At 37.5% G+C, this 106,104-nt stretch overlaps 3 protein-coding genes across 5 annotated transcripts; all 3 read left to right on the top strand.

Annotated features, from left to right (window-relative positions):
* Nucleotides 1–11,061: 11,061 nt before the first annotated feature.
* LOC149015223 (general transcription and DNA repair factor IIH subunit TFB4-like) lies at nt 11,062–47,973 on the top strand. Of its 3 annotated transcripts, none has more exons than XM_089156482.1 (13): nt 11,062–11,510; nt 12,794–13,042; nt 13,138–13,241; nt 13,399–13,678; nt 13,773–13,819; nt 27,243–27,265; nt 27,344–27,389; nt 34,629–34,682; nt 34,757–34,825; nt 37,646–37,722; nt 45,190–45,285; nt 46,951–47,033; nt 47,240–47,973. In XM_089156482.1, exons 2-12 carry the CDS (start codon nt 13,012–13,014, stop codon nt 47,018–47,020), a joined length of 897 nt encoding a protein of 298 aa, XP_089012608.1. In that variant the 5' UTR covers nt 11,062–11,510; nt 12,794–13,011; the 3' UTR covers nt 47,021–47,033; nt 47,240–47,973. The 3 variants fall into 3 exon arrangements, with proteins under 3 accessions (XP_089012608.1, XP_089012606.1, XP_089012607.1); XM_089156480.1 differs by having other exon boundaries at nt 27,228–27,265; nt 47,240–47,971; XM_089156481.1 differs by lacking the exon at nt 47,240–47,973 and having other exon boundaries at nt 27,228–27,265; nt 46,951–47,034.
* Nucleotides 47,974–54,547: 6,574 nt separating this feature from the next.
* Nucleotides 54,548–67,117, top strand: LOC149015222 (uncharacterized). The gene is made up of 2 exons (XM_089155154.1): nt 54,548–56,392; nt 60,418–67,117. Exons 1-2 carry the CDS (start codon nt 54,840–54,842, stop codon nt 60,437–60,439), a joined length of 1,575 nt encoding a protein of 524 aa, XP_089011280.1. The 5' UTR covers nt 54,548–54,839; the 3' UTR covers nt 60,440–67,117.
* Nucleotides 67,118–87,164: 20,047 nt separating this feature from the next.
* LOC149015221 (zinc-finger homeodomain protein 6-like) lies at nt 87,165–90,566 on the top strand. The gene has a single exon (XM_089156696.1). It carries the CDS (start codon nt 88,059–88,061, stop codon nt 89,127–89,129), a length of 1,071 nt encoding a protein of 356 aa, XP_089012822.1. The 5' UTR covers nt 87,165–88,058; the 3' UTR covers nt 89,130–90,566.
* Nucleotides 90,567–106,104: the final 15,538 nt, after the last annotated feature.

Here is a 106,104-nt window from a genome sequence, read left to right as displayed (position 1 = left end):
GTCCTAAAATTTAAAATTTATAGTGCATGATATGAACCTTGGTAATTATATATTTACCACGAAAAAAACCCTAATATAAACAATATTAGTTTTGTTGAGACCTTTTTTAGTATCAACACTAATTAACTAATGTATCTATTCTACCCAAAAAATTTAAAAAATTTAAAGTATCTATTAAAGTTAGGTACCACCACTAATAGGTATTTCATTTACCCAAAATATATATAAATAAATAAATATAATAGATACTCCTGAACAATATTTGGTTAGTTGACTTCTAGGATATTTATGAAGAAACAATAAAACAAGTAACTAATGAAAATATAAACTTATTTTCTTTTTAGACAAAAGAGTTAAACTTTTTACCAAAAAATAAAAAAAAATTAAATTTTAAATTTAGTAGGAGAAACATTCACATATTACATGTCATTATTTACTAAGTCTTTCATTTTGTTCATATTTAATTATTTTGCATACTTTTTTCTTCTATCACGTTTTCTTCTAAAGGAGTCATGTAGTTTATTGATTTCTTTTTGAAAAGGTCGCTTGTTACTATGGGGTGGGAATTAAATTACTAATATACGCCGTCGAGTGGATGCGAACCCAGGGATACTCACATTTTATTTGGCGTGCATTTCTTGTCAAATCATAAATTTACATAATTACATTAAAATAATTAATGATTTTTAAGCCATGGTGACTTTGAAAAGATCCAACCGTGTTAGAAGTTACAACTTAGAAGCATAGAAAGATCCTAAGAGGGCTTGTGATCTATCGGGTAATTGTTTTCCAATTGACCAAATGATGGAAAACATATATTTCTTAAAACTAATAAATATAAAAGGGTACTTTTGTCATAAAAATAATGGTGTGTCCTTGTCTCATTGATCAATCTTTTCAAATACCACAAAGGCTGTATTTGTTTGCAAATGTGAGGTGGGAAAAAATGGATGGGAAAAAAAAAACATGTGAGACCCATGTGTAGTGAAGTGAAAGAGAAGGAAAGGAAATGAAATAATTTTGTAAAAAAATAATAGTGGTGGGTCCCACTTTTTACTTTTTCTAACTTTCCCACAAAGTCCTACCAAATATGTAGAGTTTTAAAATGACTTGAGGTGGGAAAGTTGGACTGTCACATCAAGAGACAAGTTTCCTTGATTCAATAAAACTTGTCTCTCACTTTCCCACCCCAAGCAACCAAACAATTTACCATTTTGGGATTTAAAGGAAAAGTAAGAAATTTACATTTTTTTCAAGAATTTTTACACCCCTTTTTTCCCACCCCACATTTATTCCAGCAAACAAACGCACCCCAAGTGAAATAAATGCAAATTATTATTTAATTGAGCTAAAAAATGACTCAGATCGATCTCAAAGGGTCCAAGTGAAAATTATCCTATATTTATTGATATACAGATAATTTAAAATTTATAAGAAAAAAAAACCACTCATATCAACAAAAAGAAATATTTATATGAAAAGAAAAAGAAAAATAAATATTTTATGATATTCAATTTCCCCAAAAAATTGAAAAGTATGTCAAGCTTATGAATTGAAGGAGAAACCATTTTAACTATCAAACAATCAAACCCCTTAAAATATCATAACTTGCTTCACATGGTTTTCTTAAATAAACTTTCCAAACTTGCACTCAGTTGGACCACACTGCCTAGATTCCACTACCCCTTGAAAAGGAAAGAAGACCGTTTCCTTGTGCTTGGGTATGCCACCCAGTTTTGGCAAAAAAAAAAAAAAGTATGCCACCCACAAATTCTGGTTGTGGTTGGTGGTCGTGGAGTAGGAATCATCTTCCCAAAGAATTTCAAGTTGATGAGGTACGCATTTTTTTTCTTCTTCTCCTCAAGATGAGGTACGCACTGCTTCTCCTCAAGATGAATTATGCATTGCTTCTCTTCAAATGTTCTTCTGACGAAATTCGTGAGTGTTGATTGGCAGTAGTGATGACAGATTACGAGGCACTGTGAATAACTGTGAGTAAATGTGAGGAGTGAGGTTGTATGGCTTTGAAAATAAGAAGTTCAAATGTTACTATATTTGAGGGTAATATGGTCATATTAAAATTATTTAACAATCGTAAGTAACGGGTTAACGGTGGAGGGGGTATTTTGCAAGGTTTTTTATTTTAGAAGGGGTGTGGTTTGTTTCACATTAAAATGGAGGGGACTCATGTAAAAAACTCTGAAAATTAAACTAAAATCAAAATTCATACGAAATCAAATTCAAACTCTTTAGAAACTACATAATAACATAAATTAAAATTCATTAAAATAAAATACAGTTTGGACTTTCACAAAAATAATCATATATCTTTTTGGTGCCAGTAGTACCTATCTGGCAGAGGGTTCAACTTCAATGATGCGCATTTAATAAGCAATACTAAATTTCGTATACCTACAATCGAATACATTTTTTTGTTTTTTTCTTATATGATTGAAAATATAAAATATAAAATATAAAAACATATGAAACGAGTGGTCCAGATTTTAACTTTGGCTGTTGCATTAATTGCACATCCTAGAAGTCCTATCCCTGGCACAACCACGAGTTTCCAAAAAAAAGTAACATGTGGCATCCCTCTCCCTTCCATCTTAATCGGAATTCTTGTCGTCAACTTAAATCACCTCGATTTTGATAATCACATATAGATATTTTCATTAAATAAATAAAAATCTATTTTCTCTCTCTCCATTAATAAAAAAAAAACAAATGAAGCACCAAGCTGCACGCACGTCATGCTGGAATATGGTATTGTATTTGTATTGCCCAAACAAAATTGGTCAACTCTACTTATTCGTATTCCCTCACGTTTTCGTTTTTTATTATTTTTGACCAAATATACCTAATTTTTTTATGGAAATATATTTAATTCGAGTTGTAATAAAATTAACAGGAAATAGACCAAAATTGGAATAAGCCCATTTCAGCCCAGCCCACGAACCAAAATTAGAACTCTTTTTTATTTTTTAAATAATACAGGCTGCATTTCAGAAAGCCCAAGGGATTTCCGGCCCTATAGACACTAACATATGAATCCGGATCTTCTCCCCCATGACTTCCTGACCACAAACATCAGTGGGTCCCACTGGTGAAAAAAAAAACTTTTTTATTTTTTCCCAAAAAGTATTTTTTACCGTGGGCCCCATTGATGTGTGTAGTCAGGAAGCGTGGGGGGAGCACTTTGTGCTCCTTGTACGGGTCGCTGATCCGGACTCCTAACATGTGCGCTATACACTACATTTGATGGTTGGTCCAGCCGCGACAACCAGTTGACCCGGGTCTAGCTGGGTTGATATTATGGTTCAATTAGACATTTCATGTGTAACTAAAGCCCACGACAGTAACATAGACAAGGTCCAGCTCATCCTGTGTACTTTTGGTGGCTGTAGTTGCGTCGTCACCTGGCAAGTATACTGATTCAGTGGTTGGCAGCTAGCCTTCAATTTTTTTACCTTGAGGTTGCTATCGACCATTAAAATGGCATTTAGTTGAGGTGGCGCAACCACAAAAAGAGGCCACTTAAGATGGAAGTACATGACTCATAATTAGTTTATATTAGCAAAAATTATAGGCCTATGATAAAAGGATTTCATAATTAATCTAAGGTTTTTTTTTTTTTTTTAACAAATAATAACTTATATTAAACTCTCTAGGCTAATGCTAGAGGAAAGGAAATGAGTGTTTACAAAACAAGGTGGGGGCTACCACCGATATGATTAAGCTGAAATTTCTTAGAACCACGGACTAAGAAATCAGCAAAATAGTTACAAGATCTATGGACAAAGCGAAAACTTACATAAACCAAACTAGCAGAGAGCCTCAGAATTTTCTGGACTAAGCTATGACTTGGCCAGTCTAGAGACTGGACCTGGCAATTTAAGGCCCTTACAGCTATGAGGCAATCTGAAAAGATTACAACCTGGTTAATACGCAAATTACATATAAGTAAGACAGCGTCTCTAATTGTTTCTAATTCTGCTGCAAGTGCTGAAAAACCAAATCCAAAATTAACCTTTGCAATAACAAAATGCCCTGTAGGACTCCAAACAATATTACTCCTCCCTGAATGCCTTGAAGACTTGTCCTACAAAGCATCTGAGAAAACCTTGAAACATGTTTGAGGTGGTAAAAGATTTGTATCTAAAGTACTATTGTTGCTTGCTGTGATGTCCATGCTATCAATTGGACCCTGGAGAGAAGGATGTTCTTGCACCCATTGAATTTCGTTGGGTAACCTATTAATCCAAATCATAATATTAGAAAGTGAAGCACTTTTACCATTAAATAAAAATTAATTTATTGCATACCAAATGACCCAACAAAGTATACTATTGATTGTACTACTGATTGTATGCACATGTTCATGATGACCAGAATCTTTAAATCTTGCATCCAATAAATTCAACCAATCATGAATAGAGTTACCTACAAATTCATCAGTGTCAATTATAAGAGGATAAGCTCTCCAACAAGCTTTTGCAAACTCACAATGGAATAATGCATGAATATAGTTTCAACATGTGAAGCACATATAAGACATAGAGGTGAATGACTACTATTCATAGAAAAAATGGCTTGTTGAGTTGCAATACCATTATGAGCTGTCTTCCATAAGAAGGTTTTGATTTTTGGCAAATATTTGATTTTCCAAAGTCTTCCCCAGTTCTCATTTGCTGAGATAGATGATTGGGCTTGAGAATGGTTAATAGTATCTCTAGAACAGTGATATACAGATTTCACTAGAAAATATTTATTTTTCGATAATTTCCACACCCATTCATCTTCAAATTCCTTCAAATGGAATTTAATGTTGAACACTATTAAAATCTACACAGACGGCCCACTTCCAATGGGAAGCATTGGCAATGAGAGTGGGCCCACGTACCATGGAGTGGACCATTCCTAGCACTTTCCAATGCCAAGCCCACTGTGGAGGATATTCGGCATTAAGTGGTTGCCTTATGTAGAGCCGGTTTGGTTACATGAAACCAAATATTTAAAATATGTGAATTCACAAATGGAATATTTATACCCGGTTGGTTGTGTGAATCCTTTGATCCATAAAATCTAGGGATTCACCTTTTTACACTAAAAAGGTGAATTTGTAGATTTATCATTTATGGGTATGAGGTGAAATTCAAAGATTTCACTCCTATTATAAAAACGCTAAACATTTAGACCATGACTCCATTGATGTTTTTTCAGGATCAATCTATAGATTTTATTCCAAATATTCAGGCTAACCAAACAATTAATTTTATGAACCATGACTCTATAGATTTGAAATCTCTAAATTTTTGAAATCTCCATACTCAAGTAACCAAATAGGCCCTTATGTAATTTTGGTTTTATTCTTGGGAAGTCCGATCACTCCAATGTTAGAGTGCATTTGTTAGTCTGAAAAGCTTAGTCTCTTTCAAAATGCGATTAGAGTGATTTATTTCCTCTCCTAGATTGCAAGAGATGTGCTCTCTAGCTCTTTTGACTACCTCGATTGAACAAACTTGCACAATATCCACAAAAAATATTTTACATACACGGGTATTTTATTGAGAGTTCAGATCACCTATCTGGGGGTGGGTAGCAAATTCATTCAAACTCTTCCCTAAAAATGTGTCATAAGCGAATCTGATACTGGTAACTTTTGCACTAGTGGAGTTCACATATAATTTTCATGCAGCCTTACTCCAACGAAGTAAACAATAAAGCAGATATCTAATTTATAAATTTTTTAAAATTTGTTCTTAACGAAGATTCATATTAATTAAGCATAAACTAATGTTGGTCCCTTAATATAATAAATTACGTTTGGGTCTCAAAGCAATTAACATGGTTTTCCATTGTTAACTTTTTTTAAAATTTTAGACCTGAAATTACCAAAGTACCCTAAATTATTTAATGACTAAAATAACCCCCCTTTTCCTGTGATGTTTTCATTATTGTGTTAGTGATCTTTTACCATGGTTTCCCGTGTTTGATCGAACTTCCATTGAAAAATATTGTAAATTTTCTTTTAAGAGGAGAAGAAAAAGTAAAAAAGAAAAAAAAAGGTAGTCAACCTGTATTCTACTTGTCCATTGAAGTCAAGTTGAAGGGTATCGATCTTTACTACTCATTCTAAACCCCTAAATTGAATATGTTGACTCGTCACCCAACCAAAGTAGAGGAAAATAAAGGTCAGGATATTGGATGTGTTTGTTTACAAAGGTGATGTGATAAAATAAAATTAAAAACATTTGGGCCTCATGTGTAGTGGGGTGAGGGAGAAGAAAAGGAAATAAAGTGATTTTATGGAAAAATGTTAATTTCTAGCTCCAATGATCTCTCTCTCTCACACACTTAGATCAATGATTTGCTTGTATGTTAAGAACATGGTATCGTCTATGGAATCTCCTCTGGCAACGTAACCTTGTTTTCATTACTTTCCAACTTTGACAATTCTCTCGAGGTTGCTCGCTTGCTCGTATGTTAAATTGTGGTATTACTGCTAGAATCTATTCCGCATTGTTACAGGGCTCCGTATTTGGAACTTGGCCTAAGAGCAAAAGCACAATTGTTGCTCCATAATCTCTTTGCTCCGGTTTAGCCAAAGAATATTTCAAACCAGAGATCTAATGACAGAGAAAGTAGGTGAGATCGGGCCGCCTCTGTGGACGGGTCGCTGCATAGGATGGCAAAGTTAGATTCTAAATAACACAATTACTCCTAAAAAAGGAGGAGTAAATACCCGAAGAGATGTAGTTTTCTTGGGTGGTTGCAAAAGTTAATGTTGGGTTAATTTGGTTTACCAGATGAATGCCCATTCCACCATTCTTATGAAGGAATAAAACACCATAGAGAATTAAACCTTAGCTGCACGATCACTATATTCCATTGGAGAAAGGAGATCAATATCATAACCAAGTTTGCGGAGGAAGCCTTTGGTTTGGTGCACTCTTTACGAGGTTTGCAGAGAACTTTGCCAAATGTATACTTTAGATGTGACGTGTCTCATGCAGTTCCCTCAACTAAACAGTTGGAAGCACAGACTGCTCCCCGACGGCTTCCCAACCACACAAACACGTGGGGCCCACAAGTGAAAACACTTTTTGAAAAAAATAAAAAGAAACTTCAAATTTTCACCTGTGGGCCCCACGTGTTTGTGTGGTTGGGAAGCCGTCGGGGAGCAGTCTGTGCTCCCCTGACGGGGTGAGGATCCAAACTCGCGTTAAGAGATTTTGACATACTGTGTTGTAAATATGTTTAAAACTTTATATAAATATTTTATTTATTTTAATTGTGTTTTTATCCATGGTTTTATTTAGTCCCACATCGGGTGGAGAGGATATGATTATATGGTTTTTATATAGTAAGAGCCCTGGTATTATTAATTTACTTGATACCCTATAGTGACCCTGCCATATATATATATATCTATATATCTATATCTATGGACTTGGGACTTGGGACTTGGGACTTGGGACTTGGGACTTGGGACTTGGGACTTGGGACTTGGGACTTGGGACTTGGGCTTGATCCGGAAGGCCCAGTTTGTCATGGGCCCTGTTCTGGAAAGCCCACTACTAGGTGAATACGTGGAGATGCCATTTGAGTGGCACTCCCTCCCGTAGGGAGGGGGGGTCATCAAGATACCTTCTTGAAGAGAGTTGAGGGGTACCTTCTTGAAGAGAGTTGAGCTGAAAGGTACCCTCACAGCCTTACCCTTTCACCCACAGCCTTTGGGGCTCTATATAAACTCCATTTCGTGCTCATTCTTGATACACAGGACTTCCCCCCCCCCTCTTCCCCCCCCTCCCTCCCCCCTTTTTTTTTGCGGTGAACTTCCCGATTATACCTTGAGTAAACCTTTATGGGGTGCAACCTTAAAGGTTTGGGCTGACTGATCTTGGGGTGAAGACACTTTTAGAACCCGTATTGCACAATTCGGGGTGTCTAAATACCCGTATTGAAGTACGTTTCAACTCTAAAGAAGTACTGTGATTACAACAACAGTTCTGGTGTGCGTGCAGATCCCTCAGACGTCAACAACATACTGTCGTATATTCTGACAAGAGCATCTCATTAAAAGTATAAATACAAGCATTAAATGTTGAATTTAATGCTTTGATATGTGTGTTGCTTCATAAGGGCTATCTCGTAACCAATCATGCTATCATCAGGAAGTGATGGCCAAGAAGTCCACTAATTGCGCAATCTCACATGTGAAGTACGCTAGTTGGCATTAAGGGTGTCAATCGGTACGCTTCGGTACGGTTTCCTCGGTACCAACTTTGAATACCTAGAACCGCCGTCTGCCTTTACGGGGCTTTCTATTTGCTAACCGGTCCATTTCGTATAAAATCGGTATGAAAACGGTTTTAATCGTTTCTAGCGTCCGACGTTTCGTTATACAATCGGCTTCACACTTTCACACACTGTTGCACCAATCAAGATAACCCCGCCAAATTGTATTAACGGTATGCTTTGTCTAATTTGAATAGAAGAACATAAAAACTATATGTTCACAAATTCTTCACCATGTCCACAAATTCTTCACCATATTCTTCATACTATCAAAGAAAGACAGAAGAACAAATTACAATTTAATGATTCCATCACCCATCTAAACTTGTAAAATGTATTGAACATGAAGGGGAGAAGTATTCGGTCTTGAACCAGCATGTTGCATCAACAAGTAACTTCCATTATTTACTGCAATTTGTAGAGATTCTAGAAACTGAGTGTCCCAAAGTTAAAGCACTACAATTGGTGATGGGCATCCAACCAAGACCGTTGTTTACTCCATTAAAAGTCTTCACTTGAGAGATACGGATGGTTAGGTCGTGCTGCTCGTGATCGAGAAAAGAAAGTTACAGTGGGATCCTCTCACCTACTACCATAAGAAAAACAAAAACTAAAACAACACAAAAGATCAAAAGGCAATCCATGAGTAACACAAATGGAGTTAACTGTCTGACCTAACTTAAAAGAATCTTTTTGAGTGACGATGAAATAATTCAATTTGTAAGCCAAAAGCAACTCCTTAGAAGTTTGATGAAAGGAAAACTGGATAACGTTTAATCGAATGGTTCGTAATGTTTACCAGGTGATACTTAAATTTCCCAATTGTTTGGCATTGACCAATACCGATCGCTAAAACCTAGAAATTTGAAAACTTAAAAACTAAAACAAGATGTGAGGAAAACCGATCGGTTGAACAATTGAAAATCTTGTCAGTAACCCCAAGAGAAAAAAAAAGAAGAAGAAAGAAATGAAATTGAAACCAGTAGCAACATGAATCATTCAAGAAGGCGAACAAGGAGAAGAAGGAGAAACATAGTAAAGGAAGAAGAAAGCGTACATTGAAGATAGACTTTTGTTTTCAGCTTCCCAAGCAAGTCCTCCTTAACTCAGTTTCGGGCTCACGATTTTTGCTCTGCACGCTGAGACTCATGTAGTCATGTGAGACAAAGATGATGAGAGATTGAGAGAATCAGAGATTGAGAGATGAGAGATGAGTGAAGACACCGAAGACTCGAAGAGGCGAAGCGTGAATGAGAATTGCAGATTCGCAGCCTAGCCCTAGGGCAAACTAAACTGGATCCTGGTGTAAAATTACAATTTAACCATGATTTTCGGTGTGGAATCGGTACAAGCAATTCGGTCCGGTTCGGTTCTGTCACTCGGTATGTGCATCTGAACCGGAACCGAACCGGATTTTCGTTCGGTTTCCCGGATTTTAACGGTCCGCGGTCCGGTATTGGCGGCGGTCGTCACGGGTTCCGGTCCATAGTTGACATCCTTAGTTGGCATATAGTGGCGTGGTTCGAGAACTTATAAGCAGTGACCCGAGAACTAAATTCTAGAAAATGCTAAACCGGTCAATTGATTAAGCCATAATTGGTTGCCTCCTATTTAGAAGGTTCATACCGGTCCGAAAGTCTATGAAATGTTTTTGGCACAACAACAATTAATTCCTCCACTCTGCCAATTTGTATGTTCATAAGGTGAATCATTCTCGCATTGTCATTTTGTTTATGTGTTTTATGATAACCGCATTTCTTGTTCTAGGTTTTGGAATGAATGCAATATTAGTAGTAGTTTTTAGATTTTACTACTTTAATAGCTATTTTGTGAATGTGATAGTTTTTAGCAAGATGCAGGTAGAAGATGAGTGAATCCCTTGGCTACGTTTGTTTGCTGGAATCAAGGTGGGGTAGAAAAAAAAACATGTAAACCCCATGTGTAATAGGGTGAGAGATAAGAAAAGGAAATGAAGGAATTTTGTGAAAAAAAAAGTGTTAAATGTGGGGTTCACATTTTTCCACAAAATTTCACATGGTTATGAGATTTTGAAAAGACATATGGTGGGAAGGTTAACATGCTATTTCAGTAGATAAATTTTCTTAAATTAAGTAGGTTTGTCTTTAATTTTTCCAACCCAAATAACCAAATAAACCACACTTCTAAGATTTAATGGAAAATTTTGTTTTTTCAAACACAGTCTTAGGGTTGGGTATGAGAGAGTTTAAATGAGGCAATTACGTCATTTTACTTTTATGAGGGCAAAACGGTCATTTCCCAAGTCACTTAATAGAATCTTGATTCAAACCCTTAACTATGACTAAATTGTAATTAGCAAGTGAGTGCCATATAATCTAAGTGATAAACAGAGAGTTTCACCTTCATTATAGTGGGTGATATGTAAAAAATTTTAAAATTTATTAATTTAGCCATTTTAAGCATGCTCATTAGTCCCACATGAATAAAAAATAATTTATGATAATAAAGAATGACCAAAACATAATACACGTAATTAATTTAGGTCACTTAAGCGAACTCCACTTGAATGCTCGTGTTGCACAATAACTGCATAGCACTGTGTATCATACAGTCATATCGAAATTTTATGGTCGAAACGAAATCTTGGCCATTCGTTTCACACTTAAATTTTACCAAAAAAATCACCCACTCGTTTCACGGTGGCACTGTCACAATTTCACAATTTAGGATCCAATGAATTTTGGCCCAATTTTATGTTTATATATATCGAAGTATACTGTAGAAATATACTTCGAGTTCTTCTTATTCTTCTCTTCCTGCACCAACTTGCCATCGCCATTTCTCTCTCGGCTCCGGCCTGCCCTGCCAAATGAAGTTAAGTACTGCCTGAACACCTCTGAGACGAGTGGCTTTGGGGATCCCAAAAAAAAAAAAGTAAAAAAGAAAAAGATAAAGAAAAGCACTTCTCAGACAGCCATTGTTACAGTTCGATTAGTTTGGTATCCTCCGTGAAGAGCGACTGAAGGCTATGCCTTTGTTTGATTAGCCAGGTGGCGTGCATTCGGGAACTGATGTTCGACTGAACCCATAAACCCTATTCGAAATTTCTGTAGTTTGAAAAAATCAAAGTTGATCCGACGAAATTCGATCCTTTCTTAGCAGCCTTTCTCCCTTGCTGATGGTCACATGCATAGATACTCCACTAGTATCTGCAACTTGAGGATGACCAGGTACCCAAATTCAATACCCAAGTTTTGTGTTTGTAGCCATTGGGTTGCTGTTTTGATTTCTGCAGAAGCGTTGCACTTTCTTCAAATCCCTATCTTTGGTGTTCCTGTATTTCATTCAAATAGATTTCAGTTTACAAATATGATATTTAAATCGTTCTCTTCGGTATCACAGTAAGCTGTCTCGTTGTCGATAAATATCATAGTTCTGTTTTTTTTTTATTGGATGAATAAATAATTTCATTACCAAAGGAGAAACAAGAAATGCACTGAACCTTACAACTAGAGATGATCAAGAAAGAAAAACAATGCAAGCACAATAGACAAAAATCCTAAATTTTAGTTCCTTGTTGACCAACAACCTCGGCTACTTGAGGCCAACAATAAAATCTTTGCCGGTGAGGTCCTTTGTTGGCGCGGCTGCTCCTCCTACAACCCTCTCGATTGGAGGCAGACCTAGGAGATGAGATATCAGTCTCGAAAGCATCCTCATTGGTGACCTTGTCACACATCAAGGTGGGGGGGGGGGCAATATTGCACGAAATTGGATGCACACAAGCAGAGGGGAGCGGGGAGCGAGAGAAGAAAGGTCTAAAGGGACTTGAGATAAGTGGAAATCCCCACATCCATAGAATGCAATGGGTTGGAATATCATAGTTCTGGTTATTCTAACAAATGAGGAGTAAATGGGGGAGCTCAAAATTATGGGAAAAATCCTCCTTAATAGGTTATTTTGTAGGGCAGGTTATAGAATTGGATAAACAAAATTGTGTTTTACTGGCTTACTCCCGAGAGAAGTCTCTTTGTTGTTACAGTGCTTTGAGTACAATTTACATAAACCCTCTCGCTATTTTGCTGCTAAGAGATGGCATTCAACGATCACTATATCATCTGCAAACTTTTGTGCAGAACAAAGAGTTTTGTTGGGAATTTTCCAAGATTTCTTAGGTTCAGAGGTTTGAATTATCTCAGGAGATAAGATTTTTTTCTACTCTATTCTGATTTTGATTACTTGCTCCAGAATGAGACGCTGAAAACTTCTGTGTTGAATGAGGATACCATTGTTAAAATGTTGAACTCCAGCATCTAATTTTTAGTCATTGTGAGGAATCAGCAATCCTAACTAGCAATTGCTTGTCTGGTTCATCATGAACTAATGTATTACAATCAATTTTGTTAATCAGTGCTACCTTCTCCATTAGTTTTGAACATTAGAGGAACTATTGAATACCATATCATGTCTGAACAAACTCTTTTTTTTCTTTCTTTTCCCTTAATGGCTGCAGGTTTTTGTAAGCTCTGAGTTAACCTGTATTGGAATCAAAAGCGAGTCAACATGTCTTGGAATCAAAAGCTGTAAACGTGTGAGGTTTTTTTGCATCATGGAGATGGATTTGACCATAGACTGCTTGTGCAATATTTAACTATGCGACAAATCCTTGCTTAAGAGTAAATTATTTCCAGTATTTGCGCTCTTTAAAATTTTGACTGCCTCTTCACATTGATGGCGTCTGTTCCATCAAAGTTATATTCAGGTTCCTCTCTTAGTCTTTCTTTTCCTATGTTCTGCCCCTTCCTGTACATGCATCAGTTTATTCTACCTTACGATTTTATTTTTATTATTCTGCAGATGATGTTAGCCTCCTTGTGCTTTTACTTGACACAAATCCTTTCCTCTGGACTGGAGCAAACACAACTGCTATCTCTCTCCCCTTCCCCAGTTTCCTTAACCATGTAAGCCCATTCACTGCTTTTATGGATAATTGTGAAAGACAAAAGCCCTTCCATTTTTCTCCATACCCAACTCTCTTTCTTTCTTTCTTTCTTCTTCTTCTTTTTTTTTTTTTTTTTTTTTTGCGGTTCTGTTTTGCATCTTTGCTTCTTTCTGCAGGTCCTTGCTTTCCTGAACTCCATACTTCTCCTCAATCAACTCAACCAAGTTGTGGTTATTGCTACTGGAGTCAATTCTTGTGACTACATTTATGACTCATCGTCCTCTTTACCAACAACAGCTGATAGTTCAGAAAATGGGAGAATTCCCATGCTTTGCTCAAGATTACTTTCAAAATTGGAGGAATTTGTGATTGAGGATGAAAGGTTGAGTGAGGACAAGTCGCCAGAAGGGATTGTTTCTTCTCTTTTGTCAGGATCGTTGTCTTTAGCTCTTTGCTGTATCCTTACGGAAAATTAATCTTGATTTTGTCTGATATTTTTAGGTTACTGTATCTTCTTGGGGATTTTTGTTTTGACTTACATGATGAACAGATATACAGAGGGTGTTTCGTTCTGGACCTCTCCATCCCCAGCCTAGAGTGAGCATTTCTCTTTCTTTCACTAGATTATCTAAATGTTTTATTATAATATGGGATTCATTCATTTATTTGTCTTTTTTCATCACTTATCAGAACTTCTCTTATGAGATTTGTGAAATGTTTTTGTTGAAGTCTGGGTTGTTATTTTTCACGTGAACAGTAACATGAATAGTGTTATGCCATTATTCCTTGTTTTCTTTTTAGATATGCTACTCTTTCTAATGTAGGAATCTTGCTAGACAAGTTTGGTAGTTTCTCGAAAGTATAGTTTCTATTTTCTATTAGTTACTAATTTCAGAACTTTCCTTTTTCAGTACTTTCTATTTTGGACATGTTTTAGGAGTAAGAAGACTAGAAAATTCTGTTCATAAGTTGTATTCTTTATTTCCTTTTTTAGAGGCCAAGATGGCTTGCTTCTCAAGTTTTAATCTAAACTATTGATAAATATAAATAAGAGGCTGCGATTGTAGGAGTGCTAAGCTAGAATCGCAGGCTTATGTGATTCTTATCAATTCTTCTTCTTTCTTCTTCTCTTCTCTTCTCTTTTTCTTAGTTCTTCTTGTTATTGCACTGTTTTGGCTGATTAAAGTTTATTTTTCTAGCATGGTAAAGAGGGCTAGGATCGACACATTGATTTTTTTCGCAATTTTTTTTGAACCGTATGCATCCAAAGGTGCATGTACGGTTCCTAAAGGATACTATGTTTGTCCTAATCAACCGACTTCATCGCGAAAGATTACTTTTTTTAGGACAAGTTAATCAAAACAGCGTTCTAAAGAATTATCTTCTGAAGTTCTCTTTCGATTTTTCTTGGTGCGCAACCACCTACTGCGGCAACTGATATACTGTTAGATCAAGTATTGACGTAAATTGATCTTCCCCACCTATTACCCCTTTGGAAGATCCCAGAACTTGGATTATATTATGATATTATTTTATTCCTTTCATTAGCCTTTTATTTTTGCATACTGCAGTTTTTTGTTCTACCCTATTCAGTTCTGCACCCTGCATAATTTATTGTGTGATTCTTCTTCAAGTTCTGAGCTGCTGGTTCATGAGTTTATACTACAGTCGTGGGATCTTTTGCTGGTTTCTGAAGATTTGTTTGGGATGGCTACTAGTTTATACGGTTTGCTTCTTTGATGACTTATGAATGACTCAAATAATACCTATCCATGCTCCTAACAACCCAGGGAATCCAGATGAAGATTGGTTGTATGTTTTAGTTTGCAATCCTTTACATGATGGTTCCTACACAAGCTCATTTGTTTTTTGTTTGTCTTCTTTAAGGTTCGATTTACCTAATATTTAATCCCTGGGCAGATGTTTCCTTCTTATATGATAAGGGCTGCGATTTACCTATCTTGCTGTGTTTGCATCTCAACTATTGGTTTATTACCTATGATGCTATACAATGTTTCATGCGAATCCCTAGGCAACTGTATCCCTGTTTTGCGGGTGGAATTAATTTTCTACAATTTTTTTTTTTCCATAAAGACTTTTACCTACTTTGTTTCTTCGAATATTTTTTTTTCAACATCTCAAACCTGAATTTAGTATCGGCTAGGTTATACTCCATTGACTACTGTTGTTTTTAACAAATTTTTTTCTACCCACCTTTGGTCCTACACATATTTTGTTTTTTTTATTGTTCTTAATTATCCATAGCTGAACCTGTGCCTCTCCCTCCTTGACCATATTTTGCTTTTTATTAAATCCCATCTATACCATAACTCCTCGCCATTGGACTATATTTACCACATTAAAATATTCCCTACCATGAGGAGAACTTGGAAACTAGATTTCTTGGGATATTGGTGATTGGTTATCATTAATTGTCCACGAGTAATGCTACACGTGAGAGGGAGAATGATACTTTATTCTATATCTACTCAAGATGTGCTGATAGATATTATTTGTGAAGATCTTTGTCCTCAACTTATGGCATTCTACAACAATATCATTACCTACCTTTACCTATATTGTCCTTTACCTAACTACTTGGTTCGTAGTAACCCATAATACCTTACCTACTTGGTCCGTAGCAACCCATACCGCCTTTTACCTACCTACTTGGTCCGTAGTAACCTATACTACCTTACCTACTTAGTCCACAGTAACATACATTGTCTTTTACCACTTACTTGGTCCATAGTAGTCAATATTGCCTTTTACCTACCCATACTTTACCTACTACTTGCCTTCTTGTGAAGCATTTATATGGACATTGGAGTTGCAATTTTGAAGATTTAGTGTGGATATCTCTCCCTACTACCGGCATTATGTGGATAGTGCCTTTTACCTACCCATACTTTACCTACTACTTGCCTTCTTGTGAAGCATTTATATGGATTTTGGAGTTACAATTTTGAAGATTTAGTGTGGATATTTCTCCCTACGACCGGCATTATAGGGATAGTGTCTTTGATCTTCCTATATTTATGGACTTCGTTCGTCTTCAACATCATCGACTGTTCATATTATTGGATGATTCTTTTGACATGAAGAATTAAAGTTTTTTTTTTTTTAAGTTGGTGTTGATTATCTCCTGGGTGAAGTTTTCTCCGTGTTTATTGACTTCTGCGATTGCTACACGATTCAAGATTGGTGCTACCTTTCAAGTTTATTCTTATTGTGCAAGCTGAAGTTTTCTTTGTGTATACTTCAACTTGAGGGGGAGTGCTGAAGTTTGGGTTGTTACTGTTCACGTGAACAGTAACATGAATAGTAACATGAACAGTGTTATGCTATTATTCCTTGTTTCCTTTTTAGATATGCTACTCTTTCTAATGTAGGAATCTTGCTACACAAGTTTGGTAGTTTCTAGAAAGCATAGTTTCTATTTTCTATTAGTTACTAATTTCAGAACTTTCCTTTTTCAGTACTTTCTATTTTGGACAGGTTTTAGGAGCAAGAAGACTAGAAAATTCTGTCCATAAGTTGTACTCTTTATTTCTTTTTTTATAGGGCAAGATGGATTGCTTCTCAAGTTTTAATCTAAACTATTGATATCTATAAATAAGAGGCTGCGATTCTAGGAGTGCTAAGTTAGAATCGCAGGCTTATGTGATTCCTATCAATTCTTCTTCTTTCTTCTTTTTTTCTTAGTTCTTCTTGTTATTGCACTGTTTTGGTTGATTAAAGTTTATTTTTCTAACAGTTTTGATTTGTCTGTGACTTGTAAGTGTCGTAACGACCGTATGAGCCCCTCCACTTCCAACTCCGAAAAGCAAAAAAGAAAGCCATAAATCCATATACATATATTATGTATAACATTCTCAACCTTAGTCCTATAACACAGGTGAAATCAATTTCTTTAATTCCCAGTACTTCTAAGGAGCTAGACTTTTGACTATTCTAAGACCCCTAAGATATCAAATAATAAAATAAATTGAAGGCCTTTAGCTATTCCTCCTGGAAAAATTGGTAAATACCGAATCCCAGATCCTTATAGACAACTAATGGTAGGGGACCCAACACCCATCGTGAATGTAGTTGTAGAAAGAAACGATTGTAGTGAATGGCTTATTGATCCATGATCTCAAGCCCTCTATTTATAATTAAGTGGAAAGTAGACTATTACAAGGAATAGAAGTTTACATGAATGCAAACTCTAATTTAACTCCTATACAAACTCTTATTAGACTCCTAATAGAATCCAACACTCCCCCTCAAGTTGAGGCATGGATAGCACACATGCCCAACTTGACCAGAAAAGTATAAAACATCTGTCCAGGTAAACATCTGCAATTTGATCTTCAAACTTATAGATTACGTCTGCCTTATAGACTTCCATTTGTTTTGTCCTCATCTTTACTGCAACTTTATGTCTCCAAGGAAGAACGCCCAAGAAAAAAGGTAGAATCTTCAAATGTTGAGAAGACTAAATTTATGCGCAAATCTGAGGGAAAATATATTTTTGGGGTAACAATTGCTAGGGTAAAATAGCCAAAGTGAAACTTTTGATTTGTAGCAATGTTAGATCATTAAAGGGAAAGTTTGCCAAAAGACAATCTCCAAAGGTAGGGGAAAATTTGTTAAGATAAGTGACAATCTCCAAAGGTAATAGAGATCGAGTTCTGCAAAGGTCAAACGACAAATCTTTTGCAAGGTTAGATCTCCGAAGGGAAGATGTCAAGTTAATGGGCAAATTTCCAGGGTTAACAGAGATCAAGTTCTGCACAGTCAAAAAGATAGCTCTATAGCAATGTTAGATCTCCAAAGTAGAAAATTGCGAAGGTAAGGGACAAACTTTCAAAGGTAACAAAGATCAAATTCTACATAATAAAGAAGTCTACATGAAAGGCATTGAATTGTAGACATCTTCAATCTCCCCCTCACGTGTAGCTTTACATGTGGGAAAACAATAACAAAGGAAATCCCAATGGGGAAACTTGGAAAGGAAGAAATTGTAATGGTAAGATGAAAGTATCATGAAAATAAATCTAGAGAAAATGACAAAATTTGAAAGGTGGATGATTGAGCCTACGGTGCCACTGATGAAGGTTTGATATTACCGAATGGACCGGATTAGAAGATGTAGTCAAAGAAGAAGTAGATCCTCCAATCGGCTCGAGCAAATAAAGTCCATTTACTACGACCAATCTCCTTCCCCGTGACCAGATCCGGAAGTAGCAAGGTAGGAGTTGGTAGGGGTAGTAGAGGAAGCAGTGGTCGAGGTTGTACCGGCAGTAGAAGACTGCAGAATACGTCGCAGAGTAGCGAACTCCTCTTGTGAAAAACCAACGGCTGCAGAGGGTGTGGTGGAAACTATCTCAGAAAGATTAGCCTGTGGTTTTCCCTTTTTTTGTGCTTGTTTTTGCTCAAAATCAGCAGGCTTCCCATGCAGTTTCCAACAATTTTCCTTGGTATGATATGGTTTGTGACAGTGCTCACACTTGACAATCTCCTTAGCCGAATCAGATTTAGTGTGAACAACTGTAAAGCTGATTTCTCATAATAGGAGTATGAAGCATGACTAATCGACGACTTTCCTCACACTGAACAAGAGCATAAGACTGTTCTAGTGTAGGAAAGGGAGAACGACTTAAGACTTGCACTCTGATCTGATCGTACTCCACATTCAAACCTGCCAAGAAGTCATATACTCGAATCTTATCAATGTACTTCTTATATGTCGCCACATCATCTGGATTAGTGGGGTGATAATCCCCATAATGATCCAACTCTTGCCAAAGAGATCGCAACTCAGCATAATAGTGGGCCACAGTTAGTTCCTTTTGGGTAGTCTCATGAAGCTTCTTTCGTAGCTCATAAACCTGTGCATCATTCCCCAACTGTCTATATGTTTCAGTAGTAGCCTTCCAAATTTGGGCTGCAGTATCAAGTAATAGGTAACCCCGGGCAAGATTTGGATGCATGGAATTCAAAAGGAATGACATAATAAGAGAGTCATTTGATATCCATTTATCCTGTAAAACACTTACGGTAGTGGGTTTGATAGTGGTGCCCGTAATGTATCCAACTAGTCCTCTTCCATTAATAGTCAGGTAAGCAGATCGAGACCAGATCAAGTAATTTATGCCACCAAATCTTACCGAAAGAGAATGAAGAGTGGGAAAATATTCGGATCCAGTGGGAGCAATAGTACCATCGATAGTGGCTATGTTGAAAAAATTGTCTGCAGTTCTTCAGTCTTCACCTTTTGAAAAAAAACTAAAACGTCGTAGAATGCAATAGCCAAACAATGATATGATCAAATCTCCTTTTTCCCTTTTTTTCCTTTTCCTTTTCCCCCCCCCCTCTCTCTCTCTAATTAGAAAAAAATAATAATAATATGGTTCAGCCAAATATGTAATGGTTTGGTTTGGTTTGGTAAATTTGGTTTAAAATATTGTCTAAATTTGGTTTGGGAATTTGGAAAAACCCAAATCTGGTTCGGCCAAAGAGAATTAGGGAACAAATTATGGCTCAATGGGTTTTTAGATGGGCCAGCTTAACAAGGGAGACGGGATTTAGAAAGGGTTACCTGGTTCGATGTTAGAGGCTGTGATCAGAATCGGAAGCAAAGGTGAAGGCGATGGTGGCTTCTCTTCTTCTTTCCTTTTCTTCTTGGTCGAGCCCACTGTAGTGCAGAGAAAGAAATTGGTTGCGATGGATTTGTGAGGGTTTGCGATCAATGCAAACTCTAGCTGAAGCAGCAGCAGCCACCTGTGATTCTAATCGCAAGAAGCAGCAGCAGGTGATTCTAATCGCAAGAAGCAGCAGCAGGTTGTGGTTCTTCTTCTCTTCTTCTTTCCCTTTTTTTCTGTGATTCTAATCGCAAGAAGCAGCAGCAGGTTGTGGTTCTTCTTCTCTTCTTCTTTCCCTTTTTTTTTTCTTCTCTGATCTTCGAGGTGGAATTGAAACAATAGTGCAGCGGTGCGATGGGTTTGAAAAGGAAAAAATTTATGCCAAACGATGGTTGCAGAATTAGGTTGTAGAAGAACAAGAAAAAACTGCGAAGGTTTTTGGAGAAAAAAGGTAATCTGCTGTGGGTTTATGGGTTTGAAGAAATAGAAAAAATAGAAGAACAACCTAATCGAATTTAGGCTCTGATGCCATGTAGAAAGAAACGATTGTGGTGAATGGCTTATTGATCCATGATCTCAAGCCCTCTATTTATAATTAAGTGGAAAGTAGACTGTTACAAGGAATAGAAGTTTACATGAATGCAAACTCTAATTTAACTCCTATACAAACTCTTATTAGACTCCTAGTAGAATCCAACCGTAGTTCATTGCTCATGCAAGGGATATATGACAATACCAACTGAACAAAGCGGTAGTCTTTATATGACAATACCGACCGAACGAAGCGGTAGTCTTTCAGGGTTTAGGGTTTAGGGGTTTGAGGGCCAAAACCCGGACCTGAATCAGAACTAACATGGTTTATAGATGGAATTCGGTTCTGGGGTTTGAGTTGAACCCTAGTAGGGGCAAAGGGTTATGTACTGCCCAAGAATCAGCCTAAACTGGGATCTGAAAATTGGATCTTCCCTTGACAAACTCATAAGGGCCAATTCTAGCATTTCAGCTGGTCAAATTATAAAATATTCAGATGCTTTTGTTAGGAGGGTTTGGAGACAATGTTGTCCAAATATTGGGGGGAGTGCTTCTAGATTCTAATGGTTAGATGCAAAGTAAATGTAAAATTACGGAACGTCTCCAAATATGGGGGGGGGGGGGTTTTCTAAATTCTAATGGTTAGATGCAAAGTAAATGTAAAATTACTGAAACAAAAAAACCTTTAGGATGAAACTGGAAGCTTAGGGTTTATGGTGGTTATACAAGGCAGCAAGGTAGATCTAATGTAGGGTTATGGGGGTGCTGTGGCCTGTGGGTTGAATTTGAATGAATTCTTATGGTGAATTGGGCTGTAAGTGGATCCACATGAATGGGGGTTTTTCCAAAACAAAGCTGATCCCTTTCAATTGGGGGTTTTCCGGAAATGATTATCAAAGTTAAAGGAGAAAAATCTTAGGCGTTGGTCTTCCAAATCCCGTTCCGTTGATATGATTTGGAAGAATATTAGTTTTGGGCTCTCTTCTCCCCACCCCCGAGTGATCGACTCTTCAAGGAATAGGCTAATTGTTAGTTCCTGGAATCTCACCTCATCCTTTAGGCCTCCCACGTGAGAGGCATGTTTCCCCTTTCCCCATTTTCTCCCCTTGTATTCTTGGCATGTTGTTTTTAATATATTTCTTTATTCATCCCCAAAAAAGAAGTTAAAGGGGGAAAATAAAGGAGATATTTTTTGTTTGGGGGGGTGCGGGGCTTGATTTCTCACATAAGTTGCGGACTTTGCAAGTTTGCAGTCTGCTTGGAATACCAATAACAAAGGCCGTCAAACAAACTAGATTGAGGTCCCTGACCTCAGTGCCACCTGAGTTTCAGGATTGCACTCTTAATTTCACCAAGAGGTGGCAGCAAAAAGCTTCAAAGAGGAATTCAGATTTCATAGACTCAGCCTGTGCATTCTCCCCAACTGATGGGGGTATATACAAGGGTTATGATCAGCAATACAAATTCAAGTTGAAAGAGGAAAGCTAATTAACTTGAATCTTTGTTGGAGACGATTTGTTTTATTAGCAAAGTAACTATCTAGTTTAATTGTATAACAAACCCCAAATTTTGCGTGGTTAGAAACAAATTCAAACTAAACAAGAGCTGACTCAATTCCTTAAAACTAGTCGCAAAAGCTAGTTAGGTGTCCCAAACTATAACTTCGTACCTCAATTCTATTGGAAAAGGAATTCTTAACTTCTAGCTTACCTTGACTGACTCAAACTAACACTGATTCAGTCATGTGACTTTAAATAGTCATATTACCTCTAAAATACAATTAAACTAATTGAAAACGTTAATTTTGTGTGCCACCTTAGTACACAAGTTTTACGCCACTAGGGGAGGCCTATTATCAAGTAGATCCATGCAATAGAGGGTCCAATCCTTATATGATCCAATCCTAGGCATATTTTACTAATTATGAGCTCAAATTGGTTGTGGATCTACATCAGGATAAGTTCAAATGATGCTATGTGTTCCTATGGCTGGTACCTTATATTCATTTAGATAATTAAACGTAAAAGCAGATGGACTTTGTGTCATCCAGCACTGCAGTATAGTTATAACTATCAATAACAAGTAAAAAAATCTTGATGAAGTCCCAATAAAAGTATGGAAGAGTTTAGGAACCTACGGGCTAGCTTGGCTAATCTAGTGCAGAAGAAGATTTTGAGTACAAGGAAAACGATTGATGGAGGAGAGGCATCTCGGTTCCAATTTACTAAGATAAATGAAATATTAAAGTTGTAATAACTATAGAGGCATAAACTGATGAGTTATACTACAAAATTATGGGAGAGAGTAATTGAAACTTGTTTGAGACAAGAAATCACTACTACAGAGAAGTTTGGTTTTATGATGGGAAGATCTATATTTAAAGCTATTATCTTATTAGGAGGCTTATGGAAAGTTAAAGAGTGTAAGGAAGATCTTCATATGGTCTTTATCGATCAAGAAAGAGCTTATGATAGAGTTTTATTAGAGCATTAATTTGGCAAGTTCTAGAGAAAAGAAATGTTGTAAGTAAATATTTATATCATACTACTGTTATAAAAGCACGAACTGAGGGAGGATGGCTACATTTCACTTCCCAAAACACCCCTACCTTCTAAAACTACTAAACCTTTACATCATCAAAAAATAATATCCATAAATGTAATTTACCAAATAACTAAATGATATTTAAATTTCCAAACAGTTAACTAAATCGTGTGCTGACAAAACCCCAAATTGTGATTTATCATAAATTAATTTAAAAAAATCAATGATCATGATTAGAAATAATAATATTAATGGCACAAATTTAAATATATTTAAACATTCAACTAATAAAACTTAAAATTAAATCATATCATACTACTATTATAAAAGCACAAATTAAGGGAAGATGGCTACATTTCAACACCCCCACCTTTTAAAACTACTAAACCTTTAAGTCATCAAAAAATAATATCCATAAATGTAATTTACCAAATAACGAAACGATATTTAAATTTCCAAACAGTTAACTAAATCGTGTGCTGACAAAACCCAAAATCGTGATTTATCATAAATTAATTTAAAAAAAATCAATGATCATGATTAGAAATAATAATATTAATGGCACAAATTTAAACATATTTAAACATTCAACTAATAAAACTTAAAATTAAATCATATCATACTACTATTATAAAAGCACAAACTGAGGGAAGATGGCTACATTTCACTTCCCAAAACACCCTTATCTTCTAAAACTACTAAACCTTTAAGTCATCAAAAAATAATATCCAAAAATGTAATTTGCCAAATAACTAAACAATATTTAAATTTCCAAACAGTTAACTAAATCGTGTGCTGACAAAACCCCAAATCGTGATTTTTCTTAAACTAATTTAAAAAAATCAATGATCATGATTAGAAATAATAATATTAATGGCACAAATTTAAACATATTTAAACATTCAACTAAATAAAACTTAAACTTAAAATTGCTATTAATATGAATGGAAACTTTATGAGAAAGTTTAGGGATTCAAAATAAAATAAAATGATTATGATTATATATAATAAAATTGATAGTTGAAATTCTAAACGAGATTTAAATTTCCATTGATAGTTGAAATTCTATAATCATAAATTAACATATATCTACGGTTACACTACTCCACTAAAAGTAGTTAAAACACTCAAGCAGTATACATTTCACTTCCCAAAAATAATAATATTAATAGCACAAATTTAAACATATTTAAACTTTCAACTAAATAAAACTTAAAATTAAAATTGCTATTAATATGAATGGAAACTTTATGAGAAAGTTTAGGGATTCAAAAATAAAATAAAATGATTATGATTATATATAATAAAATTGATAGTTGAAATTCTAAACGAGATTTAAATTTCCATTGATAGTTGAAATTCTATAATCATAAATTAACATATATCTACGGTTACACTACTCCACTAAAAGTAGTTAAAACACTCCAGTAAAAGCAGTATACAAACCCCGAGGGGTGGCTCAGTTGGCAAAGCCCAACGCTTCCACATAGGAGGTTAGAGTTCGAATCCCCTCGGGGCCAGGGGCGAAGCCCCGCCTATATTAATTATATAAAAAGCTCCTTGAGGATGTAGTCATGGAGCATGCAAGCTGGCCCGGATGAACCTCATTCCAAAAAAAAAAAAAGGCAGTATACATTTCACTTCTCAAAACACCCCTACCTTCTAAAACTACTAAACTTTTAAGTCATCAAAAATAATATCAAAAAATGTAATTTGCCAAATAACTAAACGATATTTAAATTTCCAAACAGTTAACTAAATCGTGTGCTGACCAAATCCCAAATCGTGATTTATCATAAATTAATTTTAAAAAATCAATGATCATGATTAGAAATAATAATATTAATGGCAAAAATTTAAACATATTTAATCATCCAACTAATAAAACTTAAAATTAAAATTGCTATTTTTGTAATTTGCCAAATAACTAAACGAGATTTAAATTTCCAAACAGTTAACTAAATCGTGTGCTGACCAAACCCCAAATCGTGATTTATCATAAATTAATTTAAAAAAATCAATGATCATGATTAGAAACAATAAGCCTTGTCCCAACTAAATGGGGTCGGCTACATGGATTCTTGCCCTCCAATCAGTTCTGTTCGAGGCCATGCTAGATACAAGGCCTAAGCTATACATATCCTTTCTCACCACTTCTCCTAAGGTTATCTTAGGTCTACCCCTAGCTTTTCTAGTTCCTTCAATATGGATTTAATCATCCAACTAATAAAACTTAAAATTAAAATTGCTATTAATAGGAATTGAAATTTTATGAGAAAGTTTAGGGATTCAAAAATAAAATAAAATGATTATGATTAGATATAATAAAATTGATAGTTGAAATTCTAAACGAGATTTAAATTTCCATTGATAGTTGAAATTCTATAATCGTAAATTAACATATATCTACGGTTACACTACTCCACTAAAAGCAGTATACATTTCACTTCCCAAAACACCCCTACCTTCTAAAACTACTAAACCTTTAAGTTATCAAAAAATAATATCCAAAAATGTAATTTGCCAAACAACAAACCTTGAGAGTTATAAGATCAAATAAACTATTTGTGTAGTTTTTTTTAATAGAAAAATTATTTGCGTCATTGCTATGAAAACATATAGGTTTTAGACTTGAATTCAACTAAAAGAAAAAAACATAAAAATTTTAAATTTTACAAAAAAATAAAATAAAAAATAAAAAATCATATTCTAGGACACACTACATGTGCATATGCATGTGTATCATTACTAGTATAGTTAAAGATATGTATATGGTTCGACAAGTGTAAGAACTGTGTGGGGGAGAAGGTGCTGAACTCCTGGTTACAGTTGGGCTACATCAAGGATCAATTTTAAGCCCATATTTATTTGCACTTACAATGAATGATTTAATAGAAAACATTCAAGATGAGGTTTCTTGGTGTATGCTTTTTCCTAATGATATTATTTTGGTAGATGAGACACAAGTAGGGATTAATATCAACTTAGAATCATGGAGAGCAACTTTGGAATAAAAAGCTTTAAACTAAGTAGAAAGGAAGCCAAAATATCTGGTGTGCAAGTGTAATTTTGTTTGTGATTTGATAGATGATGAGGTAGGTGAAACTTGATGAGAAGGAGAATCCATAAAACTATATTTTAGGTACTTTGGCTCAAATCATGAATACAGAAAGTGATATAGAGGATGGTGTTTCTCAAAGAGTTAAAATAAGGTGGGTGAAGTGGAGAGGTGCATCCAGACTATTTCTTTTTATTGCTTCCAGCCACTTGCGTTGAAGCCTTAGTAGCTCTTCCAGGACTTTGGCCAGGTTCACCAACTTGATTTTGAAAGAAAGGTTGATCTGGGTTTGTAGTTGTTTGACTCCTTTCCACGAATATGGGCTTTTTATAAAACGGAATCCGCTCAAATATTCTTTTTCTGTCACATGATGAATTGTGATTGATACGACAACAAAAATAAGCCTTATCCTAACTAAATGGAGTCGGCTACATGGATCCTTGCCTTCCAAAATTAGCTCTATCTAAGGCCATGCTAGATACAATGCCTAAGTCATCCATATACTTTCTCACCATTTCTCTTAAGGTTATCTTGGGTCCACCTTTATCTCTTATAGTTCCTTCAAAGTGGATTAAATCACTTTTCAATATAAGGAAATTTAGAGGCCTCCATTAAACATGACCATGCCACCTCAATCGACATTCTTGTAACTTGTCACTCATAGGAGCTACTCCCGTACCAGTTCTAATATGATCATTCTCTACCTAACCCTTCCTAGTTTTGCCACTCATCCATCTTTTCATTTTCATTTCTATTATACTTAGTTTATTTATATGATGCTTCTTTGATAGCCCAACACTACGCACCATACATCTTAGTTGGTCGTACAATGGTCCTATACAATTTTCCTTTGAGCTATAACTGAATACGTTGATAACACAAGATCAAACTTTGCTTCAGCTTTCAAATGTTAGTGACAATAAATAACACTTCAAGTTATCACTAACATTTGAAAGCTGGAATATCGAACATGTGTCAAACTTTTCATTACATTAATTATTTTATTAATTTATCCAAAGCAATTGTGGCTTGGTTTAGTGGTTAATTTCCAGCTAATGCATTAGCAATTTGGTTTACTGAGAATTTGCAGAAAGATCAGAAGTATTTTTAATTGGATTACTGCTTCTAAATCTGTATTTATGCTACTTTGGTTTTCAAACATACCTCCCTTACGTGAATTCTATGATTAATTTCCTGTATTCGATCTATATGGGGCCTTTTTTCACTAACATCCAAAAGACAGATTTTGTGTTTGCAGGGATCACCAGATGGACCTGAACAGTATGTTTTCATGATGTCTTTGATGAGATAATTTTTAGCGTTTACCTACTTAGCTGCTCTGAAAGGATATTTTTGCAGATATGTTGCAGTAATGAATTCAATTTTCTCAGCCCAACGATCCATGGTACTGTATGCATGAGAATTCAAAATTTTGGTTTTTTTTTGTGGGCCGCAATTTATTTGCTTCATCATTATATGGTACCAAACTTTAATGTGCAAGTTTTTTTTATGTTAACAATTCTTGTCCTCATATTACTTTGGAGACGCTCTTTAAAGTTTGAATGTGTTTGTTCATTTTTATGTATCATTAGAGTTGTTTAGTTGAATTATGAGTTGAATTGGGGAAAGAAGAATGGACTGGCAAAGTTATAGTCCGCCTGACCTTTTGCTTAATGGACTAATTCAGTGGATGGTTGTCGATTTCATAATCAACTGATGAACAGTCATCCTGCAGCAAGTAACTTACCATGTTAATGTAAACAGTTCTTATCCTCCTACGACTGTGGAGGTGTTTTTTAAAGGATGAATGTATTTATTCATTTTTTAAGTATTTTTGGTGATCAGTCAAGTTTTGCATCTTGTGATGTAGTTCTAGATAAGTTGGAAGACCAACTAGAAGCCAAGAACGAGGATCTGCTATGAAGTTTGGCTAGGAGAAATTGGGGTTAGGGTTTGGTAGGACCTGTTGTTTGATGGTCAGGTCATATCAAGTTTATGTGGGGTAAGCTTTTAGTGAAAGTATGGTGTAAGTTTGGATGGTGGAAGATTGCTAACTTGAGTCAACAGAGATTTTGAGTATGGTTTCTAGGTTGTTGGAATATTGAATGAATCTTGTCTTATGCCATTGTGACATAGTAGGCCTTTATTTATAACAATAATGTGAAAGAAAGAATACAAGAATACCCAATGTGGGATTAAAAATAATAAAAGCATAGTAACTGAGAAAACGACCCATCTCACTTAAATTCTTGACTTTAACAAGTTAAAATACTCCCCCTCAAATTGGTGCATAGATGTCTATCAATGCCCAACTTGCTAACAATGCTACTGAACAACTTGACACTCAAACTCTTTGTGAACACATCAGCACACTGATTATCAGTTGTGACAAAGGAAATCTAAATCAGCCCAAACTCAACCTTCTCCTTGATGTAATGCATGTTAATCTCTACACGTTTAGTCCTGTCATGATAAACTGGATTATGAGCTATATTGATTACTGATTTGCTGTCAGAGTGCAGCCGTATAGGTTCTTCTAGATCTGTCCAAGCTCCTAAAGAAACCATCTTACCTTGCAAATGTCTTATGCCAAAGCCCTAAACTTTGCTTCAGCACTAGACCGTGTAACTACAGCCTATTTCTTGCTCCTTCATGACACTAGATTACACCCACATAATCACAATAACTATAGGTAGATATCCTATCATTTGGCTATCCTGCCCAATCTGCATCTGTATATGCTTCAACTCTAAGATGTTCATGGGAAGAGATTAAGATGCCTTTTCTTGGGGATGACTAATTGCCTTCAAATACCTCAAGATACTATACACTGCATCAAGATGTGAAGATTAAGGATCATGCATGTATTAACTAACTAGATTGACTACAAAAGTTACATCTGGCTCAATGTGTGTCAGATAGATCAAATTCCCAACCAGTTTCTAATAGCTAGTCTTATCAATTGTTTCTCCTTCCTTTGCCTTCAAGTGATGATTGGGCTCCACTGGAGAGAGAGAGAGAGAGAGAGAGAGAGAGAGAGAGAGTATTTAAGTTTGCCCATGTCTTTTATCTCAAATTTTGTCCCCAGAAAGTCTTCAAGGCCGTAATTTCTTCTTCACTACTCCTATGATAACAATATCATCCACATACACCATTAGTACTATAGTATGAGAACCATTTGCTTAACAAATAGAGTATGGTCTGCATTACTTTGCTGGTAGCCATAGGAGATCATAAGCTTATGAAATCTTCCAAACTATGTCCTAGGGGATTGCTTTAATCCATACAGGGCTCTTCTTAATTTGCACACTTTCTTATTAATGTCAGGGCTAGAATAGCCTGGAGGCACATCCATATACACTTCCTCCTGAAGCTCTCCATGTAGGAAATCATTCTTCACATCCAAAACTGCTGAAGATTCCACCCTTGATTCACAACACGTGAGAGAACAACTTGAATTGTGTTCATCTTAGCAATAGGGACAATTGTCTCATGGTAGTCAATGCCATAGGGCTGAGTGAAGCCTTTGTTTATTAGTCTTGCTTTTTATCTTTCTATGGTTGCATCTACTTTGTGTTTTATGACGAGCACCCACTTGCACCCAACAGCGCCTTCCCACGCAAAGACACCAACTCCCACGTTTAGTTTTTTTTCTTCTAGGGATTGTATTTCCTCATCCATAGCTTTCTTCCAGTTTGAGTGAAATATTGCTTCCTGCCATGAGTTAGGAATAGAGGTGGAGGACAAAGAGGAAATAAAGCTCTGAAATTCTGGGGATAGGGACTGATATGAGACATGGTTAGGTATAGGTTGTTTAGTGCAAGTATGTGGTTGCTTTCTCAAGGCAATAGGTAAATCAAGACTCACTAGGAGGAGCGGATTCTTCAAGATTAGGAGCTGGTGCTTCCAATTGGCGTGGCTCGAAGGGAGTATTTTTCTGCTTCCTTTGGTAGGTCTTTAGAGGTCTAGTCTCCCCCGCACATTATGCACCAGCTGCTCGTCCGGTCACTCCATCTTTCAAAGGAGAATTTGCTAAAGGAGACTCAATCTTAGGAACCTCAAGAGGAATCTTAAGGAACACCGGAGCTTCTTCACTTACACTCTCCCCTTGAAGAAGAGTAGGGTAAAAGAAAGGAACTTGTTCTTGAAAAACAACATCTATAGATACCAAAAAAGAAAAAGAAAAAAAGATGAGGCTCAGGATGGTAATGCTTTTACCCCTTTTGAATTTGAATAGGAGAATAACCCAATAACATACACCGTAGCCCACGGGGATCTAACTTACCATGCTATGATGGTTGCGAACAAAAGCAACACCCTAAAAGACCTTAGGTGGAACCATAAAGTTGGCTATCCTTAAAAGAACCTCAAGAGGACAATGCTAATCTAAGACTTGAGAAGGCATCCTGTTAATCAGATGGGTGGCAGTTTGAATTGCATCACCCCAAAAACGAGGAGGCACATGCATAATGAACATAAGGGGTTGTGCTACCTTAAGAAGATGTTTATTCTTGCACTCAACGACCCATTTTGTGGAGGGTATCCACAAAACTAGTTTGATGTATAATCCCATGATTAATAAGGTAAGAGGGAAAAGCCCCACCCGTGTATTTAGTTCCGTTATCAGTCCTTAGGATTTTTATAGTAATCGAGTCCTAACCATATTATGGAAATTTTGAAAACAGGAAAATACATAATTTTTTTGGTGAAGAAGATACACCCATGCGGTTCTAGTGCAACAATCAATAAAGTAAACAAACCACCAATGACTAGATATAGAGACATTCTGAGAGGGACCCCACACATCGAATGAATAACAGAAAAAAGAATATTACTACGATTATCATAAATAGGACACACGTCTAGTTTGTTTGGCCAAAATGCAAGCATCATACCGAAAATCATTCAAATTGCATCGTTTAACCAAGTCAAGAACTAATCTAGACAAAACTAATAAAGGAATGTGGCCAAGCCGATTATGGCACTGCGATAATGACATTAATGCAAGAGAGGATGATGTAAATGTCGTCAAAAGGGCTGATGGAGACCTGTCCAATAAGTAGGGCCGCCCTTTCTATCTACCACTGCCAATCGTACGCCTTTCCAGGTCCTAAAAAATATAATGAGAAGGAAAGAAAGTTATTTTGCAGTTCATATTAGGTGTAAGGCTACTAAAAGATAGAAGGTTAATCGAAAAATTTGGAACATGCAAAATAGAAGAAAGAGTCAGTGTAGGAGAACGGATAATGGAACCGGTAGTGGATGTTATGGTAGAGGCAAAAGAAACAGGTGAACAAGTATAAAACACTTAGGATGAGCATGTCAATGTGGTCGGTTGCCCCAGAGTCAATTATCCAGGAGGGACAAATGGAGTTGACACTGTGACAATCGAAAATACCTATGGAATGCTGGGAATCGATTGTGGATGTAACGGTAGAGGCAACGCTCGCACTCGGAATCTGTCCGGAAGAGGATACATCAAGCTTGGACATCAACTGACAAAGTTGTTAGAGCTCATATGAGGAAAGAGGTGCTGGAGTACTCGGTGAATTTGAAATAGCTTGATTTGCATATGCTGGATTGCTGCCCGTGGTTCCAGTCCTACCTCCTCCACTTGAATTTACTGGACTTCCATGCAACTTCCAACACTTCTCCTTTGTATGACATTCTTTCTCACAATATTCACACTTTACCGGGGGCCTAAAATTACCAGAACCAACAGCTTATGCAGACTTATCAGAGTATGTGTATGTACCATAGCTGTTCGTCTACTGTCCTCAATATCAACATAGCATAGGCTTGCTTTAGAGAAGGAAAGGGCTCCCGGGAAAGAATGTGTACTCGAATATGATCATACTCAATGTTATGGCCTGCCAGAAAATCATAGACGTGGAGCTTGTCATCCCATTTTTGATAAGCAGTAGCAGTGGTTGGGGTAAATTTTCCGCACAAGTGTATTGTAATACTGGGATATGGTTAAATCCTTTTGTTGCAGCTGTTGAATCTTCCTCCAAATCTCAAAACATTGTGCATCATTACCCATTTTAGAATATGTAACTTGTGCAATTCTCCAAAATAGTGGCACCGTTAGGAAGAAGAAGATAACTTTCTGCCATGCTTGGTTCAATGGAGTTAAAGAGAAATCCCATAGCCAAACACTCATCTGTATACCACTTAGTATATTGCGGACTAGGATTAGAAGGCTTAGTGGTAGTTCCATCAGGATGGTCCTTCAGACCACGAGCACCAACGGCAACAAAAACAGAATGAGACCACCAAAGATAATTGGTCCCCTTAAGCTTGACCATTGTCATCTGAAGAGGAGAAAGATCATGATCTTGAGGAATAGATGAAACAGACAGCTCCTCGGACGTACCAGAAGCGGTGGGGTTGATTGGATCAGCCATCATAGGATCAAAGATTAATCAAGAATGAAGAAATTTTTTTTAAGAACAAATCATGGAATGGAATCCATGATAAAAGGTCCAGGGTAAAGGAAAAAAAACCAGGGACAATTTTTCAGATCATGGAAATTAAGGAATGATGGCCCTAGAAGCAAGGTTGTCAAGGTGGTAAGGCAACCAAAGTGGTTGGGGCTTTGCCTAGGCAATTAGGCGTCAAAACGGTGCCTAGGTGGCAATAAGGCGACCAAAGCGTTGGGTAAATTTTTTTCAATATGACTACTTTTAAGCTGATAAATTTATATTATAAGCTAAACAGACATTCAAGAATCACATTCATCTAAAAAAAATAAAATTCAAGAATCATAATTATGAAAGATTATTCAAAAAAGAACACAAGCATAAGTTCATCTCATCAAGCATCGTTAGTATGACTAAAAACTATATCAAATTATAAGTATGAAAATGAAAGTAGTAATTTTACATGTTTATTACCTCTATGATATTGTGATGCCAAATAAGTGCCTTATCCATTTAATGATTCATTGATTCTTGATTTCGAAATGACTAACTATTAAGTTCATATATGGCTTTGTGGAAAAAAAATTGATTTTAAAAAAAAGGCTGGTGATGCCTCTAGGGTAGATTGCAGCAAGTAGGGAAGGTGGGAAGAAGATTTCAATGGCCCTAGATGAGTCACTGGAGTATTGCAATTCTTCTAGAGGCTATCATAGGGAATTTTGGGTGGGTAAGATGAAGATGTAGAGGATTGCGATGGTGGTGGTAGAATCTGTGGAGGTGCTGTGATGGTGTTGGTGGTGCTCTAGGTTTGATGTGGCGGAAGATCTGGTAGCTCTGATACTATGTTGGAATATTGAATGAATCCTTTCTTATGCTAGTGTGACATAGCAGGCCTTTATTTATAATAATGTGAAAGAAAGAATACAAGAGTACCTGATGTGGGACTAAAAATTATAAAAGTATACTAACTGATAAAACTACCCTTTTTCACTTAGATTCTTGACTTACAAAACAGGTTTTGAGGGTTTAGGGTTGTGAGTTGATGGTGTTTGGATTAATTTTCCTAGAGGATGTGGGGTAGATTCAATACTAGTTGGTGATGTTTTGATGGTTGGTTTTGTCTAGGTAGAATTTAGGTTATGGGGATGATGTTTGGAGATGGGGATAGTTAGGGTTTAGTGATTTAGAGGATTACAAGAAGAAAGAACAGGGTTGGACCATAGGATTTACTTGAGAAATGATGATCATGAAAAAATAAAATACCAAATAGTTTCATATCAAAACAATAATGGAAAGATTCAAGGAACCACCTGTGCTTCACGCTGCAAGGTCTTGATTTGAATAAATTCGAATTCTACCAATGAACCACCTGTGCTTCACGCTGCAAGGTCTTGATTTGAATAAATTCGAATTCTACCAATGAACCACCTGAGCTTCACACCGCAAGGTGTCTGTCAAATCAAATACCAGCCCACCAACCTTGGTTCAACACAAGACAAGAATCTTAAATGGAGAGCAAGAGAAGAGAAGCAATATTATTCATTGAAGATTTTTTTTCTTTTCACAATTCATCCAAAAAAATAAAAAAGAAGCAATATTCTTTTCATTGTCAAATTCGTGTTTCATACTTACTCACCTTGCAACTGTAAACAAAAGACTCCAAGATTGACTTTACACTAAAAATGAAAGTGATCAAGTAAGCTAAGTATCGAACTGAAACAGCTAGTCCCGTATGCAACCATTATCCATATTTTAGGCCCATAAAAGTGGTCTATTACACAGAAAAACCCATAGGATCAGAGGCCTAACATGTATGGGATCAACCCTAAACTTGTGCATAATGAAACAAGTCTATTTTGATGATGAATATGTATAATAAATATGTCTCCTATAAGGTTATTGTGAGATTCGGGATTTTTGTCCTAGGGTTTTTGGCTGATTTGTAATGCCTGTTTGGCAATTTGGGTTGAGATCTTCATTGTTATTGTCTTCCTTCTTGGTGAAAGTTGATTTTTTTTGCCCGTGTACATGGCACACTGTGTTGGTGTGAACCATGTTAAATCTCTGTGTTCTTTCAAATCGTTTCTGTTTCTGTTTGTGATTTCTTGGTAAGTTTTGATAGTTTGTTTGGAGTGTTACCAAATTCTGCCTAGAACTCTCATCAGCATTTTATTTCAGTTGCAATTTGTTAGGCTGTTAAATATTTCTCGCTTGGTTCACAGGTTCCTATTGATTCATGTGTTATAGGACCCCAGCATTCTGCCTTTTTGCAGCAGGTCTCTCTCTCTCTCTCTCTCTCTTCTATGCTTATGAAATTCTCCGGCAGCTTATAATGGGCATTGAACAACAGGCTTCTTACATAACAGGGGGTGTGTATCTGAAGCCTCAACTCCCAGATGGGCTATTTCAGTATCTTTCAGTAAGTTTTCAAGTTGTTTTGCTTAAGAAACGCTATTGAAAGTTCTTTTTTTGTATTATCTGTAATGGCTTCGAAACTTTTAAGACCTTTGAATTAAAATCTTGGCTATTGTTCTACTGTAATTTAAGCAGTTATGGTTGAATTTTCAATAGAGATCTGTAACGTGAATTTTAGTCAACACTATGCAGTAACCCAACCACTGAGCCTATCATCTTTGATTCACAGAGTTTATATGACATTGGAGACTGTTACTGGCTCATGTTCCCTAACATTGATCTACAAAATGGAAGTACTGAAAAAGTCGAAAAAGTCACATGAATGTGTTTGTCTCATTTTGAGACTGGTTCATGTGAATGTAATTTTATGGGATTGTATTGTACTCCTGATAAATCAACTGATTGGTTACCTTGATTTTGTTACTCAAATCTGTGAAAAGCTCTTTGGTTACCTTGATTCTGTCAGTTGAAATCATCCTGAATCAGTCTGAATGACTGTTTTGGTATCTTGAGCATGTCAGGTGGTCAATCTACATTGTCTACAAAGACCCTTATTATAAAGGTAAGATGGATCAGCTAATTGTGCGTCATAGATGCCAAAATATGCCAACTAAATACATAATTACACTAAAGAATCTGAATCTTTTCTTTTCATGTGACACGTGAATATCTTATTGATTAAACTATAAGCCGTGTCATTAATGTGCTAACCAGTCTCCTGTCTGGTTAACTCATGTTGAATAAGAGTTGTACAAAGCTTCTTTGAGTTATTCAATACAAACTCCAACTTCCATCTTCACTCCAGAATTCAAGCTGAAAAAAGAGAGAGTTAGAACAACATTAAAATAGTATGGAATATAACAAAATGTACAAGGAGTTGTATTGATTTTGAGCTCTTCTACATCTTTTTTATTTGTATATTTGAAAAGTAGATTGGCAAGCATTAGAGAAAAGAAATGTTGCAAGTAAATATGTGGGCATAGTTAAAGATATGTATGATGGTTTAGTGACAAGTGTAAGAAAGGTGGAGGGACAAGGTGGTGAATTCCTTGTTATAGTTGGCTACGTCAAGGGTTAGCTGTACCCGTATAATTTGTACTTATAATAGATGAATTAACCAAAGACATTCAAGATGAGGTTTGTTGGTGTATGCTTTTTGCTGATGAAATTGTTTTGATAGATGAGACATAGGGACTAATGTAAAGTTAGAATCATGAAGAGTAACTTTGGAATCCAAAGACTTTAAACTAAGTAAAACAAAGAAAGAATATCTAGTGTGTAACTTTGGTCGTGATCGGATGGATAAGGAGGTGGTGAAACTTGATGAGAAGGAGATTCCACAAAGAGATTATTTTGGCTACCTTGGCTCAGTTATAAATTAAAAAGGTGATATAGTGAGTGATGTTTTCCAAAGGATTAAAATAGGATGGATGAAGTGAAGAGGTGCGTTTGGAGTCTTGTGTGATCGACGTATTCCTTTAAAGCTGGAAGGTAAATTCTTTTCTTTTCTTTTTTCCCTCTTAAAAAAGACAAGGGCTTCTATGATTCCATGCCTGCATCACCCTTGGGACATGCTTGAGACATGCTCATGTTCCAGGTGCTCTACCATTGATCTAAGGACGCATAATATGAAGTTAAGTAAATATGCAACGACACTACATGAACATTGTTCCTCACATTTTAATAGAACTTTACTATCACCAAGGGCATAAGGGCATTGGGAGAATATTTTTTTATCACATCCAAGCAGAGAAGAAGGCCCAAAAATTTAACTAACCACTAGCCTATGATTAGCAAGAAAATCGTTAGTCATAACAGAAGTTTGATTATAGACAGTACCTGGACAGTAACCAGACCCACCACGGCCATGCAAATACTGGTGGGGACAGGTTCAGAAATTGAATTGCAGGAAATTTGCGATCACAGAAGATCAGAGGATTTGTAACTGGCTAGCTGACACTCAATTCAAGTTCTCTGTCTAGATAAAATATAGTACCAGAAACTATTCTCAATCCAACCATTAGATTTTTAGAATCTGAAGTATTTTACACTTGAGATAGTAATCTCCAAATGTGAGAGATAATGGTATGCATTCAGTAGTACAACTTGTAACTGTGGAAAATAGAAAACTATCACAAGGAAGGGATAAGGTAAGAAACTAGCTTACTTGAAACCTTTTTAGGGTTGGGAGTCTTGAATCTTGAAACTACCGATAGTGTCATGACTCATGAGCAACAGAGCAAGGACACCAAGATGAATTGAAGAAGGTGAAGAATGGAGGACCATGAAATGAAAGAGGAACCATACCTACTGAAGATGCAGTCGAAGAGGTCAAATGAGTCTGGATCCTCCACCCACATGGAGAGGAAATTTTCCAACCCATATGGTTAGATTCATAATATGTATCCAATTTAAAAACATAATCCTCTTTTGAATGAGGAAGAGAGAAGATCTGGATTCCTACATTTTTTTGAATTTTCCTAAAAAGAGGATTTTATTTTTAGATTGGACAAATGTCATGAATCTAACCATTTGGGTTGCAAATTTCTTCTCCATGTGGGTGGAGGATCCAAACTCGAGTCAAAATAGGGTACTGCATATATGAGACAGCCTATGAATCCAAAATTTAGTGCAAATTTGGGAATTTCCTTATTCATCATAGGAAAATGGATGCCTTTTGTTTTCTTGAAGTTTTGTTTCTTCCCCCTAATGTCCACTTGATCTTCTTATCTTGTAAAGTCATTTTGCCTTTCACCATAATGAAGATAAGAATGAGAAGTTCCCGTTCTTTTTATTCTGATTTTTGTGTGTGTGTGATATGCAGACGGTATTTGCAACTGATTTATTGTCTCGAAACTTCTTACGACTTCCTAAGCCTGTAGGGGTGGATTTTCGTGCCTCGTGAGTGGCTCCTGTCTTGGATATTTCTTTGCCTACATCTTTTTTCTTGTTTTTATTTCTGACGTGGGCCTCATCTTTGAACTCCTATAATTGTTATATTGCATATCTATAAACCCCAGATATATACAGCCACTGAAGCCTTTATGCGAGGAATAAACTACTAACATTCTCTTGATACATGATATTTGATATATATATTGGGAAGAGAGATTTTCACAATGCAGTTCTCCATGATGATAGCCTCCCCTCCCCTTTTTTCTGCCCATGATAGCTCAGTGCAGAAATGGTTAGACTTTATTTATCTTGCAAGTTACATCCGACATTATGTCACAGAGAAAATATAGCTTGGGAAAAGTCAAAAAAGTAGTTTTGGAAATGGTTAGATTGTTTCAAGGTTATATAACTACAAGGGGAAAGTGTTGTTTCCATGGTTTATTCCTAATCTCTAAAATCCTGTTTCTTAATTCTATTTCATTTTTTTGAATCCGACGAAAATAGGATAGATCCACGTCGGTGTGCTAATAGATTTACAATTGAGCTGGACCATGACAATAGGGACGTACCAATTCCAGACCAAAACCTAACATTCAGTATGGTTAGCCAGAAGACAAGGCCTGTGAACTGGTATGCTGCCACAGTGATGCAGATTGCAGATCCACAACCAATTTGGGCTTCCAATTAGTGGAATAAGCTTAGGGTTGCAGCAATAGGGGCTGGATCCTTTGTTCCATGGATTTACTTGATAATAGGACCCCACTATGGGCCTAAAACAGGTGGTAGGTAATTATAACTTTATTTAGTTCGTTGCTTCTATTTTTAGGGTCACGTGACCACTTAAAGGTCACATCAATTAATTAGGATTAGTTGGCCCATCTCAAGTACAGGTCAAATAGGTTTTTTTCCTAATTATACTCTTAACTTGTTGTAAGTTGTGACTTAATGACCAATTTAGTTTCTGAAGTCTAGGAGGAGTTCTAATCGTATTAGAAATTGTATTAGTTTCTATTTCAAGCTTAGTAGGACTTTTTATTCTTTTCCTTTTTCAAGTCAACTTTGTAGTGTCTTTTATTTATTCCTTATTAAGGGAAGAGCAAAAGGTGAATTGTATTATTATGTTTATGAATTGCTTTTGCAAATTGGTGTTCCCAGTGCTTGTGTGGAGACCTTCTCAAGAGGAGATTGATCCCTTCTGCTGGTGGTTCAAATCCATCTTGGAGCTTAGGTGCATCAAGTCTTTACCTCCAAGTTGAGACGGTGGAATCAGTCCTCCACCTCTCTTATGCATGCTGCATTGGTAAGAGAGTTATCTACATCCCCTCTTCTCCTCCACCATTAATTTTCATTTGAAAGCTCAAGTACCATTACACCTTCGGTCCACCCTTTGCTTACATTAGGTCTGAGATCTGTCAACCATATTTGAGCATTGTCCCTCCATCTCCCATGTCTGATCCAATTGTTACCATAAAACTGCCTCCATTAAAGCACCAAATTCCGCAACTCCATATAACTTCAGACACCCTCGTTCAAACCACATTTCCTTTGGAGGAAATCCTCACTACTACACCCCTGGAAAGTCCCTAAGTTTCAGCCCTGAACTCCATCGCAAACCTGAGTGACCTGTTTTCCCTAACTTCCCTCAATACTCCTTAAAGGTTTGAGTCATCCAAACCTCACCAAATTCTTGAACAAGTCCTCCATTAACGTTGTTGATCATTCCCTTAAAGTCACTAGTCCATTAGATTAGTAAGACTTTTGGTCTAGTCCCTATCAGATCCTTAAGAAACCCAAATTTCTAACCTAAATTCTGCCCAATCTAACCATTAGAACCATCCTGGATTGCCTGTTGCCACTGATATATTTGTATGGTGGGGGGGGGGGTTATGGGAGAGGGATTAGAGAGGGGATAGGGGGAGGGGTTGGGAAAAGGGATCATCCAGAGGGCCACTGGATGGGAGAATGTATGGGCTGTCCTCAAAGAAAGTCACATTTGCATTGACAAACTATCTGCGGGTGATAGGGCCATAGCACTGGTAACCGGTAAAGCCCTTCTAAGTGCGAGAGTATCCTAAAACACACACTTGGTTGACCAGGGAGAAGTTTGTCAATTGTCAGATGATTGTTAACAAAACAAACACTCAAACACCCTAAGATGAACAAGAAATTGGGATAAGGTGGGAGACACAATAGAAAAAGTGTATTTATTTGAGAGTACAGTAGAGAGCATCCTGCTAATGAGATATGCAATCAAAACCCAATCTCCCTAAAAGTATGCAAATTTACACATAAGCCCCTGAACTTATGCAAATTTACAGATAGGTCTCTAGAAATATGTAAATTTACCAATAGATCCCTGAAAGAATGCAAATTCAAACTAATCCCCTCAAACATTAGTATTTGTTTTTTCTGTGTTTTAGGCAGATCGAACCACAAGGTTAGGAGAAAAAAACCAGAGGAAGGGTCTCTTGGTTTCTCCTTTAAATCTCTTTATGGTTGAAAGAGGGATTTACAGATCCAGTTTCCCTAATGAGTCCAAGAACCGTATCTGGAAGATAACTCTGAATTTCTTAGAAAGAAGAGGGAGGGAGCGAGAGATCAACAATGGTGGTATTGTCGTCGAAAGGACGTGAAGCAGAAGAAGAAGCAAGACTGATTGTGATGACAAAGGTGGAAGTAGAATAACTCACTTTTTTTAGAAGAATGAAGAAGATGATTAATGGCGGTAACAGAATCTGCGATGGTGTTGCTGCAATAGAGAAAGGGCAACGGCAGTGGTGGTGGTGCAGGAGCAGCGGTGGTGGTGTTGCTGATAATGGATGGCGGTGGCGGTGAATTTCTTCTTCTCTTCTTTCCTTTTTTTTTTTGTTCTTGTTTTGGTGATGGTGTTGCAAACAATGGATGGCAGTGGATTTCTGCTCCTCTTCTTTTTTCCATTTTTTTTCCATTCTTGTTCTTCCCTAATCGTCTCGAGGCTCTGTTGCCATGTTAAGAAAGCCGATTGTGGTAGAATGGCTTAATGTGATCAGTGTGATCTCAAACCCTCTATTTATAATAAAGTGGAAAGAACACTATTACACAAATACCCTTACTTGGGTAACAAGAAATAGAAATTTACATGAACACAAACTTTAATAGAGCTGAACTCCTAGTAGAGCTCAACCAATAGAGCTGAAGATGAACAAGAGGTTGCATCGTGTCTGGAAAGCGAGCAAAGATCGCAACGTAAAGGGACCCAGTCGTATACGATAATCTGATTGTACTTCAGACCATTGTTGTCGGCGATAGAAATAGTTGCAGGCAGAGGCTTAGCAACATGGATGACATCAGTACGTAAGGGAATACCTAAAGTAGAGTCAATTTGGCTGAGACAATCGGAATTTCAGAACTCAAAAGGCAGCTCAGGGAGATTAATCCGCAGGGGAAGAGAGTTGAAGTCGACCCTGTGGAGAGGACAGGAAGGAGACCAAGGCTTGATGAAAATTGGGATTTTCCAACAGACCAGGGTGATCCCTTTAAGGCTCGGACTTGACAAGCCAGAGAAGAGAAGTTAAACAGAAAAATTCCAGACTCTAGCAAGTAAGTATCCATAAGACCAAATGCTTTCCTATTGTTTGGCAAGGGAGGATTTGATGATGTTGAGAGGGGGTGCAGGCATAGAAAAAAATTCGAGGAAAACTCAAGTTTCGACCAGGTGAAAATGGGAAACCTAAGTGGGAAACTAGGAAATTTTGAGGAAACTTAGGATTTTTTCGTGCAAGTTTCGACAAACTGGCTTTAGGGAGTATTTTAGGGTGGGACTCTGCATTTAAGCTAATTAATGTATAAAAAACACATTGGCTGTATTTTGCTTAAAAAATCAATGTAGATATGTCATTCACTGTACATAACATCAATGCAGAGTTGTCCGAGAAGTACACTATAAACTTAACTACTTAAGTACATAACATTCAATATATAATTTCTAACTTCAAAACATCAAATACAAAGTAATTGACAATAAAAAGAAAGTACAACTTAGTGCCAAGAGGAGTGCCAATAGTGGAACCATCCTGTGAGTTGAGTAGTACTATGCCTGTAACATTCTCTCCTCCAACCAACGAACATAGACATCCCATAAAATTGTATGCCTATGGTTGTCAAGGTAATCGACAACTGTAACTCTATAAGTCTGGTCATCAACATGCCTAAGATAATCAGTCTGAGGGAATACACAATTTGGATAGGGAAGTCCCGATGGAGGGGGTATTTGTAGTGGTATTTAGGGAAACATGAAAGAAGCAAAAAAATTGAAATTTGGGAAAGCTACAAAACTTGTAGGAAAAAGTCTCAGGTTCCCACGAAATTTCCCATGTTTCCCATAAAATTTGGGATTTTTTTCTTCTCATGAACCAGCTGGTCCAACTAGGTTGCACCAGGTTTCAACAAGTTTCGATGAAATTTCGACTGTTTAGATCGAAACTTGGGATTTTTTTCAGTCCCCTAGTTTTTTGTTTCAAGGTTCCCAAAATGGAAAATTTCGGTGGAAATTTCGCTAGTTTCGACGAAATTTTGTTCTATGGGTGCAGGGCCTAGAAATTGATCGATAATGCCAGTTTCCAACGGTGAATGCCTGGGGCAGTGAGCGAGAGGGACGAGGTTGTTGTTGGAGATAAGGGGATGGAAGAAAGGTTAAGGTTGTTTGCAGAGGGTCTGTGATTTGTGAATAGGGAATTCCATGGTTTGGGGGGGGGGGTAGGGGGTGGAAGACGGCAGGAGAGGAAGCGGTGCCGAAGAAGACATAGTTCTCAAGCCTTCATAAGATTTGATCCTTAGTGCATAAGTGTAGGTATAATGAGGTTCTCAATATGCATCACTAGGGATTTCGATAACCTATTGTAATGGATCTAACTGTTGTCAGCTCGATACCCTATCCTGCCAAGCCAAAAAAGAGAGCTCTCGCTCGAGTTGGTGAGATCTTGTTCAAGATGTGGTATTTTTTTTCCAAACAAACTCGAGTAAACTCTAGGGCCCGTCTTGGGGGGTTTTAAGGGTCAGATTGGGCTCAAAGTTGGTATTTAGCCTATTTTAGGCATTTTAAACACATTGGTGGCCTTAGATTTGTGAGAAAATAACCTTATTTGAAATCGAAATGTTGCAGAAATGAATATGCGAAGTTATTAAACATGAACTATAGAACCATTAGGATATATAAATGAAAAACAAGTGATGAGATATGTCAAATAACTTAAATAGCAACAAAATTCCTCCATATGAGTGCAATAGAACATCACATTCTCGGCTCTCGAGAATAAAGTAATACAACCATCATAAGTTCAATATAAATCATAAGTTCATAACAGAAGTGTTGGGTATGTCTCATGCTTCACATTCTGTTGTTGACGACCTTCCTCCCAACGCACACTGGGGTCCTGCTCTGGCGGGGATTGCAGGAGGCATCGCCCTAGGGCCTTTAAAGGCCTTATATTACTTTGGGCCTCAGAATTTCCTCTACTGTTTGGGCTTGGGCCCATGAATAGCTGTTGGGGGGGGGGAGATATCACCTTGGTTGAAGATCTACTGGAAATGGGCTTGATTGATACAAGAAATCCGATGAAAATTGAGAGTTCCAACAAGATTTCGAGATCTAGCAAGAGAGGTTGAGAAATGACCTCTCTTGTTTGAGATAAGGGTCTTAAAAGGGTGTGGTTGGACCAGATCTCGATCCAACTGAGATATCATATTGAAAACTCAGGATCTCGTGAGATCTCGAGTGAGTATTGAGAACTCTTAGTTAGATCTCATCTCGCCTTCTTAGAAGAAGGGGATCTTGAGAGATCTCAAACCATGCTAGGTGTCATTCCATTCCACGCCCAAATCATAAGAATCACATTATACTTGGACCAACTATCATAATTCTTGTCTTCGGTGGAAGGTGTCTATCAATAAAGGATCATTTCCCTTTGGCCAAAATATACACCTAGACAACTTGTGCTGACAAAAGGTAATTAGAATTACCCTGAAGCTTAATGGAGGTAATCTGAATATTCAGATGCTCAGAAGAGAGAGGGCAGGTATAGGGTTCTCTGAAGAGGCCTCAGTAATTTCAGTGGCTAGTAGCCTAGTAATGAGATCAGCAATAGGAAAAGAAAAAGAACCAGACCAATAGGGATTAATCTATGGCATGGCAGCACACAACCAGTGATGTATCCAGCAGTAACTTTTTCTTTTTCGTGTGTGAAGAAACTAAGTCAACTGAACAGAGCAGAAGCAGCAGAATGTGATAGATCCACAAGACACCAAATTAGAACCCAGTAATAGGGTAAGCTACAGTTCCAGCTGTAATTTTTGAAGAAACAGAGTCACCAAAACAGGAAAGCAGCAGTAATAGGATGTAACAAATCCACAAAACACCAAATTAGAACCCAGTAACTATCTCATGCAATCCGATTACATCACCACAGAAAATGTTGAGACAACCCAGAAAAATTATATAGGGTGGATAGAACCTTGAAACCAGCAACCTAGTATGTGCAGAAGTCCATGGTAGATGCTGCAATCTGAAATAGAGAAGCAGGAAGTTGTTTTACAATTCCTGGGTTGTTTGTGGCTCCAATAGCAGATAATTAATCCTTCTAATGTTGTGAAAGAAGGATAAGAAAAATTACATTGTGCCAGCAGCAACAGGTGGCTGCGCACTAGAGGCAAGAAAATTCTGAAGTTGAGATCAGAAGAGGATGATTCGGGATTTTCTTAGACTAATTACAGAGGTTCTGATGCCATGTTAGAACCCAAGACCCTGCAATTAGCCCAATCACTTTAGGAAGAAGAAGAAGAAGAAGAGAAGTTTGTGCAAGCTTGAATAACAGCTTGTGATTGGATTAGATCTTCCCAATCGTAGGTTCCTTTATTTATAAAATTTTGAATACAATAAACTTCTTTTTCTGCCCCTGAATAATGACGGCAGTCTAACCTAGTAACCATACAGAACATTTCTAAACTACTAAAAAGCAGGACTGAAAGGCCCTTGGATCATGGCTACTGCAGGATCTCATATATATTTGTTCTGAAAGTGTATTTTTGTCTGTATTTTGACCATTTCTATGGGGTTTTTGCACCGTTTGATACTGTATACGCTATATTTCTTAAAATCGGCTGACCGAGGCAATACTTTAAACCTTGATTGGGATCATTTGAATCGTTGTAGGATAAAATGACTGCAGTGAGTAGATTGTTTTGAAAAAGCGTATGATTCCAACTTGATTATTGTTAGTATCCCAGCTGAGCTCCATGCTTGCTTTTTCACTTTCCTACAGTTGTAGTCTGTGTTATGGCTGACAAAGTTTTGCTTTGACAATGCATAGTTGTATATGAATATACTCTTAGGATCTTCTTACTATACCTTTTTTTTTTTACATACTTGGATTTTCTTCTTTAACTGTGTTTTTTTTTTGGTTTAATATTTTAACCAGTAACTGCTATGGTTTGTGCCAGGTGTTTTTGTCATAAAAAGACCATCGACATGGGCTACATATGCTCGGTTTGCTTGTCCATATTCTGCAAGCATCACAAGAAATGTTCGACTTGTGGGTGAGTGCTTAGATCTAAATGTTGCAGTTGAATTCCAGCTTCTATAAATTGTGGTTAAGTGGTTTGGTCCTAAAAGTTGCTAATGATCACTTTATGTCTATGAAACATGTTATGGAGTTGAAGGGGGGGAGGGAAGACAATTGATGAAGGCTGCTTACTCGAAATCTTGAAATCTTAATCTTGAATGACTGAAAGTTGGTCGATTTAAAATTCTAACAACTTTTAACAACCAGACATGGATAGAACTAAATTTGAAATTGCTAGACCCAGAGAAAGAGAAATCATATAAAAAAAAAATCTAGCACTTGAAAGAAATTTCAAACTTGCATTGATCAAATCTAAGTATTACACTTGCTTGATTTGAATTATTAAAAAAAAAAAGACGACTAGAGAGAAATTTAATTGCATGAAAGAAATTACATTCAGTCAAATCCTAAACATTATGTCTAAAATAAGTGATAACCATAAGCAATAGAGCAAGAGAGAAACCCTAAAAAGAAACTGAAGAGAAGTAGTGTTCTGAAGAGTGAGCTGAGAAGGGTATTTCCAGAGGGATAACAGGGAGAGTGAAAATAAGGAAATAGAAAATATAATAGTAATAGTAAGAGAATTAACAAACGGTGAAGAAAATAAAACATAAGACAAAAAAGGAATATGTAGAGAAGAGAGAGAGAGAGAGGAGAGAAAGGAATTGGAAGGAAAGGAAAGGTCAGATAAGGAGAGAGAAAATTTAAAATATAGACTTAGAAAAACGTGGAGACGAAAGAGAATGCAAAGAAAAATGAAAATAAGGTAAATTGAATTCGTGAGAGATAAGAGGGAAAATGGAAAGTGAGAGAGGTAATAATAAAAATTAAAAAATAAATAAAAAAGAAAGAAGAATATACAAGATGTGGTTTCGTGAGAGATAACAAAATTGGGGGAGAATATTGAGAGAGAGGGGAAAAAAGGGGGTTGTGAGGTGTAAGTATTTAGAGGGAAAAAATAATAATATGGAAAGTGGAAAGAGAAAAAGGAAAGGAAACAAATAAAAAAAAAGTGAAGAATCAAAAAAGGGAAGAGAGGAATATGGAATAAAATAAAACTAAAGGTTCCTAAAATCTTGGGATAGTGTGAAGTATTTGGAAGGAGGTCAACTCATGAGGGGAAAAAATTTCAATCTTTCCTGTGTGCACTTAGCATTTCGTTTCTTTTCCCGAAAATAAAAATAAAAATAAATTTAAGCACTTGATCCTAAATATTTTCTTGATGCTGAAAATATCCTTGGATTGAATTGTTACCTCTTCACAATTGCAAGAAAAAACTGTATCACTTTATGTTGTAAATTTGCGTACTTTCACGCTTGATAAAATCCAGTATATCCTCTAAGATGCAAAAAATCCCAATTCCTGCAATTTAACAACAAAAACCCAAGGTAGCTAGCTCTATTTTTAAGTGTCTAAAATGCTACCCATGCAATGGTTAGTCGATGAAGTCACTAGTTAGTGTGGTTGACAACTGGTAGACATGATGGAAAGGATTTCTATTACATCTATAGGCATAGTGTTGCCTTCTACCCACTTTTATCTTTATTATGATATTTTTGCAATGTCGGTGGACATTCAGTAGCTTCTTAGGTGCGGCATCTCTTGATCATAGGTTCTTGTGTTGCCGATCATGATGCAGGTCTGTTTTTGGTCAGTCGCTTGGTGACACTACTTCAACAGATCGGAAAAGGAAGACTCCAGAAACATGAAATCTCCTGAGAGGTGGTTGTTGTTTTGATCATTTCATTGCTTTCAGGGATCTTCTGTTTTGTGCTAAATCTATTCTTGAAGCTTGGTTTTCCTATTAATCCATTTCTTATACTATAAGAATCCCAAGGCCTCTCTCAAGTTGTCTTCTTTGTTACCTTTTCAGTGATTGTTATGTAAGCACTGATGCTAAATGCGTGTTATATGGTGCAATGGTGCAGGAATACACTGGAATGTTGCTGTTATATAATCTAGGCGGCGACCTCATGGAATTTGGCTCATTCTTGGTCCAGAAAACATATTGAAGTGTATGAGCTCATCTGTCTGAATATCTCAATGGTTTGGAGACTTGGCAGAGGGAGTGTCCCGTCAGTTTTTTCTCTTGATAGTTTGTATCATGAGTTATGACATTTTTCTGCTGTTCAATTTTTAGACGAGTGGATTTTTCATGTAGTTAAGAAAATTTTCAGTCCAAAACAAGAGGGTAAATTGTTATGATTATTTTCTTTCTTGGTTGTTAATGGTTGGATATGCTCTGCTGTTTGATGCAATTTTGAAGGATCTCCTAACATATTCTGAGGAAGGCAGGCAGTCTCTCCTAACCTTTTCTTGCCAATCTCTCTGAGTAGGTCCTGCAAATTACTTGGTGCAGTTTTTTTACTAACATCATTTACTACTTTCTGCCTTGGCTGGTTCTTCATTGTTATCACATGTACTATTGGCTTCTGATGCCAACAACCAAGTCTCTAACTATATTCTGTTGGTTACATTGTTGCATGGATTCTTTGGGAAACAGAGAATAACTGGAATCCACAGAGGGAAATGAAAAAATGAGATAAGAGAAGGGAAAATGAAAGAGAAAAGAGGATTGCCATGGAAATCAGGAGAATTCAGCTTCAGTGTGTTGAAGTCGTGTGCTGAGTTAGGCTCCCCTTAAACCCTTGGTGCCTGCTTCTTTCACATCCCTGTTTTGCTGCAGTTGTGAGTTTGGAACATCCAATTGAGACTACAGAGCAGTCCGGATCTGCGACCCCGTCGGGGAGCTCCCCGACGGCTTACCACCACAAAAAACAGGGGGGCCCAGGGGTGGTGATGGGAGGGTTTTTTTTTTTTTTTAATTTTATATTTTCAATGGTGGGGCCCACCGTTTTTTGTGGTGGAAAAACCGGCGGGGAGCACAGAGTGCTCCCCGTCGGGGGTGATGATCCGGATTCACTACAAAGTAGGTTTGGGAATGAATCCTAATAAACCATTGCATCAATGGTGCCGGTGGACAACACTCGCCGGCTTTAGAGCCCTGAGAGGAAGGCAAGGAAGATGGTTGATGCGTGTGAATGGAGAAAAACTAATTAACTTACCCTAATGACTAATAGATTTTATAGCAATGGCAAGTAAGGTTTGAATCTACAAATAATGGTTGATTAATTTCAAGTTAAACGTGCTGAAAACAAGAATAGGGAGTTTGTTCAAAAAAAAATTTGCAAAATAATTGAAACATATCAAAGTAAAATTAAATGAAGAAACAATCAGATTAAGAATTCCAATTATTGGTTTAGTTTCTACCTTCTTTCGTATAGCAAAATTAATTGTAATGCGATTCCTATGCTCATCTGAAATTATTAATTGTAGAAAACAATTAGCTCTGATGGCCTCATTTTTCGTAGCGTATCTAATCAAAATAAGCTCTTTGATTAAGCATATAACCAAAGGACAACCTAGAACAAGTTCTCTAGATTTAGTGCAGCGATTGCATTAAGCAATAGATAGGTTAATTCAAAGCAACAAATTCACAACAGCCACTAATTGCAACATGTGTGATTGCAGTTTGAGGTCTCGATTCTGACATATGAATTATTTAATAGGTCTAAAATAATCCAAACATATATAAAATAAATCAATTAATTTTGAATAACTCAATCAATTCCAGAAAAAGGGTAACAATAATATTACTGTATTAATGTACACACGAGATTGGGTTCAACATCCCCTCAAATTGAAAAAGAAAGTCTAGCTTGCATAATAGAAGAAAACATCCAAATAGAGAAAAAAAAAAAAAAAAGTTTGATAAATTTTCTTGTGTCTTCTCGATCTCCTCCAACTCTTTTATAGCTAAGGTTAATCTTTTTTTCATTCTAAAAATTAAAATCATAAAAATATCTAAGAATCTATCTGAAGAAAAAACAAATGGCAATGCATCAATTGATAATTCTTCTACAAAAAGTACTTGAAATTATATGGAGATGTGTCAGCAGATGAATCGTCTTTCCTTCCAATACTCAAAAATAAATGGCTTGTGGATTTCTGTAATTTAGTTAAAAGACCCGAAGTGGGAAACCCATGGGTAGAAATAGTATGTTGCACGATTATTATGCTTAAATGATTTTTTTTGTTCCATATTTTAGGAACTATATAAATATTAAATAAACTCCATGAAAGGAACATTAACGATTCAAACTTAAAATTTGTTCTTCTATACAGCAACACAAATCACGATCTTGTTAATCAATTATTTGACCATCTTGTACTCTAATTCTAGGAGATTCTCAAGAGATGAAAATGTATATTGCATTTTTAGCTTTCCATGTGAGCTCAAATCACCTAAATCAAAGCTCTGGGGAAAGTTATGTGCAAAAGAAGAAGATTGGTCAAGACGCCAGAAGTTGTAAATTTGGTTGTCAAATTGCTCTAAGCACCTCTAATAGCCTTGGAGTTAAAACAAGTGTAGGACTTTCTGTGCCCCCCCCCCCCCCCAAAAAAAAAAAAAAAAAAGAAAAAAAAAAAAACTGTGTAGGACTCGATGGTGGCAAGTTCATGTTGGAAGCTGGATTGTGTTCCCCTTACACTTTCAACCACAAAATAAGGTGGGGCTCATAAATAAAAAATTAAAGAAGATTGGTCAAGACGCTAGAAGTTGTAAATTTGGTTGTCAAATTGCTCTAAGCACCTCTAATAGCCTTGGAGTTAAAACAAGTGTAGGACTTTCTGTGCCCCCCCCCCCCCCCAAAAAAAAAAAAAGAAAAAAAGACTGTGTAGGACTCGATGGTGGCAAGTTCATGTTGGAAGTTGGATCGTGTTCCCCTTACACTTTCAACCACAAAATAAGGTGGGGCTCATAAATAAAAAAATTAAAGAACAGTGGGATCCACAGTAGTATCCTATTGGCCCCCCTGTATTTATGGTTGGCAAGCGTCCCAAGAACACAACGTCAAGGTCGTTGATCCGGACTCTTCTGGACAACCAAGCTAAGAGACCCAAACAAAGATTGGTCAACTCTACTCACACACGTTTTTATTTATTTATTTATTTATTTATTTATTTATTATATTTAATTCAAAATTGTAATAATCGTAGACTGAAAGTCTTTAAGGCCTGTTTTGTTACATGAATTCATAGATTTGAAATCTCTAGATTCATGAATTTGAGATTTATACCCGTTTGGTTGTGAATATCTCTAGATTTATACATCTTTTTACACTAAAAACGTGAATATGTAGATTTATGGGTGTGTGGTGAAATCCAGAGATTTCATCCCTTCTATAAAAACACTAAATATTTGCACATTCATAAAAATCACTGATGAATCCACTTATTCGGTTAACCAAACAATTAATTTTATAAATTATGACTTCATAGATTTGAAATCTCCACACTCATGTAACCAAATAGACCATAAATACACATTTCATCTGCGAAGAAATATATTAGTTTAAAACATAAAGTCTTTACAAATTAGATAGAAATTGGAAATCCAACTCTTCGTATTTGGGGAGTCCCCTGTTCTCTGGAAAAGCTAGATCGGATAGACTGAGTCCTATCCTGAATAAATTGAAGCTTAAGTTGGCTGGATGGAAAACACACTCACTCTCATTTGCGGGAAGAGCGATACTACTCCAATCCGTACTGCAAGGGGTACCTATTTACCACATGCAATATGTATTGTTCCCCAAAAAGGTGTGTAAAGCAATGGATTCAGTATGTCAAAAGTTTTGGCTAGGAAACTCAGGAGAAGGTAAGAATTTCTCACTCATTTCATGGGATAAATGCTGTCGCCCAAAATCCTTGGGAGGGCTAGGTTTCAAAAGACTGGAGACTATGAACCGGGCCCTCCTTCTTAAATTAGGATGGAGACTCTTAACGGAGCAAAACTCAATGTGGGTACAATGCTTTAAGGCCAAATATTTTCCTAATACCTCTTTATGTGACCCAAAGGTGTGGAAAAAAAAGGGCTCTATAGTCTGGAATAGCCTTTGTGCTACCCTACCAATTCTTAGAGATTTCCTAGTTAAAAAGGTGGGGAATGGGGAAAACACATTTTTTTGGTTTGACCCATGGGTAACAAATAAAGAGGACCATGTGGTGGGCGAGTTTAACATACACTTTGCACCCTATAAGACTAAACTGGCATAAGTGATAGGTTGGAGAGATAGAATTGCTTCTAAAATTTCTTACTTTTGATTCACAAACTGCTTCAGCAATAAATTCTGTCATGCTCTCTTCTGAACAGGATGCGTGGAAGTTAAAACACTCCTCGGCACTGGGATTGACCACTAAATTTGCATATAAACAATTGCTGTTTAAGTAGAACCCATCTCTAATTTCTTATGCATATAAAAGATGGTGGTTATTCTTTTGGAAACTCAAGGTCCACCCCAGATTCCTAAATTTCTTCTGGCGACTTTTGAATGCAGGGATTCCAGTTAATGTGATCCTCGCCAAATGGAATTCGAATACAGATAGCTGTGTACTATGTGGTTGCAGCGCTGAGTCAACTTGGCACCTTTTTTTCACATGTGCATGGACGCAGAGGATTTGGACGGCAGGACCGATAGGACTTCGAACTAAACTGTTGCCTTTTTCAAATATATTTGAGTTCTGTTTAAATCTGTTCTACCACTCAAACCTTGACAAACCTATGCTAAGGTGGCTATCTTCCATTATAAGTATTACCTGCTATAGTGTGGCGATTGCGTAGTGCAATAATCTTCAGGGAAGCTACGGCAGACCCTAGAAGTGTATTGTCTTACATAAATAAATGGATAGATGAATTATACTTAAAGCCACCAAGGACTCCGGAAACAAATCAACATCTATCTCTAATTAGAGAAGATAGAGAAGTGCATTTCAAAAAAATGCAATCAACCACACCGGGAAATCTCACTGTGTTATTCCTGTGCGGGACGGACCAAAATTCAAGCAAGATGGCTGGTTGCTGTTGGGGACTAGCTCATCAAGGAAAAATAATTTACTGCTGGAGTGGCAAGGACAAGGGATACAGCTTTTCGGCTACAGTAACTAAAGGATTAGCAACAGGGATGAGATATGCAATAAGACACAATCTGCGGATAGATGGCATCACAACAAATTGGGAACAGATAAGAGAGATCCAAAAATATCCAAAACATCCATGGCCATGAGAAGCTGTTCAGGATCTACTCTACTTAGCATCCAACATACAAGGTCTACATATTTTCACACACCAGAATCAAGAAATCCTAAAGAATGCCAGGATACTAGCTGATATAGCATTAGTTGAGGATGAACAATGGGAATGGATAAATATGTAATAGTACTCATAGTTGCTTTTGAATTTTTCTTGTATCAACAAAAAAAAAAATCCCTTTTGCCAATTGGAGCCGACGGAGATAGAACTATAGAAGCTCTCTATTAGTCTTGAACAGACATATAACTGGGAAAAGACTAAAACCCATCTCAGCCCAGCCCACAAACCAAAATTACAACTCTGTTAGTAGGCTTCATTTGAATGCCCATTGGGGTTTTCAGCCCATTTCAACATATTAATTCTCAGACATATAAGCCCAAATCAGTTCCATCTTATGGGCCTAAATAGTACTAGATAACATAAGATTTTAGGGCCTAGTCTACTTTACCTAAACCCATGTGCAAAGCCCATAGGAACCAAGCGGGTTACAGTATAACATTTCACGTGCAACTAAAGACCATGAAAGTTACAGTTAAGATCCAGCTCACTATTTTCTCTATTTGTGCCCGAAACCAGGCTCACCTTAGGAGTTTAACATTGAATTGGAAGGAGTCCGGATCAGCAACCCCGACGCTTCCTGACCACAAATATCAGTGGGCCCCACGGTGAAAAATACTTTTTGGGAAATAAAAATAAAAACTTTTTCTCCACCAGTCGGACCCATTGGTTGTTGTGGTCAGGAAGCCATGGGAGAGCACTCTGTGCTCCCCCGACGGGTAGAAGGTCCGGATTCAATTGGAAGAGGCTTGTGCTCCACTGATGTTATTCTACTATATATATATTAGGAGTGGGGACTATGTGGGACCTATTAAGGATCTCTCCCCTAATTTATTTTGTGATTATTTTCATGACGCTTCACCCCTATATTGTGGTCCAATCCCTTGACACAAATAGTTCCACAAATAGTTCATAGGCGAAAATTGAGTTATTTAGGTTTGGATGATTGAAAAGGCAAATTGCTAGTTTTCGGATATGAGATATCCATCCTAGTCGCTATCTAAAGTTTTGAGTCAAACCAATCCCTTGACACAACTAGTTCATGGGCGAACATTGAGTTATTTAGGTCTCGAAGGTTTGACAAGGCGAACTGCTAGCTTTCGGATAATTGTTACAGGAGCACATATCTCAAGGGGGTGATCCGGACTCTTCAACCATAATGGGAAAACAATGGAAACAAACGTGAAATAGAAAGTGTGGGACTAATGTTTTATCTGGATTTTAATTAGCGGCAGCCTTGTTGCTTGCAGCGAGTGCCCATGATTTCACCACGTATACTATGTTGCATCTAGCAGTCTGAATCAAAAGTAAAAGGTGGATTGATACAAATAAATTTTAATTTTTACGTTTAAGGGTTTTAATTTTTAAAAATTTGCAAAATGAAGCCCCTGGTTCATATTTAACTCGAAACCTCATTCATCCATCTTTATTCTCATAGCATGCAGCCACATCCAAATCACGTTTGAGCTCAAATCAACAACTTATTAACATCGGATGTTGCTTCTTTGTAAATGGATTTGGGATTCGTCATTATTATGTATGGTTTCTAATTTTTGAACCTTTGCTTTTATGTGCGTTTCACTAGTTTTGGTTAGTGAATTGGTTTACGAAAAAAGACACAATCTCTCAAACACTACAAATCCAATGGAGTTGATTCATTACACCACTCACAAGCTTTTCAGGTATTAGAAGCGAAAGGAAAGAGGAAGAAGAAAGCTGGAGAAATTGAAAAGCCCTAAATGGCTAGAGTGAACAGGGAGTTTTTTCTATAAATTTCAAAAGGTTGGGGTGAGATTTTGTAAAATTGAAAGACTTATATTTACACTTAAATTCTATATTTTCATTTACAATCGTTAGATTAACCTTTGGCCACGTGGTGTGATCGTAGAGATCAGCTACTGGCAGCAGCCGTTGCCGCAAATTAAAGTCCGTTTTATCCAAGGATCCGAAAACCGGCAGGAATCGTAGCCGGTTTTTCAGAACGATGAATTAATTGAACCGAAAAATTTAAACTATTTTAGGGTCTAGAATCTAAATCTGACTGAGACAGAAAAAACTGACTCACTACGAACTGCAAAGTGGAAGCTAGCAACTAGAAACCCCAATTTACCCTAATCTCTCTCCTCTCGATCCGAATAGTTTCGAGTTTCCACCATCGCCCATCGGTGGCTGTGTCTACTAGATATTCAGTCAATCAAAATCAAGGTACTCTTTTGTTTCTCTCTTTCAATTTTTCAAATTTCCCGGATAAAGTGAAGGATCAAGAATGGATAGATAGGGTAGGTAAGCGTTGATCGTCTGGTTGTTTTGATTGCTGTTTCCTCATGAACCAAACCCAACAGCAACTGCAACTGCATCAGCAGCAGCAGCATCACCACCCCAATTTTCATCAATCGTCTCAAGTTTCAACTCTCCCTGACCACCTGCAACATCCCTTTCAATCTTTGCTCTCGGTTTCGCTCTCTTCCATGGGCGAGCAAACTCAACCCCAACCCCCACTTCAGACTCAAATTAATTCTCAATCCCAACTCCAACCTCCACCCCAACTCCCAATTCATCCGGAAACTCAAACCCAAACCCCAATTCAGACACAATCTCAGACTCAATCCCAACCCCAACCCTTACCGGAGCCCCAAGCACAAACCGAAACTCAGGCGCTGCCGGAGAATCTTCCTGAGCTTGAACAGAGCTTCACTTCTGAAGTGGTAGAAGGCACAACCATCATTGCTCTGCCGGTAGAAGGGACAGGTATTGTTGCTCTGCCACAGAAAACTTCTTCGGCGTCTAAGATCCCTTTTCGGCCTCGAAAAACCAGAAAGGTATCGGTGGAATTCTCAGCCGATAACTCTGAAAACAAAGCTCCTCAACCCTTGGACGGAGATGACGCCAATCCGACTCCACCAACTAATTCCACCGCCGGTAACAAGAAGAATAGCAGGGGCAGTAAAACCACCAACGCCCCCGCCGCGGTCTCTTCCGCCGTCACCACCTCAACTGCCGGTAATATTGATAATAGGATGATTGTACAACCGATTAGGGTTATTCCCAGAATCGTTGGCAAGACATTATCTTGTGAAGGAGAGATTGCAGCTGCTATTCGGCATTTAAGGTCTGTGGACCCTCAGCTAGCGTGTGTAATCGATGTTCATCAGCCACCTTCTTTTGATACATTTCACCCTCCGTTCCTAGCCCTCACCAAGAGTATCCTTTATCAACAGCTCGCCTTCAAAGCTGCAGCTTCCATCTATTCGCGATTTGTTGCTCTTTGTGGTGGCGAGGCTGGGGTAGTCCCAGATGCCGTCCTCTCCCTCTCTGTCCACCAACTCCGTCAAATTGGCGTTTCCGCTCGTAAAGCTAGCTATTTACATGATCTTGCCAGCAAGTACCAAAAAAATATACTCTCTGATTCATCAATCATTGACATGGACGACAAGTCACTGTTCTCAATGCTCACCATGGTCAAGGGGATAGGATCCTGGTCTGTGCACATGTTCATGATTTTCTCGCTTCATCGTCCAGATGTTCTCCCAGTTGGTGATATTGGAGTTCGGAAGGGGGTTCAGCTCCTCTATGGTCTTGAACAGTTGCCTCGGCCTTCCCAGATGGAACAACTTTGTGGGAAGTGGAAGCCTTACCGTTCTGTTGGGGCCTGGTACATGTGGAGGTTCGCTGAAGCCAAAGGGGCTCAAGCTTCGGCCGCAGCAGTGGCAGTTGGTGCAAGTCCACTACAATTGCTCCAGCAACAGCAACAGCAGCAATCACCGCAACTACAACTGCAGCAATCACCGCAACTACAACTGCAGCCCCAACAGCAGCAACCACAGCAGCAGCAGCAACCGCAGCTTCTAGATGCCATTAATGGCATTCCTAGCCTCGAGTAATTGACTAGTTTCCAAACATAATGTCCTTTGAGCAATTGGCTTTGTTATTCAACTATGTGGTACTCTTGTGTTATTTGCTGTCATGCATACTGATGGTTTCATGGTACTCTTGTGTTATTTGCTGTTATGGATACTGATGGTTGCATGGTACTCTTGTGTTATTTGCTGTTATGCATACTGATGGTTGCATTATCCTTTTTGTTTGGCCTCTTGTTAGAATGGTTGTTGGATCTACAAATGAGAATGCTGATGCTCGAACAAAATTATGGAACATAGGTTATAAATATTAGATTTTTCTAGCTTTTACTATGGTATTGATCACATAGATTCGATCATTACCGAAGGTCCGAAGTTACATAATGAAATTAGGATAAGTAGAGCTCTCTTGTGTTGATGAAGTTAGTTCAATTATTTGCATTCTTTTTGACAAAGAATCTCTGAAACTCTTCTAGAAGTGTAAAAGAGAGGCCGGTTTTGATATATGACTTCGTCAGTTGTTGTCTATGTTCAATCGTTTCTTTGACTAGATGTACCATTTATGTGATTCCACTTGATTAGTGCTGTCTGTTTGAATTTTGTGTATGAGAGTGTGTGGAAGCTCTAAGATGTACAGAGGGACCACAAGAAAAAAATAGATCCACTCAGTAGACAAGATCTATAAGGAATCCCTGCCTATTGGAGGATTAGAGATTATAAAGAAGGTTCTGACCTTTGTCCGTGTACAGTACCTTTGAAGTAGATTATGGAAATTATTTTTGCAAAAAAAATAAAAACTATTTGGTACAAACACTTTATTGATTCTAGAATGAAAGATTGGTCTGCTCAGCTGCTTTTCATAACCGTTTTTGAAGAAAGGGCTTTTTTATTTAAATGGTGGGTGAAGAGATGACCTCTTCACCCTCCCCCTCTGCAAACTGAAACCCTCTTTATCCTTGTCATTCTGTAACTTCAACTGGACTGTTTGAAGCTTGTCATCTGGGAGCACGCTGTTAATGCAAACTTTGCTCATCTAATGAGAATTCTTGTCTTTCACCATTTAAGATTGGAAACTCTACTTTGGTTTTGAAGCTGCTATTGAGACATGGAATGAGAATTTACCAATCTAAACTGAGGAAATCATCAAATACCGAGCACCTGGAAAGCCTGAACAACAACCAATACAAAGTGAAAACACAAAAAAGACCTAATGGATACAAAATTGTCTTCTAATCATTGTCTAATTTGTTGTTTTCTTTGGTGAAGAAAATTTCATTAAGCAGAAAGAAGATCAATAGATACAGTATTGTCTAGCCTTCTGATTCATGGCACAGACTAGCAAATATGAATTTGATCTAATGTGAAATCTTTGATTATGCATTGAATTTCTGGTAGTAGACCCTTAATCAAAGAAGTGTTTGTGATTGTATGAGAAGAAATAACAAAAGATATGGAAGAACTAGGACAGTTATTGTATGAGCTCTACCCAATGCTAGGTGCAAAGGCGCATAACAGATTGATATGAACATCATGAGCTGTCCCATAGGCTGGAGCCAACCAGCTGCACCACTTTCTTCTCTTATTTATTTTTTATCTTTTCTTTTTTCAAACTAAAATTTAGGAAAGAAAGGTGCACAATCTCGTGAATTACTTCTGAAAATGGGGGAAAAAAAAAGAAATCAAATCATATTTAAGAAACATAGCATTTTGTAACTCATTGGTAAATTCACTATGATTCTATCTCTCAATTCTCTCCAATACCTATAGAAGTTGTGTAGGTAAGTTGGCAATATAGAACAACATTCTAGGAGAAGAGGACATCGTATACTACTAAATTTAATTAAAATCAAATGTAGAGTCATAAGATGACATCTTTGAAGCATTGTTGCCTTCCAATATTTTTCTATTGGGGCTCCCTTCATTCCTTTTATCGAACATAATGATGCAATTGAATTTAAATCAAATGTAGAGTCATAAGATGACATCTTTGAAGCATTGTTGCCTTCCAATATTTTTCTATTGGGGCTCCCTTCATTCCTTTTATCGAACATAATGATGCAAATCGGGCTTGAATGAGTTCAAATATGCAATGTCAAGCAGTTCCAGTTTCTTGATCTGAGAATTGCATTGTTAAAGCTCGGTTGGAAAGGCATGCAGCTTTAGATTCGGGGGGTTCTGTTATAGCAGAACCTGAGGGAAAGATCATAATGGAGACACTCTAAGCATTTCATTGGTTATTTTCCTACATTCCAACACAAATACTTGTATGGACAAAAAAACCCAGGTTTATCCAGGTAAAATGCATTAAGAAGTGACACATTTTAGCAGAAATATGAAATTCAAACCTATGTGACAAGCTGAGGCCGGAAAGGATCACTGATGAATTACAGCATTTAGAACCCCATTGACTCCGGAATGTTCTGAAATGGAATTGTGATGTTGGGGTCTTGGGTGCAAACCGGTGATACTTAAGTAGGTAATTTTAACGCCTTCAATGGCGAAAGAATCATTGTTTGCTCCCGAAGATAGATTATTACGAGCCATACTTGGCATTCAGGTATCCACTTGAAACTTGTCTAAAATTGGTATAGGTGGAAACTAGTTTCTATTATAAATTCTTGCACCCTCCATGATAGGAAGGTTTTTTCTTATTCTGGTCTCTTTCTTTCTTTCGTTCCTTCTACTTCCCTCCATTATATTAATTTCTTTCTTTCTATTAGAAAAAGAGGTTTCTTTCCTTTTGTTGGACAACATTCTTTCACTTCCTTTCGTTGGACCTTATTTACTCTGCTATTCTTTCAGTGTGACTTTCATTGGACAATACAAATATTTCCATTTCCCCTTAATTTGATATGCTTAAAATTTTTTCCTTTTATGTGGCTTCCCCGGTAGCTGATTCCCCAAGGAACAAACTCATTGTTGTTGCTTGGGGTCAACTTCCAATTCCATTATGCTCTCTGATCCTTCCCTGTTTGGATCTTCTTTTAGTTCGGTGTTTTGTTTAATTTATTTTATTTATTCATCAAAAAAAAAAAAAAAAACTAAATATGTTGTAAATGTCTTTTAACTTTGACGATTAGATTATACAGTAGATCTGGCCCTCACTTCTAGTTGTCAAATTGGTGATACCTTCCATTTAATTGGTAGGTCCATTACTGGCAAACCAATCAGACCTGTCTAATCTATTAAATCTGCGTCATCTCATTACGCTAGAGATATGTTCTGCCACTGTCAATTGGAGCATATTAGATGTAGTTTGCTTGCAGACCCAATGTGATTCTTGGTTACAAGATGTGCCCCATGAGATGGACGTTGCTTGTACAGTCTTGGCATTTTAGTAAGCGAATCAATCTTCAATAGTGCTCCGAAACCACTTTAGAATTTCCAGGATTTTCCTTGTGGGCCCTGTTTTAACCATTTTATAAGATGTATGAGCAGATGTTGAGGCTGTAGATAGAGAGCTGGTAGGGTTAGATTTTTTTTAATGTTTCACAAGTTTTGCTAATGCACACCTTGTGATTTGTATTTATTGTTGTGTGCCACCTCTTTGTCTCACTACAGTGTTGCATCCTTTCATTGAATGCAAGGTAGGTTTCAACATAGAATTGCTGGAGTCTATTACACCCTGCTCATACTTCTTTAGATGTTTTCACCTGTTATTACAGCCGTTAGGAGCTTGAAATAGAATGCTGGGTTGTGGGGACTCCTAATTGTGCAGCTGTTATAAGCTTGAAATAGAATACTTGGGGCTGCAGGTGGCAACTTCAAAATTTTCTTGATATTGTTTTTGTCATCCTAATTTCTCTACTATGATCATCAGTTACAGTGCTAGTCAATGTTACAGTTTTCATCCCTTGTCTTCTCTTCTAAAATATTAATTTTTCTTGCTGCTTGAACTCTAGTTTCCTTCCAGAATTAATTGTTTTTCTCTGCTGTGTCATCAAACTTTTCATATTCCTTATTTAAGCAAGAAGATATGTTTGTGTGATGGCTTTCCATAATATTTGCATTCCTTATGTCTTGTTCTATTGTATTGTGTTTGTAGGGCTTGCGCTTGGGGACAGTGATCTGGAAGGATGGTGAGAGACAGTCAATGTGTTTATGTTCTTGTTTCTGCTGTGCTAGTGTCCTCCAATCAGTTAGGAGTACTCTATAATTTGATGAACATACTGATCCTAGAAATTGGAAGAGAAAGCTTGCGCATTCTAGCTTAAAGAGGTTTCTAGATATGCATGTTCTCGTTTTCATCTACACTATGCTCTTAATAAGAGTGCGTATGCTCATAGCTTATATGAGTTGCAAGATTCCAATTTGAAATCATTAGCTTTTTCTGCAGAGACTGCTCAGTTTCATCTAATGCTTGTTGACCTTGTCTACGACCTTTTCTTATATCAATGAATAGTTTCTTCTCCTATCAAACAATGATTTAATCAGTCAACAATAAATGAACTGCATGCTTTCAATGTTTAAAGCTATGATATTTGTCTATTGAAGATAATATATTATTAATCTTAAGATGGAATTGAGTAGACCATATACTTAACTGAAATTGCTGGTGACTGCTGAAGTTTCATGATTTCATAAACTGGTACTAGAATTAAAATTGGTTTTGCTTGAAAGAGGAATCATAGTTCTTAAGGGTTCCTAGAATTGAAGTTATTGATATGAATGCCCTTTCCATGAGGCCTGTGCTCTGTAAAATCCATGTGTAGAGCTTATGTAATCATTCATCTTAACAACTTCATCAGTATTATATAGTAGATGTTGTTCAGTTGTCTTGAAAACTCCCTGATTTGACTGTGCCTGCTCTCCTTTTGTGGTGTATTGATATGTTTGTGCGGCGTGTCTCATTATCAAAATCATGGATAGAGAACTGGCGAGATCTCATTGAGATTCCTTGCTTTTTTCAGAAAGGTGAGATGAAATTATGACTGGATTAGGAAAGTGAAATAACTCGTTCAAAATCTCGGTTGATTTGAGCTTGAAGTGATATCTTGGTTTAACCAGGTTCAGACCAAACTGCAGTATAAAAGATCCCATCTCGTCTGAGTCTAGGTATCTAGACTTGCTCTCATCAAGATCTGTACATTTCGTCTGTTCTTTCTTGGGAGCTCCATTCTTCAGCTTTCATCAATTTTTTTCTTTGGATTCTTGGTTGGACGCTACTGTACTACTTTATTGTAACTCAAAGTTTAAACATTTGTATTTGTTGTTGAGTGCTTTTTGGGGATATTAGTCCCCTCTTGAGTCTGGCGCTAAAGTGCTAGCGCTAGATATTGAGAGCGATGATTCCCTTTCTTATCTTCCTTCTACTTTCCTAGATTGTGTAGAATCAAATGCTAGGAATCCTACTCTTAAGCTTTTCTGTTTTTTTTGCTTTTCCCCCATCAAACTCGTATTCCTTTCCTACTCAGAATTAAACATCTACTGGATTTTAAGTATAAATACCCCATCAGGGCTTGTGAATAAAGCACAATTTCTGAGATTCAAATCACTTAGCCTACAACATGGTTTCAGAGCATTAGGCTTTACATTTGATCCATCATTCTGGAGTGCTCTGTGCTGAACAGTAAGTGCTGTTCCTCCTCTCCAAACCCAATTGCAGGCAGGCTGGTTCTCTTTATTTTTTCCCAGCTAGCTTTTTCAAACCTCCTTGCTGGCTGAAACTCTTCCTCAACCTGCTGGATCTTCTCAACATTGATCAGAATCTCCATCAAGTACTAAACCAGATATTCGGCTAAACCGGTTAATCCTTATCTCTGACCTAAAAAAGCACCTAACCCTAGTTGCAGGCCTGGTTTTAGTTTTACACTAACTTTGAGGATAACAGTAAGGAAATCCGTTGGACTAAACTGATGCCCTTCCTTTCCCCTGTTTCATGACTTGATAAAATGTGAAACCACAACCAGTTTCTGCCCTGAACCTGTTCTCCCCAATACCTGAAGATATTTTAAGAACCATCTGCGGTTAGTAAGAGTCCTGTTTTCTTAACCCTCAAAATTGTGATTTGTTACCCATCTTTCACTAGTTTTTTAACCGTAAATCTGATTGTAAGTTCTTGCCCTAGTTGTTACCCATCGTCTGGTTGTGTAAATTTGTGAACCAAGTTTAAGATGACTACATTAGAATGGACAACAGCAGCAGAACCTGTACTCGCTACAGCTGAAAGTCCTGAAAAGGATGACCTTGGTTCCCTACTTACAATCCTGGATTGGTCAAACTACCTGATATAACATGGTCAATATTTGCCTACATCACCATTATTGGCCAGGGACTTCTAGGACATATTATAGGCACTACTGTGTCAGCAAGAAGCCCTGGACCATTTCAGGATCAATTGCTACATGATTCTCTAGTGACATCTTTCCTAATTTGGACTATATAACTTGAATTACAGAAAACCTTTCTCCTATTGGACATTGTTGCTAGTATTTGGATTGCTGCTCAGAAGACTTATGGTAAACAGCGCTCAAGTCTATGAATCGTGCAAACAAGTTTATGAAACAAAATAAAGGGAAATATCACTCTCTCAATACTACAATGCTCTCAGTGCAACAGGGCAGAAGATTGACCACTACAATACCTTTTTGCCCAACAATGCTGATGACTTTTATAGCCTATTGTAAACACCTAGATGAGTCCCGGTGTACGTTTCCCTAACTGGACTTAATGTAGAATATGACCCCATTTGACTTCAATTTCTTAGCCTGGATCCTTTTTCCATTTTAGAGAAATCATACGCCTTTGTACACAGAAGATTGTTGTCATACAGCTATGCTTCCTCCCTCTACTCTGGACAGGTTGGCCCTCCAGACTAAGACTGTTACTAGTATAGAAGCACCAAAAGAAGTTATCAAATGTGAACATTGTGGTAGACCATGGCATATAAAGGCAAACTGTTGGAAATTACCCAGGAAGCTTGTACACTCTGAAGCAAAAAGAAAGCCTGCTCGTGGCAAGAATCGAGGAAAGATTCAGGTCAAACTGAAGCTGATCCTGCTTCAACTGACATGCTCTCTAAGCTCTCAACTGAAGAACTGGAAGCTCTCTGTCATTTACTACTAGCTACTCCACTACTACCTCTTCATCTGCATCTGCCTTTGCTATCTCAGATAACCATCAGGTCCACTTAGATTTTTTATCCTACCTTTTTGTGCTAGGACTGTGTCCAATTCCTTGATTACAGACTCCACAGCAACAAACCATATGATTGGTTCTTCCGATCAATTCCATCAATATACCCCTCTCTCTGGGAAAGACAGTTCATGTGGCAAATGGATCCTTCTCTGTTTTTGGCAAAGGCTCCCTTTGCTGTTCTCCAACCCCAACCCTATTGCGTATTCCCTCCTGTTCTATTAGCCTATTCCATTAGTAGCCTTACTAGGGATTTTAACTGCAAAAGTTGCCTTTTTCCTTCTTATATTGTACACAATCTGGTGACAGAGAGGATGATTGGACATGATAAGGTGCAAAATAGTCTCCATCTGCTTGACCGTATGACTTCTCCCACTGCCTCAACATTTTCATTGACACCACAGAGTCACTCGGCCACATCAAACGGTCAGCTTCTCCATCAAAGACTTGGTCACCCTCCTATCAAAACTTTAATTTCCCCTTTTCCAAGTTTATTTAATTATCATAATAAAGACGAGTTCTTTTGTGTGAGTGTGCATTTTTTCCCCAAAACAAACTAGGTCTAGTTATTCTCCAAATAAGAGGAGTTACTATCCTGTTGAATTAATTCATTCGGATGTATGGGATCCGACTCGTTGTAACTCTTTTCTCTAGTAATTGTTGGTTGGTAACATTTATTGACTGCCACACTCACAAGAGTGAAGTCTTCCAGTGTCTTCAGCTATTTCATAAACTGATAAAGACTCAGTTTGATGGCAAGATCAATGCACTCCACACTGCAATGGCGAAGAATATATGGAGCACATTTTCAAGCATACTTGGTAGATAATGACATTCTCCAGCAGACCAATTGTGTTGATACTCTTGCTAGAATGGCCTGGCCGAAAGGAAAAATCAACACATATAGGAGGTTGCCTGTGCGCTGATGTTTGCTTGCATTGTCCCTTTCTTGTTCTGGAATGATGTGCCCTCACTATTGTCTGTCTGATCATTGTATGCTTTCTCGCATAATTAACTTTGAGACGCTTACCTCCTAAAGTGGTTACTTGTGTGTTATGTTTGGAGTCATCACCGTCCTCAAAAGCTTGACCCGAGGAGTCTTCACCGTATCTTTGTCGGTAATTCTCCTTCCTAGAAGGGCTATGCTGCTGCAAGTTCTTTGTTTCCATGGATGTTATCTATCATGAAGCCTTATCCAACTATAAGTCTATAACTCAACACCTCTTTGGGGGAGAATACTTTGGTGAAGATTTGTTTAATTCCTGGTTTTACCAACTTGGATATTTATCCAACAGTTGCAAATGAGATGGAACAACCAGAGCCACCTACATAACAGCCAGAGCCTACAAAGCAAGCAGAAGTACTGTGGGGGAGTGGTAGACTCTTGGTAAAAGTACTTTGTAGGCATATTCCGCAAACATCGACAAGAGGCACTTCCATAGCATCTTTACTATAACAAGAATCCTCTCCAAGATCAAACTCTGGATCTCCCACCTACTCCGTCTCCCGATAAAAGGATTTTTCTCTTGAGAACCTATAGCGCTTTGAAAGGCCGTTAATAAATGTACTTATCCCATATCTCTGTGATGCCCTTTCACCTTCTTGTTGTAGTTTTGAGTCTTTCCTTTCCTCTATACTTATCCCACTGAAACTGCAGGAGTATGCATATCCTAAGTGGAAAGCTACAACGTTGGTTACAGGTGAGCGTTTATGGTGCAGTAGAATAGTAATGGATATGTAGATCATAGTTGTCTAGGCGACAAGGTGAGGCTAGGTGATAGAGGGCAACGAAAACCATGGCGACACCAAGCAAGGCGACAAGGTGATACCAAGTCGCCTTGACCCAAAAATGAACTTAGGTGGCCACCTTCTCAACTCATGCTCCTACAAGGCCCCCTCTCCTGGTATCTGGCAGCCTATCTCATTCCTGTTCCATTCTTCCTTGTTCTTTAAAAAGATTCCTGACCCTAGAATTTAATCCCTTCTTTCACCCTCAAAGAAAGAATCCCTATAACTTCTCAGTCTCCCATTTTGATCCGTCTAAATTACAGCCACCGTATCCCGATCATATCTACTACCTTCGATGCCTATCTCACCCCTATACTCCTAGCCAATACCTAGATCCAATCGTTCTTGATTTTGATACCCTATTTTGTCCCCAAAATCAAGATCCATGGTAACTTGGAATTCCACTATCCAAACGTAATGAAACTTGGTGAGCGACTACTAAGCTATTAATCCTAGACTTGATCCAAGTTTCATCCTGTTCTTCCATGTTTAGGTCCCCATAAGTTATCTCAAGACACTTGCCCAAAATTTACCCCATATACCCCTACAATGGATACTCTTCTAAATCTGTTTGAAACTACCCTATATAATCCCAACATGATTTATTTGTTCCACTTCCACTCGGGGGTTTTTAGAAGTTATATGTTCAAATCCACAGGGATACCTTTGAGAGACCACCCAATAGGCAATACCCAAAATTCTCCCCAATTTGGTATTTTTAAGCCTGGAGTTGGCTTTGTCCTACAGATCTTGGAGGTTGGCCCTCATTGAATTGAGCCTACATCACATTGTGACATAGTAGATGAAATTGTAATAATTTCAGCACCTTAGAGAATTGGTAGAGAGAAAAGAAGAAAATTGCAGTTGAAGGAGAGGTGAGAGCCAAACAATAGTAAATGTGATCCATCACACTGGCCTCTTAATCTCATATATGTTAGCCAAAAACAGAATTACAGTAGAAAAAGAATCCTTACCTCACTGACCTATTACCCAAGCACATAGGGGATAACTAATTACAATAGTTAAGGAACAATAGAAATAAACTAGCTAATTGTTGGTCCTAGGTTCACGCTGAGGAGGAGGAGGAGGGGGGGGTGAATCAATGTGCTCATAGACATTTCCTCTCAGACAGATTCACTCACTAGTGCACTTGTTGATGTCTGCAAACCTGGTACAACTATTATCATAGTCATTTTGATATGTACTTGGGCGCATGACCTCACTCTGTGTAGAACTCTTCACTTAGGCTCACATTTGTAATGACAATCATTGAAACTGCTTCCAAGAGCTGCTAACTATGACGCTTGAAACTAGAATGTTGCCTGGAGTTGATGCTATTACACTATGCTGGCATTCAACCATACATATATGGACACTTTTGGAGACCCTCATGGTTAATGAATCACACATCGTCTTGTATGCACATCTTGACCGTCATAAGCTCTGCCAAGTATGCATACCCATCTTGCAGACAAGTACTGTATACAATTCAAACAGATTTTCATCCAAAACACAAGATAAACATGCTTTGGCAAGTTACAATACTGACCTTAGAGCTTACGCAATGTTGATCTCGAATTGCAATCAATTGTCTAGGTCCTACACCTGCTACCGCTCTTTTGATATAGAAACAAAAACAACATACCACAATGGTGTTTTAGTCTCAACTAGGACTTAAGAAAGGCAACATCTTGTAACTCCTATAGGTGGAGAATTGGTTTCTTCAAGCGTGATGGAGCTCATTTCTGCAATGTGATGCTACCTTGGATCCCTTGGCAGTATGTGTATGATACAGTCAATGCCTCTCTTTCTGCCCCCCTCCCCCCCCCCCCCCCCCAAAAAAAAAAAAAAAAAAAAAAATTCAGAGGGCCATGGGGTAATACAATATGGATGAGTCTTAAGCCCAAGGTAACAACAAGGATTATGTTCCTTGGCATGCCTTTTTTTTGGGGGGGGGGGTTGGAGGGGGAATCTTGGCATTGACCTCCCTATTGATGGCCTTCTTAATCTTATCAATAGAGTGGGATTCGGAAGACCATACATGAAGGTTACCCTCGTGCCAGATGTGTGAAATGGTAGCACAAAACACAAATCAAGCAATAGTGTCACAAATGTTGAGAGACAACAAATCTATCCATTAGTCAACACCATTCCCTGTCGAAAGGGAAGGGGTGTATGTGGCAAGCATGGTTGTCAAGGCAACAAGGCGAGGCTAGGCGATAGAGGGCAATAAAAACCAAGGAGACACCAAACAAGGTGATAAAGTGTTGCTTAGGTGACAAGGCGACACCAGGTCGCATTGACCCAAAAATTGGCCTAGGTGGACGCTTTGACAACTATGGTTACGAGGCCAAATGGAGGCAAAGCTAAAGGTCTAGATCGATTTATTGAAGGGTTAAAAAAAGAGGTGATGCATATCTTCCTCAGTATGGTCACAGAAAATACGATGATTGACAACAAGGTTATGGTGGTGATGTAGAAATAAGAGTGAAAGGGCAATAGGATAGGGTTCTCCAAACAATGAGGGAGTGTTTGGGGTTGCTACCCTTGAACTAGACAAGCTTGTGCCAAGGGATGGGGAAAGAAGGGTTCTAAGGAAGTGCCAAGCAGAGGAGGTGGAGAAGATGCTGTTCTTGGAAGGGAGCTAGATGAATCTATCAAGAGGGGGGGGGGGGGAGGTGGAGAGGAAGGGGAAGAGGTGATGTAACCCAAAATTCTAGGGTTTGAGAATTGAAATAAAACCCTAAAATTGGGTTAGTTCAGGATCCTCTCCTTGTGAACCAGCAATCAAATATCCAATTTGTGGAAGCTTGATTTGAATATTATAACTCCAGTAGTGGGTTGAGGATATTCAGGTTTAATTATACCCAAGATGGGATGGTTTTGAAGAATAAAATATGGTAAGCTTTGGCTAACAAAGACCCAGGTGGGTTAGGTAACTTAAAGAGATTATATCTTGGTTATGGGAAGGATTAGGGTAAAATTAGGGTTTCAATCAACTAAGACAGGATAGATTTGGGAGTAGTTAGGGTTTTAACAATGTTCAATATGGGATGGTTTTGGGCTATCTAGACACACCTTAGGTAGGATTGGATGGGAATGGGGAAGTCTGTGGCTAGGAGAAAGGGGTTGGGAAGCTTGCGGTTGGATCTTGGGAAGGTTTGGGAATGAATGGGTGAAGGTAAGGGGCACAGCTGGAAGGTTCTTGACTGATCTTGAATGAGTTCTTGACTGAATCTTTTGATCTTCTTTCTTCTTTTCTTTCTTTCTGAATTTCCTAACTGCCGCAAGAGCAAGAAGGGAAAGGAGAAGGAAGAGGGGGATGGGCTGGGAAGGGGTTACAGGGGGAAGGGTACAAAAGAGAGGGGTAGGGGCTTGCCGCCACAAAGGTCAGAGGAAGGGGGAGGTGTTTTCGATGGAGTAGGGAATGGGTAGGGGAGGGGACTGGGATGGTACTTGTTGGGAAAGGCTGCTCTCTAACTTTTGAGTTGAAGAAAAGCTGTCACCAAGTTTGAGAAAGATGAAGAGCAATGCTGAAATTGCAGAAAGTCTCTCTTTATCTCTTCAACCCAGGTTGTGGCCTAGCTTCCCATGACTCCGAGTCATGAATTCTTATTCATCTTCAACTAACTTGTTTACAAGGAGGTGGGGGCCTTAAAAACTTGCAAAATGGGTGAGATTGAAGGATTAATACTTGGAGAGGTTGGAGATAAGGTGGAAATCAGTTTTAGATTGAATCATGGTGGGAGATCTCGCTCTCGAGCGAGATCTCACCACTCAAGAAAAGCGAGATCTCGGTCGAGATCTACCAAAAAAATGGTTGTAGTCTCGGTGGCCCATCTCGGTGGGTTTTAGGGCTCTGGTTGGGCTGAAACTTGGTATTTAGCCTATTTAAGGCCTTTTGAACACATTGGTGGCCTTAGATTTGTGAGAAAAAAACCCTAACTATGTCTCCTAAGTCGACCCTATGTGTAAAATCGAAATACTGTGAAATGCAAGGTTAGAGACTTAGAGTCCTAGTCTCTTAGAGTCTTAGAGAGTCAGAGAGATAGAGACAACATGTAATATTGTAATGTAAAGATATCAAGTAATTCAATTTAATGAGTTATCATTTATCAACTATCAAGTATCAAATACAATAACATTACACATCAAGTATTCAAGTCAACAAGTGATCAAAGTTCAAACTATCAAAGATTCAAAGTAATAAATTGTTAAATACTTAAATGTCTTCAAAATTTTACAACCATAAGAATTAAGAAGTTTACAACTTACAACTTACAAGTTACAACTTATAAGACTAGGAGTCTAAGACTAAGAATGTCAAAACTCAAAATTACAACTTACAACTTACAAGACTAAGACTAAGAGTATGAGTATCGCTCAGCATTTTGCATCAATTGATTCTGAACGGTGGCCACATATGACTCCCAAGTCAATCTATCACTGAAGTATGTCACATATCGGTTTATATGGAACTGATATGTCTCCATGTCAGAATACTGGAGGAATAGCACTCTGGGATAACCGTCAATCGTGGGTGGGTGAAAGAGCCGTTGTTGTTGTTGTTCATATTGTTGTTGAGTATCTGGGTAGGGGTTTCTAAACCATTCAGTTAACAACCCACCTTCACTCCCATATGTGTACTCTCCAGGTGCAGGGTCTTAAGGAATTTTATGACCTCCATAAGACGAATACCCACTGTAATCTGACCTGGTGCTGTGATCCCCGTATTGGTACCCCGATGACTGCCAACTGTCCAAACTCTGCTATTGTGAATCACTCTGACCATGATCTAGGCTCATGCTTCCCATGTTCAATTCAAGATCATGCATGCTCGCATCATCATTCGGTTGCCCCCCCCCCTGGTTTGATTTGCCCTTCCTACTCCTAGCATAATTTCGAGAGATAGGGGGACTGTGGGTCGCATGTGTCGGATGACTCGGACCTGGTGTAGGTGACTCCCTTTGTTGATGTTGACTTCCACCAGAAACACGACCAGCCTGACTGCCTCCATGACTCGAACTCGATGGCTGACTTGGGCCACTTGGCCCTTTGGTATCATCGGCATCATCTGAATCCCCACTACTAGTTGTCACCTCAGTTGTTTCAAGTCGACAAGGTGGCTCCTCAAATGGTATAGTTGGTCGTCCTTCTGATGTCGCTGCAGTAGCCTGACCCTCATCAGAAGATAGGTGCTTAGCCGTAGCATCTGGGCCCATAGCAACAGCAATGGTAGGATCCGGCTGCCCTCCTGGCCCATCCAGCACTGGGCCACCTCGATCCCTAATCCACTGGTATATGACATCATCTTCCTCATCTTCTGCGGGGGGCTCGTGGAATACATCAGTCAACTCAATCGGTTCATGATTGTCGTCATCTATATCATCTTGTATGTGCACATACACTAAGTCCTCGAGCCTCTTACTCCCCAATCTGTTCTGTACCTTACTATGGATGAGCGAGAAGGTGCTCTAGTTCCTCTCGCAACCAGAGGATGAGCAAGTTTGTGAGAGTACTTTAATTGCTATGTCCCTGAGATTTGGCGCATTAGTTCCATGTAGCACCCACCAGTCAGCTGCATAACCAAAAATAAGAATGCATTAGGCAAGTAAATCTTTATATTTATATAACTTATGAGTTATCATTTATAGAGTTATAGTCTATAGACTTATAGACTTAATGACTTATAGAGTAGTGGACTATTTACCAGATCTATTTTTTGCCTAGTTGCAACTGCAGAAGGCTTTCCAAAACTCCTAGAGGCATCCCTGAACTCCCTGATCTGTACACCAATTCTTCAATTATTGTATTATGTATATGCTTAATGCACTAATGCAAGAAGTTGAAGAAACAATTGAATAAGTTCTCACCTCTCCATTAATTGTCCCTTGCATGACGGGACTTGACACAAGCTTCTCCACCACGTCTTGCACCGCAGTCATCAACTTTACATCAAGCCCCAGATCATTCTTGTAATGGTACTTTGGGTTGAGGTAGTAAGCTTGCATTGTGGAAATAAAAAATCTGGTTAGTGACTTAGTGATTTGGTTGTTTACTTGTTTATAAATTATAAGTTATAACAAATAAAGAAAATAAATTGAAGTATACAACAAAAACTTAAAGACTTAAAAGTGACTCACCAGCCAAGTGTAAAGGATGCATCAAGTGCATCTCCCATCTATTATCGATGATCCTCTAGTAGGATTTGAAGGAGCTAGGGGTAGCAGCTCTAACCAACTCTTTCATTTGCTGGAGGGCAGCATATATGTGGGGCATTGTGGGCTTCTTCTCCGAATCCACCATCCTTAAAACAAACACAATTGGCTCTATAATGCCCAGTGTCCTATTCAGCTGCCTCCAAAAGGAATCATCAACAATGGTTTGTTGGGCTAGTACTGCATCAGGATGGCTAGATCCACGCCAACCAAACCACTCCTCACTTGCAAACATGTGCCAAAGACCCACCACTTTCTTCTGGAAGCTTTTCAGAGCTACATAGTTGGTGGCAAATCTAGTCAATCCAGGACTGACTAGATCACCCTTACAGTGGTTCCTCATCATCTTTAGCACATAACCATGGTTATAAATAAATTACTAACCCTTTTAGCCCTCTCAACCATAGTATTGATTGACTTTCTTTTCCCCAAGTCCTTCAACATAAGATCAATCGAATGAGCTGCACATGGTGTCCAAAAGAGGTGGATCCTGCTGCTCTTCTTCCTCATCCACATTTCTCCAGCTTTTTTGAAGTTAGCACCATTATCTGTGACAATTTGGACAACATTCTTTGGCCCTACTTTGAAGACCACCTCCCTAAGAAGCTTGTAAAGGTAGTCAGCATCTTTGATCTTATCTGAGGCATCCACTGACTTAAGGAAGGCTGTCTTTCCATTGCAGCTTGCCATGAAATTAATGATGGACTGTCTAGTAGGACCAGTCCATCCATCAGCCATCACTGTAACACCATATGTACTCCACTTTTCCTTTAATGAACCAATGTATTCATCCACCTCCTGCTTTACCTTGGGTAAATATTTATTCATTATTTCCCAAGCACTTGGGCCTTTAACCCCTACACCTGTCCTAGCAACTGCATTGATCATCCCTTGATAGTATAGTGTTTTGGCTACATTGGCTGCAATGTTGTTGTAGAGCATGAATTTGCTGATTGCCAACTTAGCTTCCTCCTCCCTATTGCCTTCTCTACCTCCAGCAAACATATATGGAATGCTTCTTTGATAGATGTCTTGTTGGTTGAAGAGAGAGGGTCTTGGTCAAATGTGGAATCATAATGTCTAGTCTTCCTCCTCCTCCTTTCGGTCCTCTCAGTCTCAGTTCCCTGAAAACTATGTCTAGGTGGCATGGATGCCCCTGACCCCGAACCACCTGCTCCCCTTATTTGTTCATGTTGCCTCACACTCTCAGCATGTAAGGACTGTCTGCTAGCTTCCATTGCAGCCTTCATCTGTCTCCATTCGGCTTGTGCTCAACACCCATAACCCTCCTCTCTTCATCGTCGCTCGATTCCTCATCAACATCAAGAATAGGTCTGGATGGCACTGTATCCTCAAATTCCCTTTGCTTTTGTGCCATCTCGTCCTTTTTTTGTTTCCCTCCCCTTAAAGTTGCTGCAATTGCTTTTTGCACTTCATAATGAACCTTGGGACACTTGGAAACATCTTTGTAACCATCAGCCAAATGTTGCTTTAATCTGGTTGAACCACCAGAATTCAAAGTCTTGAGCCAATACTTGCATCGGGATTTCTTCTTGTCAGCAGTCAGTGGATCCCCATGTTGCCAAGCAATGTCCTGAGTCCCACTACCAGTGCCGCCACTCCCACTAGTTGCCATTTAAGATTCAAATGTACAGCACTGAAAGTCTGAAATACATACATGAACGTTCCCAAATAATCATTAGAATAATTTTTAGATACATAAAAACATATAATAACAATTTATAAAACAACAAAACACACTTTATTCTAAGATAACATATGTACAGTGCTCAAACAAACATGTTTGTATTTTTAAAATAAACTACATAATATGAGCATCATTTAAAAAAAAAAAACAGATAAATTTTTAATGAGATATTATTTTTTATAATTATTTTATGTAAAAATAATTTATAAAACAACAAAACACACACTTTGTTCTAAGATAACATATATACAATGCTCAATAAGACTTGTTTGTATTTTAAAATAAACTACATTATATAAGAATCATTTAAATATATATATATATATATAAAATTTTTAATAAAATATTATTTTTCATCATTATTTTATTTAATTATTTAAAAAAAAAAATAAAAAAAAATAAATACAGCAAGCATAATAATCAAAATATTAATACATGAGATTGTAGCCCTCTAAATTTACATAAATAATAATCACATTCATATCATAAGTATTTATTTATAATCTTTAATTTTAAATTTTTAGATAATATATTTTTTAATACGAAAATTCAAAAAAAAATTAATAACAGAAAATTAAAAATTTTCCATGAAAGTGTAGATCAAAGCTTGATCATCAACATATATTTATACCACACTCATGCAACCATTGTAGAACCTTGTATTTGAAAAAAATTCAAATTTGGGGGGAAATCTTACATTTCTTGAAGAACACTTGAAATAGGCTTGAATTTGTTGTTGTAGATGAGTTGATGATGTTGCTATGTTTAATCCCCAACAAATTCCGGCCAAATTTGGGCTTCCAACGAGATAAAGGCTTGAGAGAGGCGAGATATGCCTCTCTCAAGCGAGACAGGGGCTTTAAAAAGCCCCTAAAGTGTGGAAAATGGGACCGTTAGCGAGATCTCGCCGAGATATTGGCGAGATCTCCCATCTCTCTGATCTCACACTCCGATAGCGAGATATCTCGCGAGATCTCCCACCATGGATTGAATGATTCTTAAGAATACCTTGAGAGACTAGGAGAGGACGAAAGGGGACAAGGGCTTCCTTGATGAATGTTGACTTTGGCGGAAACCCTGCAGGGCTCCCGTTGAGGAAGGGCTGAACAGAAGGAGGAGGAGATGCAGATGTAAATTCACTGGACAAAAGCAGGGGGAAGACCATGAGGGAGAGATGGTCGTAGATGAATTCCCAGTGGAGAGAGTTGAAAGCTGTATGGTGTCAATTTTCAAGAGAGTAGCAGGGAAGTGGATTTGCGATCGATGTCCCTCGTTAGGTTGGAGTAGAGCAAGATGTTGTCAAAGATGCTTCTTCTAGATATGAAAGCTGACTGGTTTGGGCTAACAAGGTGGGGGACCACTATTTCGAGGTGGTTAGCCAAGATTTTGGTGATGAACTTGTAGATGAGGTTAAAAAGGGAGAGGGGTTTGAAATTAGAAACCGAAGAGGTTCCTGCAATTTGGGGAGGAGACAAAGGAAAATTTGATTTGGGACAATTGGGAGTAGAAGTGGAAGAATTTATGAATGGCTTGGATGAGGTCCAAGTGAATAAGAAACCCATGCTGAAGCCGTCTAAGTGAATAAGAAACCCATGCTGAAGCCGTCTGGACAGTGGCAACTTAAGTTTATAAGTTTAGTTTGTCTAATTATGTAAATTTTGTGCAACTTAAGTTGTAAGGGCACATCAGCCTTTCTTTTATGTTTTATTTCAGTTTGAAGAGTCTAAGTCAGTTTCTACTTTCCTAGTTTAAGTCAGTTTCAAGTCCTTATTTCATTAGGACTTACTTATTTAAGGCTATAAATAGCCACATTTCACTTAGAATATACTAGGTTGATTAATATATATTTCCCCCTCCATTTGTGTGTGTGTTGATGCAGTGACTACCTTAGAATATACTAGGTTGATTAATAGATATTTTCCCCTCCATTTGTGTGTGTGTGTGTGTGTGTGTGTGTGTGTTGATGCAGTGACTATTGGTTTATATATGTTCAGAGAAGGTCTATGAGTTGTATTTCCCATTGAGGTTCTTGGTGAAGTCAAGCCAAACCCTTGATGTGGCTGAATAGACAGCCTTCAAGAAGCTAACCTTTTCATTTGAAAGTTCTACAAGGCTCCTCATCCAAGTATCTGGTAGCCTATTCCCCATTCTCCTCCTCATATCACCTTCTCTTTTTCTTGAATTTTTGGACTCTTCAAGAGACTCAAAATTCTAGGTCAAAGCTACACTAATCTAGTCATAAAATAAGTCTCGCACTTTAGGTACATCATCCCCTCAATCTTGAGGCCTTAGATCCTAGTTTTACCTCATTCTAACCACCCAATTTCAAGAAATAAATATTTTCTTGAATTTCCTTACCTCTTAGAACCCTCGTATCTTTTAATTTAAGCATCCAAACCCAACTACACTCGGGTAATCATATCCTTATAAACCTATATTCCCTCCAAGTCTCAACCTATTTTGACACTTATAAGCCCTAGTTTTCCATATAAAAGGAATCGATCTCCCATGGATGGGCTACGTATCCTTGATATCATAGTTGTCAAGGTGGCAAAACGATCAAAGCGATTGGGGCTCCGCTTAGGCGGCAATAAGGCGATCAAAGCTGTTGGGTAAAAAAATTTCAATTCATATACTTTTACACTACTTTCTATTATAAGCTAAACAAATGTTGAATAGTCACGTTCATAAAAAAAAAAGCTTTCAAGAATTATGATTATGAAAAATTATTCAAAAAAAGAACATAAACATAAGTTCATCTCATCAAACTATGGTTGTCAAAGTGTCCGCCTAGGCATTTACTAATTCATTGATTCTTGATGTTAAGTATGGCTCATGCTTCGCATTCTGTTGCCGACGGGCATGGGGTCCCGCACCCGATGAGCTCTGGGGTCTAGGAAGGCTACCCGGTGGGGGTGTGGGAGTAGCGCCCCCGGAGCAAAAAATAGGTTTGATGTCACTTTGGGCCTTGGAGTTCCTTTGTAGATTGGGCATCAATTAAGCGGTTGAAAATAAAGTGGTTGAAAAACCGCTTTGCTGCCTGGGCGCACCTAGGTGGACTCTTTGACAACTATACTTGATACCTTACATATTTGTTTAAGAGTGTGTACCACAAAGTCCTAACTCAACCTTTTTTCCCCCTAAAACCATACCTAACTACTCCATATTAGTTGGTTCTGTCAAATATATTGAAAGAGCTGTTCTCATTCAATTGAGGCTACATCAATTTCTCCCCATCTTTTGTGCTGCAAGCTACACAAATTCGAACCTCAATGCTGCCACTTTGGAACTTGTTTCAAATGTAGGAGCTCATTCAAAGCACACAATCAACTTTGATTTCAAGCATAAATTCACCATGAGGAGCTACTAGAATCAATTGATCAGCACTCCAAAATAATTGACCTGAAAACAAATTTTAACTGCTGAATTACGGGAGGGCTGAAATTGTGGATCCATATTTGAAATCCTTCTTAGACTTTACAAACAAGGTAATATTTCAGTCTCTGGGTTGGTTGTCTGTTTTGCCTAAGGTTGTAAATGATCCGAAAAACACAAAATTGGAAGGTCACAATTGGAGAGGGATCAACTTCAGAACTTGGGGCTGCTGTATTGCCCAGAATAAGGAAAAGAAATGAGAGAAAAGATGAAGAATAGATGCTGAAGAGTAATGAAGAGAAAGGAGATAAAAGAAGAAATAAGAGAGAGGGAGACGTAGGATTGGACGGCAGGTTAGGAGAAGGAGGTATCCGAGTTGCAGGGAAGGGAGACAAAAGAAAAAAGAAGAAGAGGAGAGGAGGGGGGGGGGGAGGGAGAAAACACATCATATGCTTCGGGTGATTATGTTTGATTAGCCATTGTAGATAACACTTTCTTGGCTTGAGTCCGACGGTGCCCATCTGAAAAAGTTCTTACTATTCATCCAGCCAAGCTACTCTTCTGAACTAATATCCTCATAAAGTTCAAGAACTTCCAATTTGGCTGGTCTTTTAGCTCCATAATAATTATATCTTCCAACACCATGAGAAGGTGATAGTAGTGGATGGCTTGGAGGTGGTGTACCATGGTCAATTGAAGCATGCGTATCATCCGTTGATTGAATTGTATCGAAGTTGTGGTAAAGGTATCAATGCATCTACTGACTGTTGTTCCTGTTCAGCTTCACTTTTGCACGAGTATGGCTGTTGGAAAGTCATGCTGTTGACTACCATGCTGAAGCAGGAAAAGATGCAAAGCAAATTGCTGAATTGATGAAACTATAACCATTTCAAAAGCTTATAAAGAGTAATGAAGATTTTGCCAGTAAGCTGAATCTCATAAGTGGATTGCGTGTGGTAAGACCAAAAGTTTTGAGAACACAGGAACTATGTGTATGGTGGGATGGGTAAATCTAGTAATGAATACTAAATAGGGGATTGTTTGGCAGCACATTCGTCTCAGATATTTGTGAGATGATCTGAAATCATGGTATAATTTTCATAATCGGCTGTGCAGTCCATCTGAACCCTTACATCGCCAAATACCATTGGGCATGGTTGAACCAGCTCTTTTTCCAGGTGAAAGTTTCATATCTCTGGATTTTGTTGTAGCATTATAAGCTCAAAGACACTTTCTTCCAATGGATCTGCTGTGGTTTGGAATGTATATCAAACCAAATCTTCATATTTCTCTCTTGATAACACATTTGCAAAGAGTTCTTTGTCCACCAATTGCTAGGTTTGCTGGAAATCAATGCCTGCAGAAGTATGCAAAATTAATGCTTTGTACGAAATGGAACAAATTCCTGGGTTACGTATCAGTGAATCAGCCATTACCAATTGCTAAAGACTGTTATTGAAGCAGGCTTTATCCCTGTTAGATTTGCAGATTATATGAACTTCCATCGGGGTGCCCTTCCCGGAGGGATGGAGAGGGTGATGGATGCATATGTTACACGCAGTAGCACGTTACTGCATAATGTGATTAGGGACGTGTGAAAATTGGATCTGGGGTTTCTAAGGACGACTAGAACTAGAACCCCAAACATTTGAAGCTGGATCTTTTGTTTTCCTGAGAAAGAAACTCTCGCATCTCATTTTATCATAGTTTGAAGCGTGGAAGCGTGGAGAGGTAGAATTGAAAGGCGAGTTCTTGTTTGTTTGTCACTTGTAGACTCCAGGGTTGGGCAAACTTATGGCCTTTGGGTGTGGGTCGTTGGACGGTATGTTATCGAAATGGCAGCTAGTTGTGAAGGTGATTGTGTACGATGATGCACCGAAATCTTTTACCTGACCTCGAAGATGGACCCACATTGACATATTTTATGGGCAACCTACTTAACCCAATTCTGGAGATTTGTGGTGAAAGTAGAGGGTTGGGGCCGATAGATCGATCATTTTACCTGATTGCCTGCAAGTTCATTGAGAGATTTGGGATTGTCACTAGTTTGCGTTAGAGTCCTTGTAACATCATTCTGACAATTGGTTGAGAGATTTCAATTCTATTCATTTGCATAGTAAAAAGTTTTTCTTTACCCATGGATGTTGCACATTGGTGGTGTGTAAATTATTAAATCTTTATGATTTTGTAAACTTTCTGTTTATTTTGCTATTTCTTGGTGTTCATTTTAACAAAGTTAATTTGGAAATTAATTTTGTGGCTGGTTGAGCAGCAGTCAATCGATGTCCAGGAGAGTCTATATCTATAGGGTTAGGAAGAATAAGGTTCTCCACTTCAGGCATTGGACCACCATGAATGGTAATCTCAGTCCTTTTCTATCAACTTCCACAGAGAAGTTCTCTTATATTTAGAGAAAGATTATAAGATTTCCATGTCCCTTCTCGCGCCCCACTTGGGTTTATTTGGAGCATTTGAAGATATATTCTGAGAACCATTAACATTCTACTAGACAACGCGTGCATCAAATCTCAATCAGAAACGTTGTAATCAACCTAATACTCCCAGCAGCTTAATCATGTCATCTGCTCTAAATTCTTTACAGAAAATGGAAAAAAGAAATAGTTTTGAGAGTGTAAAGTCTGTTTATCTATAGGGTGGACAGACAACAGCAAGGGTTAATTAAGTAGACACTCACTACTCTACGCTTAATGAGTGACTCCAGCACCATTTGAGTGTTTGTTTGGACAATTAAGGCAAGTTTTTGAACTTTCACTAAATGTTGATGATTATGAGAACACTCAAAAGAGGATAATATAGGTGAACCCGTAAATGGATGGTCGAAATTTACTTCCAAATGCGCATTGCATTAGTTTAAGAGTGATCGAATATGGAATTTTTTTTATTGGAAAATATTGGTATAATATCTGGACAAAAACTTATTTTGTTACAATAAAGTATTAAACATTTTTTTCTTCTCTAAAAAGGGTTGAGAATCAAATTCGGATACCGGTATCGGTAAGTGAAAAATTGGAAATCAGAAATAAAAAATGACAATCAACAATAGTAATAAGAGAGTTTATTTGATTGGATTATTATCAGATATTTGATAAAGTTTTAGATTTGAATTCTAATACCTTTGGTGAATTTCTGCTAGATATCGAATCAGATTTGGATAGTAGTTTATCCAAGCCAAATCCGATCCATTTACAGGATTAAATATAGGGTTATTGGCTAAAGTAGAGAATTGTACTCCTTCACACCTCTCTACCAAACATTAGGAGAGGGGTTCTACCTCCAAATACTGATAAAAAAATCATAGTTGAAACCCTCCAGTGGGTCCATCAACTAATGTGTTAGGGGAGCACAAAAACTTGATAATATATGAATAAGAGATCATCCAAGAATTTTGATCATAAACTTGGTTTTTGTATTTTTGTGAGGGTCAATGAATTCGTATTGGGCATCTTTATAGCTAGAATTTTGTTATTTTTCAGTTAATCAGCAAAACCAAATGTCAAGTTGCAAATTGTTTAAGATCATAAGAGATGTAGATAAGAAAATCCTTCAAAAAAACCTCTCTGCTTGTCCATGATTGAAGAATATATACATACATATACACACTTGTGTGTGTGTGTGAATATTTTGTTAAAAAAAGTTTAGTAAATTTGAATTTTTTTCTTGATAATCAAAGTTGAACTGAAATTATGGAGCTTCAACACTTGGTTTGATGCTTCACCATATAGTTCCTTTTCAGACCTGAGCAAGAAAAAGACAGAAGAAAAGAAGTGTGGGCTCAAACTTCATTGTATTGGTAGCCAACCTAGTTTTTGCTTATTGGAATCATAGGTCAGAAAATGTGTACCTGTTGTCATGGCTTACGATCTTGTAATCAACATCATTTATTGGTTGATAAAGACACAGATTGGCCAAATCCAACCATTTAAGAATGTTACTATTCTTGATTAATCTGTCCATTAGCATTAGAACCATATGGTTACAGATTATGTTGAAAGACTTTAAATAATTCTCTCTATTGTACTGTGCATGATTAATCCTTCCATTAACATTCTAACCATAATAAATTGTTTCAACCTAATTTGGAAGATAAAATCATAGTAGACTTCTATCTTATCAACTAAACCTAATTATTATAATCCAACAAGGTGATGATGAAACTGTTTTTTTTTTCTTTTTAAATTTGTGTGTTCCTTGTATAGGTTTATGCATGCATCTATTGTTATTGGATTGGATCACTTGTTTGTTTTTGTTCTCTCGCTCATCCTTTGGTGCACTTTCTCACTTTGAGGTCCTGAATTGTTTTTAGTTCAGATATGACTAGTGGATAACCAAATATTGGAAATTGTTGCAGTTCCACGTAATAAATGCGTTGAACTGTTTAGCGAGAAAAAAAATCGATTGATGGATCGAGATTTAGGTCGAGATTTCGATCTTGACTATTGAAAAACAAGTGGTCGAGATTGACATTTTGACTGAGATGCTAGATTTGACAGTGTGAAATCTCGCTAAATTGAAGCAAGCCCCAAACCTCAAGGCAAAGTTGACCTTGATTGACCCATAATATGTGAATGAATTTGGTGAGTTATGTTATGTTGTGATTTGAATCCTTGTACTCAATTTTGAAGATAGACTAGTACATAAATGTGTTGGTAGACGACCTGAATAACCCATTTTTAGAGACTAGTGGTGGGTTCCGGGCTTGGACTGCACCGACATATTTTGGTGGATGACTTAAATGACCCGTTTTTTGAGATATGTGGTGGAAGTAGAGGGCTTGGGTCTATAGCACCAATTCCGAAACTCACCACTGATCTCAGTTTACATTACACTTTTTCACTATACATTCAAAAAAGAGTTCATTTATGATCCACCTTGTCAGTGCTTAGAGATTGGCTTTCTTCATGAATATATATGGTGAAGGGATGTGAGAAAAGTATAATCTTCTACACTCACAGATAAAGGATCCCAACTCAATTTGTGAAATTGATATTGAGATGGATAAATTGTATGTCTTCCAGAGAGAGTCGAACCCGTGATTTCTTCAGTAAAATGCACTGGTCATTGCCAAGTGAGCAACCTTTGATGTTAAATAATTATATGTAGTTCTATATATGTAAAATTTTCATTAGTTCTAGGCCACTATAAATGGATTACAAGTGGGTGTGTCAAAGAGATTCTGTTTGCCATTGGGTGAAAAGAAGCCACCTTGGACTACTTGGTATCTTATCTATCAATCCAAAAGATTGGATGAGAGCTGCTACTGAAGATGGGGAGCACTAGTGGACTCCAGGAATCCATTTGTCTCTCCAAACATGTAGATGAGCATGACCAACTTGTTGAAGAAGTTGTTTCTCCTAAAGCTCCCTTGCCATAATCACAGATTTCCAACCCCAACAAGAACAGCAACAAGAACAGGGTGAAGATTTTGACCAGTAAAAACACTCACATTTTTAAACTACTTGTTGTCTTGATTCAACCCCAAAATGAAGTGGGGTTAAGTGGTTCTCACTTTGCATGTTACCTAGGTTCATATTCTTCACTGAGGCCTCAACACATTGAATTCCAAGAAATAATATGAGGCAATGATCTTTCACCTTTCGACAAGAAGATTCTCTTTTCTTTTGTAGAAGATTATATCTGAGACTGGCCCACACCTATTGCTTTGATGGAGAGATTTGATTTTTTTTTTGGTTTTTTGGTAGTGAACTACTGATCATTCAAAAGAGCGAGAAAAGCTCAAGGATGCGGAACAGACCTCAGACATCCAAGGAAAGGTGGTAGTCCACTCATTCCTACTCGTACAGATTTTGATCTTCTTAAACCATCTTTTGCCATTCAAAAAGTCCAAAAGAGGGCCCACTACAAATCCTCTACCGGCAAGAATAAAGGATGTGCTCTCTTTTTAAGCGATGACAAAATAGACTAGGGCGAACCACCCTCGTAAATGTATGGTAAAATAATATAAAAGGAGCAAAATCCAAATTCAATGAAGGGTCATGTGCAAGGTAAGATCACCTCTCCATCAAGAGAGAACAATGTGTTTTCCAAACAGTTGGGTGGAGCCCACTAGGTAAATATTAATAATTAATGAGAAATAAAAACTCTGACGGAAAGGTAATCCATATCTCACCCCTATATAACTTATCCCAAATAAAATACTGTAATTAATAATTTAATTTTGAATTAAAAATTTTAATATTTTTAAAATTTTAAAATTTTCTTAATTATTTGTTTGAAACTTATCAAAGTGCATTGCTGTGCACAACAGATGATGTTTTTCCAGCAAAAACCGTTTGTAATCGGTCCTTTTTAACTTAATTTTTTTTGGGCACATTACTAAGAAAATAATAAATGCCACGTCATCAGATACTTTGCTAAAGTAAGGCCACGTGTCGAGCAAAACTCGTCATTGATGCCACCTGTCTCATCATCATCTGTGAGTCAATCTTAATATCTTAGTCTATATAATATAATATAATATGTAGCTCACTTCAAATCTTCCTTTTGTAACCTAATCTGATAACGTTGGAACTTGTGCCCAAAAGAGCATTTTAACGATAAAATTGTTTAAGTCTTAATTTACTCCTTAATATCTTGGATCCGATCCCACCAATCTCTCTCTCTCTAGGGTTTACTAATAAACCACTTTCCCTTTCCCTTTTTCTTTTTTCTTTTTTCTTTTTTCTTTTTTCTTTATTTATTATTATTATTTTATATATTTTTTTGGTTTCAATCTTGATTAGAATATTAAACCCTCCATCTACAAGAAGACTGTTTAATTGCCTTATTTGGCTAAGAATCAAATGAAGACCGAGACTGATAAACTCATAAACTTACTTAATTAGGGAGGCTATATTAATTAAATAATATAATAATCATAATTTCAGATTTTCAGTTCTAGAAAACTCTAGTTTTTATGGCTGAGTTCCAGCCACGCAATTGGTTAGAACTTGGGGACCATAAACTTGCAAAGGGGCCATAAATGCATATGATTTTTATTTACAATTTTTAATTAGAAAAGTATTTTTTTAATTGATTGTAAGAGATTTATGTTTACATAAGAAGAAGTAACAACAAAATATCAAGTGCGAAAGATCAACATCTTATAGCATGAGGTTAAGAATTCAATTTTTCTTAAAACTAAGGACAAATGTGATATTTGTGAGAGGAGCTTTGTTGTGTCGATCAAAAGTTCCAATAAAGTATCTCACATAATAATTTGAAAGTGAATCATTTTATGTCCACACTTCTAGAAGGCGTTACACGAGACACTATTCATATATGGACTTTAGTAGTTGGCGAATTCGAAAGACTAGGAATGAGTTCATCTTTAATTGCATTATCCCCTCCCCACCATCTACCCTTAGAGTAGGAAATGTCACGTTGGCGGAGGCATGACTGTTGGCATTAGTTCGGAAAATTAACAAGATATACCTTGTACATACCTCAATTTGATATAGCCAGTGCAACAGTTCCATTTCATAGTACATTTTTATGGTGGTTGGAACTGTTCTACATCTGAAGGAGGGCATGTTATGACTATTTGGAGACTTGATGGGGCTTTTGTTGTCACTCGATGTCGCTATTGTTTCTCTCTCTCAGGTCTTGCTATGGAGGCAGAAGCATGTAGGGATGCACTTCTTTTGGCAAAGGCTTTGCGGTTGGAGAAGATTACGATTTATTTGGATTGCCTTCCTATCATCTCTAGATTGAATGGAATTGCAGACTTGATTTATTGGGTGACTACAACACTTTTAGATCATGTTGAATCAACATGTTTGGATTTTGTTTTGTTGTTTTGGTTCAGACGTGGAAATCATTTAGTTGTTTGGTGGATCTCTCCACCTTATTTTGTTGCTCACCCGTCAATTGAAAGTTAAGGTGTTACCAACCTATGTTTTTCGAGTAATGAAATCTTTTGCTTTTTAATTCCAGAGGGGAAAAAAAAGTGAAAGTGAATAACTGATCGACTTATAAGCTACCATTGTTGTTTGTTGTTCAAATATATTTATACACACATACAATGACAAGATTTACCCTAGTTGAAAATAACATAATTCATATGTTTTTGGTAAAAAAAATATCATATTAAATAGACAAAAAATGAAGGTCATAAATTATTTGACATCTCAAGCAAAGCAGGCACCAGCAATAAGAAAATTTTTATTTGGAGGAAAGAATATATTTAACATTTTTTTTAGTAGACATAGGGAAGTTGGTGAGAGGTAAATCTATCCAATACAAAAGTTTTAGAAAATAAGAAAATAATACATGAAATCATTAAAGGGTTGACTCCGTTGACAAAGGATTTTTTTTTTCCTTTTCCAAAACATGCATGAATATGAAAAAATAGAGTTTAGGTCAAAATACCTATAATAAATAAAGGTGGAATATCTCACCAAGTTCTATCTAAGGAGAATCGACAAGCACCCCTAGTAAGAAAATCAGCAAAATCATTATCAACCCTCGGAATATACCCAAATGAAATCCTGCAAAAAAGAGGATAAAATCTTAAAATATCAAAAACTAAACAAGAACTTATCTAATCTAAAGATGATTAGAGACCTTGGAGAGCAAGAATCATAGGTAAACAATCTGAATGGATTTGTAAATCAATTGCTCCTAACGAAGAGCCAAGCAAAATATCATTCTAATGGTTTCAAGCTTCTACTAGAGTTGTCGAAGAGCTATGTCCACATTTATTTTGAGCCGCCACAAAACCGTCATTGTAATTCCACAAAATGCAACATCTATTTCATTTGTATGAATTGTTATCCCATGATCCATCCGTAAGTCTATGAAAGAGGACAACATTATTAAGTGAATAAGTCATGGGTTTGACTATTGGATAAAGAAAGTTAAAGAAGATGTTACTCAATATAATCATTGGCAACTACACTAAAACCATGACCTTGTACGAATTTTCATTCAAGGCCATTGTCATGTCATAATTAAGATAAAATTTTATTGAAAAAGAAAATGTATTTATTAAAGAACAACATTACACAGAGGTATTGAGGCATTACCTTACACCATTGTAAAGTCCTCTTAGATAGAGATAGAAGTAGTTTTTTTACAACCATCAAATAAAAAGGAGTTACAGATCTAATTTGAAGAGGCTAGGGCCTGTTTGGTTACATGAGTTTGGAGATTTCAAATCTATGGAGTCATAATTTATAAAATTAATTGTTTTGTTAACCTATATGTGGAATGAAATATGTGGATTCATCAGTGATTTTTATAAATGCGCAAATGTTTAGCGTTTTATAGTAAGAATGAAATCTCCGGATTTCACCTCACACCCATAAATCTACAAATTCACGTTTTTAGTGTAAAAAGATGAATCTCTAAATTTCATGAATCTAGAAATTTTCACAATCAAACGAGTATAAATCTCTGAATTCATGTTACCAAATAGGCAAGGGGTTGTTGGAGTTAAGAAAAGATCGATTACAACTTGCTTGAAACAATATATTCCATCAACAAAGAATCAAAGCAGTTGCATTTCGTGTCATCCCCTCAAAATGTAAATTCTCAACTTCTAAAAAGAAATCAACAAACCTTGTCCCTAGACTTGTAAATTGAAAGCTCAAATCTGCCTCCGAATTCCCGTTCGTATTCATTTAAGGATGTCTGTATTCATTCACTAAGCAACAAAATTCAGATTTGGATAATTGCTTATCGGATCGGATAATATTTATCCGGATAGGAAAGTATTCAACATTTTCCCCCCTGAAAATGGATGGTAATCGGATTCGGAAACCTGTTATTGGTAATTGGATAATCGAAAATTGAAAATTGAAAAATATCCGATTAGAATAAAGTATTAAACATTTTTCTCTAAAAAATGACTGATAATCGAAGTTAGAAACCAATAATGGATAACAGGAAATCGTAAATTGGACATTAAAAATTAAAAAAATTTAACAACCACCAATCAATAATCGGATTGAATTATTATAAAATATCTGATAAAATTCCAGATTCAAATTGGGATGTCTTTTCTAAATTTCTGTCGGATTCGGATTCAGATAAAGATTTCGCCATTAGGATTCGAATATTGATGTATCCAAGTCGAGTCCAATTCGATTACGGGTCTACTCCCAACACCCCCTTAAAAAAAACTAAAAAAAAACAAAAGAAAAATCAATACTTTCCTTGTACATGTAACATGACCTATAGATTTAGGGTTGAAACTTATACACGTAAATGGAGTGTGATGAGAAAAGAGAAGATACACAGGCCGCAGAGAAATGCACATGTGAAGACGACAGAAGGATGGTGAGGGCATCAATTGCAGGCAGAGTAAATGGGTCAAAAGCATCACTGAAGCAAAGAATTGAAGCAGCAGGCGCACAATAGATGCAACTATGCAAGTAGAGAGAGAGAGAGAGAGAGAGAGAGAGAGGACTGACACAATACCAGACCAATAGGACAAGTGATGTGCTGTGGACCAAACATTTTCCACTTTACTCCTCCTCGTCACAGTACACTTTCCTCTCTTCAATTGCTTGCTCTGCTTAAGCATCTGTTTTAGTTGGAGATATTTCTTGGGTTACCAGTATCTGAGAGTCAGTAAATGCTGGCATCTGGGTTATGTTTAAATTGATGATGATCTTCAGAAGCAAGTGAGTTTTGTGGAGAGATTACAGGCAACGTCGCATCAACATTCTTTCTCTTCTGCAATTGTGCAAACATACCACTAGATAACAAATACAAAGAGCAATAATTAGGGATGGGACCATTTTGCAGGGCGTGGGAAAGGATGAACATGACCTTGTCGGTGGTATTTTGCAGAGGACCACTTGATCTCTTATGGTCATAGCTCTTCTCCTCCCCTTCCCAAGCAACCAAGTTGTTCCTTGTTGGAGTTAGATGGGCGGTAGGAAGCAGACCTTTCTTCACTTTCTCTCTCTCTCTCTCTCTCTCTTGGTAATTTTAATGTCTGCATTAATGAAACCCAGCAGTGGTTTAGAGCTTGATAGTTATGGTAGTTCACTTAATGGGTTTAGAGCACTGGGTTTTTATTTTTAATCAAGGAAGAATTGTGTATTAGTAGCTAGGGGCCCTCCCAAGCTTCCATCTCCTGTTTATGTTTTTTTCTTTCTTTGGGATTAATCTCCTGGGTATTTCTGCAACTAGACCTACTGTTCAATCAGTCAGTAGCTTACGTCTTGTTGGAAGAAGGGTTTGAAATATTGGAACCAGTTGCCCACAAGGTCAAAATAAAAGAGGAAGATAAAGAAGAGAAATTTTTATTTGTTGATGCTTTTGAAGTTGTGTAACTTAGGTTTTTCTCTGTTTGATTATTATCTCTATTAGATTAGATTAGCTGTGAGTTAAGTTGGTGAATAGAGAGATCCATGGGATGAGAAGGATGCATGAACAAGGTGATTTAGAAGGGAAGATTAAAGGAAAAGGGCAAAGGGTTTACTGTAGAAATTGATGGAACTGAGAGGTCAACCAGAGAAGGAAATAGGGATGCCAAGCTCCTTGAGTTTTAATCCTCCTATTCGAGAATCTACCTCAAAAGTTTCATCTGCTTCACTAATCCCACCTGGAGCACTTGCAGGAGGTGGTGATGAAAGAAGAAGAGATGGAACTGGTAATGGAACTGCAGTGCATAACCCATCATCTCAAACCCTAGATCATCACCGCCACCTTCGGCTTCAGCAGCAACAACCACAGCAGCACCACCATCATCATGATCAACAGCCAGACCCAGATCCAGTTCCGGTGGCAATCGCACTTGGTGGAGCAACAGGAGCAGCAGTCGTCGCCGGTGGATCCAACTCCGTGAGAACACCACCAACCCCCAAAATCTCCGGCACAGTCAGGTATAAGGAATGTCTCAAGAACCACGCAGCGAGCATCGGTGGCCATGTCGTCGACGGCTGCGGCGAATTCATGCCGAGTGGCGAGGAAGGAACCCCAGATGCCCTAAAATGCGCCGCCTGCGACTGCCACCGGAACTTCCACCGGAAGGAAGCAGAAGGAGAACCCAGATCAACCCCCGGTGGCAATTGTTATCATTGCTTCGACCCCAACCACAAGAACAGCTTCAACACCAGAATCCCTCCTCGTGTTCATCCAACTCATCATCATCCTCAAATAGCTCCTCCCCATCTGCAACAGAACCAGAAATTCCAACTGGGTTTACCCACTAGTCCTTCCATGGCCTCGATTCCTCCGCTGATGGCATACGGAGTCGGCGGTGGCGGAGGAGGGGCGACGGAGTCATCAAGTGAAGATCTCCATGCTTACCAATCCAATGCAGGAGGGACTAGTTCGCAGCCACAGCAACCATTTGCTCTATCTAAGAAGAGGTTCAGGACAAAGTTCACACAGACTCAGAAGGAGAAGATGTTGGAGTTTGCTGAGAAGTTGGGTTGGAAGATGCAGAAGCAAGATGAGCTGGAAGTACAGCGGTTCTGTGATGAGATTAATGTGAAGAGACAGGTTCTCAAAGTTTGGATGCACAACAATAAGCATGCCATGAAGAAGAAGCAGCTCTAAGATAAAGAGAGAGAATTCCGGAAGATCACTTCTATGTTTAACCATGTTAGATTCTTTCCTCTTTTTCTTTCTTCCACACCTCCTCATTCAGAAGAAGACCAAAGAGAATTTTTTTCAAACAGCTTCTTCTTTATGGGCTAAGCTTGCTTTACTGGTGGTATCTGGTGGCAACTCATAGAAGCTAGCTTGCAAGGTACATACATGTCTCATTCTCACTCATCTCTGGCCATCCTTGTGGTGCTTTTGCTTCTGCTCTCATTCAACATTAGGGACGATAAAAACCCTAAACTGCACCCACTTACTGCTACTCTCTCTGTCTCTCTTTCCCTATCTATCAATCAATGTGTCAAAACACAGAAAAAAGCATGCATTTGTTGGGGCTGTTTGTGAGGAATGAAAATCATACTAACGTTCAAACTTTGTGGCGGAAAGGAGACAACCCTGGTCCCAAGAACACCGCCCACTTTAGACCGAAATGCAAACGCACGCCTTTCATTGATAAGCATTAGAAAAGAATGCCTCACTCCAACAGTGGTGCAGCAAAGCTGTCCCAAAACGCTAATCCATTACCCAGTGAGGCGGTGACCTTTAATACTGTCTTGATCCTGAATACAATGGAGTGGATCAATGGGTTCTTGTTCTTCGCAGCTCTTCGATACAAACCCAGTTGTTTCTCTCTTTCCTTTTTCTGCATTTCTTGAAATGGAGCGAAATGAAAGCTGACTACCGATCAAATTGTCCTATTTTTTTTAGGGTTCTTGTGTAGTCTTTGTGGCTATTTTATTCTTGAGCGAGGAAGAAAATAATAATCCACTAGTGTTACAGTCTTGCAGCAGTAGAGGATATATATATATAATTAAGTATGTGAGATTTTTGAAGATGTAGCTTGCAGCATCAGAGCAGTTGGATGATCTCATAATCTTGGGAGAGTGTATCACATTCTCTTCTCTCCAAGTATGTGTATGGATGGCATCTAAGTTGAGCAACATCTGATATTGAAGCTTTTGTCTACATTACTTGGGTTTCTCCTGGTAAAGTTAGAGATCTCTCCTTCCAGATGAACTGCAAACAAGAAACACGAAGGTGTAATAGTAAGAATCTCTTTCTTCCTGTGCTATTTTCCTGTTTGACATGGAGTTCGGGAATAGCAATGGAAGAGGTAGGTCTCTCTCTCTCATGGGCCATTGCCTATTCTCTCGGGCGTCTCTTCAGTATTTTGAGATTAAAAGTTTGGTTTATAAATGTTATCAATATAAAAGGTTCATGGGTTCAAATTTGTTAAAATTCTGAATTGATCAGGTTACACTGGATCAAACCAGTTACAAGTCTCACAAAATTACATTCTTGGAACTGGAGTTAGAACAGAAAAAGGAAGAAAAAAATCTCTCCTGTGCACATTTATATCAAGTTGAGATTAAAAGTTCTGCTGTACAGTGTATCTATGTATCAAGGCGGAGATTAAAAGTTTGATTTTAAATTAAAAAGATTTTTAATAGCTTTTTAATTTCTTTCATTTCTCTTCTTTTTATTTAGTATATAGATGCACTGCTGTGCACAACAGAGGATCTTTGAAAAGCCTGAAAGTTGAGCAATGGGTTCGACTGGTTTAGCTTTTCACTTCTAGTTCAACGTATGAGGGCTAAAAATCATATCCAAATAGGCTCTCTATTTTAATTTATTGGAGCAATAGAATATGGGATAGATTGAATGGTTTGCTTCAATTTGTTTCATTAGTTTTGACAATTGGAGATATTTTTTACTAAAAAATGTTGTTCATTGCTGGGTCTGCAACCTTTTCATGGTTATTTGATTTTCAAAATTGTCGTAAATTGATTTTTCATTTCAATTTGGGCCTTTTGTTTACATGTTGTTATGCTTCATCCTCGATCAACTAGGAGAGATGGATGGAACTTGCTAGGTTGGTGCATCCGACGTGGTGATGCCTAGTGTTATAAATGGGTTTCTTTGATTTAAACCAAACCCCTCTTTTGTATGGTTGTTATTAAATGGAATTCACGTGCGTCCACGTTAGACACCTCCACTTCAGATGCACCAACCTATAAAGATTCCAAGATGGATGATTGGAAAGGGTTTCGATTTTAGGTCACAATTGACTTCTATCTTTGTAGGGATATGTTCATGCTTGGGATAAAAATTGGAGATCACTACTACACTTCCCAAAACCAAAACCTTCATTGGGAGAGCAGCTCAGAATGCTCTCCCCACAAATAAAGCCTTGTTTGATTGAGATAACTCTTGTACCCCTCTTTGTTTCATGTGTTTAGTTGCACCTGAAACACCTTCTCATATATTGTTTCACTGTGTACATGCTAAATATTTGTTGGAGAGTCTACCCTCTGAGACTAGATGTTTTTGATTTTTCTGGGAACTCTGTCAAGGATTGAAGGCATTATGTAGATAGCAAATTTGAACATTAGGACACATTGAGCAAGTATACACTATTTTGAGTACTTTATGTTGGATGCATTGGATTGATTGCAACAATTTTATCTTTGAAGATACTGATCCCCTCATTTCCAAATTCTTTATCTTTCTTGTAGAGGTTACTCAATGACATACACTGCCTTCAAAGCAGTGTACAACAGGCTTCTCCAACAAATCAACCTTCTTCAGATTCTAGTCCTAATGTACATATAAGAGATTCTTTCTTCTTCATCTCTGATTTGGTTGCATGTAGAGGCTTTTCTCCTATGACATTAGAGCTTAAGACTCTTAAGAGACTCAATACACAGATTGCAAGTTGCAGTCTTGGCCCTTTATGGGCAAGAACTAGTCTTAGCCTGGTTGAAGATGTTACGAGTCTCTTATCTAGTTTTATTTCTTATAGAGGGTGATAAGAAATTTTCTCATTCTAGAGCCTGACGGTAAAACAAACACTACGAAATATCGAATAAAAACACATACACAGAGAATTAATGTAGTTCACACACCAATGCGGTATGCTATGTCAACCAGAGGAAGAAGAAGAATAATAGAAGGAGATCTTATAACCAATCGCTAAGAATAGTGTTACAAGAATTCTCACCCAAAATTGAACTGGAAAATCTAAAAACTCAATAATATGTGGTTGGTGAATATAAAATACATATATATATATATATATGACTCAAATTAGGTAAAAGGGTCGATCCATCAAGTCACGTCATACCGTATCGGCCCAAGCCCTGTACTTCAGTCAAAGATCTCTAAAACTGATCATTCGGATCACCCACCAAAATATGTAGCTGCAGATCCATTTTTCAAGTCAAGTATAAGAATTCGAGAACATAAACAAAGTTATATCTTTACCAAAAACAATACCTCATAGCATGAGAGTAAGAGTTTGAATTTTTTTTTGGATCAAAAGTCTCATCATGTATTTGAATTATATATATATATATAAAGTCATTTCCCTGAAGATATAATTCAACTACACACCAACTAACTGAACAAATCTTAATTCTTGAAAAAAACTTTTTAAGGGAAAAAAAGAAAAAACCACCAAGGTTATCTTATTCGATCAAATAAAATAGAGAGGTTATGTCCAAATAAAACATCCAATCACGCATGGGATATCAAATCCCCAAAATTCTAAAGAAGAGATTTGCTTGCTTTAGTATTTATGAATCCACCTACTAGTGTCACTAATTATCATAGCCAATACATCATAGGTCACCAGTCAAATCAAGATATTGAGTCTCACTCACTTTCAAATGTGAGAATATCTTTGACTTTTCGAGAAATTCTCTCTTTTCAAACATTTTCAAACTTGCTTTTTCCTTTTTCACGCATTTTTATCTTTATAATCCAATCATGTGTATGAAACAATACGCTTGATGTTTCAAATCAGATGGTGTTCAACATTAAAAGAAGAGATAACAAGAAAAATCCATGGAGGATAGAGATGAAGGAGAAGAAGACAGAGAAACAAAAAGCAAAAATGATAAAAATAAATGAACATCTAGTGGATGTAGAGGTGGGAGAGGATCTGTTGGAAGAGGTGATGAAAGAGGATACACAAGAGACGCCTGCTAAAGAATCTGAGATGATGGTGAAACTTCTGCAAGCCATGGAAAAATTAGAAAATCTGGAGAAAGTGACGATAAATTCCCTTCACACTCAAGCTGTTACCTTTGTGAAGTAATGTGATTGCCCTAAGGAGGATCTGCGTAGAAGTGAGAGGAAGGAAATCGAAGGCCCAATGCTTGTTGATGCTCAGACTCAAACGAAGGAGGGTATGGCTATGGATGGGGAAAATGAGGAACTTCATGCATACACTGCCTCTTCCAGTAGGAAACGCCGTCGAAATTCTCCTGACTACATGTGTCTTACCCCCCCCCCCCCAATTGATCGATTTAATCTCTTTTTTGATGCTCTATTAAGTGAATCTCTAGACCCGAATGATCTCTTTTGGACAGCATGGAAATCTATGGAAGCTTGTTACCTCCTCAACCCTAACTCAGTGGTACCAATACAACAAATGCTCCAGGTTCAACAAGGTCTTCAAGATCCGTTTCAGAATGTAGTGGCAGAACTAGCAATTGACATCCCCAGGGTCTTTCCATATCATTGTTATTCTGATTTCTTAAATTTTTGCATTGTGTTGTTTATATCCACCCTTGCTATGCTTAATAGTTGGGTTAAAAAGCTCAACTCTAAATCTAAGAAAAAATTCTCTGCATAATTGTTGTTTTTTGAGTTCTGTTTCTGCATGTACTTAGATCTTCTTGAATGCTTATGTTTAGCTGCAGAAGTTTGTGGCCTTCTTTCATTACCAATCCTTTTTTATTTGTCATCTTGTTATTTCTTCAAAATCCAGCATAACTATCTGTGGCTTTGGTCTTGAGGAAATAAGCGGAAAAAATTTATAGTTGAGAGGTTGAGGAAGTTAATTAGCTACTTCTATGCTTTCTTATTCATTATGAAATTTCTAACGTGGAATGTGAGGGGGTTGAATGGTAAATTTACTCAACAATGCTTGAAAATGAAGAAACATCGACCAGATCTTGTTTTCCTTTGTGAAACAAAATGTCGGGATCATGTGACTTTATTTGCGGAGAAAAGGATTTTGTGCCACCAATACGGTATTTTGGGACACGAAGATGGCTATGGATTGAAATGGCTGAAAGGAGGAATTGTTGCCCTGAACTCGACCAATTTCAAGGGTAAAATGGTCTTTTCAGATAAATCTTTGTTTTTTATTAAAGGTTGGAGGCATGAGGACCCCTTCTTTATTTTATTTATTTATGCCCCACCTAACTATATGGACCGAAAACTGTTTTGGACAAATGTGGCCAGTCTTTTGAAACAAATTTCGGATCTATTTATGATATTGGGGGACTTCAATGAATTATTGGATGTCAATGAGAATATTGGGGGGGGGGGTGTTTAGAGCGTCTAGGGTGGCACATGGGTTAAAGGAGATAATAAAGGAGGAAAATCTTGTAGAAGTCTCCACTCCGGGTTGTTCCTTTTCTTGGACAATAAACAAAAAAAACCCCAACTTTGTCAAGAAAAAATTAGATAGCGTTTTTTCCTCTCCTAGTTGGGATCAGTTGTTTTCCAAACTCGAAAGTTGAAAAATTACTAGCTACGGGGTCCGATCATAACCCTTTGATCCTTAAGCCTTTGGGGAATACTGTGTTTAATGGGAAATTGTTTTATTTTCAAAATGCTTGTTTTTCTCATCCGAAATTCTCTAGGGATTTACAGGTGGCCTAGGGAAAAAATTCGAATACCCCTTTTAATGAAAAATTGGCCAACTTATCCCACTTTTTAAAAAATTGGAACTCTTCGGTTTTTGGGGTAGTGGATAACATTTTTCATAGACTATCTCTTGAAATTGATGTGTTGAAGCAAAGTGAAAACCTTGACTGGAATCTTATTTGGGGAAAAATGATGGTTTGGGCTATTGAAGCTGAAGAAATGTTATGATTTCAGAAATCTCGAAGCATGTACATCTCAAATGGAGATAGAAATACCATGTTCTACGACCTTGCAAGTAAAATAAATCTTCACAAGAGAGGTATTTCAAGGATCAAAGCCGATGGACACTTTGTTTCCAATCCATTGAGATAGTCGGGGTGTTTGCGGGATATATGGAAAACCTTTATCAGCCGTTTGAAACCCTTTAAAATAGAGAAGCAAAAACACAAGTCAATTCAAGAGGAAATAGTTTGAACCAGTAAGTTTCAGCGGAAGGGACAAATAAATATTAGAAGCCATCACAACCGATTTCGCAGGAAGCAGGAAAGAAACTCAATAATCAAAACGACAGATTCATTGATAATTAACCCAAGATTCATTGATCGTACCCAAAGAGACGGTGATAGAAGTTTAACGTTAAAGGCTCTATTTATTTTTTCTTTTTGAGTTATTGGAGTGGTGGTTCGTGACAAGCATGCGGGGAACTGTATTGCAATCTTTTCTTTTGAGATTCGAATAGTGAACTTCTTCTTATCTTTAAACTTGGCCTTGGAAGAAATCTGGTGGAATTAGATAATTTAGAGTTTATTCAGCAATTAAACAGTTCCTCCTCCCATGTTAACAGCTTACGCATTCAACTTATATCACTTATCTGCATGTTTCCTTTGAGTATTATTGTTGAGTTGTAGTTTTCATTACATTCCATAATCCACTAATTCTTTGTGGGGATTCCTTGATATATTTTTTTTTTGGTAAACAGTACTTCATTCATTAAAGAAAGAAAAGTACAAACACACAGCTGCATGAAATCACAAGGTTCACATCGAACCAAGGAGCGGAAAGCGACCAAACTGTCATACATGCAATAGACAGGGTCATCCTGAGTAAGGGATGGGTCAAGCCCACTATACCCTTAGAAATAAAGCTGCAACAAATACAACACCAAATAAACACAGGCACCCACAAAGGGGAACAAAATACACGCCTCAAGGGCAGACACATAACACGCCTCAAGGGCGGACAAACAACATGCCTCAAGGGCGGACACGCACACACAACACGCCTCAAGGGCGGACACAAAAGTAGTTCGGTTGTCGCAGTGGTAGCATCAAAAGTGCGGAGGAGGGTCAGACCTGCCATCCGGCGCTGCCGTAAAGGCTTTCAAGCTTGCCGCAGAAAAACTTGTATCCAGATTTGGAGTTTATCGGCGGTGTGCACCAACGATCGCTGCAACCAAAGAAATTCTTCGTTATTGAAAACTGAAAAAAGGGAAAGAGAAGTACTGCAACCAGGGGGAGAGATCGGCCGGAAAAAACAAACTGATCGAAGCCAAAAAACTACAGATCTGGGTGTCCGAGCAAAAAGGCAAGAGGCGGAGAAGGAGATCGGTGAGGGAGAGGCGGAAGAGGAGACGCAGAGCTGAGGCGAGAGGCGGAGATCGGAGACAATAAACGTGTGGTGGAAGAGGCCAGAGAGGAGAGAGGGAGAAGGAGACTGCAAGATCTGGAACAGAGGAGAAAAATCGGCAAGAACAAACACAGATCTAAGGGAAAAAAAACCCAGATCTGGTTAACAAAACCGAAACCGAGAAGGGAGAGAGGGAGAAGGAGACGGGAGAGATGGAGGTGGGAGGCGGTAGACGGGAGATGTGAGACAGAGACGAAAAAGAAAAGACTGAGATTGAGGCGGGTGACGAGAGAGCCGGAGCTGGGAGAGAGGAAGAAAAGCCAGAGGAGGCGGAGAGACTATAGTGGCGAGTCTCTCTCCGCCTCAACGGCCGGAAATTGAGAAGGCGGAGGTTGTGTTCTTTTCAGCCGTTAGGTTTAGAGGGAAAAGAGACATCCCAATGTTGAGTCTCCAATTAATTGATCTATTATCAGACCATGAGTTCTGCAATTATGTAAGACATATTTCATTGGTTGTTTTTGAAAAAAAAAATTTTTTTTTTTTTTTTTTCTTTTTGCCAAAAAAAATCTGAAAAATTAAGCTTTGTAATTCAAGCTAGGTAGTTCAAATAATCCATTATTTGTTACAAAATTACAATATTATTCTTGTTTCGACTAATCGGGAGAGACACAACATGCAATCGTAGAGCTTCGTGTTTATCCGGTCATGGACTAGCAACAAGTGATTGGCAAGCCAAAACCAAACCCTAAGATTCATCAATAAAAATGATGAGAAGAAGGAAAGGAAAATTGAAGAGTCCAAATTCTGGAATTCTTGGAACTAGGGGTTAGATCAGAAAAATATCCTCTATTGTGAACATGTCTTTATTTACATGTCAATGCATTAATACATCAATGTTGAGATTAAAAGCTTGATTTTAAATTAAAAAGATCCTTATTAGTCTTCTAATTCTTTTGTTTTCTCAGCCTTCTATTTGACATACACGTGCACTGTCGTGCACAACAAGATATCCAAGTGGGTGCTTTGTTGCAGCTAGATTGGTTGCATGTAGAGGCCTTTCTCCTATGACATTAGAGCTTGAGACTTTAAGGGACTCAATACACACGGCGGCTTCTTACCATCTTGGTTGTAGCTTTCTATTCATAAGAAATTTTCTCTTTCTAGAGCCTGATGGTAGTCTCCACCTCCCTTTTATTATGGAGTCTTCTCGTGTTCCCTCTAGTATTCCACTAGAGAGCCTCATATAACGGGCTATTAGCTTAGCTCAGTGGTAGAGTGCGTCCCTAATAATTGTGTTGTTGTGCTTGGGTTGTGAGGGTTCTCAGCTACATGGATAGTTCAATGTGCTCATCAACGTCTGACTTAGATATGTGGATCATCCAAGGCACATTAGCATGCGGATCTCTTTCATTTCATCTAGTTTGTCCGGATCAACATCACTAGCTTACGCTCGACCCGAGATCCTTTTTTTTGATTTAAAAAAAAAAAGAAAAAAGGAAAAGAAATTACAATTAAGGAAATATATTTTTATTATCTTTATAATATTATATTTATTTTTATTATCCTTATAAAATAATATTATTGTTTAAAAATGTTTTATGTTGATGCCCCATATTTAATCAAATTATTGTTTTTGAGTATTGTACACTTTATGGAGGAGATGCATGTAATTTGAGATTTTTGAAAGAATACCACTCAAGGGATTGTTTCAAGAAAATGCACATACAAAAATTTACAAAATCTTAACGTAAAAATGCATGGATACTTTTTTTTTTTGGATTAATAGAAATTTATTTGAATTTAAAACTACGTTTAAGCTTACAACTTAAATTATCTAAAGGGCCTATTTGGTTACTTGAGTCTGGGGATTTCAGATTTATGGAGTCATTGTTCATCAAATTAACTGTTTAGTTAGCTTGAATCTTTGGAATGAATCTCTAGATTTATCCTGAAAAAACATTTATGGAGTCATGCTTCAAATGTTTAGCACATTTGTAGTACGGGTGAAATCCAGAGGTGAACCTCATACCCATAAATCTATGTTTTTAATGTAAAAAAATAAATCTCTCGATTTCATGTATCCAAGGATTCACACAACCAAACAGGTATAAATCTCCCATTTATGAATCCAAAGATTTCAAATCTATGAATTTATATAACCAAACAGGCCCTAAAAGCATTGGCTAAGTCAAAAAAAAGAGGGGCCATATTTCTATGATGTTCGGAAGACCCAAATCATATGCCCATGCCAATGCTTTCTTGAATGCCTGTGCCACAGCCTCTAAAGACGATTTGTTATTGCAACCTTTGTGGAAACTAAACAACATTTTGCCCTGGTGGTCCCTCATTAAGCCTCCAAATCTCTAACCATCAATGTTGATCTTTAACCATCTTGAATCTAGAGTTTCCATAGTATTTTTTTTCTTTCTTCTCTAACTTCTATGGCTAGTCAAACTTCATTTTACAATATTTGTTCATGAGCAAAAGCACCCTCAACAATCTTTGTTCACAGGCAAGAGCACCTTAACCAATTTTTGTCTCTTAGACTTATAATTGAAAACAACCAAATACAATAATATGGTTAAAAATTGCCTAACAAGAGGTGTGACACTTTACCCCTTGTGTGAGTGTGATGCAATGAAAATTGTATGCCCAAAATAGAAATAATATGCGTCACTAATGACCTTTTAAAAGCCTTCTATCACCTCAAGCTTAGCTTTCACAGGTTTACTTAAATGTCTTGGTTTGTTCTTCAAGTGTGGAGTAAGGGTGAGAGGCAAATACAATTGAATTCTTGTAATTTGAGAGCTTGAGAGTATTTGGGGAGTAGATAATCAACTGATAAGATTTTTACTTTCAAATAAGGTAAATTGGGTTTATATAGATGGTCTTCAAGTGTCTTGGCCCAACTCCTAACGGATATAAAACGAACAAATTTTGACCCAAACGAATAGTCGTCTGATTAAAATATAATCGTTAAAAAAAAATTTGTTAAAGCATTTTTTAACCAAACAGATTGCTTGATTTAGATGGGATTGCCTTCTAGTCAGACGGCTCACCGTCTGCTTAGACGAAAAATCTGACTGACCTTCTATGACTAGATCGATGGAGCTCCGTCTACAGCCCAAAGTGGAATTACAAAGGGATTTAGGTTCTCCTAACCAACCCTATGTTTACCCACATTATTCAATCATGTTCTTGGTCATTTTAATAACATGATGCACATGATTTTTATGCAAATGAGTGTGGTTACATTTGTATATGCAAGGAGGTGTCCTAGACTTAATTTGCTGAGTACTCTTGCTTGAATTTGAGTTGATGTTCATTGATGTTCTTGAGTCTTTTTGCACTCCATTCTTTATGTTCATTTTGACTTAGACTTCATGTTCATCTTGGATTGGTTTTGGCATTCTTTATGTTCCAAGTTCTTAATGTTCAGCCCACCCGATCTTTTCGACTTGCAAATTGTATGCCATCCAATTGTGTCTGCCAATTCCTTCTCTCCACTTGACCATAAAAACTTTTTGGTTGCATTACATGATGGTAGATAAAGTTATCTCTTTACCAAAAACAATACCTCATAGTATGAAGGGTTATTTATTTATTTATTTTTATCATAAAAGGGAAAATATATTACTAATAATTGTCATACATAATTCATCAGTTTCCATGTCTAGCTAGGTTCCTCTTTTATTGGTAGAGGTGTTAGTACTACAGGCATTACCTGCCAAGTTGGTGAAAAAGTCTAGAAGTGTCGGGGACTTGTAATTACAAAACAAGGCATTAAAAAAAGTAGACTTAATGTCTACCAAAATTTGGATTAGGTGAAGAGACCATTGCTTATTGGGTGGGGTATGAAAGATAAGAGTTACTTCCATATCATTCAGCGAGATTTCTTGGACTTAATCTGTGTTTGTTTAATATGTTCAATACCATCCTTCATTGCCTGTATCATTCAAAGCATCTCGCATATTAATTTTTTCCAATGTCCCTGCCTTAGCATAAATAATACGATCATGCTTCACAATTCCCACACTCCAAATCCCCACCCAGCCGGATCCGGTCATTACCCGAATGCCCGTGGGGGTGATACACCGCAAGATCTAGGTTCAGTGACAAATCCATACAAAACATGATATAGCATAATTAAATGGACAAGAATAAATCAAGTTTATCATACTAAGTTATCAAAACCGAAATAATGGTTACAATCATCCATTACTTCAAAATAAAAATATAACATCAGAGTTTTTAAAAGAAAAGAGAGTAATTTTCAAAGCAGCGGAAAACTAAAGTAGACTAGTTCTCTAATGGAATCCAATCCAAAAGAACAGTCTTGATACTGGCATGAAGCTCCATGTGTGTCAACTTCTTCTTCGGTCACTCCTTCAAGAAGATATACTAGCAACAAATCCTCCATTTGGAATAAGTCCTCATAACCTGCAGTATAATCTAATAGAAAAAGACATATAAAAGGAATGAGTTCAACAGAACTCAGTGAGGTCAACTCAACATCATATCACACATTCATTCTCAAGATTTCACACCACACATATAACATGAATATCAATAATGTAATTAATGACAATGATATGATATGTGAATGATTATGCTCCTAACTCTATCATGAAGTCTCTATGGTAGACACGCATTAAGTCATACACCAGTCTTCTTTGGGCGGTCTCATCACTCTTCCCTCACGGCACTCAAGCACGTCTGTTGGGTTCTCCGCGGTTGTTGTGTAAAGTCTTGTCAAGCCATGGTTGGGGATTAGGTCACCACTCTCTCACATCACCATTGGTATAAGATCTGGCGCGTGTCAAGGATAATCTTAGGCCCAATGCAAAGTCATATGGTCTCGTACTACATATGGTCCGGATATTTCCCCTCACGCCTAGTGCTCTGTTGGTTCAATACCTTCCCACCTATGAATGGAATCCTCAATGGAGGCATCTGTTGGACCCCATTCATTAACCCAGTGGTCATCCACATATAATGGACAGGATGATCTCCATGTCCTCTCACGGGTCATTTCACCGGTCTTGAGCGTCCATGAGCCCTTATCTATTATATGCAACCCTACCTCTCTATGATGATAGTGGGCACGCTTGACATACGGGACCCAGCCACTAACATCACGGGTTAACCGACTTCAATACCCCTGCCGAAAGGGTAGTAGTACTCATGAGGTCACCTAACCAAACACTTCTAGACATGCCCTAAATATGTAAATCAGTAATTGGGAAAGAGCCAAGGGCACCATAGGAATGCGTCCCATACCGCCTCCTTTGGTATCCTATGGCAGAAATGCCAAAAGGGCATTCCCCATTCCCAACCACAATATAAGCAATCATATAATATCACTAGGGCAATGGGTGAACCCACAACCCTAGTAGAAAATACAAGGTAGAAGAAATAATAATATTTCTCATCTCATACAATCACATTCCATTTCATAACAACAATAATTGATTTCAAAGCAAGGAGCAACATCAGAAGTAATAATAAACATAAAATCATAGCAATTCATATTTAACAAAAGACATAAAATAACCACAAGATAATACTAAAGCAATACAAGATATCAATAATGAAAAGTAACTGACATCATTACACATGTAATATAAAGTTAAGTATATTCCTCACCTTTTACTTTGGTATTTCTCCACAGATCAATATCTCTTCCCACAAGGAAATAAACTTTGGGTAATTTATCCTAATCATGCAAAAGGATTAACCAAATAAAAATAAGAGTTAATTTGGGTTTAGTAAAATATGTAAAAATATTCCCGTAACAACCCCAAATAGAACTCTAGGTTTTAACTCACCCTTTTAACCTAAATCGGCTAAAAGTTATAATTTTGTCTTTAATTGAAGTCGAAATGAAATGAAATTGTGGGGAAAAATTAATTGGAAATAAAGAGATCACAAGGGTGTTCTCAATTTAATTTAATTTGACCTAAATCAAAGTACCCCAAATTGGCTCTCATAAATCACCCGTGGGTAACCTAGAGAGTCAAAATGAATCACCCTTATCATGGGATTGCACCAATAACTCATTTATTAGAAAGCGAAATTAAAATGAAAATTGAGAAATAAGCTATCAACCTAAACATGCTTCCCTTTCAAGATTCCTCAAAAGGGAAGGAGAGAAAATACTCACAAAATTGTGAGTAAGAGAAGGATTAAAGAAAACTAACCTTTCGTAACAATTTTGCAAAGATTCAGATCACAGACACCTTCGGAAGAATGGAAATCGCTCCTCTCTTTCGTTTCTCCTTTTCTCCAAAGCTTCCGCCTCTTTCTAGCCTCCAAAAATGCGTTTACGGATGAGATAAAACATAAATAGGGTTTAAAAATCCGAATTTCCAATTTTGCCCCTAAACAGAAAATGGGATGGGGGTTGGTTCACCTAAACGGCTCAAACTTCTGGCTTATGGTTGGACCCCCAAACGAACTCCGATTTTGATGATCTTTGGCTCGTTGGAAAGGTCTTTCGACGATCTTCGATTTGATATATTATTTACGTCAATCGGATTCTCCATCACTGATCTACAGATATTACAAAATTACCCTTTTTACACTATCGAGATTAATCTTCTCTCTTCACTTAAACTCTAGGAGAATTTTTTTGAGTCATTATAAGGGTCATCTACTAACATTTGTTTAATTTCCAATCCTTCGGGCTCGAATTGAATGGTCCACAATTGTCGCCGAATCAAGGCCCAGGTTCTCGGTCTTAAAACCACGGGTTAAAGGGGTAGAAATCTGGGGGATTTCACACTCCAATCTGCTATATTTAGAGATTCCTTAAATACCCTTACATACAATAAATTCAGAGAGTGACTGCATGGTATTGGTGTTGTAGAAAGATTGGTGGTGGGGGGGGGGGGTTATGCATTGTGGGATTTAGTGTTTGCTTCATGAATGATGTTATGTTCATCTCTATTAGCCACTTGTTAATATTTGTTATTATTTTGTAAGGGTTAGGCTTATATTTGTTCATGATTACAATATTTATTTTTACCCATATAAACTAACATATAGTCACAAAGACAGAAAAGAACCACCAGATTTTTATGCTTGTCTAGTTGAAAATCAATTAGGAAGTCGTTGCATAGTTGCAAGATGGAATTTTGGACTAGGTGTTTCGTCCTCAGCCAAGTGATCATGCCGCCCAGATTTTATTAGTCCATTAACAAGAGATGAAAATATGCCAGAGTGTTTATATCTTATTTCCGCACAGTTTACAAAGATCTTGCATCTCCTCCGTTCATTGAGATAATACAGATCTAACTTTCATAGTATGGAGTTAAGAGTTTGAATTTCTGTACGGTTAGAATTTAGAAACCTCATCGTGTATTTGAATTATATAGAGCTAAATGACCATTAATTCCCAAAATTTTAAGGAAAAAAAAAAACCAGGTTATCTTATTCAACCAAAAAAGAAGAGATTATCTCAAAAAGGTCCATATAATACATCTAATCATTACTAAAAAATCACGCATGGGATATCAAATCTCCAAAATTCTAAAGGAGAGATTTGCTTTAGTATTTATCAGTCGACCTATTACCATCACTAATTATGCACATATCATCGCCAATTATCATAGGTCACGAGTCAAATCAAGATAATTGAGTCTCACAGTCTCACTCACTTTCCAATGTGATAATATCTTTGACTTTTCAAAAAGTTCTCTTTTTTCCACATTTTTCAAACTTGGCCTTTTTTCAGCCATTTTTTTACCTTTATAATCCAATCACGTGTCTTAAACAATTTAATCATAAATTGTATTTTTTTCAGAAAAAAAAAAAATTTTCCCCCCCCCCAAATCTCATGGGGTTGGTTTTAACAAATAATCAATAGCTCAAAAGTAGGGTTAGGGTGAAATTGATCACAATGAGCAAACACTCCCCCCTCCCCCTTAAAAAAAAAAGTTAAAAAATTGATGAGAGAAAAAAATAAATTGAAGTGGTGCTTAAGGTTTGTGACCCGGAAGGTGATAAGTCTATCTCAATCTTTTATTTTGAGATCCTGCACGTCAACTTTCCTATCTCCAATGTTAATATCTCATGCATTTATCTTGACATCATTCATCTGCAAGTTTCGTTTGAGTCTTGTAGAATTTTAGTTTTCATTACATTCCATAATTGGCTAATTCTTTGGGGCGGATTTCTTGACAATGATAGTCTTTTTTAGTTGAGTCTCCAATTAATTGGCCTATTATGAGTCCATGAGTTCTGACAATTATGTAAGACATATTTCATTGGTTGTTTTTTGTGAATTTTTTTTTTCAAAAAATAAAGGGTAATTTTCATCTGGACCCCCGAGGTTTCCATGTCATTTTTAGTCCAAATAATTTGAAACTTTGCATCTGCCTCCCCTGAAGTATAAAATAAGATCAATTAAGGACAAATTATAATTTTTATGACCAAAATACCCTTTATATCTATTATAATTTACATCACATCTTCACAATTAAAAAAAAAAAAATCAGATTTTGATAACTCCGTCTTCATCATTAATTCATACTGTGCAAATTCTTCCTCTTCAATGGTCACAATCTTCAAGTCTTCTCATCCTACGAAATAAGGCTGTCTTCTTTATTTTGTTTTGGCAAAAAAAAAAAAAAATCGTCTCTTCTTCTTCTTCCTCTTTTCCTCTGTCTCTTAGCCAAACAAAAAAAAAAACTATCATCTCATCTTCTTCCTCCTCCTCTTCTCCTGTGTCTCTTATTATTTTTCTTCCAAATCTTAAATGAATTCGAGTAGCAAAGTTTTAGAAAGAGGAGGTAAAGAGTTACCGTTGGGTTTCTTATTCAGTAGTTGCAGGTGAAGTAAGAAATGACGCTATCTTCTTTATTTTGTTTTGGCAAAAAAAAAAATAATAATAATAATAATATCGTCTCTTCTTCTTCTTCCTCTTCTCCTCTGTCTCTTAGCAAAATATATATATATATATATATATCGTCTCATCTTCTTCTTCCTCCTCCTCTTCTCCTCTGTCTCTTATTAGTTTTCTTCCGTTTATAATCCAATCGATCCTTTAGGGGATCGACGAGTGGAAGTCCATAATCTACTGGGATTTTGCGAATCGGAAGAGCAAGAGTCGGCGGTAGAGAAGAGGCGGCAGTTGCAGGTGTGTCTGAAATAGAAATGGTGTGGGAGAGGTAAAAGGGTTGATGACGATCCCTTATGGATATCAAAGTTTAGTTGTAAAAGAACGGTATTTTGGGAGGAAAGCCTGAAAGAGCCATTACAGAATATTTTAATCTTCTCGTTACAGAGTATTTGAAGCTTCGAGTCCGCCTTGTGAATGATGGAAGAATAGATCAACAGAGCGTGGAGACTTGTATATAAAAAATAAGAGATAGAGGAGAAGAGGAGGAAGAAAGAAGAAGAAGAGACGACTTGAAGATCGATGATGTAAATGGACTTATGGAAATATGGCTTTATCATAACAGAAGTTGAGATCGATGCAAATACCCCAATTCTTTTAATTTCCACCATTAGATTTAATTGTGAAGACATGATGTAAATCGTAGGGTAAATAAAATATAAGGGTATTTTAGTCATAAAAATTACAACTTGTCCTTAATTGATGTTATTGGATACCTCAGGGGAGGCAGATGCAAAGTGTCAA

The sequence above is a fragment of the Hakea prostrata genome, chromosome 5, assembly GCF_041222555.1.
Source record: "Hakea prostrata isolate BN-2017 chromosome 5, UWA_Hpros_2, whole genome shotgun sequence".
NCBI classification, from domain to species: Eukaryota; Viridiplantae; Streptophyta; class Magnoliopsida; order Proteales; family Proteaceae; genus Hakea; species Hakea prostrata.
The sequence above is the reverse complement of the archived record's forward strand: the minus strand, read 5'-3'. Positions and strand labels throughout refer to the sequence as shown.

Bases quoted from the DNA above. Each gene is read 5' to 3' on its own strand.
- LOC149015223 (XM_089156480.1), top strand. From the start codon at position 13,012: ATGGCGTCTGTTCCATCAAAGTTATATTCAG. The intron at 34,683-34,756 runs GTCTCTCTCTCT...ATTGAACAACAG, and splicing joins ATTCTGCCTTTTTGCAGCAG to GCTTCTTACATAACAGGGGG. The intron at 34,826-37,645 runs GTAAGTTTTCAA...TGTGATATGCAG, and splicing joins GGCTATTTCAGTATCTTTCA to ACGGTATTTGCAACTGATTT.
- LOC149015222 (XM_089155154.1), top strand. From the start codon at position 54,840: ATGAACCAAACCCAACAGCAACTGCAACTGCATCAGCAGCAGCAGCAT. The intron at 56,393-60,417 runs GTAATTGACTAG...TTGTGTTTGTAG, and splicing joins AATGGCATTCCTAGCCTCGA to GGCTTGCGCTTGGGGACAGT.
- LOC149015221 (XM_089156696.1), top strand. From the start codon at position 88,059: ATGGAACTGAGAGGTCAACCAGAGAAGGAAATAGGGATGCCAAGCTCC.